Genomic DNA, 138,100 nt, shown 5'->3' on the forward strand with positions numbered 1-138,100 from the left:
ACATGATAAATGGCATTTATGAAAAACCCACATCTAATACCATACCCAAAAGTGAAAGACTGAAAGTTTTCTCTCTAAAATGAGGAACAAATCAGGTATGACTGCTTTTACTACTTCTCTTTAACATTGTACGGGAAGCTCTGGCCAGAGCAAGTAGGTAAGAAAATAAATAAAACACATCCAAATTAGAAATGAAAAAGTAAAATGGCTGGAGGCTAATTCCACCATGTTATAAATGTAAGAAGTTTCATCAAAAGGTTGATGGGCTTCTATATTCAGCAGGGCTGAGATACATGTTATTGCCTGCTGGAATAGCTGAAAGCATTTCCCCAAACCTAAAGATCTGCATATATCTTTATAAATATAAATATAAATATAAATATAAATATAAATATAAATATAAATATAAATATAAATATAAAAATAAAAAAATAAATATAAATATAAATATATATAGCCAGGTCTCCTCTGGCTCCCCCATGTATTCCCAAATTTATATTTCATGCCTAGTCTCTTTATTAATTTACGCACAGCCCTTCTCCAGATCCCGGAACCCTTCTAGATGCTGAGAAACACCCCGGCATAAAACTACCTCTATTCACATACAACAATCTTATTTACAGAAAAGCCTAATGAATACACACAAACTATTAGAGTTAATAAATTAATTTAGCAAATTTACAAGATACAATATCAATGGAATACAAAATCAGTTGTATTTCCATATACAAGCAGTAAACAATCCTATATAATAAAAGAGAAACATGCAAATTAACCATCCCTCTGCTACGCTCAAGCCACACCCACCAACCAATCAGGAGCAAGTATGCAAATTAACCCAACTAATATGGCAGCAGCCTCGGAGCTGGAGTGAGCAGGAGGCTTGGGTTGCCCCCAGTGATGGAGGAAGCCAAGCTTCCTGCCTGCCCTAGGCAGCCCTGGGCTCCGCTTGAGGATACAAAGTTTCAATTATAGAAGATAAATAAATCCCAGAAACCTGCTTCCAGCTGGCTGTGGCCTCTGCTTAAGGAGGTGCTGGGAGCCTGGGTTGCCTTGCTCTGCTCAAGGCTACAAAGTTTCAATTATAGAAGATAAATAAATCCCAGAAAAAAGAAAAAAGGAGAGACTGGGAGCTTGGGTAGCCGGGGGCATGAACAGCCTGGAAATGGCCCTCAGCCCCTCACCCAGACTGGCCAGGCACCCCAGTAGGGACCCCTACCCTGAAGGGGTGTGGCCAGCCTGCAAACTGCCATCAGCCCCTCACCCAGACTGGCCAGGCAACCCAGCGGGGACCTCCACCCTGAAGGGGGTGTGGCCAGCCTGAAAACAGCCCTCAGCCCATCACCCAGGCTGGCCAGGCACCCCAGCGGGACCCCCACCCTGATCCAGGACACCCTTCAGGGCAAACCAGCTGGCCCCCACCTGTGCACCAGGCCTCTATCCTATATATAAAAGGGTAATATGCAAATTAACCCTAACAGCAGAATGACTGGGAATGACTGGTCACTATGACACACACTAACCACCAGGGGGCAGATGCTCAATGCAGGAGCTGCTCCCTGGTGGTCAGTGTGCTCCCACAGGGGGAGCTCTGCTCAGCCACAAGCCAGGTTGACGGCTGCCAGCACAGTGGTGGTGGTAGAAGCCTCTCCTGCCTCCTCAGCAGTGCTAAGAATGTCCAACTGCAGCTTAGGCCTGCTCCCCACTGGCAAGTGGACATCCCCCTAGGGATCCCGGGATGCCAGAGGGATGTTTGACTGCCAGTTTAGGCCCAATCCCCCGGGGAGTGGGCCTAAGTCAGCAAGTGGACATCCCTCAAGGGGTCTGAGACTGCGAGAGGGCACAGGACGGGCTGAGGGACCCCCCCGAGTGCACAAATTTTTGTGCACCGGGCCTCTAGTCTGAATATAATAATACTATTCACTTAAAACAGCCGTGGCCAAACTACGGCCCGCAGGCCGGATCCGGCCCGTTTGAAATGAATAAAACTATTGAAAAAAAAGACCGTAACCTTTTATGTAATGATGTTTACTTTGAATTTATATTAGTTCACACAAACACTCCATCCATGTTTTTGTTCCGGCCCTCCGGTCCAGTTTAAGAACCCATTGTGGCCCTCGAGTCAAAAAGTTTGCCCACCCCTGACTTAAAATCATTTATATATTATGGAAAAGGGATAAAATGATTTTTAAATTACTATGGGGGTTGAAAAATTATGAAAATAAAAAAAAAGTTTGAGAGTCAGAAAAGGTTGGGAAATGCTGCTGAGACATTTTGTTTGTTTAGTTGCTTTTAGCAGAATGACACAAAAGCACTCCCCTCTTCCCCCCCATCCAATTTCCCCCATGGCCCAAGATGTGGGAGTTTCTATCGCTCCAGGGGTAGGGGCAGGGAGCAGTGCATTTCAAGAGGGTGTTGCATCACATACCTCTGAGCCTGTCTCTGCTGCCACCTGTTCTGAGCTCTGTTTCCCAGAAAACAGCACCCAAAGCCCCCAAACAAGGAGACCAAATAACAGTAGAAGACTGACATGTGGTGGCAGTGGAAGGGCCAGCCACCATGTCAGCGCCATTACTCAACTCCATGCCCCTCTCCGTCAAACAGTTTTCTTTCTCAAGCCTGTGACTCCATATGACATCACAATGGGCATTGCAAGGTAAACCTGACAGGTCACTGCACATGCTGCTTGAGTCTCGTCTCTGAGCCATGCCCATCTGCTGCTCCTTCCAGCAGCTGCCCACAGTCTTTGCTTTGACAGCCAATACTTTTACGACTCTTCTAGAATCGGGCTGGAAAACTTGTCATCAAGTAGAGAGTATGGAGGCAAGGTTTCAAAGGAGCAGGACTCCCAAGCGGCCTGTCCTGCCCTACAAGCATCTTCTCTGGAGCCAGTTATTCCCTAGAGATCCAGGTATGGTGTCATATGTTCCAAATCACAAGTTACAATGGGTCAAGTACATTTGAGAAAGCTAGGATATCTTAAGTAGGTACTCTCAGAAAATGTAAGCTATATGCTTTCCTAACTCTAAGCCTTGACACATTTCTTAGTTGCTGTTGCATTGAGACAGACAAGAAGTGTCATATAGGGAAATTAAATGACCTTAGAGCAGTGGTTCTCAACCTGTGGGTCGCGACCCCTTTGGCGGTCGAACGACCCTTTCACAGGGGTCGCCTAAGACCATCCTGCATATCAGATATTTACATGACGATTCATAACAGTAGCAACATTACAGTTATGAAGTAGCAATGAAAACAATTTTATGATTGGGCCACAACATGAGGAATTGTATTTAAAGGGCCAGAAGGTTGAGAACCACTGCCTTAGAGGCTCACCCTACTCCAGAATCCATGGTCTCATTTATCTTGTCATTACACCCAGTTGACTGGATTCTCTGTGGTTAATTCACTGTAAACAAAATTTGCAAGGAATCAATTCATGCTCTAACAAAGATAAATAAAATAGGCCAGGACATTTTTTTTTTTCCTTAGAGAAAAGTTAACCTGGAAAATCAATTCAATTAAATAACTTGAATAGCAGACAAGGTCTTAGAAAAAGACATTCATGATCTCTTACCTCATAGAATTTTCATACCTCTGAGTCTGAGTCTGTCTCTGCTGCCACCTGTTCTGTGCCCTGTTTCCCAGAAAACAGCCCCCAAAGCCCCCAAACAAGGAGACAAAATATTGGGGCAACCAAAGTAATATTCTTGTAAAGCCCATCAACAAGGAAGAGGTTAAATAATATGGTATATTCATATTATGAAATAATCTGCAGTCACTATATAGATTATAACAATAAAAATAAAGATAGCCCTAGCCAGCTTGCCTCAGTGGATAGAGCGTTGACCTGTAAACTGAAGGGTCGGGTTCGATTCCGGTCAAGGGGAAATGCCTGGATTTCGGACTCGATCCCCAGTAGGGGACGTGCAAGAGGCAGCCGACCAATGATTCTCTCATCATTGATGTTTCTCTCTCTCTCTCCCTCTCCCTTCCTCTCTGAAGTCAATAAAAACATATTTTTTTAAAAAGAATATCCTACTCCTAAGTAAAAAAACAAAACTTAATAAAATAAAATAAAGATAAAAAAATTATTATTATAAGGAATAAGATATCATACTGAGCACACATTATGTGGCAGGTACTAGTTATATGCCAGCCCAGAGTGCTAAGAAAAGATTATGGCTGAAGGTACAGTTTTGGTTCTTAAAATATATAGGTAGAGTTTGACAAGAACCTTTTTCTATATGTATATAAAAACGTATTCTTTGTGTCTTAAATATTTACTCACCATTATGGTTGAGAGTCATTCATGCTATTTTGCACAGCTGACATTCATTTGTTTTTATTATTGCATTGCATTATATAACCATGGCATAACTTAGTTATCCATTGTATTGATGAACATTTGGCTTGTTTTCCGTGTTTGACTATTATAAACAATGTTGTTAAAAACATTCTTGTTCATGTACTTTGGTGGATTTACATTCCTACTTCTCCATAGCAGTGTTTCTCAAGCTTTAACATGCATAAGAATCATCTAGACTCTAGAGGGCTTATTAAATACAGGTTGCTGGGCCCTAGAGTTGCCAATTGAGTAACTTTGGAGTGGGTGCAGGCATTTTGCATTCCTAGTAAGTTTCTAGGTGATGCTCATGCTGATGCTGTTGGTCCAGGGGCTACCCTTTGAGGATCCCTGCTCTAGGGTATCTACCTAGGAGTGGACTTGCTAGGTTATAGAGTATATGTACCTTAAAGTTAGTAGACAGTGGCAAACTATTTTCCCAAGTGGTTATATTGACATTTCCACCAGTGGTGAATGGCAGACAGTTCTTGCTCTCATGCTAACATGTGGTATTGTCAGGCTCTTTAATTTTAGCCAATCTGGTATATGTGGTAATAGTATTTCATTGTGGTTTTAACCTAAATGTTTCTGATTATTAATAATTACTAACTTGTGTACACATTTGCATAAGTTAACTGGGTATTTGTCTTAAACTATATTGCTGCATTCTACTTGCTAATAGTTTGTTTAGGATTTTTGTTACCTATTTTCATGAGTGAGATCAGCTTGTAAATTTCCTCCCTCATTCTTCTGTTCTTCAGATTTTTTGGTGTCAAGGTTATGCTAGACTTGTGAATTGAGGCATGGTTCCTCTTTTTGAATACCCTGAGTTTGCATAAAATTAGAACTATTTGATCCTTCAGGTTTTCTTCGGGTGTTCCCTCACGCCACCTCCACCACCTTTTTCCAAAATTTTCCTTGATTCTTGGCCAATCATGTAATCTCCCCAAACAGTTCTGGCAGCTCTCTGCACCTAGCCTACTGTCCCAATCCTCTTCAACTCTCATTCTCATATTGCAATTGCTTACATCATGTGCTTGTGAGTTCCTAGGGATAGAGGTCAGATCTTAGTCATCTTTGTCTCCTCCACAGTGGCAGAGTGTAGCCAGCCTCTAAAGTCCCCCAAGGTGAACAGTCCTCCATGTTGTTCAAAACACCTGAATATCGTATACAGTTGTATAAGAATTTAATTCACTTGATGTCTTTGTACCAAGAACTTGGCAATCAAAAAGAAAACCTTCTGGATTTCTAGAGTCCTCCTGTATCTAGCCTTGGGGAATCTGATTCTGTATCAGATCCATTCCACACGTGGGAGTGGGGCCGCTGCACATGTTGGCCTCATCAATAGGGTGAAGGGCTGCTTAGCCTTCCCTGGCCTAGAAAGCTGGGTCTCTTCTCTGACTTGACCCTGCTCATGATGCCAAGATGAGAGAGGACTTTACCCAGTGAAGGCACACGGGAGAGAGTTGGGGGGAAAAGAAACAGAGAGTCTTTGCAGGATCCTTTCCTAATTTTACCCATCTCGAGTTGTAGAGTTAGGAAGACGTGTTTGCAGAATATGAAAACCAAAGGGATGATAGGCTGAAGGCACTATGGGAGCGGTGGTGGTTGAGGAAAGGGCATTGGTTGAAGATCTAACGTAGCCCAGCCGACATGGCTCAGTGGTTGAGCATCAACCTATGAACCAAGAGGTCACCGTTCGATTCCTGGTCAGGGCACATGTCTGGGTTATAGGCTCAATCCCCAGTATGGGTTGTGCAGGAGGCAGCTGATCAATGATTCTCTCTCATCATTGATGTTTCTATCTATCTCTCCTCTCCCTCTCAGAAATCAATAAAAACATATATTTTTTAAAAAGATCTAATGTAAATGTAGATATAGAAAGGAAAAGAGAGTTCAGATGATAGAGACTGGAGGCCCACAGGTATGTGGAGAGCCTTTAAAAGGTTAACTACTCTATACTCATAAAACCAAAATCTGTTTGACTACTTAGCAGTCACCCTCCTCCCTAAAAAGGTTTACATGAGCTTCAGAGAGGTTTTGTCCCGAATTCCCAGGTGTCTATTAGTTGGGTATTTCTCAGGCACAAGGGGGAGCCAGCTCTCTACTATCAGAGTAATGTATCATAGGCACTGAAGAGCTGGCATGGGTCTGGGATGAGACAGGGTGACTTTGATTTATCAAAACTGGTGGCAACTGAGATCTAAAATGTACAGACTGGCGTTTGTAATATTTGTTGGGTCCCACCAGTAAAGGGTTGCAGCCCCGCTAGAGTTCCTCATGTTCACCTTACAAATACTGGGCAGGGGCTGCAACTCTCAATTCATGGTCTAATGTGTGGACGTAACATCCATTCTAGTGATAAAGATCCTGGAATGCCTAAGGGGGATTGTCTTTTTCTGGGTGTCCTGTGTTGGGAACACAACTTCATCCCTTAGAATTATCTGTTCCCTCCTCTCCTTATGTTATTTTGGAGTGGAGTGTGTGTGTGTGTGTGTGTGTGTGTGTGTGTGTACCTACATGTTGGAGACAGGGAATATAGAGATGCTGAAATAGGTTTGGGTCAGAGGCCAATGAAATGGGATTGGGGGTCAGGGGAGAAGTAAACAAACCTGATGTTGGGAACAACCCATGCCACCCATCTTGTCCCACGTCTGATATACTGACTCTGATCTACTAAATTGGAAAGTTAACTTTGCAAAACAAGACATTTCGGGTTTGTTTGTTTGTTTTTTTATATATGTTTTATTGATTTTAGAGAGGAAGAGAAAGGGAGAGAGAGATAGAAACATCAATGATGAGAATCATTGATTGGCTGCCTCCTGCACGCCCCCTACTGGGAATCGAGCCCGCAACCCAGGCATGTGCTCTTGGCCGGAATCGAACCTGGGACCCTTCAGTCCACAGACTGACGCTCTATCCATTGAGCCAAACCACCTAGGGCGACATTTAGTTTTTTACTTCTGAAATCAAAATATGCCAGTGAAAGCAGAGGCCACAGGGTCAAGGGCATGAACTCCCCTAAAGTAGAGAGACTCCTTCTCCCCACCCTGGGCTGCTGGTGCCCCTGGAGACTGGGCCTCTCCCCCCACCACATCTACTTCTGGCCCAACAACCCCCTACTGGCAGGGCTGGGCTGGGCTTCACCACAAAGAAACACCAGTTCCCCGCAGGGCAGGCTCTAGAGCAGTGGTTCTCAACCTTCCTAATGCCGCGACCCTTGAATACAGTTCCTCATGTTGTGGTGACCCCCAATTTCATTGTTAGAAATTGAACATAATTAAAGCATAGTGATTAATCACAAAAACAATATGTAATTATATATGTGTTTTCCAATGGCCTTAGGCGACCCCTGTGAAAGGGTCGTTCGACCCCCAAAGGGGTCGCGACCCACAGGTTGAGAACCACTGCTCTAGGGTCTCCAGGGGGTTGGTGCTGAACTTTCAGCCTGGCCCAGTGAGGGCGCTCCTGACAGTCTCACAGATAGAGGGAGCTGCAGCCCATTGTACCTGGGCCTCTGGGAGGGAGCACCAGATTAGGAAGCTCATCAGGACTACAGGTATCACCTGTGGGGAAAGACAGGGAGAACTGAAGCCTGAAATGTGAGGTCATCAATGAGGACGAACCCTGGAGGAGCTAGCAGTGGTTCTCAACCTTGGCTGCACATTAGAATCATCTGGGAATCTTTTTAAAATCCTGATTTCGGGGCTCCATCCTCCGGAAATTCTGTTTCTTTGTTATGGGGTGAGGCCACAACATTATTAACAAACAAACAGCCGAAGCCGGTTTGGCTCAGTGGATAGAGCGTCGGCCTGCGGACTGAAGGGTCCCGGGTTCGATTCTGGTCAAGGGCATGTGCCTGGGTTGCAGGCACATCCCCAGTGGGGGATGTGCAGGAGACAGCTGATCGATGTTTCTCTCTCATCGATGTTTCTAACTCTCTATCTCTCTCCCCTCCTCTCTATAAAAAATCAATAAAATATTTAAAACAACAACAACAACAACAAAAAACACAAACAAACAAACAGAATTTCTGGAGGTGAGGCCCAGAAATCAAGATTTTAAAAAGATTCCCAGGTGATTCTAATGTGCAGCCAAGGTTGAGAACCACTGAGCTAGAGCATTCAGTATGGAAGTCAGAAGCCTCCAGGTTGGATGCAAGAATAGAAAGGAGTTATCAAGACCAGAAATTGTAATGAGATGAGGCAAGAGCAGAGAGAAGCCTTCAGCCTGACCCCCAAAACTCCTATTCATCCTTCAAGACCTAATTCAAAGAACTCCTCCCTCTTTTTCCTGACTCCCCTCTTAGGCAGAACTGAAGACCTCTTTTCTGTACCCCTGTAGTACCCTTTTCATACCTTTGTATAACTTTTGTATAACATCTATTACCACACTTTGAGGGTAATAGGAGTCCATTAAAGGAACTGAGGGGATTATACATATATAATGAATATCCTTGTTCTTTCTACTGAAAGGGCTTAGAGGCAAGGACATACCAGTAGCAGTGCGCATACCTAGCACCTAGGTTTCTAAATAGCAATCTCTAGTAACACCTACTAGAACTCCTTGGAAAATAGCTTTTTCCAGGACTGGAACTAGGAAAAGTACATGGTGAACCTGGAACATCATTTTTGTGCTCCTACATAGGAGATGACTGGGTAAACTATTGTACTTATACACATACATGCATGTAAATAATAATGAAGAAGAGATTTATAAACTGAAGTGGAGTGATTTTCAGTTAAGCAAAACACAAGGCAGAAAAGAATATAGTATGCTACCCTTTGCATAAGAGAAAAGGGGATTTTCCCCCAAAAAGAAACACAGCAAAGAGTGTTAAATACTAATGTGGATATGATATGTCACAAGGATCCAGGGGCCAGCTTGAATGAGTAGTCTTTCTGAGCATTAAAATGGGTAATGACAGGAATGGATTAAAACACATTTAACAACAACAGCAACAAAAATTCATGAGTCTATCCAGCCGTGGGCAAACTATGGCCCGCGGGCCAGATCCGGCCCGTTTGAAATGAATAAAACTAAAAAAAAAAAAAATGACTGTACCCTTTTATGTAATGATGTTTACTTTGAATTTATATTAGTTCACACAAACACTCCATCCATGCTTTTGTTCCGGCCCTCCGGTCCAGTTTAAGAACCCATTGTGGCCCTCGAGTCAAAAAGTTTGCCACCCCTGGATACTGATACTCAACAAATGTAGATGGGGTAGGGAGAGAAGAGAAAGGCTTTCTTTACAGAAGAATGCCAACTAATAAATGTAGATGGAAGCATAAAAATAGAAAACTCACCATTTTAAAATGACCATGGTCATGATTGATTCAAACAAGAATCATCAGTGGATGCTAAAACCATTGTATGAAAGACTGCTGAGGACTAGAATATGAGGAAATCTAATCAACATCATTTTGACCAAATGACCAAACATACATGACCAATAAAGGGACAGGCTAGTAACCGGTTTGGTTCAGTGGATAGAGCGTCAGCCTGTGGACTGAAGGGTCCCAGGTTCGATTCCGGTCAAGGGCAGGTACCTTGGTTGTGGGCACATCCCCAGTGGGAAGTGTGCAGGAGGCAGCTGATCGATGTTTCTCTCTCATCGATGCTTCTAACTCTATCTCTCTCCCTTCCTCTCTGTAAAAAATCAATAAAAAAAAGGGGGGGACAGGCTGCTATCAGGCACTTCCTGGTGGGATACACTGATAAAGACACAGCCTCCTCTGTGCAGTACTGCTGCCACAAAATTTAACCTGAATATAATGAAGGAAGAATCAGGCAAGCCCAAAATGAGGCGCATTCTAGGTAACAGTTGGTCTAGAATTATAAAATATCAACATCATGAAAGACAAACAGCTGATGAACTCATCTAGATTAAAAGAAACTAAAGGGACCTATAACTAAATGCAATGTGTTATCCTTGATTGGATCTTGGATCTGGAAAATAAAAACATTACAGAGATAATTGTGGAAATTTGAATATGGTCTGTATATCAGATAATTGTACTGTCTTAATTGTAATTTTCCTTGTGTGATAATTATATTATAGTTATGTAGGCGAATGCCCTTGTTCATAGGGGACACAAGCAATTTGTGTCAAGTGTCATCATATCTCCAATTATCTCTCAAATGACTCATTGGGGAAGAGAGATGAAGCAGATGTGTGAAAATGCTGTTTGGTGAAGCTAGGGAAAGCATGTGAGTGTTTATTGTCTGATTCTTGCAATTTTTCTGTAAGTTGAAATTTTTCAAAATGAAAGTGTGGGGGAGTTTACATCAAAAATATTTCGACAACTAAAGATTTACAAGCCCTCATGGAAGCCTCCTTATTTCAAACAATTTCAATACATTTACTTAGAAAGATAAAAACTTGAATCAAGCAAAACACAAAAAACACATAAAAATTGATAGATTGGACTATATAAAAATGTAAGTAAAATGTCTCTACATAGAAAACATCTACAAAAATATAGAAACAAAGACTAATAAACGCCCTGGCTGGTATGCTCAGTGGTTGGAGCACCAGCCCGCCACCAAAGGATCTCAGGTTCGATTCCCAGTGTCTGAGAAAAGGAGATTAAAAGTAAACAGTTGCAGACAGGAGGAGAGATGAGCATCTGGGAGATGAAAGATGTGGAACTTGTGCGTAATATGGAATTCCTGCCTTCCTATCTCACAAAAGGAAGATGAAGGAGAATGTCACAGATGTGCCCATCACTGGTACAGAGGAGCAGGGATTGGGCTAAGGCCTTTGTAAAGGAAGGGCAGAGGATGCTAGGGATACACATCCAAATCTAGAGAAAAAAGTAACAGGGGCACTGGAGGCTTACTAGTAGGAGGCCCACCTCAATTTTTGGAAAGGATTAACAAGGCAGAAGAATGAAACTGCATTCCTTTTTTTTTTAAGTCTATAATATGAAATTGAAATATATAAATGAGACCTAAAGCAATCCACCATTAATACTTTAGTTAATACTTTCTACACACAGATGCACAAACTTATTTTTTTAAATACATATATGTATGTATGTATGTATGTATGTATATTATTTCAGAGAGGAAGGGACAGGGAGAGACAGACAGACAGAAAACATCAACGATGAGAGTGAATCATTGATTGGCTGCCTCCCACAGGCTCCACACTGGAGATCAAGCTCCTAACCCGGGCATGTGCCCAGACTGGGAATCAAACCGTGACCTCCAGGTTCATAGGTCGATGCTCAACCACTGAACCACGTTGGCTGAGCAGCACAAACTCCTTTAAACAGAAACTAGCCCTGGCTGGTGTGGCTCTGAAGCATCGTCCCATATACCCAAAGGTCATGGGTTCAATTCCTGGTCAGGGCACATACCTAGGCTGTGGGTTTGGTTCCCAGTTGGGGTGCATAAGAGAGGCAACCAATTGATGTTTCTCTCTCTCTCTCTCTCTCTCTCTCTCTCTCTCTCTTTCTTCATTTACTTCCCCTCTCCCCCTTTCTCACTCTAAATCAATAAATGTATCCTTGGGTGAGGATTAAAAAACAAAAAACAAACAAAACAAAAATGCAAAAAAATGAAACTAGGCCACCAACTTACACCATACATAAAAATAAACTCAAAATGGATAAAGGACTTAAATGTAAGACAGGAAACCATAAAAATCTTAGAAGAATCCACAGGCAGCAAAATCTCAGACACATGCTGAAGCAATATCTTCACCGATACAGCTCCTAGGGCAATGGAAACTAAAGAGAAAATAAACAAATGGGACTACATCAAAATAAAAAGCTTCTGCACAGCAAAAGAAACCATCAATAAAAAGGAAAGCCCACTGCATGGGAGAACATAGTTGCCAATGTTATCTCCAATAAGTGTTTATCTCCAACATTTACAGGGAACTCATACAACTTAACAAAAGGAAGATAAATAATCCAATCAAAAAATGGGCAATGGACCTAAATAGATATTTTTCGAAAGAGGACATACAGAAGGCCGAAAGACATATGAAAACATGCTCAATGTCACTAATCATCTGAGAGATGCAAATCAAAATGACAATGAGGTACCATCTCACCCCTGTCAGAATGGCTATCATCAACAAATCAACAAATGACAAGTGCTGGAGAGGATGTGGAGAAAAAGGAACCCTTGTGCACTGCTGGTGGGAATGCAGACTGGTGCAGCCACTGTGGAGAACAGTATGGAGTTTCCTCAAAAAACTAAAAATGGAGGTTTTGGGGGTGGGGAGAACCAAGATGGCGGCATAGGTTAATGCCGGAGTTTGCTGCTTTGAACAACTACTTCAAAAGTGAAACTAAAAGACAGAACGGACATCACCCAAAACCACTGGAACGATGGCTGAATGGAAGTCCTACAACTAGGAGGAAAGAGAAACGCATACGGACACTCAGAGGAGGCGCAGTGCTGAAGTCAAATTCTGAGGTGCGGAGTGCGCGGAGTGGGCTGGCGGCGGAGGGCGCGGTTGGCGTTTTCAATCGGGAGGGAGTCGCAGACTCTGAGCTCCAGATCCGGGCGAGTCTTTAGGGACCCAGACTCAAACGGGAGAAGCGGGTCTGTCTGGCTTCGGTCAGAGCGAGTGCAGCTTTCTCTCCGAGCTTTGCAGCGGGTGCTGGGACTCAGAGAGGCAGAGCCCCTGGGGACAGGACTGAGAGCCGCCATAACTGCTCTCTCAGGCCCACCCTGTTGATCCTGTGCGACCCACCCCGCCCAAGCCCTGCACAGAGGCATTTGCCGGATAGCCTCAGGCAAACGCCAGATTAGCACCTCCCTAGAGGACAGAAGTTCTCTCACTGCTGACACAGCTGATTCTCATAGCCACTTGGCCTGGAGGTCAAACCCTCCCTGGAATTAGCTACAACAATCAAGATTTAACTATAAAACCACAAACAAAGACCACTAGGGGGTGCACCAAGGAAGCATAACAAAATGCGGAGACAAAGAAACAGGACAAAATTGTCAATGGAAGATCTAGAGTTCAGAACCACACTTTTAAGGTCTCTCAAGAACTGTTTAGAAGCCGCCGATAAACTTAATGAGATCTACAAGAAAACTAATGAGACCCTCAATGTTATATTGGGGAACCAACTAGAAATTAAGCATACACTGACTGAAATAAAGAATATTATACAGACTCCCAACAGCAGACTAGATGATCGCAAGAATCAAGTCAATGATTTGAAATGCGAGGAAGCAAAAAACACCCAACCGGAAAAGCAAAATGAAAAAAGAATCCAAAAATGCAAGGATAGTGTAAGGAGCCTCTGGGACAGCTTCAGGCGTACCAACATCAGAATTATAGGGGTGCCAGAAGATGAGAGAGAGCAAGATATTGAAAACCTATTTGAAGAAATAATGACAGAAAACTTCCCTCACCTGGTGAAAGAAATGGACTTACAGGTCCAAGAAGCGCGGAGAACCCCAAACAAAAGGAATCCAAAGAGGACCACACCAAGACACATCATAATTAAAATGCCAAGAGCAAAAGATAAAGAGAGAATCTTAAAAACAGCAAGAGAAAGAAACTCAGTTACCTACAAGGGAATACCCATACGACTGTCAGCTGATTTCTCAACAGAAACTTTGCAGGCCAGAAGGGAGTGGCAAGAAATATTCAAAGTGATGAATACCAAGAACCTACAACCAAGATTACTTTATCCAGCAAAGCTATCATTCAGAATTGAAGGTCAGATAAAGAGCTTCACAGATAAGGAAAAGCTAAAGGAGTTCATCACCACCAAACCAGGATTATATGAAATGCTGAAAGGTATCCTTTAAGAAGAGGAAGAGGAAGAAAAAGGTAAAGATACAAATTATGAACAACAAATATGCATCTATCAACAAGTGAATCTAAGAATCAAGTGAATAAATAATCCGATGAACAGAATGAACTGGTGATTATAATAGAATCAGGGACATAGAAAGGGAATGGACTGACTATTCTTGGGGGGGAAGGGGTGTGGGAGATGCGGGAAGAGACTGGACAAAAATCGTGCACCTATGGATGAGGACAGTGGGTGGGGAGTGAGGGCGGATGGTGGGGCGGGAACTGGGAGGAGGGGAGTTATGGGGGGAAAAAAGAGGAACAAATGTAATAATCTGAACAATAAAGATTTAATTAAAAAAAAAAAACAAAAACCTAAAAATGGAACTCTCATTTGACCCAGTGATCTCACTTCTAGGAATATATCCCAAGAAACTAGAAACACCAATCAGAAATGATATATGCACCCCTATGTTCATAGCAGCACAATTTACCATAGCTAAGATCTGGAAACAGCCTAAGTGCCCATGAGCAGATGAGTGGATTAAAAGACTGTGGTACATCTACACAATGGAATACTACTCTGCTATAAAAAGGAAGGAACTCCTACTATTTGCAACAGCATGGATGGAACTGGAAAGCATTATTCTAAGCGAAATAAGTCAGTCAGAGAAAGATAAATATCACATGATCTCACTCATTTGTGGAATATAATGAACAACATAAACAGATCCAAGGACAGAGAAGCATCAATCAGACCATCAAACCTCAGAGGGAAGGTAGGGGAGGGTGGGATAAAGGGGAGAGATCAACCAAAGGTCTTGTATGCACGCATATAAGTATAACCAATGGACACAGACAGCAGGGGAGTGAAGGCATGAGCGGGGGTGGAGGGGAAGGGGGGAGAGGGGAGAGGCAAGGGGGGGATACGGACACATATGTAATACCTTAATCAATAAAGAAAAAAACCCCAGAAACTACTCTAGTCATTTAGGTATTTTATAATTACTGATTTAAGAAACCTATCTCTTAAATGGATGGAAATAACACATTTTAAAGGGAAAAGGGAAATGAGAAAATAGGATTTGATTTACAACATTTTAGTTGGCATACAATGGCAGGAATTTAGACAAGATGGAACAGAACCTGCAATCAGAGGCTCCCTCCGTGTTCCCCATTCCTGAGAGTCCTGTGCCCCCAAATCCCACCCCTCTTTTTCTCTCTCTAAATGGCTACTTTGATCTCAGAGAAGGTCAGCATATTGAACTCTATGCTTGGGTGAGGGTTAAAAAACAAAAAACAAACAAACAGAAAGCTGAGGGTGAGCTGCCTTTGGAGTGTTAAAAAAAAAAAAAAACACAAAAAAACAAACTGATTCTAGCCCTTTGTGTGGGAGTTCTGGGGTGGGTTTGGGGTAAAGCCCTGAAATGTCTATTGTTTGAAAGCATCAGTTGGAGATTCTGATGTACAGCCAGGCTTAACTCTGCTAAATAAACCATTGGAGAGGGCCACCTGAGAAAGCTGAGGGTTTCCTGTCCCTGGAGGCATTCCAGAGAAAGCCTGTCGATCACTTCAAGAGCAGCGTTGTGTATTTAGGGGTGGTCTTGGGGACAGGGATGCGCTGGGTTCCTTCCGAGGTACTTTTCTCAAGTCCCAGTTCCCAAGCTTGTAGTTCAATTCATACGAAAGTATAATTGAGTCTGAGGTACTCTTTACCATGATCCTTTAAATGGAGGCCTTTCCTTCACCAAAAATATATCTGCTGCAGCGGATGCTAATTTCAGGCACCGTGACTAAGTGAAATGAAGGATTCCAAACAATGTGGGCATGGAGATCTTCCAGTTGTTCCTTAAATCAGTGGCTTCCAAACTTGGCTGATCTTCAGAGTCATCTGGGAAGCACTTTAAAAAGACAGATTTTGAGGCACTACTCCAGAATTACTGAAGCTGATTCTTGGGGTAGGCATGGTACCCTGAAATGGGTGGTTTTTTAAAAACTGCGTTTATTTGGGCAAACTACTGTGGTTATCTTCAGTTTTTGTTTTGCCATCTGGAAAAAACAAGAACACACACAAAAAAACAGACAATAATACTAGCTCCACAAGTTTTTGTGAAGGCAATGGGTATAAAAGTAAATTGTCAGTGATAAATTATTATGCAGGTGATAATTATTTTTAAAAATATATTTTTTATTTCAGAGAGGAAGGGAGAGGGAAAAGGAGAGAGAGATAGAAACATCAATGATGAGAGAGAATCATTGATCGGCTGCCTCCTGCACACCTCCTACTAGGGATCGAACCCACAACCTGAGCATGTGCCCTAACCCAGAATGAAACTGTGACCTCCTGGTTCATAGGTCACTGCTTAATCACTGTGCAATGCCAGCTGGGTGGTGATTATTATTATTAAAATTGTTATTGAAGTTGGGTCAGTGTGGCTCAGTGGCTGAGCATCAACCCATGAACCAAGAGATCACTGGTTCAATTCCCGGTCAGGGCACCAGGCTTGATCCCCAGTAGGGGGCGTGCAGGAGGCAGCTGATCAATGATGTTTCTCTCTCATAGATGTTTCTCTCTCTCTATTCCTCTCCCTTCCTCTCTCTCTGAAAAAAAAAATCAATAAAAACATTTTTAAAAAATTACTATTGAATAAGATGACAACAAGGATTCAAGAGGGAAGCCTGGGAGAAAGGAGAACTGAGATCTGTAAAAGAGAGAAATGGGACTAAGACAAAGCAAAGTAGAGGGAAACAGAAGCTTAGGCAGAGAGCAGATAGAGTGTTAGTACCTTCAGCACTTCCTGAACTTTTCCAGCCATTTGCACCATGATGGTCAGAATTGATTCAATGTAGGGAACAAGCAGGAATCATAAGACAAGAAGAGGACAGTAGACTGCAGGTGAGGTGAGGTGAAGGGGCTCCTGGAGTTTCCAAAATTAGGGACCGTGGTCTGACAGGTCAGAGGGTGAGGTCGGATGCAATTGGCATCTTATAGTGTCCAGGCCATGGGTCTCGGTCACCTAGAATGTGGACATGGCTTGCCCCTCCTACTGGACGGTCTCAGCATCACATTGCCCCAGCAATCCAACAATTTGCTCAACATCTGCTTTGTCCAAGTCCCAGGTCAGTGGGTTGACTTCTCTGTGATTGGCAGGATTACATCATACCCAGACAACTAGAGGGAAGCGGGGACAAGGATATAGACAGGAAGCCAAAGCTTCATTCATGACTAATGAATTGGATGTAGGAGGGGGAGCAGGCACGGTGTTTGTACACACATACACACACACACACACCATGGACTTAGCCTGCACTTGGTACTCTGGGCCTATTAGCGAAAGAAGATCAGGAAGGAAGATGGGAAGGAGGAGGAGAAAAACAGAAACCCAAAGTGGAAGGAAGTCCAGATGAGAAATGATTTAGGAATCAGTGCAGAAGGCCAACATGAAGAAGGGTCTCACCTCCCATTTGTAGGGCTCTCGGGCCACAATCACAAGTTGAAACCATTTTGTGCCTGATGTGGTCCCATGTTGTGGACACACTGTCCTGCCTGCCTCTGCATCCACACAAGCCTTTCTGTCCCACGGCCTCTGCTTCCAGCGGTCAGGGCCTTATCTGAGCCACAGTGATGACTAACCCAAGTACCCTGGCTCTTTTATCTGCCCCCGCCCCCTTCCAAGCCCTCTACCTGTACCCTTTCCTGGTCTCAAAATCATTTGGTAACCCCAGGGGAGCTTCTGGAATCCCTGTTTACAAGCACCTAGCCTCCCCAGTCCCTGCTTTGCCCCTGAAGAGGAAGACCCAAAGTTCATTACTCTTGCCTTTTGGTATAATGACCTCTTTCTGGATGGCCTGGAGCCTGGAAGTACAGAATCACACCCAGTCCCAGTCAGTGAGAGTCCCTGGGCAAAAGTGCTCTAGGACCAGGAATGAATCAGGAGGCCAAAGGGTCAGCAGAGGTCAGAGGGCTGGCAGGAGGCCAAAGGGTCAGCAGAGGTCAGAGGGCTGGGGCCATGGCTTGATCACATGTTCAATGCACACAGTAGTCCAGTCATCTGTGCCCTACTTGCCCCAATTCCCTCTCCTCTCAGAAGGAAGAAAGCAGAAGCTTCAGAGCCCCAGGGGTGTGCACACTGAACCGGATATTACAGGGGAAAGCACCACATAAATAGAAATGCTGCAAAAAGAATTAGAAACCAAAGCACTGTCCTAAATACATCAGCCAACATTTATTTACATTGAGCAATGCGCTTTTCCCATACAGGATCGCATCTGGTACAGTAACACTAAGAGGACAATACTAACATCCTCCCTTTTCAGATGATGACATTGAAGCTCAGAAGTTGTCAGTTGAAGACCACACACATCCAGGTTCTGACTCCAAATCTTATGCTCTGCCAGAGCATGAAAATACGTGAGGATTCATCAGATGGTTATCGAATGAGTGAAGTAACTGACAAATTGGTGCAAATTAATAATCTCTCCTGCACACAGTGCTGTAAGATTTGTAAAGATCGTTCCCCAACGTTGTCTCATTTGATCCTCACTACAGCCCTGTGATGTTGTGGACTCTGATTTACAGGTGGGAAACCTGAGACCTGGATCAATCCATTTCCCCAAGGCCACACAGTTAAGTTGAAAAGGTAAGACAAGACAGGTAAGTCGTTGCTCTTTAAATTTCCCCCTAAAAACCCAGGACTCTTAATAATCGCTGTATCTCAGGCTCTTACCATTCCAGGTACATAGGAGACCCTCAATAAATATTTGCTTAAGAAATGAAAGAGAGACTGAAGGAATAAATACCACGTCGTGAATGGAGAAAGGACTTCAAAGCTGACGCAGTCTACAAGTAGGAGATTCTTGAAACAATTGTCTCCATCACTCTGTCCCCTCCCGCACTCTCGGCTAATTCCATCGGAGGAGGGAGGGTGCCAGAGACCCCCACGCAGCGCCTCTCCCGTCGCCCCCGCGGGCTCCTAGGACTGAGCCGTGGGATCTGAAGGAATGGGACCCGGGGGGCCGCCAAGGGCAGGGTCGTGGGAGGAGCTCCGAGAAAAGAAGGGAGGTGCGGGAGGGGCGGGGGCAATGACGGCAGCAGGAACCCCAGCGGAGCGGGGCGGGGGCCGGAACGTCTGGCCAGGCTGCGGCGGAGCGAGCGGGGCCAGCGCTGCAGAAGGCGGCGGCTCGCGCGCCGGAACGGTCACATCCCGCTGCAGGCGCCGGCGGAGACGGCCGCACAGCCTCCCGCACCCGCACCCGCACCCGCACCCAGGCCGGCGGGCAGGCGGTGCACCGCCCTTGCTCACGGACAGACTACGCCGCCGGTCCCAGCTCTGGGGGCCCTGCAACCAGCGCTCGCTACGCCTCCGCTCTCTGCCCGCAGCTCGGCCCCGTGCTACCCGCCTCGACGGGCCCGGGCCGGGATGGGGTAGGGGCCACACCACCAACTCGGGCGATGGGTCGCCCACTAGGCACCCCCCCGAGGCCTGACCGACCGCGAGGACCGGCGGAGGTGGGTGTGGGCAGGGCAGAGCCGCGCACTGGGGGCGCCTGGGTGATGCGGAGGCGAGGAAGGGTTGGGAAAGGGGGCGCTCTGGGCCGCGGGGCGTCCGGGAGAGTTGTTACCCACACGGGCATTCTGGACGGTCCTTGACCGCCACCCCCAACTCCTGCCATCTCCAGGAGCCCCGCCTGGATGTCTAGCGGATGCCTCGGTGCCTCCTAGCGGACTCGGTGGGGACCATGGCTTCGCTGATGCCCCTCTCCCCTTATCTAAGTCCCACGGTCCTCCTGCTGGTCAGCTGTGACCTGGGCTTTGTGCGAGCAGGTGAGTAAAGGAGATCGAGGTGGGAACTGGCCAGAGCTAGCCTGTGGGTGGAAACCTGTTAACCTGCTAACATGCCGGCACTCACAGACCGGCCTCCATCTCCTGTGAATGTGACAGTCACTCACCTCAGAGCCAACTCGGCCACTGTGTCCTGGGACGTCCCAGAAGGCAACATCGTCATTGGCTACTCCATTTCCCAGCAAGTATGAGTCACCCTTCTGCTCCCCGAACTTGTGTCCTTGGGTCTCTGAATATCCCCCCCACACACCACCATCCCCAGCTCCCTGCCAGCGGGGGGAGACTCTGGGAGCTATTGTGCCCTGCCTCCAGCTGCCCTTTCCACCGTATTCCCTTGGCTTGGGTATTCAAGAGTGCTGGTTTGAGCCTGTGGCCTGGGAGTGGGGTGAGGCCGCCCTTCTCTCTCTCATTGTCTTTCGGAAGCGACAGAATGGCCCAGGACAGCGGGTGATCCGCGAGGTGAACACCACCACTCGGGCCTGTGCCCTCTGGGGCCTGGCTGAAGACAGCGACTACACCGTGCAGGTCAGAAGCATCGGCCTTCGCGGGGAGAGCCCCCCGGGGCCCCGGGTGCACTTTCGAACTCTCAAGGGCTCTGACCGGCTGCCTTCAAACAGCTCGAGCCCAGGTGAGGATGTTATTCCCCACTCCCTAACGCTTTGCATGCTCTGGCTTTTTATCTAGACTTAAGCCTCTTGTTTATTTCTCCAAAGCAAGCAACAGTCTAGCTTAGATGAAGAGAAGGATGATTTAATTTGTTGTACTGCCAGGAAAGGAAGGGAAGCAGGCTGGCAGGCGACTGGGTGTACACAGGCTGGTAATGAATCCCTTGGAGGAAGGGCTCTTAAGCTTCCTTTTACCCAACCTCAGTTCCCTGCAGCTGCAGCTTGTGTGAGCAAGTGCCTGGCCCGTAGCCTTCCTGCTTTTCTGGCCTGTGACCACTTGGTTCATCAACAGCTTCCCAGAGAGGGGGGTAATGCTGTGATGGGCCTACCCTGACTCTACTCCCCGTTATCTCCGTCCTTCACTGTCTGCATAGACATACCTCTCTAGCTACTCTCCACACCCAGAGGCTGTGTCCTTCCTCCTCAGGTGACATCACAGTGGAGGGTCTGGATGGAGAGCGACCACTGCAGACAGGGGAAGTGGTCATCATTGTGGTGGTGTTGCTCATGTGGGCTGGTGAGTAAGCAGCTGGACAGGGGACCAATGATTGAGGGAACGGGGCTCAGTGAAGGTGGGGGGAGGTGGTGAAGGTTGCTGAGAGAAAAGGGGGTGAGAGAAATGGAGTGGGAAGATGCTTAGTTGAGAGGGATTAGCAGAAATTTGAAGAGAGGGAGAGGAGGTTATGGGGAGCCCAGAGAGGAAGACTAAGAGGGTGGTGCTTGTGCGTGGGCACCAGGAATTCAAGGATTTTCTTCTCAGATTCTCTATCAACTGTGGGCACCTCACTGCCCTCTGAGGATGTGAGTAGGGAGGTTGGGATCAAGGCTCAGACTGTGTTGTTGTGTTTCAGCTGTCATCGGGCTGTTCTGCCGTCAGTACGATATCATCAAGGACAACGACTCCAACAACAACCCCAAGGAGAAAGGGAAGGGGCCAGAGCAGAGTCCTCAGGGAAGGCCAGTGGGGACAAGACAGGTGAGGTGGGGCCTGTGAGGGAGGGAAGGGTGAGATTTTGCCTCTAGGAGCAGTCAGGGAAAAGGGAGAAAAGCAACGAGGGGCAGGAAAAGTCCCAATGGAAATTTGGGATGGAGGTGGTATTTCCTTCCAGAAATTTAGAGACTCAAGTAATTTTCATTCACAGAAAAAGTCACCATCCATCAACACCATAGACGTATGAATGAAGAAACAGAACCAGAAGAGAGATGCACTAACAACCTGGGGATGGGGATGGGGTCAGGGAGAGCGTACGATGGTGATCAGCCCAAGATGGAAGGATCCCACAGTATCCCAGAAGATAATGACACTCCCACAATCTCAGGCCTGGTACCCATCCTCTTTCCACTGTGAATAGGGCCAGAAGGTAGGTCTGTGCCCCTGGACTTGGGGAGAGGATATCAGATGGGGTATGTCTTTCCATCCCCCAGGTCCAGGGGAGAATCACTTGTTCAACCCTATCCCATTAGGTCCCAAATGGAGCCCCCATTTCCCCTGTATCAGGACTCTCAGCATTCCCTGCTGCCCCCACATCTTGCCTCTGGGTCTCAGAGAGGGGTTTCTGTGGGTACTCCCCCTCTCCCAGCAAATAAATAATGACAGGCACTGCACTGCACTACTCCAATGTCTTCCATGGAGCCTCAGGTGCGCCCCCTCTCACTTGGTAGCACCCCCAGCTGCTGGTGATCTCACTCCTTGGACATTTTTCCAATAAAGGTTCTTGGACAAAATGGAGCTGACTGTATAGTATGCTGAAGACGTTTCCCCATCTTCTCTGACTACAAGGGCCCCTCACACTACCACCCACTCGACGGGAGCAAACTCTCATTTTAAAGTGTTTGCTTTGATTCTCCAGCCTGGGATGGGTGGAGAGGGGCCAGAAACGGGTATAGGAAACCAGAGCCCTAGTTCCTTTTGCTTTGTTGGGCCAGAAAGGGGAGAAGGAAAGAAGAGGATATAAATTCTTCCTGTACCAGTGGAAACTAAAGTTACATCACATGAGAGGGTTGGGAGCCTTGTCATCAGCAGCTCAGCTCCTCACCAATTATTCCTGTGACTCCTCCATCAAACCTGAGCTAGTTTTCAGAAAAGGACTGAACAGTGTCTTGGGACAAATGAAAGAGCAGCTACACTAATGGATCCCTCGGTGCTACGTGCTCCTCCTGTGTGTTCCTGTGCCTATTCTTCCCTGTCCTTACTTCCCCTTTTGTCTCTCTCTCTGTTCACTCAGTCACGTTCAATAATAACTGTAAAGCATAAATGACATTACGTTCACTCTCTGCCACCATATCCAGAGGAGGAGGATTCTGGAAATAAAGTTGAAGGGTTCAAACTCCCCTGTTAAAAGAACTATAATTTGGGCTCTGGCGCCTATTTGTTTCCTGTAAAAACAGGGACTGTCCTCTACTCTTTCCTAAGTTCCAATTGGTTGGTGCCAGTGAAATACCAGTTGACATTTGCAACCACTGTGGGGGAAAGGCTTCCGAACCCAGAATCTGTCTGGAAAGCATATGCTACACTTTGAGAAGACAGGTTACAGGTCTTCTCAACTCTAGATCTTTCCAGAGAAGGATTAGGAATAACTCTCCTTTTCTGAATCTTGATCTCTCTGGGATGTTACAAGAAATTAAACCAACAATTCTGAAAGAGACCCTGGTGCAAATAAGGTTCAAGAAGTCAATATCTTTTCTACGTAACCAATCTCCAACCCCAGATTTCACAAGACAACCTTAATCTATCAGATGAGCCCATTTCTGGCTTGCTCTCCACCCTGAAACAGGAAAGCATCCTGATCTAGTCAGAAGTCTTTAATCCACCATTATCCAATTTGGAAGCAGGTTACCTTACCTCTCCCTGGCCACCGGTTCCAAAACAATCTCTCAGACTGGACACATCATTTCTTGGGGTGGGAGTGTCACAGGGTATAGTGGCATGGAGACAGGGAAGTAGGCGTTGACAAGGAAGAGAAAGGGTGTTCAAATGTGCCAGCTCTAGGTTGAATCCCAGTTCCATCCTTAACTGACCGTTATGTAAAATAGGACTAATAATGCTATCCCCTCAAAAGGTGGCTTTGAGGTTAAAGGAGATAATGCATGTGCAACACTTTGCACAGAAAGCCCGGCAGACACACACTGAGTATTCACTGTTAGCTATCATTATTAGCCTTGTGGTCCCGTGCAAGTCATATAATTCATTGGGATTCAATTCCATCAACTGTAAAAGCTCTAGAAGAGCAACTGCCCTGCTTTCCTTCAGGGGCTGCGAGGATTAAAAGAAAGCATTCAGCCAGGTTTACGTACATCAGAGGGCGAGAAAGGCTGCGATGACGTAGACGTCGGTTTGCAGCAGGCTTGGGAGCCCGGCTAGATCTGGAATGCAGGCAGCGACGGGATTGGTAACCAAGAGGATCATCAAGTCCTGCCCCGGTCCCGCCCTAAAGCTCACTGCGCCTGCGCGCGTCCTGTTGGCTTCGCCGCGAACCTACGTGGTGACTTTGCGACGCGTGGTGCGCTCCGGGCGCATTTGCGTCAGCGGCGTAGCTGCGGCTGCGGCTGCGTGACGGGTTGTCCTGGTAACCGCCGGAGTTGTCGCTGTCTGGTGGCATCTGAGACACAGGTGTTCGTCATGCAGTTGAAGCACCTGAGAACCCTGCTGAGCCCTCAGGTGAGGAGTTGCGTGCCCGTCCCTCCCCAGCCCGTCTTAACATTCCCAGAGAAGCGGGGGACTAAAGCGTAATCATGTCGAGTGCCTACTGTGTGCCGAGGACCGACGGCTGGACGCGACTCGGCTGCGTCGATGCTGTCCAGTCGGCGAGATGCAGCGCCAACCCCTGCAGCTTGCATTGCGTGTCATTTAGCATCCGTTTTGTACCAGGCCCCGTGCTGGGGCTCGGAGGGATCCAGAACTCGCTGCCATTGCTCCTGCCTTCAAAAGGCTCCTGCGCCTGTAAACAACGAACATAAACCTACACGGAATTAAATAAGCGCTTTAAGTGCATGCCCCCAAGAGGGAGTGCAGGAGTCCGCACCGTTCGTTCTGATGGTGCAGGTAGATCTCTTATTCACAAGAGGCTGGGTACTGGGGGAGGAGCCCTGAAACATGGCGAAGAAAGGCTGGGTGTAGGGGTTAGAAGACCAGAATTCAAGTCCTAGCGCCACCGCTACTTTAAATACATGTCCTGCTACCTCAGACTTTAGCTCTTATCACACTGTCTCTCTCCGCATTCCCTCTAAAAGCAACCTTAGGGGATCTGGGAAGAGTTAAAGGAGGTAATATACACAAAAGAACATGGTAAACCGAAAAGCAATGTAAAAAATGGATAGACAAGAGAGAAGGACATTCAAAATTCAAAATACAAAACTAATAAGAATAATATCTCTTGTAACTAAATATTTAATAGCATAAGTAAAGAAGTTAGGATTGTGCCTTATGAAGTCAGACATACATGGATTTAAATCATGGTTCTGTCACTTACCAATTGTCCATGACACTTGAGCAAATTACTTAACCTTCCCGTGTCTCAGTTTCCCCTGAAAAAGATGCATAATAGCGGCATCTGCCTCAGTGTTACGAGGTAAAACAAGATAATGAATATCAAGCATTTATCAAAATGCCCAGTCTATGGTAGGTGCTTGTTAAAGGTTAGCTATTATTGTTCTATTTCCTAGTGCATTTAATCCTCAGAACAGCCCTGTGAAGTATATATTGCAGAGAAAAGAGAATTAATTATGGAAATCAGGAAGGCTTAACAGAGGATTGGCATTAGGAGGATAGAAGGAAATTAGAACAAAAGAAAGATGTGCCCAGCCTGGGCCAGTGTGGCTCAGTTGGATGGAGTATCATCCTACACACCAAGAGATGGCGGGTTCAATTCCCCATCAGGACACATACCCAGGTTGTGGGTTCAGTCTCTAACTGGGGGCACATGCAGGAGGCAGCCGATCAATGTTTCTCTCTCACATTGATGTTTCTCTAAAATCAAATCAATAAAGTAAAATTAAAGAGAGAGACAGATGTGCCCTTTGCTCAGTAAACTACCCCCTGAATCTGTAATTTAAATTTTTTCTTTACCTTAATGGAATAATTGGAAGTGAAATCTTCCTTCAGTCTTACAAAGTAAGATGATGTCATGATGCAGGAAAGGGCTGAATGCCCAGGATTGGAAAAAATGATGAAGGAAGATGATAGACAACAACTGTTGTGGAGCCCTCAGGCCTTCTAACATAATTTAATCAAGAGTTGGAGGGGTGCCGGCCCTGCATGGCTTAGTGGTTGAGCGTGACCAGAAGGTCACGGTTTGATTCCCGGTCAGGGCACATGCCCAGTTTGTGGTTGCAGACTCGATCCCCAGTGGGGGCGTGCAGGAGCCAGCCAATCAATGATTCTCTCTCATCACTGATGTTTCTCCTTTCCTCTTTGAAATCAATAGCAATATTTTTTTTTTAAAAATAAAGTTTTTAAAAAAGAGTTGGAGGGTGACACTAGTGGTGGTGTGGCTATTTTCTGACTGGTTTGAGGATTTTGATGGGGAAAAAAGCCTTTTTTTAAACCTCTGACTGGAGGTAACTGGATTGGAAATGAAAAGTAACTGTTTTTTGTGTGTTTTTTTTAATATATTTTATTGATTTTTTTACAGAGAGGAAGGGAGAGAGATAGAGAGCTAGAAACATCAATGACAGAGAAACATTGATCAGCTGCCTCCTGCACATCTCCTACTGGGGATATGCCTGCAACCAAGGTACATGCCCTTGACCCGGAATCGAACCTGGGACCTTTCAGTCCGCAGGCCAACGCTCTATCCACCGAGCCAAACTGGTTTCGGCGAAAAGTAACTGTTTTAAGGCAGTGCTCTACAGCTCAAATAATTAATCAATTGAAGCAGAAACTAAATTTTTTATTTCAAGTAGGAAAATTCTTAGTGCAGCATCATAGAGGACCAGGGCTGGTGGCAGAAGGGACAGACCTGGCAAGAATAATCCACTGGGAGATGATCACTTCTAACTTGGGCTTTGGTGAAGTGGATAGTTAAGGGAAAACAAAAAACAAGGTGGCATTGCTCATCCTAAGTCTCAACTCTGATTATTTTACTCCCTGTTCCAGAAGTTTTACTGTCTCCCCCTTTCCTACCAACTAATCCAAAAATCCTGGTTTTGAAGATCCTTCTTGAACTGGCCTCAGTCTGTTTCTCCTCTATTTTGCTATTTACCAGACAGTGTTGGTTCAATTAAATTACCATTACTTGACCATACTTGCCTTTGCTCATGCCATTTCTTCTACCTAAGATAATTTCCTCACTCAGCTGCATTCATTCTTCAAAGCTTAATGTTGATCGTATAAACAAATTATCTCAGGCTTCTACAAACTATTACAGTGCTTTGTACATACCTCACTTATGGGACTTTTCCCTTTTTTTGCACCATCTTTGTAGATTCTGGGGCAGAGACCATGTTTTGGTCTTTGTCTCCCTCTCAGACCCTGGCCAGGTGCCTTTCTCAGTGAGGTATTCAGAAAATATTAATTGAATAAATGGCTAAAGACCAAAACTTAGATCAATTGAATTTATTTCAAAGGGAACAAGACCATTGCAGGGACATAGGTACAGTTGACTAAGCATGTCACCTCTTAGTACATTTGCATTATGGATTTCTAGAAGCACCTTGTTCTCACAATCTAGGGTTTTATGGCCTTGGAGACCAGATGGGTCATGTGCATCTCTTTGCTTTAAGGAAAATTGACAAGAGCCACAGTAGAAGTAATGGAATTAGAAATGCTTTTGGCATTCTAGCCCAGCACTTGGATTTATTTTTGCCCTCTTTGCCTCTGCAGGATGGAGCTGCAAAGGTGACCTGCATGGCTTGGTCCCAGAACAATGCCAAATTTGCTGTCTGCACAGTGGACCGAGTGGTGTTGCTGTATGATGAACATGGGGAGCGGAGAGATAAATTCTCCACCAAACCAGCTGACATGAAGGTGAAGAGTACTCATGTGTATCTTAACCTGTTGATGGGCCTTAGGAACCTGAAAACTTTCTAACCCACTTCCTGGCCTTAGGCAAAGAAACTGGCCTACCCCTCCATTTCTCAGTATAAATCCCTCAAGCTCTTCACAGTCACACATGCACCCTTTCCTCTCTTTTCCCTTTCACATATTCTCATTACTTTTTTCTTTTTCTTTTTAATTCTTAGTATGGCAGAAAGAGCTATATGGTGAAGGGCATGGCGTTTTCTCCTGATTCCACTAAAATTGCCGTAGGACAGACTGACAACATCATCTATGTGTACAAAATTGGAGAAGATTGGTAAGGACAGCAATTGGGAGAAGGGGATGACCCAGAGCAGAGGGGGAAGGCAGGAGGAACTGCCTCACTGGGGAGGGAGAATAGAGAGGATGAGGGGCCAAGCTGTGGCACAGAAGGAGGAATCTGTTTTTGCTTTCCTGACTTTGCCGGCCCCCTGTGTTCTGTGATCCCACCCCTGGAGGAATCGGTCTAAGTCAACAAGGAGGCCCTGTAAGATCCTGGGGAGCCCCGGGTGATTGTTCCAAAGCTACTCACGCTCCCCCTTATGCCTCTTTTCAAGGCACCTGTGGAGCGGTAGGAACATATCTGCTCACTCTTCCCTTCCCCCAGCATTCTTTGTGCCAATTTATCTACGGAAATGGTGTTTTTGTTTTGTTTTGTTTTGTTTTGTTTTGTTTTACGGAAATGGTTTTTAATGTGCTTTTTCTCCCTTTTATTTGGCAGGGGTGACAAGAAAGTCATCTGTAACAAGTTCATCCAGACGGTAAAGTTCAGACGAGCCCCTGGGAGATTAGGATGAACAGACATGTATCAGTATACCTGCTTATAAATGCAACCAGGAGTTGCTTTTCTTAACGTCGGTATCTGACTTCGCCTACTGCAAAGATGGTGCTACCTGGCTGTTCATCCTCATCTGCTTTCCTCCTCAGAGCCCAGTTGTGTCCCCTCCTCTCCTTCCCTGTAGGCGATTGTGGTGGTGGCATGAGCCAGGGTGCCCAGGCGGTTCGGATTCATGCTATTATAAATGTGCCAACCCACATAGACATGACTATCCTTTTCATCCTTTCTTTCTCACAGAGTGCTGTCACTTGTCTGCAGTGGCCCATGGAGAACAACATTGCCTTTGGGTTGGCCGAAGGGAAGGTAAAGGAGGGAAGAGAACCACAGGAAAGGTTGGGGGTGGGGATAATTGTTATGAAGAAAGAAATATGGCTAATCTCCTTTAGGGTGGAGTTGTGTTCTGGGGGAGGATGCATAGGGACCCGTTTTTTTCTTTTTCTTTTTCTTTTTCTTTTTCTTTTTCTTTTTCTTTTTCTTTTTCTTTTTCTTTTTCTTTTTCTTTTTCATTTTTTCTTTTTCTTTTTCTTCCCTTAGGACCTGGGCGAAATTGAAAGTACCCTAACCAGACTTGTGTCCATTCTCCCATTTTCAGGTTCGTTTAGCAAACACTAAAACTAATAAGTCATCTACCATCTACGGGACAGATTCTTACGTGGTGTCACTGACAACAAAGTGAGTACGGAGAGCGGTATCCCAGGAGTTTGGCAATGGCAGGAAAAGGCTGTGGGGAAGTCTGGACTGGGAGACCATCGTATGAAAGATGGGGAGGGCTGGGCGCGGGAACCACAGGCAGGGCAGTGTTTGACAAAGAAAGGGGAATTTCTTGGGAAGACAGAGTATTCTAATCTTTTCCTGGATTTCTCTCCTTTTTTTTCTTTTCCCCTTTTTCAGTTGCTCTGGGAAAGGAATTCTATCTGGTCATGCCGATGGCACCATTGTTAGGTACTTCTTGGCAGATGAAGGGTCTGGAGAGTCCCAGGTATGAATAAAGCATGCTCTGGGGAGGGTAAGGAAGTCCCAAGAGCCCTCCTGGAGGCGGCTGGACATTCAGGGATTTTGGTTGAGGCACCCAGGAAGGAGGCTAGAGGAGGGAGACCTCACGGGGAGAGACAGTGGGATGCGGCCACAGGAGGATTTGTGCTTAGGGGGCCAGAGCTTAATATTTATGGGAAAAGGTAAGTCAGGCGGAAGGGACTTGGAGACAAAGGGAAATAAAGACTCTGAGAGTAATGAAAAGTGAAAATTATTCTCATTATATAAAAAATATGTAATATATAGAAACTTATAGAAGAAAGACTTGTTTACTTTCAAGAGGGAAAAGGTAAAAAGACTGTTTATGTTTTACTCTAATTCTCTTTGGTTTGAGTCATTTACATGAAAAATTACTTATGTAATACTTAATTAAATGTTTCCATCCTAAAAATAAATAATAATAAAGGAGCCATAGCTCCCTGTGGTTGGTTAATATGTAGGACATCTCCCTTCGGGGACCTTATTAGGTACATAGTAAACATCTCCAGCACATAAGTATTTTGAGGGTTCCTCTTGAACACAAGGTCAGCAGGTGTGTACATCCGTGTCATATATATGTGTGTGTGCATATAAGACAGACAGGCAATATGTGAAGTCTCAGGATTAGGATGTGTTGGGAGAAAGATTTCTGCAGGGTAAGATGATCAGAGTGAGTGTGTCCAGTGCTGTGAATGAGACATTTCTGGTGGAGTTCCCAGAGTCAGAGTGTTGGAACTCTCTACTTCTGTCTTAGGGGAAGTTGATTAACCATCCGTGCCCACCCTATGCCTTGGCCTGGGCTACCAACAGCATCGTGGCTGCAGGCTGTGATCGGAGGATTGTGGCCTACGGAAAGGAAGGCCAAGTGCTGCAAACGTTTGACTATAGCCGGGACCCTCAGGAGCGAGAGTTCACCACAGCTGCAACAAGTCCTGGGGGCCAGTCTGTTGTGCTGGGGAGTTATGACAGGTGGGGCCCCCTTCCAGTTGCATCTTCTGCCTGCTTTCCCTGTGTACTCTGCCTTAGTCCAGTCTTCCTCAACCGGAATGGCAGACTGGATCACAATCAGTGTATGTTGAAAGAGATTCTCGGGTTTTAATGTATGCATTTCCTCTTCTGCTCCATCCATGGGCACACTGGCAAGTCCAAAATGCACATGCTCTGTTGAGTCTCTATGCTTCCCTCTGGGATTCCACAGTGGAATGTATTTCCACTTGTGTTCCCGTCACCTCTTTTCAGACCACTGGCTTAGTGTTTATCACATTGTATTATACTTTGGAGTTTGTATCTGTCTGGCTAAATTGAAGAGCCCTTATTCATTTTTTCTTTTTTTATCTCCAGTGACTAGGTTAGCATCTAGTACATAATATATGCTCAAATTTTTGGTGAATGAATGAATGAATGAATGATGGAACAGTAGATAAACAGCTAGGGTCTGGGTCCCATCACTTTCTTAGAGTGCTTTTAACCCAGCTTTGTCAGTCTTGTCTTTCTAGCCCCTTTAATCTTGTATGTGACTCTTCCCCTTTCTTTTTTTCTTCCCTAACTATTATCATTTCTCTCCACCCACCCCCATATTTCTCTTCTGCTAACAGCTTGTTTTCTCACCAGCTCCAATCTCCTTTTGTTTTCTCAGCTCCCATCACTCTTACTCCATTTTACTTTGATCTGATTTTCCCAACTTACTTCCTTTGAACCTTTTTGTCCTCTCCTACTAGCTTGTCTGTTCTCTTTCCTTTTCTTTCTTCTCTGATTTAGCAAGACCCATTTCCTTCAGATACCAGCCCCGTTTCACTTCTTGCCTCATCCTCCATCTCTTCTAAAAGCCACATACTTTATTACAGACTTCGGGTGCTCAACTGGAGCCCTCGAAGAAGCATCTGGGAAGAGGCGAAGCCCAAGGAGATTGCCAACTTATACACCGTCACTGCCTTGGCCTGGAAGCGGGATGGCTCGCGGCTCTGTGCAGTATGCTCCTCAGTTAGCCCTTCCTGTGTGGCTGATGTTCTCCAGACTGAAAAAGCCCGCCTCGTCCTAAAGCGCTCTCCTGACACTAGAGGACCTCCTCTTCCCTTTTGACCCCAGCCTAGAAATCTGACGTTACAGACAAGAAAGAGAACTGCATACTTTATTGGAGGCCAAGAGAGTTGTATAGGCAGAGCAGAGTTCTCCCTTACATCCCATTGCTATGCCCTTGAGTCCGAGTTTGCCAACTCTTTTCCTGCTGGGACATGCCAAAACTACCAACTCCCCTAGATTCTCGAACCTAAGTTGTGAAGGTGTCTGTGGATACCTTCCCGTGCCTGTGTCAATGGGTGTTTCCCTTTATGCGGTCGCTTTCCTTTCTAGGGCACACTGTGTGGGGGAGTGGAACAGTTTGACTGCTGCCTCCGGAGGAGCATCTATAAGAACAAGTTTGAGTTGACCTATGTGGGACCCAGCCAGGTACGCGGCGGAAAGCCTGCCTCTCCAAGATCTTGCCATGGCTCACTCTTCCTTGGAATACTTCCCTGCCTTCTGGCCACAGCCACAGTGTCAAATGTAACCTCCGGCAGAGCTTTTCTGGGGAACAGAACGTGTCGGGCCAGCTCTCTGGCAACTTTACTGAAGTAGTTCTTCCAGGTTATTACAAGAAAAGGTTTAAACATCAGGCTTAAGGGGTATGGAGATTGCCACTTACGTCTTCCTGGTTTAAAACTTCACTGCCTAGCTGCTGTCAACTGGTGAGGTTGATAAGTAGGAGTACAAGGGCGAATTCTGATGTTTTAGAGCCTCTGAGCTACTGTGTGTGGTGTTGCAAGTTACTTTCTTAGTTCCCTAGCCCGCTTTTTTCGTTTCTCTACCTTAATCTTCCTTTTTTCTTTTATGTATATTTATATTGATTCAGAGAGGAAGGGAGAGGGAGAGAGATAGAAACATCAACGATAAGAGAGAATCATTGATTGGCTGCCTCCTGCACTCCCCCTACTGGGGATTGATCCCTCAACCAGGCATATGCCCCTGACCAGAATCGAACCCGGGACCCTTCAGTCCTCAGGCCGATGCTTTATCCAATGAGCCAAACCAGCTAGGGCACTTCCTTTTTTCTTTCATTTATTATTCATTGATTCCTTCATTCTTTCATTTTTTCCAGAAACATTTATCCATTCTCTGTGTGTCAGCACTGTTAGTCATTGCGAATGCAAAGATAATTATCTGTAACACCCTGTACCGTAATCGAGAAAATCATTCCAGCAAAGGCACAGACATATAAAAAATAATACAGTAACAGTGGTAAAAGTTACCATAAAGGTTTCTACAGAGAGCTGTGGGAACATAGGAAGAGTGATTGGTTTTGTCCAGTGGAACTTTCAGAATCATATGTATTATAAGCATCGAAAGAGAGAACATATGAAAGCATTTCATAAATGGTAAAGCACTATGTAAATGTGCGGTGTTCTTATTACCCAGGTGTCTTAGGCCAGGTGAGGAAACGAGATATCAGCTTTGTTTAGTGCTGTGGAGGTGGGCACAGGGCACAGCATGTTCACCCTTTGTTTGGGTCGGGAGCCTAGGGAGCTCAGACTTGTCCCCTACCCAGGTGATTGTGAAGAACCTATCATCGGGGACCCGAGTGGTACTCAAGTCACACTATGGCTATGAGGTGGAGGAAGTGAAAATCCTGGGAAAGGAACGCTACCTGGTGGCCCACACGTCCGACACACTGCTGCTGGGGGACCTGAACACCAATCGCCTTAGTGAGGTAGGAACCAAGATGGGGGAGTGGGGGGCTGGGAAGGGACTTCTTTATTTTATTTATTTTTAATTTTTAAATAATTATTATTGAAAGTACTACCTATGTCCCCCTTCTTCCCCCATTGACCCCCTCCAGCCCACCCCCGCCCCTCACCCCAGGCCCTCAAGGCCCATTGTCTGTGTCCATGGGCCATATATATATATATATATATATATATATATATATGCATACAGGGTCCTTGGTTGATTACCCCCCACCCACCCACCCTCCCCTGCCTTGGGAAGGGACTTCTTGAGTTGCTACTTCAGAGGAGCCAGGGTTCCTAGGGGAAGATCTCCACAGGAAGCTCTAACATTCTGATACCGTGGATCTGGTTTCAGGGAATGAGGCACAGGAGCTTTGGAGTCCTGGAATACAGATCACCACTGTTAGACTGTGTTTATGACACCTCTCAGAAACATAGCGACCAGGGCAAAAGCTGACAAAGCACCACTTTTGTGCAACATCATAGCCTCCCCAGACTCGGTTTCTCTGCCTCCCACCCTTTCATTCTTTCAGCATTGTCTTGGACATTTACCCACACTGTCCCCTATGTCTTCTTTTTACAGATAGCTTGGCAGGGATCTGGTGGCAATGAGAAGTATTTCTTTGAAAATGAAAATGTGAGTAGAGCTTTTTCACCATCACCATCTTCATAAGCCTCCTTCCGGCTCCTTCGTGTCAGAAGGATGGCAAGTGGCAATAGGTTGAGAAGACAGCAGATGAAGAAAGGCAGAGGGTGAAATGGGCAGAGGAACAGAACAGAGAGAAAAGTGGGAGTCCTTTTGAACTGACAGTCATCTCCCTTTACTGTTTCTCTTTCTTCATGCAACCTTTCCACCATATAGCAATTCTGTTCATCCCCAGGTATGCATGATCTTCAATGCTGGGGAGCTAACCCTGGTGGAATATGGGAATAATGATACCCTGGGTTCTGTACGTACGGAATTCATGAACCCCCACCTCATCAGGTAACCCCAGAAGGTTCTCTAAAATTTGAAACTCAAAAGAATTACTTTTTGACTTCTAACTCCTATGTCCTTAGATTAACCTTAAAACTTCATCCCATATGGTACTTGAGCCCTTAAGAAACATCCCAACTTCCTTCTTTTGCCTTACCTCACCTTCATGTTTCAGTGTCCGTATTAATGAGAGGCGTCAGAAGGGAATGGAAGAGAATAAGAAATTGGCTTACCTTATTGATATTAAGACTATTGCTATAGGTAAGTAAGACTCTCTCATAACTATTAAAATAGATGTTTATAGTGCACTTACATATCACAGGATTGTGTACAGTGGCGGATCGAGGAATTAGATGTAAATGTGTGACCCCACTCTACAGTGGATATGTGAAATGGTCAACTCATATGTCCGTATGTTGGTACATATATAGGCCTGCCCCTAGAATTATTCAGGTTCTCTAGACATCTATGTTAGGTCTGAAAAATTATGAACTGTAGAGAAGAACCATTAGCAAATTTATAAATTTTCCTGTTTAGTCTTCATAGAATCATAGACTCTTAGAACTGGAAGGGACCTTATTTTCTGTATGTTTTGTCATTAGTAACTAGTGATGAGAAACTTTATTTGTATTTCACTGGTTTGTAATTGTTAATTTTTCATCATGAAATGCTTTAAGCATAAAAAAAGAACAAGTATAGAGAATAGCATAGTATTCTCTAAGAAGTCTAGAGAATAGCATCCCTTATAGTAGATGTAAAGAACAGGGCTCTGGAGTCAAGCATCCCCACCTCTACTAGTACCTGTGTGGTCGTAGGTAAGTTACTTCACCTTTCTGTATCTCAATTTCCTCATCCCCAAAATGGGGATAAAAATACCAGCTACCTCATATGAAAAGCGCTTAGACTAGTGGTTGGTACATAATAAGCATTTAATAAATGTTAGCTGTTAATAATACTAAGATTATTATTACTTGTGTATCCATACCCAGTTCTGTCAAATCCTAAACATTTCATTATAGGTACCGTTGGTCTTTTATCTCGTCTCTTACTGATGGACACTTAGGTTGTTGGTTTTTCACTGTTAGAGTGTTTCAGGTCACTAAGATTTATACCTCGAGTAGAATTGCTGAATCATAGAAGAGACACATCTTTAATTTCACAAAATATTTCCAAATTGCTCTCCAAAGAGATTGTACCAATTTACACTCCCACCAGCAGTTAGAGTTTCCGTTCTTCCACGTTCTTTCCAATACTTGACATTGCCTGACTTCATAATTTGCCTCAACTGACTCAACTTGATGAAATAGTATCTAATTGTATATTTTTGTTGTTGTTCATTTGTTTATTGGCTTTTGCTTTCTTCTTCTGTGAATTGCTAGACCATATCCCTGGCCTATTTTTAAAATCAGGTCTTCTTTATTTAAATTGACTTGAAGGAGTTCTGTCTGTATGTGTGCATTTATAGCCTTTGGTGGGTATTATCATTGCAGGTATTTTATATCAGCCTATGGCTTGCCTTTTCTCTCCTTTTCAGTGTCTTTTAGTGTTCAGACTTTTTAAAAATATTTTTTTATTGATTTCAGAGAGGAAGGGAGAGGGAGAATAGAAATATCAATGATGAGAGAGAATCACTGATTGGCTGCCTCCTGCACGCCCCAGTAGGAGCCCGCAACCCAGGTATGTGCCCTGACTGGAAATCGAACCAGTGACCTCTTGGTTCACAGGTTGACACCCAATCACTGAGCAACATTGGCCAGGCTCACCTCACTCTTTAGGTCTCATCTTCAGTGTATGTAAATGGAGTCCCCAAGCTCTAGCATTCTATGACTCTTCTTATAATTAGGGCATTAAAACATGGCTTTATTATTTTTGCTTCCTAATTAAAGGAAAATTCATTTTTAAGTTGGTCTTCCCAGTTGTAGACATTAACTGGCATTTGGTCTTTAGCTTCAGCATATATAACAAAGGCAGGTACATTGCTTGTTAATAATGTATATCAGTAAGAGTTGTGAATGGACTTTGTTCGAGAGACTCCCTGAAAGCATCCTAGGAATCCCTGAATGGTCTGATCTTTTTTTTTTATCCTCACCTGAGGATATTTTTTCATTGATTTTGAGAGATAGTGGAAGGGAGGGGAAAGAGATAGAGAAACATTGATGTGCAAGAGACACATCGATTGGTTGCTTCCCATATGCTCCCCGACCAGGGCCAGGGGTCAAGCTTGCAGCCGAGGTACTGGAATTGAACCCAGGACTCTTCAGTCCACAGGCTGGAGCTCTATCCACTGAGCCAAACTGGCTAGGGCGAGTGGTCTGTTCTAAGTGTGACCGTTTCTTATATTGTTTACAAGATTCAGACAAAACAAAATATTCATCCTCTGTCCTGGCCAGCCTAGCTTTACTCAGAGGTTCCCCCGATTTTGTGTGTGCCTTCACCACTGTTTGCCCCTCAGGGCTCTTACATCATAGGCACTCTCATGTGCAGGTAACTCCTTGGAGTCAATCTGATCATTAAGGTCATTTTGCTCATCAGCCTTCTCTCAGGGGTGTCCTGCAACTGGGGTGCATCCTTAAAGTGACCAGTGCTGTATTCCAGAGGGTTTTGTGAGTAATAGAAGCCAGTTGCTCCATAGTTCTGATCTGCTATGGGACAACTCCAAGAGTGCCAGAGAGGAAACACATTTTTTGAGTTAACTATAGAGTTAAACAAAACCTCAACAATTTTTGAAGAAACCCAGCATCTTAGCAAACTCTATTGTGTTGGCCATTTGAATTCCTCAGGACATACTCTAGATTGATGTAACATTCTTAAAACCCAACCTATAATTGTAAGGCCAGACTTTTGCAGAGTGCCCCCTGCCCTGTATATGATTATGTGGAATGTCTCTTCTTAATCCTGTCTCTTTTGCTCTCTAGTGGATCTGATTGGTGGCTACAACATTGGCACTATCAGCCATGAGAGCCGTGTGGATTGGCTGGAACTTAACGAGACTGGGCACAAGCTTCTCTTCAGGGACCGGAAACTTCGTGTGAGGAGGGTTACTAAGGCCTTAGCCATTGACTGGTCCATAGAGCATGTGGTATAGCTGCTTCCAGGGTGTGGGGAGAGGATAGGATATCATTTCTTGGTGCTATGCCATTACCATAGCACAAGGCCCAGAAGAGTCAACATTCTTTGTATCTGATATCACAGCCCATACTCTATTGCCCTTAAGGAGATTGTGTCACGATGGCACCAAAATCAATAGAGGAATTTGAGAGTTGGTTTCTCTCTTACCACTCACAAGTGTGTCCTTGTGAAACTCCCTTCGCCCTGCATTCCTCTTCCTTGGGCCTCACTGACCTTTACCCACACCTGCTGTTCTAGTGCTCGTCAGCTACACAAGTCCAACAGCATTGTAGCTGGCCTGACGACAGTCTCCTCCTGGCCCCTTATTAATTCTGATTTCAATATGGTATCACCAGAGTTCAACCTCAGGGGCAAAGAGACTATCTGATGATTTTTTATTTTATTCTCATTGTTATGCGAAAGCCCCATCACAAATTCCAGACCATTTAATTTGTCTGGTGGCCTGCCTTGTGTGTGTGTGTGTGTGTGTGTGTGTGTGTGTGTGTGTATTGATTTCAGAGAGGAAGAGAGAGAGAGAGAGAGACAGAGAGACACCCTGGGCATGTGCACTAACCGTGACCTCCTGGTTCATAGGTCGACGCTCCACCACTGAGCCATGCCGTCTCGGCTGGTGGCCTTAGTTTTGTAATCCAGGCTGGTAACTCTGGCCCAATTATTCTAAGAATAAAAGCTGGGCCTTCACCTAACTTAAATTTGTAGGGTGTAGATCTTTGCTCTATATAGGTCATCTCTTATTTGGCCAGTCAGAATATGCCAACTCAAACTTCAAGGGTTGCCAGTCAGTACGCTTTGAAATTCAGCATGTACCTGACTGGTGGGTCAGCTCAGCACATTTCACCATTAGGGAAATGGTCAAGATCCCAAATCACCACCTAGCCCCATGTAATTGTGCTCTCCGCCCCTTCCTTCTCAGTTGCATCTATACGATATTGAAAGCTGCTCGAAGACAATGATCCTCAACTTCTGCTCCTACGTGCAGTGGGTCCCAGGAAGTGATGTGCTGGTAGCTCAGAACCGAAACAGCTTGTGTGTGTGGTACAACATTGAGGCACCTGAGAGGGTCACCATGACCTCTGTGAAGGTATGTCGACACCAGGGCACCGCAGGCATAATGTCAGGCTGATTGATTAGAGCACCGAAGAGGCTCCGAAGGTTACTTGGTTTTCTCTGCCCACCACCCAGATCTCTCTGTTGGAGTTGATCATAAAAAAAGCTTAGACTCTTTCCTCACAGTGGACCAGGCCCTAGAACCATTCTTGTTCAGATTCTTTTTTTTTTTTTTAATATATTTTATTGATTTTTTACAGAGAGGAAGAGAGAGAGAGAGTTAGAAACATCGATGAGAGAGAAACATCGATCAGCCACCTCCTGCACATCTCCTACTGGGGATGTGCCCGCAACCCAGGCACATGCCCCTGACCGGAATCGAACCTAGGACCTTTCAGTCCGCAGGCCGACGCTCTATCCACTGAGCCAAACCGGTTTCGGCTTGTTCAGATTCTTGACATTATATTAGACCCTGGGAGTATGGTCTCCACTACAGTGGCCCTGGGAATCCACCCAGTCCTACCGAGCCGTTCCCTCAGGCTGGAAAATCCCCCTGGAAGGGCAGTTCTTATGTCACGTCCTTGTGGGCTGATTCTCTGTTATAAGCCATAGACTTCCAGTTCCTTTGTTCTCAGACAAAGATCAGACCTTCTCTTCTGTCCTGCCACAGATCCATGTTTCCTCCCAAGGTGCTTTGTGTTTGCTTCTGCAGGAATCAGGCATATCAGTGCCCTGGCCCACGTTGGCTCCCATTACTGAAGAGAGGATCCTGGGGCCTAATGAGGGATTCTCAGATTTGGCCTCCCTGTTGTCCTAGAGGACCCATCCTGATGCTGTGTTTGCCTTCAGAGCAAATGCACTCTTCACACTTGCTCACCTTTCATATTTTCCTGCTCAGGTTTTAGCTTGCTGACCTTTTCTCTTTTTTCTTTTCTTTTCTTTTCTTTTCTTTTCTTTTCTTTTCTTTTCTTTTCTATTTTATTCCCTCCCCTCCCCTCCCCTCCCCTCCCCTCCCCTCCCCTCTCCTCTCCGTCTCCGTCTCTGACTCAAGGGGAAAGGATGGAAGAGGGGGTAGGAAGCACTCCTAGTGATTTCTTCAGTTGAACTCAGCAATGCATTAAAAAGTATGCCAGGTTTGGGCCAGTGTAGATCAGTGGTTGGAGCATCAGCCTGTGTACCAGAGGGTCATGGGTTCCATTCCCTGTCAAGGGCAAGTACCTGGGTTGCAGGTCCAATCCCCACCCCAAGTTGGGGTGTGTGTGGGAGGCAACCAATTGATGTGTCTCTATCACATCTATGTTTCTCCCCACCCCCTCCCTTCTGCTCTCTAAAAATCAGTGGAAAAATATCCTCACTCCTCAGGTGAGGATTTAAAAAAAAAAATAATAAAAACTATGCCAGGGGCCGAAACCGGTTTGGCTCAGTGGATAGAGCGTCGGCCTGCGGACTGAAGGGTCCCGGGTTTGATTCCGGTCAAGGGCATGTGCCTGGGTTGCGGGCATATCCCCAGTGGGGGATGTGCAGGAGGCGGCTGATCGATGTTTCTCTCTCATCCATGTTTCTAACTCTCTATCTCCCTTCCTCTCTGTAAAAAATCAATAAAATATATTTTAAAAAAAATAAAAAACTATGCCAGGGTCAAGTTGTCTTTTAGGGGCAAATCCCTAAGAATACCTAGTCATGGTCCTGCTGGAAGCAGAAGTGGATGTCACATTTTGTCACCTTACCTGCCGGCATTAGTGCCATCATAGCTACGAGTGTACTTTAACCCGAGGATAATAGCACAGATGAGGAAATTTTATCTTCTTGAGAGAAACTAGCTGTTAGGAAAACAAGGGTCATTGTGACTCCCTCGCTGTGTGAGCGTGAGGGTGGGTCTGTTCTGCAGTTGACTCGGTGGAAACACTAACTTGGAACGGGGTGTGGCGGGGGATGGACTTTTTTACAGGGCGATGTTGTAGGGCTGGAGCGGGAAGGGGGGAAGACCGAGGTGATGGTGACCGAAGGGGTGACTACAGTTGCCTACACACTGGATGAGAACCTCATTGAGTTTGGGACAGCCATTGATGACGGCAACTACAACCGGTGAGGAGCTGGGCTGGTAACCAGAACCCGGGCCGGGTTGTAAAACTGGCCGAATCTCAGCAGGCTATGCCTGGCCCCCCCCGCCCCCCCTGCCCCGCCCCGCCCCGCCCCGCCCCATCGCCCGTGTGCCTCCGTGCCTTCCTGACCCTGGACTCATGCCTGTGCTTCGGCTCCTCCCCTCCCCAGGGCAGCGGCCTTCTTGGAGACGCTGAAGATGACCCCGGAAACAGAGGCCATGTGGAAAACCTTGAGCAAACTGGCGCTGGAGGCGAGGCAGCTGCACATTGCTGAGTGGTGAGGGGGACTGTGGGGCTGAGGTGACGGCAGCAGAGGGGCTGGCCACGTGGGTGTGGGACGGGAGGGCTGCTCCTCCCCCGGGCCCACTTCCCACGCCAGCAGATGCCATTGAGCCCTTCCGTGGCAGTCACCCAGACCTCCCCATGCTGGACTGCAGGCGTGTGTCTCTTCCTGTGTGTGCTTCCCGTCCTTGTAACTGGGTGCCGCTTCAAAGTTTTCAACGATTCCTGCATTGGTGTGTCTGTTCCGAGTATGGTGTAGGAGTGGAGTTCATAGGGCCAACTTGGGACTCCAGATTCTTAGAGTTCAAACCGTGGCTCCATTTATCAGTTTGTGTAAACCTTTCCAAGCCTTGGTATCTCAGTTCCCTCTATGTAAACAGGGGTAATAAATAATAAAATTAACCTTGAAGGATAGTAAAGAAGAAGGGTAGTGATAGTGAAGAAGAACAGGTGAGAGCATCTGTGCAAAGAGCACAGATTGTAGGTGCCCAGTCAGTGTCAACTGCGGCTCTTTGGGCTAGGAGTCATCCTTGATCCACTTTCCCCGTACTCCCCACAGCTAGACTGTCAGCACGTCCGAGGGACTCTGATCCAGGGTCTTCAAAACAGATCCGAGTCTCTTATTTGCCCGCCCTGCTGCCTCCACCCTAGAACTGGCCACCACTGTCTCCTACCTGCAGTGTTGCAGAAGCCTCTTAAGTAGCCTCCCTGAGACTGTCCTATACCCTTAGGTCCATTCAGCCCCATAGCAGCTGAAGTAATTTTTTTAAAACATAAATTAGATGATCATTTACTTGCTTAGCATATTACTATTGTACTTAGTAAAAAACCCAAACTCTTTGCTATGTCCTAGGGCCCTACAATAACTGGCTGCTGCTTCCTTCCCATACCAGGTACCTACTTGCCCATTTGCCTCCAGCCGCACTGACACCCTTTGGGCCCTTTGAGCTTGCCAAGCTCACTCCTGCCGCAGGGCCTTTACGCTAGCTGCTCCTTCTGCCTGGAATAATTTTTCCCCATCTTACGTGATTGCATCTTTCTTATATTCAGGTCTCAGTTCAAATGTCAGCACCTCAGACAGGCCTTCTCCGACTGCCACCTTAGATAGTTCCCTCAGTCACTGAGTCACTAGCACACATTTTATTTTATTTTTCATTCTCTCAAATTATCTTTTTTTTTTTAAACTAATTATTTGTTTCCACCAGAAAGTAAGTTCCCTAAGAGCAATGCCCTCATCTGCCTTATTCCCTTTGTGTCTTCAGTCCTGGCAAGACCGTGCCTGGCAGATAATAGATGCTTAGTATATACTTGCTGAGCCAGTGAATTAATGATGATCCTATAATAATGTTACTATTCCTGTTATTGCTTCCATACCGTAGGTGCTTTTCTGCCTTGGGCCATGTAGCAAAAGCTCGATTCCTGCATGAGACCAACAAGATTGCAGATCAAGTGTCTCAGGAATATGCAAGTATTGTCCTCCGATTCATTCAGTGTCTCCAGCTGAGATTTCCTAGTCCTCAGCTCCAGGAATCCTAGCTTTCCAGCTTTAACTAATTTCCTCTACCAGCCCACCCCACCTGCACCCTTAAGTTGGACCATTTGGGGATTTCTTGCCAAACCTTAAGCCTCTAAGCTCCTGAAGTTTTTCAGCTTTCCGAGTCTTGTAGCTTCCACGCCTCTCAGGCCTTTCTGTCTCAGCCTGCACAGACAGAATGGCTCCTGCAGCACTGACAGACTAACCGGAACCTCCCTTTTCCCCGCAGGGTGGAGAAGGAACAGACTTTTATCGGGTCCGAGCACGTCTAGCCATGCTGGAGAAGAACTACAAACTGGCTGAAATGATCTTCTTGGAACAGGCAATGGTGGAAGAGGGACCGGATGGATAAGGGGATCAGAGGGGGGAAAACCCAGGCAGACTCGGGGGAGGGAAGAGCACTGGTTAGCTGGGCTTCCAAAGGTTTGGGGAGAATTAGAGAAATGTTTATACCATTAGTTTCACTCCATTTCCCTCTCTGTGTTAGTCCTTACAGTTACTCTCTTTCATAAAACGCCTATCTTCGCCTGCTCTCCAGAGCCTGTCTTTATAAATCTCGTGCATGGAGGAAAATCTGGATTTTATGGGGCTGAAGCTTATACCATTTGAGGAGCCTTGTTTAAAAAAAACTGCCTTGGGGTCCTGGCAGGTGGTTCAGTTGATTGGAGTGTCATGCCATACACCAAAAGGTTGCGGGTTTGATCCCCTGTCAGGGCACGTACAGAAGGCAACCAATAGATGTTTCTCTCTCTCTCTCTCTCTCTCTCTCTCTCTCTCTCTCTCTCTCTCTCGTCAATAAACATATACTCAGGTGAGGATAAATAAAAAAAGGAAAAAAAACTGCCTTGGAAGGAGCCTGTCAAATAAGGTTCCCTGAAGCTTAATCTTCTTTTGTTTCGCAATAAATCCATCTCTGCTTGTGTATAAGTCAAGGCCACATGGGCTGGCATCTTAGCCGGGCTGAGGAGAACTTGCTGATTTCTGATGCTCATATTTTCCTGGTTCCCTCTTTCCTCTGCCCGGGTTCCCCTAGAACGCTGTTGAGGAGGCCATGAACATGTACCAGGAGCTGCACCGTTGGGACGAATGTATCGCTGTGGCTGAGGCCAAGGTAAACTCAAGGTTCTGTCTTCTCCACAGTGGTTCAGAACTCGGTTCCACCAATATCAGAAACCTCCTCTTGTCAAGGAGGCTGTCGGAACTGGAACAGGGCTGGGGCTGGGGCTGGGGCTGGGAGCTGACATGGTGAGGTGTTAGGACATTGGTGTCCAGGGGGATTTCCATTGTTACCATGGGATTGGAGAAGCATAGGAAGCAGGAAGGTGGGAAGGAGGGATGTGACTCCCAGTTCTCCTCCATTGTATGTCCAGGGACACCCTGCCCTAGAGAAGCTGCGCCGGGGTTACTACCAGTGGCTGATGGACACCCAGCAAGAGGAGCGAGCAGGCGAACTGAAGGAGAGCCAAGGGGATGGGCTAGCAGCCATCAGCCTCTACCTCAAAGCCGGGCTCCCCGCCAGAGCTGCTCGGCTGGCGCTGACCCGAGAGGAACTGCTAGCCAACACCGAGCTGGTAGAACACATCACCGCAGCCCTTATCAAGGGGGAACTGTATGAAAGGGTATGGCTGACTTCCTGTTCCCGCCCTCAATCTCCAGGGCTCATTGCCCCTTTCCTACCCAGAGGAGTCTTAGAGAGCATAGCCCCCCCTGACTGGTGGCCGATTCTCTTCTCTTGGGGGCTGACACTTGGTTCTTTGTGTAGCAGGGGTATCTTGTAGTAATACAGTATGTTAACAGGCAGGTGATCTTTTTGAGAAGATTCGAAACCCACAGCGGGCCCTGGAGTGCTACTGTAAAGGCAACGCCTTCATGAAAGGTACTAGCCATCCACAACCCATCCTTCACTGTCGCAGATTCTTGCCCAAACAGTCCCCGGTCCTATTTTGGTGCATCTGTTCAGGTTGACTGGCTTCGCTTCTCCTCTGTTCCTCCACTTCTCACTGATTTTCTGCACTTCATTTCCCTGTCTTCCTTTTCCCGAGTCCCATCCCTGGAAGTCTCAACTGTGTACCTCTCCATCTCTGGCAGCGGTGGAGCTGGCTCGATTAGCATTCCCAGTGCAAGTGATGAAACTAGAGGAAGCATGGGGGGACCACTTGGTGCAGCAGAAGCAGCTTGACGCCGCCATTAATCACTATATTGAAGCCAGGTATGATGGTCTGGGGGTGCAAAGGAGATGGGACGTGAGGTGAGAGGTGCTGGGGCAAGTAAGGACGCCAAGGCCTAGAAGAAAAGATCTCGAAATGTAGAGCAGAGTCCGCCCGAGGTGTCCTTTACCTGCACCCATCTTCCTCTTTCCTCTGACACATTTATGCCTTTCCCACTGTGCCAGGTGCTCCATTAAAGCAATTGAGGCTGCCCTGGGTGCCCGCCAGTGGAAGAAGGCAATTTATATATTAGATCTGCAGGACCGGAACACTGCATCCAAATACTATCCTCGCGTGGCCCAGCACTATGCGTCTCTGCAGGAGTATGAGGTGAGGAAGAGCCCTTTCTGCAGCCTGAGGCAGTGCAGTACCTGACGACAAGGAGAGAACCCAGAACGGGAGGTGGGGGCCACCTCACCAGGTCCTTCTTTCTGGAGCCCAGCATCGCCACCTGAATGGAAACAGTTTACTGACCCTATTTCATTCCAACATGACACAGACCCTCCTGTGCCAGCATGAGTGATTCTTTGTGAATCATTCCAACTTAGTTAAAATTTAACAGAAAGGCAAGGCCCTTTAAACTCCCATTGTTTTGGGCTGGTCTTCTCTTCCGAGCAGTAGAAAGTGTGAGACACTCATAGCCTTTTCTCCTCTGCTGTGGCATGATAACGGTACCCCAGGCTCTATTCCAGCCTGGCTGAGGTTTGTTCTTTCCTCCTACTGACAGTTTTAACCCGTCGCTCTGACCTTTTGCATCTGTCTCTCTCAACCACAGATTGCTGAGGAGCTCTACATTAAGGGGGACCGGACAAAAGATGCAATAGACATGTACACCCAGGCTGGCGCCTGGGAGCAGGCGCACAAGGTAGAGAAGTGGGTGGAGTTCATGACGAGAGAATTCTTCTTTTGTGGTGGTGGTGCCACCCTCCTTAGTGTCTGATCTCCCATTCCCATGGGCTCCCAGAGAGCTGAGAACGTACCAAAATGTGGTCCAAGTGACTTCGATCCCTAGCCACAGGGAAAGCAAGGATGAAGAGACCCGTGTTCCCAAACCTGTAATTCTGAAGATCAGATGGGCTTGGGAGCTGGGGGATCTGGAATACCACTCCTGACACCCTATGACATTGGCAGCTGTGTTCTCACTTCTGCCCCCAGAAGCCGGTGGGTACGGTAGGAGCATGGTAATGGGAACATAAGCCCCCAGCACAGGGCACCTCTGACCCTCATGCCTTAGCAAAATATAGTTCTTACTTGGCTTCTTACGGCCTTGGAATTCCCTGAGCTGACTAGGAGAGTGGCAGTAACCACACTCCTGTGGGTGATGAGAAAGTGCAGAGTCCTGAGAAAACAAGTTCCCTCGAGCCCCCCTTCACTGACTGCTCTGCCTAGCCCTCTGCTTCTCCTGGGAACTGGCACCTGAGGCTGCTCTGCCTTTGTGTGTACAGCTGGCGATGAAGTGCATGAGACCAGAAGACGTGTCGGTGCTGTACATCACCCAGGCACAGGAGATGGAGAAGCAGGGCAAGTACCGCGAGGCTGAAAGGTGAGCCGAGGCCCCACAGGTGTGGAAGGAGATGAGGTGTCAGGGCTGGAGGGAGGGCTGGGGTCTGAGGGTGTGTGCCGTCTGTTCAGAAGGCAGTGACAAGACCTCTTAGGAATGGCTCCAGCAACAGGAATGTGGGTCTAGGAGGCCCACGTGTATCTCCCATCCCCAGGCTGTATGTGACAGTGGAAGAGCCTGATCTTGCCATTACCATGTTCAAAAAGCACAAGTTGTATGACGATATGATCCGCCTGGTAGGGAAGCACCACCCGGATCTCCTCGGTGACACACACCTGCATCTGGGCAAGGTGAGCCCTTCTTCTGTCCCTGCTCACCCCTTCCTCAAACAAGCCCCATCTGCCCTTCTCCATCCTGACCCACCTTTCCCCAGGAGCTGGAGGCTGAAGGCCGACTACAGGAGGCCGAGTATCACTACCTCGAGGCCCAGGAATGGAAGGCAACAGTGAACATGTACCGGTCCAACGGGCTTTGGGAAGAGGCCTACCGGGTAAGGGATCCAGGCCACACCATCTCTCTTATAGCCACACCTACATACCCAACTTCTCGTGCCATGTTCAGGGTTTGTGGACTACCTGAAATCCATCCTTGGACCGTAAGCAGGTTAAGAGCCCCTGAAACGTAGCCTTCTTCCTGTTGTTCTAGCGCAGGTACCTGATCCTCGTCAGAGCTGAGGTCAGGTCAGAGATGAGGAGGGCGCAGCCACGTAGCCCTGCTCTGGAGGATGGCGAGGGGCTTTGCTTTACAGGTGGCCAAGACTCACGGAGGAGCCAACGCCCACAAACAGGTGGCTTATCTCTGGGCAAAGAGCCTGGGAGGAGAGGCTGCAGTGAGGCTGCTTAATAAGCTGGGGCTTCTGGAAGCTGCTGTTGACCATGCTGCCGACAACTGGTGAGCACCAAGCCTTCCCTCCACTGGCCCTTTCCGGACAGAGCCTCGGCAAAGCATAGAGAAAGAGAAGGATGTAGAACTCGAGCATTCCTAAAAGCTGAGGCAGAGTGAAGACATGGTGGAAGGACTTGACAGAGAGGAAGGATGAGTTAGTAACTCTTCGCCTATCGCCTGGGTCTCAGAACAGTGCTTAATCTTGGGCTGTTCTAAGGACAAAAGTGGAGCGAGAACAGCTAAAATGCGCTGAGCCAGTACTTACGACTGAGTAACAGAAGTGTGAGTCCGTTAAATGCAGAATGAGCTTTTCGTAAGTGATATCACGAGCACCTGTAGTAACCCTGCATCGAGCCAGAGTGCGGCGGGCAGGTAGTCTCGCTTGTCTGTGAGACTGTTCTTCTGCGATGGAGGTGTGGCCCAGGAGGAGGAGGCAGGAGCACCAGGAGCCCTTCCTACCCTGTCGGTGTAGTGCTGAGGCCCACACCTCCTTTCCCTCCCTCCTGCTCGTCCCACTCTTCACAGCCCAGGCTTTTCCAAATGTGTCCTAATCCCCGGGGACAGTGAGGTGCCGTCACAGGGCTGCCTGCCTTTCTCTACATCTCTCCATGCTTCTCTGTCACTTCATACCAGTTTCTTTCCCAACCTTTCCCTTCCCCTCAATTCTTGCCCCTTCTCTCCCTTTTCTCTTGCCCTCCCTTTCCCTTTTCCTCTTATAAAAGGAAGTACTGAGTAGGCAAGCCTTACCTGCACCTTCCCTTTCAGCTCCTTTGAATTTGCTTTTGAACTCTCTCGGCTGGCCCTCAAGCACAAGACCCCCGAGATTCATCTCAAATATGCTATGTACCTGGAGGACGAGGTATGGCTGTGACCCTTCTCCATTGCTTTTGACCCTGACCACAGAGCCCTCCTTCCCACCCCCCAGCCCACTGCTGCCAGATGTTCACCCCTCCGGTCTCAGAGCTGCCTGTGGTGCCAATCTCCTCATGTGTGGCTGCCTTTCTCTCCCTCTAGGGTAAATTTGAAGAGGCTGAAGCTGAATTCATTAGGGCTGGTAAACCCAAGGAAGCAGTCCTCATGTGAGTTACCCCAGAAATTCCTAAGTCCTGTCCTCCCAAGCCCAGCCCCAGGATCTTTGTCATCTTCACCTTCATCCAAACCTAGTACCAGTAAATCTTATACCCACTCAGTGGCATGGCTGTTTGCCTCCCACGGTTGAGGCCTCAATCCTATACTTAGCCTCTCCTATATTCTCATCTGGAGCAGGTTTGTCCATAACCAGGACTGGGAGGCTGCTCAGCGTGTGGCCGAAGCCCACGATCCTGACAGTGTCGCCGATGTGCTGGTGGGGCAGGCCCGGGGGGCCTTGGAGGAGAAGGACTTTCAGAAAGCAGAAGGACTGCTGCTTCGGGCCCAGAGGCCAGGCCTGGCCCTCAATTACTATAAGGTGGGACAACCGCCGAATTAAGGGCCATGAGGGGAGGGGAAGAGCATATGTGAGCCTACGGAGCTTCACACTGACCTCTAGTACTGAGTAAGATCAGGTTAGTACTGGGGAGGGGACGGCGAGAAAGAGGAAGGAGAAGACAGGTCCAAAGACAGGAGTCAGTGGTCCATTCCACATGTAGCAGTGGGAGGCTGTCACGCCTGCCTCTGCCCTCCTGATACCTGGAAATCTGAGCAGGAGGCTGGATTGTGGAGTGATGCCCTGCGGATCTGCAAGGACTACATGCCCGGCCAACTGGAGGCTCTGCAGGAGGAGTATGAGCGGGAAGCTACCAAGAAGGGGGCCAGGTATGAAGCCGGGGGGCCAGGAAATGCGGGCAGGGCTGGGGGTGGGGTGGGTATACAGTGGCACGGGAGAGGCTGCCCTCCTGTTCCTGGTCACGAGCACTGTCCTCTCCACAGGGGCATGGAGGGGCTAGTGGAACAAGCTCGACAGTGGGAGCAGGCTGGGGAGCACAGCCTCGCGGTCGACTGTTACCTCAAAGTGCGGGACACGGGAAGCAGCGGCCTGGTGGAGAAGTGCTGGATGAAGGTAAGGCTGCCTACCCCCCAGGCCTCCGTTCACGCCCAGCACTCCTCAGACCGTCTTTTCCCTCCTACCGCCACCTTTTTGTTTTCAATCAGGTAGCAGGTGTCTACTGAGTGCCTGCCAGATGTTAGATCCAGAACTTGCACAGGCTATCAAGGGAATAAAAGACAGAACCCTGACAGTCAGAAATCGAGGGAAGTTAGACTAACATGTGGCTCAATTAATCAGTATTGTATCTGGGTGAAGTGATCACCTTAGTGACCACTCAAGTGTGTGATCAAAGTGAAGTTCAGGGAGGCTTTGTGAGAAGGAGCGAGGCCTGGGGCCAGAGCTGGAAGGGCAAAGGCCAGACCCTGGAGCTGGAGCCCAACGGAGCTGTGAAGAAAGCAGGAGCTTCTCTGCCCGGCAGCTCCAAACAGTCTTCGCGGATTAAGCCAAGCCAACATGCTTCATCAGTTCTAAGACATAAATCATCACATTTTAGTATCTTTGAAATTGGGATACACGTACAGTTTACGTGATGTGCCTTAGGTTCGAGGATGTGTGGTACTAGGAGTTATGAAGGAGCGAGACTGATCAGCCCCCAAATAAAATGTTGGTGGATGATGCCCTTGTAGAGTTTCCCTCAGCTTCTGAGGCCTTGCAATTGAATAGCCCCTAGAAGTTGGAGGGGAAGGAAGGAGAAGGACTGATGACTGATTATGAGCATTTAGCGGATTTTAATCAGCAAGTATTTATTAAACATCTGCTGTGTTACTCCAGGGCACTGTTTACTAGGGTCTGTGCATGACTATACCTTCTTCAGATCGGTCACAAGATGGCTTCCTGGATGGGGGCACTTTAAACCTTGACGGGTTTGGCAGGTAAAGAAAGAGAGACAAGAATAGGTGGGGGAGCCCAGCCAGCATGGCTCAATGGTTGAGTGTCAACCTGTGAACCAGGTCACAGTTCGATTCCGTCAGGGCAGCACAGGCCTGGGTTTTGGGCTCAGTGTAGGATGTGTAGAAGGCAGCCGATGATTCTCTCTCATTATTGATGTTTCTCTCTCTCCCTTTCCCTTCCTCTCTGAAACCAATAAAAATATATTAAAGCCCTAGCTTGTTTGGCTCAGTGGATAGAGCATCAGCCTGCAGACTGAAGGGTCCTAGGTTCAATTCTGGTCAAGGGCACATGCCCAAGTTGTGGGCTTAATCCCTGGTAGGGGGTGTGCAGGAGGCAGCCAATCAATGAATCTCTCTCATCGATGTTTCTGTCTCTTTCTCCCTCTCCCTTCCAAATAATATAAATATAAATATAAAATAAATATATATATATATATATATATATATATATATATATATATATTTAAAAGCATAAGTGGGGGAAAGGCCAGGAGGATTAGCATAGTCTATAGCTAAATTACAGCGTGTGGAAATTAGAATCTGGTGAGGCTGTCAGCATCACAGTGGAAACAGAGTAAGCTCACAGAATACTTGGTTTGTAGACTTACTGAGTTTTAGGGTTGGAGATGTCTCTAATGTTGTTTAGACCAGCACTGTCCAACAGAAATAAAATAAAGTCACAAAGGTAAGTTACACATGTAATTTAAAATTTTCTTGTAGCCACATTCAAATAAATTTTTTAAAAAAACAACGGTGAAAATAATTATAACATTTTATCTAACCCAATATATCTAAACTATTATTTCAACATGTAATCAATATAAAAACTTATTAAGATGTTGTACATTCCTTTTTCCATACTAAGTCCTTGAAATCCAACGTGCATGTAAGCTTACAGCACATCTCAGTTGGGCCCGGCCACATGTGACGAGTGGCTGCTGTTTTGGACAGTACAAGTCTAGACAAACCATCACTTTTATGATGAGGAAACAGGCTCAAAAAAACCCAACACAAGTATTTACAAAATGTCCTGGGCGCCTATTTTAGGATTTCCTATACCATGTTACCGAGATGCTATTTGTGACAAAGAACTTGAGCAACCAGTTTGTCAAAGGCGGCAGGACCAAATGCAGTGACCTTAGACAGGAAGAGCCTGAAAAGAGGACAAGTAGAGAGGTGCTGAGGTCGCATAAAGGCTCTGATGGACCATGAAGGCAGGCTTTTCCCAGGAGGGTGGAAGGTGAGGGAAGGTTTAAGAGAAAGTTGGCAACTGGAGGTAAAAAAAAAAAAAAAAAAAAAAAAAAAAAATCAGGCTGAAGACCCCTAGCGGTCTTTGTCTCTCCTACTACCTATTTCCATCTTCTGTTCCACCACTCAGGCAGCCGAACTCTCCATCAAGTTTCTGCCTCCCCAGCGCAGTCTGGAAGTAGTTCGGGCCATAGGACCCCAGCTGATTGGAATTGGGAAGCACAGTGCAGTAAGTAGGGTGCTGGGACTGAAAAGACAGATGTCACAGAGATGGCTAGAATGGTGACATCTACACCCAGGAAGGTGCATGAGGTGGGTGGGCCTCTTGGCGCTGGTGGCAGGCAGTTCTGGGGAAACAGAGGGAAGAGTTCACAGGGGGGAAACGGAGGTGAGGAGGAGAAAGACGGTCTCCATCTCTGTTTCCCACCATGGAGGCTGCAGAGCTCTATCTGAACCTGGACCTAGTCAAGGAAGCCATCGATGCGTTCATGGAGGGTGAGGAGTGGAACAAGGCCAAGCGTGTGGCCAAGGAGTTAGATCCCCGGTGAGTTCACATCCCCCTTCTCTCTGAGAAATTTTCTTACTTCCTTTTAAAATGGGAGAAAGTTCTCATGGGAAGGGTATGACCCTGAGACCACCCCGGGACCATGAAGTTTTTCTCTCTGTACATCTTCACAGGTATGAAGACTATGTGGACCAGCATTATAAAGATTTCCTCAAGAACCAGGGCAAAGTGGACTCGGTGAGACTTGTGGAGTTAGCAGGAGACAGAACACACACAGAGACTCAAGAGATTCTCTCCCTCTTCTCCCCTTCATGTCATATCTCTCCCCTAACTCTTTTTCCATTGATCCACAGCTGGTGGGTGTAGATGTGGTGGCTGCTTTGGACCTGTATGTGGAGCAGGGCCAGTGGGACAAGTGCATTGAAACAGCTACCAAGCAGGTACTGCTCTCTATTCCCATTCCCAGCTCTTCTGTACAAGTTCCCTGGACTCCACACCTGTCCCAGAGCTCTCTCTCCTACTCCTCTAAACCCAAAAGATGACTAATCAGCATCCAAGAGCTTAGTCATACATTGGGGTCAGAGGCCAAGCTGGCCTTTTGCCTCCTAAGCAAATCCACAGCCTCGAGTCACCACCCCACCCTCACTGCCTGGTCTTACTGATCCCACCTCCCCCGTGCTTCTCCTCCACCCCTGGAACAGAACTACAAGATTCTGCACAAGTACGTGGCTCTGTATGCGACTCACCTGATCCGAGAGGGCGACTGTGCCCAGGCCCTGGCCCTGTACGTGCAACACGGAGCCCCTGCGAACCCACAGGTACCAGCTTGCTCCTTGGGATGTTTCCTCCGGAAAACTGTTTCCCTCTCCTCAAGAACCTCCCTGCCCTCAGGAACTGCCTTTGCTAAGGATTCTTTGATCAGTATCATGCCCAGGGACCCCACCCAGTCTCTTCCAAAATGTACAGCCCCTCCGGAGGGTTTACCCATTGAAGCACCAACCTCCCAAGCTTTTAGCCCACACACCGGAACAGGAAGGGCCTAGGAGCTTGGGAAGAAAGTAATGGTAACAAGCCTGCGGGGGGATCAGGGGGGTCAGGAGAGAAGAGGGAGGGAAAGGCACAGGCATGCTCCTGGGGGAGCACGCTCTGGGTCCTCGGTTGTAAGGGTTTTAGGGTGGAGATCTTAGGGGAAGTCTCAGGGGAAGATCTCAAAAGACAATGCAGCAGCTTTCCAGGTGTGTCTAGTTCTCCACTGATTGTCAGCGCCTGGGGATGGGGGTTCATTATCCAATGCAGCTGGACCTGAGGTCCCTACACACAACTCTAGGGCCGATTTCCCCCAGTGAATGAACAGGGCTCTCATATCTGAGCATCAGTTTCCTGGAGTATTAGCCCGTTCACAGACTGCATTCACATTCACATATTTGCCCAGTCACAGATCACCAGTTAGTAGGAAATAGTTCTTTTTTTAACTCCTGTCCTTTCTCCATCATTGTCTCCTAGCTCCTCCACACACACATTTACAGCCTTTTTTCCTCTCTTTGACCCAACTTCCAATGACTTTGTCCCCTTCTCACTCGGCTCTTTTTACCCCTCTACCTTCAGAACTTCAACATCTACAAAAGGATTTTCACTGACATGGTGAACTCACCTGGGACCAACAGTGCTGAGGCCTACCACAGTTGGGCTGACCTTCGGGATGTCCTCTTCAACCTGGTGAGGAAGTCGGGTCCACAACAGTGGACCGCCTGTTCCTGTCCTGCCTCGTCTTTCATGCACATGAATCTTTACCCTCTCATGTACTGCACCTCCCTGCGTCCAGATGGCCACCAGTTGACCACTCTCTGGCCCTGGTACTCCTCTGATCCCTGACCCAGACTATGCTCTGTCTGCTCTAGTGTGAAAACCTGGTGAAGTCCAGTGAGGCAAACTCTCCAGCACATGAGGAGTTTGAGACAATGCTGCTGATCGCTCATTACTATGCCACTCGCTCTGCGGCCCAGAGTATCAAACAGCTGGTGAGATGGATGGGGGAGAAGCACTCAGTCTTATGGATGTTTCTTCAAATGTATGAAGTTGAATGAATTCAAGTTCTGGATTTTCAACCCTCGCCCACTTCTCTCCTAGCTTTAACCCTTGCTGAGATGGTTTTCTCCCTGCCTCCTTTTAACTTCTCAGGGCTCCGTGCCCACACAATGCAACCTCATTATGCTTAAACATTCAAATCCCATGATTTCTGTACTCAACTCTTATACATATACCTTCGCCTTAATAACAGATTGTGTCATTATTTCATCTTCTTAGATGATACAATTCTAAAAATGGAAAGAACTTTATATATACTGTGGCCAGTCCTGTGAAGATGGAAATACTAAGACCCAGAATGGCTTGAGATGCATAGTAGTTTAACAATGATGTTGGTTTTCTGGCTTGATGGCTGCCTATCATAGGATCATCAGTCTGGTAGCTCAGTCACTGAAGTGCCAGGGTCACAATGCTTTGACTTTAATCCACAGGAAACTGTAGCTGCCAAGCTTTCTGTTTCGCTTTTACGTCACACCCAGCTACTACCTGCAGACAAAGCCTTTTATGAAGCAGGCATCGCTGCCAAGGTAAGCTGGGACGAGGAAAGGTGGGGTTAAAGAGACAAGATCAAAAGTTGGTAGGTAGACTACCCCGTGTGCTCAGGTAGAACAAAGCTGAGTGTGGGGCTGATGTTATGAAGAGAGCAGCTTCCTGTCTCCCTGGACTCTTCCCCTGCATCCTGCAGAAGCAGCATCCAAGCCCAGCTACTCACTTCCACTTGCAACTTTTCTCTGTTGCAGGCAGTTGGCTGGGAGAACATGGCATTCATCTTCCTCAACCGCTTTTTAGATCTGACCGATGTGAGTAGGGAGGTTGTGCCCAGAGGTGCAGAGGTCTTACCTGTCACAAGCTGGGACTATCTGATGGCTGCTCACTCTGCCACAGGCAATCGAGGAAGGGACTCTGGATGCCCTTGACCACTCTGACTTTCAGGACACAGACATTCCCTTTGAGGTGCCACTCCCAGCCAAGCAGCACATACCGGTAAGGACACAGGATTGGAGCATGGGAGGCTCGCCAGTGTGAGTGCACTGAGAAGGGAGGACACTTTAGGATGGTCCTCCCAACCCTTTGTACCAGCCATCAGTCCACCACATCTTTGGAATGACCTCAGTCCTCACTATTCCTTCAGTGAAAGTAGAAGCAGAGGAAAAAGCTAAGAGTGTGATTGACCCTCAATTCAAGGACCATTTATGGGTAAAAGGATGACGGCTTAGCAACTGCCCCACTAACCATCCTCCCATGTGCCCTGCCCTGTATGAAGCTGTGCTCCCTGTGTCCTTCCCAGGAGACTCAGAGAGAAGAGGTTCGAGACTGGGTGCTCACAGTCTCAATGGACCAGCGGCTAGAGCAGGTTCTACCTCGGGATGAGCGAGGTGCCTACGAGGCTTCCTTGGTGGCAGCGAGCACTGGAGTTCGGGCACTGCCCTGCCTCATTACAGGTACAGAACCCTATAAAACCCCATATTCTATAGTTGGTAGAAAGGAGGGGGAAACAGCAGGACCAAGAAACTATTTTACTGCCCCAGCTGGTTTGGCTCAATGGATAGAGCATCAGCCTAGAGACTGAAGGGTTCCAGGTTCGATTCCAATCAAGGACACATGTCCAGGTTGTGGGCTCAAACCCCAGTAGGAGGCGTACAGGAGGCAGCCAATCAATGATTCTCTCTCATCATTGATGTTTCTAGCTCTCCCTTCCTCTCTGAAATCAATAAACATTTAAAACAAAACACTATTTTACTGATTTAGTAAAGGATGCAGAAGACAAGAACATCCCTACCCCTAAATTACTGTTTTCTCCCTCAATCCCGCTCAAACCCCAGTTCATCTTTTTTTCCTTCCCCTATAGGATACCCCATTCTGAGGAACAAAATTGACTTTAAGCGGCCAGGGACGGCAGTTAACAAGGACAACTGGAATAAGTTCCTTATGGCTATCAAGGTTAGAGCGGGGAGACTTGAATGATGGGGCAGGGAGAATATTGCACTGAAGAAAACAGACTAGGAGGATGGTGGGATTGTCAAGAAGGCAGGTGCATGCTCTGAACCCTGCCTGCTGCCATACTGATGGAGCTCATTTTCTTTATAGCAGGAATGTTTTTCTCAGCACTGATGGAGTTCCTCTGATGTTCTTTCTATTTGCTTACAGACCTCGCACAGTCCAGTGTGCCAGGATGTGCTGAAATTCATCAGTGAGTGGTGTGGAGGGATACCCAGCACCAGCTTTTCCTTTCAATAACTGGTAGAGCTCAGGGAAGAATATTAAGTTCTTTCCTCATTAAACTCTTGTAACTAACAGAGACCACTGTATTCTTTAATTAAGGTCACCCAGTGCCCTTTCCCCCCCAAATCAGAGTCAAGTGGAAGAGTTCTTTTATTACAGTATTTATATCATCCTGGGGGTCAGTGGAAAGCCCTGTGGACTGAGCTTCTGGATCAGCACCTGCTTAATAGAAGGGAGAGCCTAGGTCAGAGGGCAAGCAGCATAGCAAGGGACTAGACCCAGTTCTAAAAGTAATCCCTGCCCCTACCCTTTTCCAGGCTACAATCCTCATGGCCCATTACCTGTCCTAAGCCCAACTTTTCTGTGATGCCTGCATTTCTTGATTTTGATCCAGTAGCTGCTCATTATCCTGCTCTCTACGTTTAGGATGATCAAGCTCTGTCAATTGCTCCAGCTGCAGAAGAGGGTAGAGTTAGTACTCTGGCCCTGAATTATAGTTCAGCATCTTTTCAACACAGCCAATCTGTGTTGAATGAACCCTTCCTGTTCATTTTCCTTACCTGCCCCTGTAGCCCTTCCTTCCTGCAAGGCCCAACCCCACGGAGGGTGAGTGCTGCCACACAGCAGTAACCAGACAGAGCAGCCTCCGCTGCAGACATGAGCAAAGAAGGAATCCAGAGAGCCAAGGCTGTATCCTAAAAGGTGAAGAGGAGGATGGGGGGACTCAGAGGGAGCAGGGCAAGAGTGGCAAGTTGGGGTGATTACAGGGGCAGGCCCAGGCTTTGGGGACTGCAAAAAAGCTGAGAATACACTCACATAGATTCTTGTGGGGTCAAAAGGGCAGTCAGCGTGTCCAGGCCCCTGGTCCAGCGGTAGCAAAGGGTCCAGCAGTCCTGGATGGCAGTCGGCAATAAGCCGGCGGCCACCATTGGCCACAGTGAGTGACACCGCGAGGAGGAGGCCCAGAGAGCAGGCGGTGGACAAGAGCAGGTTCACCAGAGCTACTGCCAGCAGGGCCCAGTGCTGGAGGGTCAGAAGATCCGGTGAGCAGCCTGGAGTGGCCCACGCTCCCACTGACCATAGACACCTGGGCTTCTCTAGTTGGGTCTCCTCCTCCCCACTTAAAGATGAAGCTGAGTCAGCCCCTATTTCCCTGACTCAAGGCCCCTTCATTACAACTCCATAAACTACCCTCACCAGTCGTGGTTGAAGGAGATTCCTGGACGCCACGAGGGCCACAAGGCCCAAGGAAACACTCTGGAAGACACAAAGCCCCAGTGAGGCCCGGAATGCGCTCCGTGCGCCGCCCACAAGCCGGCCCGCCCGCCGCACTCACCAGCAGCCCGGAGCCCACGGAGATGACATTGGCAGCGGTGTACTCGGGGGTGACCGCACCGCGGGGGTTGGCCACGTGCCGCAGGACGGTGCCGTGCAGCACGGCCCCCAGCAGCAGGTTCACGTGGCCCACGAGGATCAGCGCGAGGCCCACGCGCATAAGCCGCCGAGGGCCCCGGACTGCGTCTGCGGAGCACGGGGGGAGGGGCCAGCCTGAGTCCGGAGAGGAACCGGGAAGCCCCGCGCGACCACCCACGCTAACGGGGGGCCGTGGGACTGGTTGAGGGGGGCGGGGGCAGGAAAACGAGAGCCAAGGGGTGCGAGTTACCGAATCTGCAGAGGCGGCAGCCCCTCATCGCGTCCTTCCGCGCCCGCCGCCGGGCAGCTCTACCTGCCGCAGCCCCGCCCCCGCTCGCAGGCCAGTTCCGCCCCAGCACCACCCGAAGGCCCCACCTCCGCGCCGCCCCACCTCCCCACCTCCCGGGAAGGCGCAGACACACAGGACGCTTTTAGCAAAAAGTAGACTTTATTACAGCAGCAACTGAGGCGAACTGAATGGCCCCCGGGCCACCACGGCAGCACCACCCTCTCCCGCCCCCTCCGCCCCAGCGGGATCGTAGAAGTCAGCTCCCCGGGGCGCCCTGGGCCTCCACTCCGCACAGGCTGGGCAGGAGCCGGCAGTTCAGCTACGAGCCCCCAACGAGGCGGCTGCCGGGGAGGCCCAGGCCCACGTCTGTGCAAAACAAGTAAACAAAGTGCAGAGGGAGGAAGAGAAGGGGAAGGGGTCGGTGATGCTCAGAACCAGGGAGCCCCAAAGCCCTCCTAGAGAACAGAGAGGGGGCCTCACAGGGTAATACTGACTGGGGGGAGGGGCGGGAAGGCTGCCGGTCAGTGACAGCCACAGCTCAGGCAGGGCCTGGCCCCAGTAAGCTCTAGGAGGAGACTGTGACAGCGGCCGAGTTGAGGGTGTTGTTCCTGGCAAAATTGAACTTGTTCAGGGTCTCCTCTAGCAGAGAAGTCAGCCGGCTCTGGTCAGCCTGAGGGAGAAAGCTCAGTGAGACCGCTGAGAGAGGAACGGGGCAGCCCGCAGCTGAAGGCAGAAACCTCACCTCACTAATGAAGCCCAGCTGCACCAGCTCAGCTGCCAACTCAGGGATGTTCTCATCTGACAGAGAAACAGGAGAGCGTGAGTACACGGTGCAAGGGAGAGGCACGGAGCCCTTCCAAGAGCCCCAGTCGGCCTACTCTGGCTGGGAAAGAGTGATACAAGCAAAACTATCAGACTTAAATTTTAGGGGCCAATATGTTCACGTGACGGAAGTCAGTGTGTGACTGCCCTGCCACCTTCCCCACCCCTGAGTGTGCCCCTCACAGATAAGGCTCACAGACTCCCATCCTGGGAGGGAAAGGAGAGACTCACTTGGCATCAGGTCACAGCTCAGGTGCCGGTTCAGTTTGTCCTCCAGCTTCAGCAGAAGCGTTAGCTGGGGAAGAGGACAGTCAGAAAATGAGGCTCCTCTTCTCCACCCTCTGGCCACCCAACCCCACGCAGCCCTGGCCCGGAGCCTTACGTGGTGTTTGACACCCTCCTCCACCGACTCAATGTTGCACTGCATCAGCACCACCTGGGGAGAAGGGACCAGGGAGTGACATGGCTGCTAGGGAGCAGAAGCACATTTTCTTCGAGGGACAAAGCCTTATTCGAGATGCCTTCTCCCACCATAACCATACCAACATCCATACCCACAGAGCCCCACCTTGCGGGTCTCCACCTCAGCTGGTTCAGGTGTTGGAGTCTTGACAGAGGGGGGCACCACAGGTGATGTCACCTCCTCCTGCTGTGGCTGCTGGGGCCGAGGCAGCCCAAAGGCTGTCAGGGGGTAGATCCCATTCCTAAAGGGAGATCAGACAAGTCATGTGGGCTCTGTGCATGCCTTAGGACGCCCACCCCTGCTTCCTCAGAAAGCCGCCTCACTCCCTTCTCACCTGACATCTTCGAGGAATTTATCCAATTCCAGAGCTGGTGACTGAGAGTATCTGGAGGAGAAAAGACAGATGATGGAAGGAATCAAACAAGCAAAACAGTAGATTCAACCATTCCCAGAGAATGGACAGTTGACAGAATCCTCAGGATGGTAGTGACCAGTCTGCCCCTTTCAGACCCTCCCAGTTACTCACAAAGTCTGAACTGGCTCTCTTCCTGGTCCTGCAGGGATTTCGGCCAGTACAGCACTGGTATCCATGTTTTTGGTGATCTCCTCCAATGCATTCTCTGGAATCATGTCTGGAGGGCATGACAGAATGAGAAGTTATACAGGGATAGTCAGACTAATGTCATGTAAGGTACAGAGGTCCTGGGGGGTTAAGAATCCCTTAGCCTTGGCTGGGTACTCAGTGGTTAGAGTGTCGGCCCAGCACCAAAGGGTTGCAGAAGGCAACCAGTCAATGTGTCTCTCTTAAATCGATGTCTCTATCTCTGTCTCTGTATCTATCTATCTCTCTCTCTCTCTCTCCCCCCCCCCTTCTTTCCCCTCCCTCACTCCCTTCCACTTTCTCTGAAAAGCAATGGAAAAAATATCCTCTAGTGAGGATTAACAACAAAAAAAGAATCCCTTTCGAAGCAGAAAAGATAGCATGCCAGTGATAGTTATAAGGCTCCAGATAAGAAGAAAATTCCTAAGAGGGCCAACAGGACTCACGTTGGTGTCCCACAATGCAGTGGGCAGCAAGGAGTTTCAGTGAGGGTACTTCAAACAGTGCCGGGTGGAACAGAAGCTCTCTGGCTGTTGGTCGGCGAGCAGGCTCAGACTGCAGGCACTTTTGAATGAATTCCTGGAAAAGGGAACAAGGAAGTGGAGCAGGCAATTGGCAAGCACCCCACTGTATTCTTTATCTCTCATTATACTTAGCACAGGGCTTTGTATGTATATACTAGGTGCTCAACACTAGTTGAGGGAACCCATTGCTAAATGTTATTGGAAAGGGCTTTGAGAACTAAAGTTATAAGGTAATTATATAAAAGGTATTATTCACTGCCCTTCTGGTTTTAATAATTATTTTTCTGCTCTCCAACCATAAGCTTTCTCTTTTCTTTACAGTTCAAACTTATTTTCCTTATTTTCTACCTCTCCGCTTTATTGGCCCAACTCACTGCCTACTTATCTTCTCCAACCCTCGCCAAATTTATCTTTTCTCTTCCCAAACATATTCATTGTGGTCAATAACATTCACCATCCTTTAATTTCCTGAGCCTCGAACCACAATTTCCTTTGTCCACCACACTTATTAAATGCACTGGATTTCCCCATGCCTCTTCTAAGTCACCCCTCTCCATCTCCATCGGTCCCATGATAATCAACTTTTCCTCCTTTCAATCTTGAAGGCCCATAATGTCCTATTCCTAATCTTTCCCTTGAACACACCACCCCTAACACTGAACTGGAAACTTATTCCACACTAGCCTCAAGAATTTCCATTAGTCTTCTTTCATTTCTCTCCCTTTCACACTTAATGTAATGAGCTACAAACTATCCTTGTATGGACACTCCTGTCCTGATTCCCCTTACTGCAGTTTATCTACTGACTCATAACCCTTATAATTCTTTAAGTCTTAGCTCTTTATTTAAGGTCACTTTCCCTACCTAAAACTACAGTTGACCCTTAAACAACATGAGTTTGAACTGCATGGGTTCACTTACACTTAGATTTGTTTTAATAAATACCTGTACTGTTTTCAATCCATGGTTGGAGAGGGCAGACAGTATGCACTGATCTATGCCATTTATACAGGGGGCTTGGGCATCCCCAGAGTTTGGTATCCACAGGGGGTCCTGGAACCAATCCCCTGTGGATACCAAGGGATAACTTAAGTTTTAGGGAGTCAAAAGTTATATGCAGATGTTCGACTGCACAGGAGGTTGGTACTCCTTCCCCGCGTTATTCAAAGTCAGCTGTGTGTGTGTGTGTGTGTGTGTGTGTGTGTATCCCCAAATGACTGATCAAATTCAAACTGATTTATTTAAAAATATCAAGACAACCAAAGGACTTATATGCATGCATATAGGCCTAACCAATGGACACAGATAACTGGAGGGTGAGGGCATGAGCGGGGGGGATGGGGAGGTAATGTGGGGATAAGGACACATATGTAATAACTTAATCAATAAAGAAATTTAACGCCAGAACCGGTTTGGCTCAGTGGATAGAGCGTCGGCCTGCGGACTGAAAGGTCCCAGGTTCGATTCCGGTCAAGGGCATGTACCTTGGTTGCGGGCACATCCCCAGTAGGGGGCGTGCAGGAGGCAGCTGATCGATGTTTCTCTCTCATCGATGTTTCTGGCTCTCTATCCCTCTCTCCCTTCCTCTCTGTAAAAAATCAATAAAATGTATTTAAAAAAAAAAAAAAGAAAAGAAATTTAAAAATATATATATGTGTGTGTGTGTGTGTGTGTGTGTGTGTGTGTATATATATATATATATATATATATATATATATATATATATATCAAGACAGATGTCTTAGAGCCAATAGGGGTGAGTTAATTAAATGTTTGAGCAAATACAGCAGACTAAGTTTTAAATTGATACTTTTGTATGACCCATGAATGATGTTATAAATATCCAAATGGCTGTTGGCAGAAAAAAGGTTCTCTACCCGTGTCTTAGAGTATATACCAATTACCTGAGGTAACCATCAAATTAGTTTACCTCCATGCTGAATTAATGCATTACCTTTAACCCCAATATTACCCTTCATAAATCCTGAACTATGTGTATATACAAAACACATGGTAGTCACCACATAGGGAAATGTTTACTGTTTTTGCCTGTCCGTTCTGGTTATGTTCTCTTGCTCTCAGAAGAGAGCACATTCCCAGTAGGTAGCATGGAAGAAAAACTGAAGACATTTCCAAAGTCTGTTAAGGAGGAAGTGACCCTGAAGACTCTTACCCTCTGCAATGGGTCTTCTAGAAGCTGGATGGCACTGCTGATGGCTTCCTGTGGCACATAGGAGGACTCTCCGTTGCCCTGAATCTCCAGCACTGCCATCTGCGCGAGGGGAATAAAAAGGCAAGTGGAGAACTCAGAACCTGTGTCCCCAGTCACTCCCTCCAGACCAGTACTTCACTTGTCCTCCCTCCATCTCCCTTCCATCTTCTAACCTGACCCCTTCCATCACCACCCCGCCTTGATGTGGTTTCCTCACCTCCAGTGCACACATGCCAAAGGAGTAGATGTCTACTGCCGTTGTCACATTAGTGACTTCTAAGGAAAACAGAGAAGGCTTTGGTGAATACAGATGGGAGCAGGGCATGGCAGAAATGCCTTTTAAAAAAATGTGTATGCCAGCAGAGAAGGACTAGCAGTCTCAGTGAGGTTATTTCTGTGGAAAACGGGATGGGAGAGGGCGGAAAAACGGGAATGCCTCACCTCCGTATTCTGGTGCAAAGAAGTGTAGGTTCTTCTGCTCTTCCCGACAAGTCTTCACATGGTTGTTGATCGTGTCAGGAGCCACTGGGAGTAGGGGAGATACCCACAATCTAACCACCATGAACGAAGAAGTCGCACTCCAGAGAGGCCCCCAAAAGCCAAATTCTCTCTCAAGTCTCCAACCCTCAAAAGGCACAAACCCCTTCCCATCAACTACAGACTACACTGGAGGACCACCTACCTCCCCTTTCTCAGTCTACCACTTCTCATCGAAGGTCCCTAATTCAGTTGCAACAAAGGTTCCATACTAAACTAATAGGTTCATGGGGCTTTGGGCTCATCAAGGAGCAATACGGGCTAAGGAAAAATTCACTTGTGACCTGTTCACCTTCCCCATAGCCCAGGTACATCTAATCCCTGATCACAGGAAAATGTTTGATGTAGTTCTTTCACCCACCCTGCAAACTGCATAAAATACCGGCAGCCCTTCCTAATCTAGGACCATTTGAGACCTGAGACACTTAAAAGATAAGAAGGATACAACCAAGTAGATAGCCTCCTTCTTGCCCACCTCTGCTGTCTAAAACTCAGAACTAGCTCAAAATTGAACCAATATCCTTCAGTCACTTTCACTTTTAACCCACGACAAATTTTAGACCCCTGTTCTACCCCCTTATCCTTCAGCATTGCCTGCCACAGAGCTGAACGAGGAACCAGGGTCAGGCCCAATTTGGACTCACTCAAATCATAAACAATGACTACATGTCACAGAGTTTGGGAGCACAGTATGATTTAGGGAACCAGCCTGATGATGAAGGGAATAAGAATCTAGAATGTAAGTGGCCAGCCAGGCAAGTCCATAGGAAACAAGCAGGTTATGGAAGGGCAAGCAGTTGAACGACTGGTAGGGCAGAAGCCAAGCAGGCGTAATTAGGCAGGGGAGATAGAAGAATAGGGGTTGCTCCCACGACTGCATGCACTGGGCAGCCGCAAAGGGGAGCAGAAGGAGCACAAACAGAGCCCCATGTGGGGCAGAGGGAGCTCTCACCATTAGCAAAAATCCTATGAAACACTGTTGGGAACAGAGCAGCCCGTAAGCGGGAGGGAGGAAAACAGAGAAAAGTTGTGAGCGATGGAGCAGCCAAGCCCCAGACAAATGGACACGCAAATACCACACAAACACGGCACACAGAGATGTTAGACACTGCACACAGATACACAGCAAATGAAAGCACTCACAGCAGGCACAGCCTGGAACCTCCTTTGGTAGGTCCAGCCCCAGAGGCTCAAGTTAGACCTACACCCATCTCTTCTTGCCCTTTCCCAACCTCCTATCAAGATCTGTGATTCTCTGTATTTACCCATTTCCCTCCAAAAAGCTGTACAACTAGGATTAGACCCTACACCCTTTCCACTGACTGGCCTCTCCTATGAATTACCCCTAGAAAGGTCCTTTCCCGTATCACCAGCCCACACCTCAGAATTTTGCTCTGTTCTCCCCATTCCTTTCGTCTTACCCCCATGGTTCCCAAAATCCCGAGGCTCCCCTGCCCAGAACCTCTCCCTCCCCTCACCAGAGCCAATCTTGATGAGTCCGTTGTGCTGGATGAAGATGGTGTCACAGGTCAGGTTCCCATGGATGATGGGGGGGTCACAGGAGTGCAGGTAGCTGTGGGGGCACTGGGCTGTTAGAGGGGCCACTGGGAAATTAAGGGCAGGGGGAACCCAGGGGTTAAGAGGGGCAAGGGGCTGGTGATCTGCTGGTCACCACAAAGATAATCCCCACACTCTGAATCTCCATTTTGCCTGATGAGTTAAATAGCTGGATAGGCACTAGGAGAAAGAGTTGGGAGACAGTATTGTGTTTAGGGCATTAGGAAGGTTAAAAGACTCATGGGGGCCTAGTCTTGACAGGATATGACTAAAAGAAAGTGGGTGAGGCAGCAGAAACAGCAGAATAGTGCTCAGAAATCTGTTTGGAGGAACTAAATCAGGAGACACGGGAAAGGCACTAACCAGACCCTACATACCTTAGAGCAGAGAGGATTTGTGTGCACCAGCGCTTCCAAGCCTGGAACAGAGTGAGCAAGGGGCAGCAGTAATCCCTCTCTCAACCACCTTCCTGATCAGCTTTATAATTAACATAAAATTTTTGAAACCCCCAAACCAGCTTTGTTCTCCCTCCATACCTTTTCATTCATAGTCTTGTGGTTCTTTTTGGTCTTCTTCAAAAATTGCTTAAGACTACCAGATGACATGTATTCTGTGATAAAAATGACCTAGAGAGACAAAGCACACCAATAAAGCTTTATAGCAGAAATGATCCCCTGCCTTTATATACATAAACACCACATGTATATAAATTTGGAAGCTTGGTTTTGTTTTTTAAGTTTGTCTCTTTTTGTTTTAATACCACTCCCTTAAATTTTACTTTAATGTTTTTTGGGAATTCATCTCTTTTTTTGAAATGTTTTTTATTGAATTTTAGAGCAAGAGAGAAACATCAATTGGTTGACTCCCTCCCCGCCCCGCCCCCCATAGGAACCCCGAACCTCAATCTGGGCATGTGCTCTGACCGGGAATCAAACCAGCTATCCTTCAGTGCACAGACAACGCTCAGTCAACTGAGCCACGCCTGCAAGGGCCACTTCCTACACTTAGTAGTATAATGAAATCTACTGAGCTATGTATGGGAAGGAGAAAATAAAAGTTCACTCATTTCTGCCCCATCTATAACCGGACAAAAGGCACTGGTGGTAGTCAAAGCACTACTCTGATCACCATACCAGTTGATTCCAGCTCTGTTTCAAACCTATCTTGTTTTACTATCTGGATGTAAGTAAAAATAAATGTATCTAGTTTCTTGCAGTAAGCTCAGGAAAAAGTTCTTACCCTGGCCTTGTTCTCTTTAATGTCCGCCCAATACTTGTGAAACTTAACAATGTTGAGATGTTCCAACTGAATCAGATTATCAAACACAGCTCGGACCTTTTCCTGGGAGCAGGGGAGACAGTGGGATTATTGGGTTAGAAATCATTGTAATCCTGAAAAACCATTCCCTATCCCTCCCCAAAATGATCTTACCCCAACATACTCTCCTTAGTCAGCTTCCCAATACCAATTCCTCTTTAATACCAGCATTCTAACACCCCATAGACAGTCTGTATCATTTCACCATTACCTACCTCCTGCAGCTTGTAGTTCTTGCGCTCAGAGAATTGTACCTCATTCCACACAACCTCTACGCCCTCCTCTGTATCCATGGCCAGGTATGCACTGTCAATACCTGGTACATTCCGCTGATTCACCTAAGAATTCAAATGAAAGGTAATTATAGTTACCTCATGAGCCCGCAATTTTAATACTCCATATGATCATCTTCACCTAGGCTCTGACCTATTGAAGTTTGGTCTGTACCTTTCAGAATTTGCCCCTCTACTTCTTACCTCTTAGAATTCACTCTCCTAACAGTGACACTTCCATCACCTTACCTCTTCTCGCCTCTTCTGCCAACGCCCACAGGGTGACTCTTCCAAGATCTCAGACTCATCTTCACTTTCTTCTTCTTCCTCTGGGGAAGCAGCTGAGGTTGTGGAAGTCACGGGAGGTGACACTGACGTCAGGCCAGTTGCTGAGGATGAAGATTCTACCTTTGGGTCTGAGCCACTGCTGAGTACCGTCTGGGACTCCCCCTCCGACATGCTGGAACGAACACTCAGGCCTGCATTGGTTGGGGGAAGGATGGATGAAGAAGGCAGAGTCAGGATAGATCTATAAAGATTTAATCCTAAAAACCTCATCTGGGATTTTTTTTTTTAAATATATTTTATTGATTTTTTACAGAGAGGAAGGGAGAGAGATAGAGAGTTAGAAACATCGATGAGAGAGAAACATCGATCAGCTGCCTCCTGCACATCTCCTACTGGGGATGTGCCCGCAACCCAGGTACATGCCCTTGACCGGAATCAAACCTGGGACCTTTCAGTCCGCAGGCCGACGCTCTTATCCACTGAGCCAAACAGGTTTCGGCTCATCTGGGATTAAAAAGAAAAAACATACCTCCTTTGTTTCCTTAAAATCCAAATGCAGAAACAGTCCTGTCTGAACACTGAATCCTTAACTACTCTCCTAATCTAGAAAAGAGAAGCTAGTTTGGTTGAAGATGACACACCCAAGAGTGGCAAACACAAGATTTATGGCAATAATGCATCCTTAGTAAAGTCCAAATAAACAGCAAAACCAGGGGCCCATTGTTTTCTCAGCAAATATTTCCTCAATAGCCTTCCCTTTGAATCCTCATCTGCCCTATTTGTACTGTGCTCAAGAACTAAGCTACATGGACACCGTTCAGAACAGATTACTCCAAACCCCCAAATGTTCCACTTATCCAGCCCAAAGGCTGGACCTGTAGCACTCTCAGCCAGTTTATCCTCGTGAACCCCTCAGGGGTTCTTCCTTGTGACTTACTCCACTAGAACTAACCTTGGCATTCACTATCCATCCCTCCTACACACACAAGGAGCCTGCCAGTCCATGGTGAGGCCACCCTTGGGCCAGGTGACAGGCGATGGTTAGTGACTTCATCCCTGATGACCTCACCTTCCCTGTGATGTGAGTGTGGCAAATGGATATTGAGTAGCAACATTTTTTCTCATTCACTCATTCAACAAATATGTATTAAGCACTTATTATGGGCCAAGCACTGGGCTAGGTGCTTGAGATACAATGAATAAAAGAAAACGATGTTTATACTCATGGAGTCACAAATTTAAAGCAGATCTCAGACTTTAGGCTTCCAGCTTTCATTTCATTCACATGGCTCCAAGGCACCATCCCCTGGGGCACTGGATCCACCTTCCTATACTCAAGTACAAGTAGTTATCGGAACAAATACTAAAGTACAATACAGTATAACATTTTTTCAGGGGCATAGCTACTGGAAGAAAAGAAATTCTCAAAAGCTAAAAGTCACTAATTGTCTAGATAGTCATAGAACAACCATGGTCTGTTATTCCATTTCTCTAACAACAAAAGCTGTGAAGGAGTTGGAACCCGGGTGTGCTGGTCTCCAGGGAGTGCTCTCCAGTATGAAAATGTTATCCTGGAAAGTAGAGTTGTTCCTCTAAGTCAGTTCAGAATACAAATCTCTGATCAACACCAATCTTTTGAAAAACCCTCATTTCTTTTTAGAACTCGAGAATGCCCTCTTCTGCCCATCTCTTCCCCAACCTATACTATGTTTTTTTAAATATATTTTTATTGATTTCAGAGAGGGAGAGGAAGAGAGAGACAGAAACATCAATGATGAGAGAGAATCATTGATTGGCTGCCTCCCTGCACGCCCCCTAGGGGATCAAGCCAGCAACCTGGCCATGTGCCCTGACTGGAATCGAACCCAGGACCCTTCAGTGGCAGTCCAATGCTCACTGAGCCAAACTGGCTAGGGCTAACCTACACTACTTTTAACTCAAGTCAGGAGATTTTTATTAGATGACACCCTACTAAATACCAGAGAGCAACAAAGCATACAGAGAAAATGTGGCAAGATATTATTTCCCTGTTATTTTCTAGGTTCTTGACTATCAAACATTTTATTCAACCAGCCAGGAAAGCTATAATGTGAATGTGTTAGTAATCTACCAGAATATGAGTTAATTTTGGTTCCTTTCTAGCGCAGCTATAATATAGAATATATCCAGAATCTGAACAGCTAAGTTAAATTTCCAGCTAGATTACAATAGGAAATACTAGTGGAATTCTAATACTGGAGGCCTGTAGCCAATGGACTCTCAAGAAACCTCTGGACCCAGAACACAGACTACTAATCCACAGTAGGGGCACCACAAGAAAAGCCCAACTTTCATCAGTCACAGGATGCCCTTTGAACGTGCTTGTCCTCTCCCTCCCCAACCTTTCCCCAGCAGCAACATAAAGGCAATGCCAAGACCCCCCAGCACTCCCCCTCCTGCTGAAGAAATCTTTGCAACACTGGGAGTTTTGTCCAGGGTCGTTCAGAGGTTTGAATAAACCACTACGGAAAAGGCCATTTACGCCCCTAACGGAGCCCTCTCGCCGCCTCCAACCACCCCGAGATGCACAGTGTGTTCATTTCGGAGCAATGTAGGTAGATCACCCTGCAAAGCTTTTCTCTGAGACCCCAGAGGGCCTCGGAGATCCACAGGGTTCTCCGGCAGACACACCGCGGGCGCAGGGGAGAAATTCACACTCCAACAGGTCGCCCCGCCAGGTGTCGGCGAGGGGAGGCCGGCCGGGGAGCGAGCGGCGGCCACCTCAGCACCGGAGGCCCGCGGCGCCGCCACAGGCGCAGGCCACGCCCCCGCGCAGTCAGCGCGCCGACCCCGCGAGCAGGCGCGGCCCCGTGGCTGCGCTTCCGCCGGCCGCCCGGCCCGGCCCGCCGCCCCCGCCCCCGCCCCCGCGGCCAGCCCCGCCTCTCGCCAGCTCGAGTTGGACAGGAACGCCGGACCTCGCGCCCGGCGCCGGCAGGGTTCTGGACCGTCGTCCGCCGTCGCCGCCACTCGGGGGAGGTGACGGAGGGCCCGCCTAGGACTGTGGGGCCCAGGCCGGGCCCCTCGGCTCCCGCGGGCCGGGCCTGGGCCGCCGAGTCAGCAGGGCCGCCTCCAGACACCCGCCTGCCGGGGTCCCCCCGCCCCAGGCCGCGGAGACCGACACTTCCATCGTCTCGCAGGACCCCATCCCCCCACCCCTACTCCCCTACCCCCACCCCCCTCGGAGCTCACCTGCCCACTTGGCTTCCCGCAGCCTGCGCTTCAGCTCCAGCTCGGGTTCCGGGGCAGCAGATCCAAGAGCCTCCCTCACAGCTGCGCTCCGCAGCGCAACCGAACTGTGGGCCCCGCCCTCTCGGCGTCCCGACCAACAGAGGGGCGGTGCCGCAGTGCCGCTGGGTTTCCATTGGACAAGGGCGCCGGAGGGGGCGGGGCCTCGGGTAGATGGTCGCCGGCAGGGATCGCTTTCCGCCCCGTCTCCTCCCCTTGAGCTTGTCCGGCCGAGACCTCTCCGAGGCTTCAATCTTGTCGGTCTCAACTGGGGCTCATCTCTGTCCACTCCTCCGTCCACCCCAGGTGCCCCGGAAGGTTCCGCGGGGCGAAAGGAAGGCCTCCTCCCTCTTTTCGAAGGCGCCATGACAGTTTTTGTCCGACTAAAAGACAAAAGGAGCCAAAGAAGTAGCTTCAGTTCTAGAGGAGCGCCCACCCACTCCCATTATTTGGGGAGACTGCGCAGAGCACCAGTTACTCCGAAAGCTTAAAAAAATTACTGAACACATTAACACTGAAAATTAATAGTTGACTTTTCGTGGTTGCATAGCACTGATATTTGCCAAAACTTTGTCAGAGATTTTCACAGATGTTTATCTCATTTGCTCCTAAGAAATTGAAATTATCATTCAATGATAGTGGACAACTGCAAAATACTGAAGCAGAGACATTAAGCTATTTACCGAAAGTTGATAAGAGTCAAATCCAAAACAGTAAGACTCATCAAATAAGACTTCTTGAAAAATGTTTGGGGGGAAAAGAGTCTGGGAGACCCCGTTGATCTGCTAAAACCAATCACGAAGCCTGAAGGATAGCAGTTCACTCTGCCCTGAAACACGTGTTAGGGAGGGAGGAGGACAAACCCATCATCAGAACTTGGGAATGTCATAATCACCACATTTCATTGTCCTTAAAGGGAATTTCCCAGTCTTTAATAGAGAAAAAAAAGGAATCTGGCAAAAGCCTCTCGTTTTCTCTTCACCTCAAAATACTTACTTTAAAAAAACCAGTCTTTCATCCTTCCTTAATTCTTTTACCATTGAAAGAGAAGGCTCTAGCCAAAACCGGTTTGGCTCAGTGGATAGAGCCTCGGCCTGTGGACTGAAAGGTCCCAGGTTCGATTCCGGTCAAGGGCATGTACCTTGGTTGCGGGCACATCCCCAGTAGGAGATGTGCAGGAAGCAGCTGATCGGTTTCTCTCATCGATGTTTCTAACTCTCTATCCCTCTCCCTTCCTCTCTGTAAAAAATCAATAAAATATATTTTTTAAAAAAAGAAGAGAAGGCTCTAACACTGTTAGACATCTAGTGAAAGTTATGGACCTTGTTTTGGATTTACCCACCAAAGTTAGCATACAATTTCAGGTAGTTGAGAATATAAATCTTTGTTCTAATCTCAAAGACGTTTCTCCTCTCCTGTCTAACCTTTTCTTTCTGTGAGCTCCAAAGCAATTGGAACACCTGGCCCATGGGTCAACACTCATTATAATATCAGTTGATATTATTCTTATAGTTTCCCATTCCATTCCCTCTGGGCCGTAGCATTATCAACCTTTCCCAGCTGGAGGTTGGCCAGCTGGCACCACCCACAGATATGGCTGCAGTGTGTGTCATAGCGACTGGTCATTCCGATCTAGAATGATGTTCCGGTGGCTGGCTTTTTAAATAGAGAGATTTTATTGATTTCAGACAGGAAGGGAGAGGGAGAGAGAGAAACATCAATTATGAGAGAGAATCATTGATAGGCTGCCTTCCTGCATGCCCCTTACTGAGGATCTAGCATCCTGAGCATGTGCCCTTGACCGGAATTGAACCTGGGACCTTTCAGTCCGCAGGCTGACACTCTATCCACTGAGCCAAACCAGTTAAGGCTTAATTTTTCTATATTGTTGAAAGTATTACAGATATCCCCCGTTTCCCCCCATTGATCCCCTCCTCCTGCCAGAGGATATTTTCTCCATTGCTTTTTTTTTTAATCTTTAAATTCTTTATTAGTTAAGGAATTACAAATGTGTCAGCATCCCCCCCCCCATGAACCCCCATCCTCCCCACCCCCGCCACTCATGCTCTCATCCCCCTGTTGTCCATGTCCATTAGTTTGGCTTATATGCATGCATACAAGTCCTTTGGTTGATTCTCCATTGCTTTTCAGAGAGTGAAAGGGAGGGTGGGAGGGGGAGGAGAGAGAGAGAGATAGAAACATCCTGAGAGAGAGAGACATTGACTGGTTGCCTCCCCAAACAAACGCACCTCCGGGGAGGGTAGAGAAACTGAAACCCAGTTAGTGCCCTTGACCAGAAATCAAACCTGGGACCCTTCTGTGCACAGCCGACATTTAAACCACTTAGCCATACCAGCCAGGACACCAGCTTTTTCTTTTATGAGTTGCATCTTTGGTGTTATATCTAAAACCTTCTCTGCCCTAGCCAGTTTGGATCAGTGCACAGAGTGTTGGCTTAAGGACTAAAGGGTTCAATTCTGGTCAAGGGCATGTACCTTGGTTGCAGGCTCCTCTTCAGCCCAGGCCCTGGTTGGGGCGCGTGCAGGAGGCAACCAATATTTCTGTCTTTCCCTCTCTCTTCCACTCTCTTAAAATCAATGGAAAAATATCCTCACGCCTTAGCCGGTTTTGCTCAGTGGATAGAGCATCGGCCTATGGACTGAAGGGTCCTGGGGTCGATTCCAGTCAAGGGCATGTACCTTGGTTGTAGGCACATCCCCAGTAGGAGGTGTGCAGGAGGCAGCTGATCGATGTTTCTAACTCTCTATCCCTCTCCCTTCCTCTCTGTAAAAAAAATCAATAAAATATATTTTTTAAAAAAGAAAAATATCCTCAGGTAAGGAGTAAAAAAATACTAATAAAATAAAACAGCATCATGGTAACCAAGGTCAGGAAGGTTTTCTCCTATGTTAAGTTCTAGGTTTTACAGTATTGCACTTTTCATTTAGGTTTATGATCCATTTTGAGTTAATTTTGTGAGGGGTGTAAAGTTTGTGCTTAGATTTGATTTGTTTTCTTTTTTTATAAAATACTAGAGGCCTGGTGCACAAAAATTTGTGCACTTGAGGGGGAGAGGGGGGGTCCCTCAGCCCGGCCTGTGCCCTCTCGCAGTCTGAGACCCCTCAGGGGATGACCACCTGCTGGCTTAGGCCTGCTCCCCGGGGGATTGGGCCTAAGATGGCAATCAGACATCCCTCTGGCAGCCTGGCAGCCCTCGTGGGATGTCCACTTGCCAGCAGGGAGCAGGCCTAAACTGCAGTCGGACATCCTTAGCACTGCTGAGGAGGCAGGAGAGGCTCCCACCACCACCGCTGTACTGGTAGCCATCAGCCTGGCTTGTGGCTGAACAGAGCTCCTCCCATGTGAGAGCTCATTGACCACCAGAGGGCAGCTCCTGCATTGAGCATCTGCCCCCTGGTGGTCAGTGTGTGTCATAATTACCAGTCATTCCCAGTCTTTCTGCTGTTAGGGTCAGTTTGCATATTACCCTTTTACTATATAGGATAGAGGCCTGGTGCACGGGTGGGGGCCAGCTGGTTTGCGTTGAAGGGTGTCCCAGCTCAGGGTGGGGGTCCCCACTGGGGTGCCTGGCCAGTCTGGGTGCGGGGCTGAGGGCTGTTTTCAGGCTGGCGGGTGACTGAAGCTCCCAACCTCTCCTTTTTTTCTTTCTTTTTTTATTCTGGGATTTATTTACCTTCTATGGCTGTCACTGGAACTGAGAGCCAGCTTTAGCTCTGAGGCTCGGCTCCAGCTCTGAGACCTCGGCTGCTGAAAGCAGGTATCTGGGTTTGTTTGGCTTCTATAATTCAAACACTGCTGCAGCTCCAGCTCTTAGGCCTGGCTGGCTGAAAGCAGGTTTCTGGGGAATGTTTAGCTTCTATAATTGTAACATTGTTTCTTAGAGTGCAGCTCAGAGGCCAGCAGCAGCAGGTGGGGAACCTTGGCTTCCTCCATCACTGGAGCAAGCAAGCCTCCTGTTCGCTTCAGCTGTCTGGCTGCCAGCCGCCATCTTGGTTGCCAGTTAATTTGCATATCGCCCTGATTAGCCAATGGGAAGCATGTGTCGTAGGTATGGTTAATTACCATGTTTGTCTATTATTAGATAGGATGTTATTTTTTAGAGAGAGAGGAACTAAGAGGGATAGATAGAAACATCAATGAGAGAAACAGCATCAATCAATCAGCTGCCTCCTGCACGCCTCCCACTGGGAATTGAGCCCACAACCTGGGCATGTGCCCTGACCAGGAATCAGCCGATGACCTCTTGGTTCATGGGTCCACGCTCAACTACTGAGCCACACGGGCTAGGCTAGATTCATTTTTTACATGTGGGTGTCCAGTTGTTCCAGCACATTGTTTTCATATGTTTATTGCCCAGTTGCATTTAGTCTTCAGTTTGCCTTTCAAATTCTGGATTGATCATCTTTTTCTTATTGGCTTCTAAGAGTTCTTTGTATATTAGGAAATTCCCATTGTCTCCCCAATATCCTACAATGTGAATCCCATCCTATATCACTACTAAAGCTTTACTCATGTATTTAAACTCCTACTCCTACTCCTTTCACATTCCTCACTCTATAGGACCTCTTTATTAGAATTTGGGACTGAGCAACACGTTCTTAAAACTATTCTCTTACTTTTTATAATACTGATTTATTTCATTTCTTTCTCAACTTGTCTTCATTTCTCTTTTTATTTTTATTTTATTTTTTGTTAATCCTCACCAAGGATATTTTTTCCATTGATTTTTAGAGAGAGTGAAAAGGAGGGAGGGAGACAGAAACATTGATATCTCACATCAATCTGTTGGCTCCCACACCCACCCAGCAAGGGATCGAACCTGCAACCCAGGCATCTGCCCTTGACCAGGAGAACCTTTGGTGTGAGAGCTGACTCTAACCAGTGAGCAACACCAGCCAGGGCTCTTTTAATTTCTACCTTTAATTTCTATTCTTTCCTCCTAACTATTAATGTGCCCAGAGTTGTATTCTTTGTTCTCTTTACACCATCCTTTAGATAATATATCCATTGTTGAGCTTCCAATGTTACCTGAATTATTATATTTATCTCTAGCACTTCTTGCCCCAACGCCAAAATAATAGTGGATGCTCCATTGTCATTTCAAACTTAATTTACCTAAAGATTTCTATTGCAAGTCAGTAATCCACCACAAGAACCAATTTATTGGGAATAAAGGCTAGATGGCTGGGGACAGGGTGAAGGACTTCTTATATACCTATTTTTACCTTTTGAATAATTTATTAAATGATTGTAAAGAAAGGCAATGCCTTAAGACCACCCATTTTTGTCTAATTCTAAGCTTCCCAATTGACCTGCTGACCTCATCTTCCAATGGACTCTAGCTTTGCATTGTGACATCTATAAATGTATAAATTTACTAAAAATCACTATAAGAATTCACAGTGAGTGAATCTTAACAGTGTGAAAATTATTCCTCAATAAAACTGTCCAGAATCTTTCAAGATTTTGGTTTTCATAGATCAAGACAATTGGCAAATCTGTTGGGTTTCTGCTCTAAGCTTTTCTTCTTCAATATGAAATTCACTAATCGTGCCTCTAATGTGATCATCCCTCTAGGGATGTGATGTGGATCCTTTCTTCGAAAAGAGCCTCTTTCCAAAATGAAGGCATAATCAAAGGAAATGCTCCTTTGCCTCAAGCTTGGCATTTACATTTCTGCAGAGCCACAAACTAAGAGAATTCTTGATAATGGTGAATTATCTGAGGTGTTTAAAACATACACATTCCCAGGATCTTCCCTGGATTAACTAGGGGGTGGGGGTGGGGGAAAGGGGTCTTGAGTATCTGTATGTCTCAGAATCTTCCAAGGTGACTGATGCAAATAGCCTGGTTTATCCCTGTCTAGGAATGATTCCTTGTGATAGCGCCTCGTAAGTTAGGTCTCTGAGCTTCATTATTTATGAAATGGGAACATTATTTAGCTCTATACCTCTGTCATGTCATAAGAAATTGAGTCAACTTCTAAGATAAACATAATAGGGCCATAGGGGAATAAAATAATAAAATAACAAACAGCCCACCTAAATTAAGAATTCACCTGAAATTATTTGATTTCCATCATTGCATTCAATTATGTTACAATCAGATTTATTATGTATTTTGTTCTGTGTTTTACTGGCATAAAGGTAATATGGTCTTATATCACAGGGATGTTGTGCAATTAAAATAATTATCAGGTCATTCTACAGCTTTTCCTGGGCTAAAAACCTTAATATAAACCTTTTCTGTTTGATTTCATGTAGTTGGTTTACTTTTGTTGTAGTAATAAAGATAACTTTCCCAAATCTAAAGTTATTTCCTGTAAAAAACAGATGAGACTGTAAAGAAAGGCTTAGGGATCCTTTCTAGCACTAGTGGTCTAAGACTCCCTTATTTCATATCTCACAGCTGTGCTTCAAGGCTTGAATAAGAGAGCAAAATTCAATTTAATTAAACAAATACTTGTTTAATGACAAATATGTGCCAGGCACCAGGCTAGGCAGGCAGTAGGGCAACAAATGAATAAGACAAAGTTCCTGTCCTCAAAGAGTTTATCTTTATTTGGGAAGATATCTTTTAAACAAAAAAAGTTACAATACCCAACAAAACAAAACAAGACAAGAAAAGAAAAATAACGAAACAAAAAAAGCTTTTTAAAAAGTTACAAATACTTACAAGAGCAACAACAGAAGTACATATAAAGTTCCATAGACTGAATAGATAAGGACATGATTGACTTTTTAGATGAAAGCTCCCTGGGAAGATGCAGTAGGTTGAATGGCCCCCAAAGATACCCACATCCTGATCTCTGGAATTTGTCAATGCTACCTCATATTGAAAAAGGAACTTAGCATATGATTAAGGTTTTGAGACGGGGAGGTTTGCCTGGCTTATCAGGATAGGCCCTAAATGTAATCACAAGTGTTCATAAAAGAGAGAGGCAGAAGGAGATTTGACTACAGAAGAGAAATGTAACCACAAAAGCAAGAGGCTGGAGTGATGCCAAGTAATGCAGGCAGTCTCCTGAAGCTAAACAGGCAAGGAAATAAGGCATCTTCCTAGCCCCTAGAAGAAACCAGGACTGCTGACACTGTAACTTTAAACCAGTGATGCTGATTTCAGCCATCTGACCTCCAGAACTGTGAGAGAATAAATTTGTTATCTTTTAAGCCACCAAGTTTGTGGCAATTTGTTACAATAGCCTTAGGAAACTAATTCATAAGGTTTCTCAGACAAAACTGATGCCTGTCTGACCTTGGTTTTAGAGGACAGAAGTTGAATAGAAATTCAACTAGCAGTAAAGGGAGGAAAGAATAGTCCAGAGAAGATCCAACTGTCCTTTTTTCTGACTCACCAGTCTTGGAAGAAAGGAAATTGGACCATAAATCCTATGATTTTCCACTGCAAGTTATGTCACTTTTTAACAGTAAGAGTTGAACATTTCCAACATAGGTGTTATTTTTCTTTCCTTTAACCTCACCTCTGGCTTTTCAGTTTGAAACTTAATCTTTGTTTTTACAAAGTTTCTTACTTCTAGAAGAGGAAACTCTTTAGGGAGAACATTAAGAGAGTAAACGAGAAAACTAAAGAGAGAATCAGATAAGAACACTTTTTTATTTTTTGGAGCAAGCTTGGGAAGAGAGTGACAAAGCCCTCTCCAAAATAAGTAAAGGAACTCCTTGCCTGGTTTGTTTGGGACTAAGAGAAACAAAATAGTGAAAATAAAAAGTTAATAAGAACTCTAAATCGGGTATAATTGGAGAGGAGACACAAGAATATACAGTATATAGCTAGGAGAGGGGGATAATAGATTGAGAGCCCCAACATATGAAAGTTGTAAAAGAAAATAAAGAGTATGATGATAAAACAGTTTGAAAACAGATAAGATTTTTAAAGTATTGATGAATGACATTAGTCCTCAAATATTAAAAGTAAGCTTTTAGTACTAAAATAAGCACATGCTATAGCACATCATAGTGATATTTACATAACATCAAGGATAAAGAGAAAATTGTAAAAGATATCAGAGATGGGAGAAAAAAATAGATTACCTATGAAACAGCAGTCAGACTGATAAAAGACTTCACTGTAAACCTAGAATTCCATGTAGGCAAAATACATTTGATATAGCAGAAATATTAAGATTTAAAAAATATATATATATACTTTATTGATTTTTTACAGAGAGGAAGGGAGAGGGAGAGTCAGAAACATCGATGAGAAAGAAACATCGATCACCTGCCTCCTGCACACCCCCTACTGGGGATGTGCTCACAACCAAGGTACATGCCCTTGACCGGAATCGAACCCGGGACCCCTCAGTCAGCAGGCTGACGTTCTATCCACTGAGCCAAACCGGTTAGGGCAGAAATAATTAAGATATTTTTTAAAAGCACCCACACAATCTCACTGAAAGACAGACTTATAAATAAACAATTTATAAAACTGATTGGGAAAACTTACACTCTGGCCATGATGGTATAACAGGAATGAAATTTACCCTCCTGCCTTAATCATCCAGAAAACTGGACATAATATATGAAGCAATAGTTTTCAGACACTGGCTAACGGGTAGCACTGGATGATGATCCCTGAGAGAAGGGAAACAAATGAAGTGTATCCTCAGAGTACTGTCTAGAAAGAGTTTTCAGGCCGCTTTGTAGAGAGAGCAAACCCAAACAAAGCCTGACAACCTCACCGCATTGAGAAGAGTTTGGAGTTTAGGGAGGCCAAGGTGGCAAACATTTTCAGGGCAGAGAACCAGAAAGGATGGAGCTACACGGAAAGAGAACAATCGAGTTCTGCAGAAAGATCTTGAGGTTTTGGTTGAGCACTAAGCTAAAACTTACACGAGGAAACTATCATATCATAATTGAGGAAAGAACCATTTAAGAGGAGTAGGCGGAACAGTCTTTCAGTGGAGAGGAAGCTATTTTGGTGGGCGGGGTAGCAGGATTGAATGGGCAGGTTTCCTTTTATTGCTTTTTGTTCTTTAGTCCCTAGCAAATTGTAGAGCCAAGTAATTACAAATGTGAAGTCATTTTTGTTTCTTTGAACACGAGACTCAGTTAAGAACTTTTGCCCTCCTGATAACTATAGGAAACAGCAGGAACAAATATTTTCTAAGTAATATTATGGTTCCCTTGGGCCAATCTGGCAGACTGAACCTGTGTGTCCTCAGTTCTTAGCAACCAATATGGCAAAGGAGTTCTCCTACAAAGGACTTTGAGGAATCACTATGGAATGGTTAAGTGTGCCACAGAACCTCTATGGAAATTACTATTGCATTTGCCGGCCGTCCTTGCTCCTGACCACTGTTACTCTTTTTTTTAAAAATATATTTTATTGATTTTTTACAGAGAGGAAGGGAGAGAGATAGAGAGTTAGAAACATCGATGAGAGAGAAACATCGATCAGCTGCCTCCTGCACATCTCCTACTGGGGATATGCCTACAACCCAGGTACATGCCCTTGACCGGAATCGAACCTGGGACCTTTCAGTCCGCAGGCCGACGCTCTATCCACTGAGCCAAACCGGTTTCGGCACCACTGTTACTCTTGAACTTTGCCACCGCCTACTGCACATGGCCCCATCGCAATGAACATAGATCTCCTCACTTTATTCTCCAAGCTCAGCTTAGTCCAGGCTATTTAACAAGACACAGAGGCACAGACCTTAAAAACAGAGGGTAGATCACAGTTGCCACTAGACGTGGCCACACTTCAGATTCCGGGTAAGGCAGCCAGCTCAGCCTGCCCACTTTCCTCACCAGGAATCTCCAGGCTGCCACGTCTGAGAATCCTAATGCTGGCACCAGGTATGGACCAAAGAGCATCTTTCCTTTCCAGTTCAAGGCCTGCTTATTTCTACTCTAAAGTATCCGACTGAGGGGCTATCTTTTCCTTAGGGGGGAAAACTCACCTTCACTTTGGCCTGCTTGATGCAATCCCAGGAGTTACTGGTACTTTCCAGACTTAGGATAATTTGGCTTTTATGTAACACCACTTGGTGAGATACCAGTGATTCAGGCCAGACTGTGGACTTATGTGAGGAGCGAAGATAAGATTGGCACTCACTCTTAAGGGTGGCTCCAGTTTTGTGAACACCTGTGAGCAAACACTTGGATAAAAACATACATAGGTTTTCCTGAAAACAAGGATTTTAAGAAACATTCCAGTCTATATTCTCATTTTAAGGGAAAGAAATGATCTCTCTTTTCCTTCAAGGGCACATTCCTGCGAAAGACGTAATTTATATTACTAATACATAAATTAACTCCAGCAACTCAGTCTGAAACATCTGAATTTTGGTTAATGGTCATTTCACAATTATCTTTAGGATAAAAGTGACTATTTCTTTCATGTATGTCTAGACAGCCCATTCTGGTGATATCTTTCAGAAAAGGAAGACTGCTTCAAAATGAATTTATGTCTTGCCTTCTAGAAATACAAAACAGCAACTGATTTTGTTTAAAGTTTCATTTATTGATGAAAACAAAGTGTAGTATGGCTTAGTCCAGAAGTTCAGAGATAGACTCTTTCCCCTCTCTCTTCTGGTAACTTCAAAATATCTGTATTCCTTTTCTCTTAACCTTAAATCTTGCCCCCACAATTTGCCCCCACTCCCTGAACCCATCTTTCACCTTTAATCACACACAGGAAGGTATATAGTATCAAAACTGCTGTGCTTCTAAGGCAATATTTTATGACTAGTATCATGTCATCAGAAACTGGATGTGAAGGAAGTATATGAAGGGTCAAAAACAGAATTAGAAACCCCAGGTTAGTGGGGGGAATCTGGGAGAACCTCTTTCCAATTTCTCTTTACTCATTCTCTCCTCACTTAACATCTTCCATATGAAGGTTGAGTTTCTCAAATCTGTGGTCTGTTCCCCTCTGGGGATCTTGTATTTCCAAGGCACTATGAGGCTTCCATGAGAATTTTAAAACTTTGAGTTTTACGTTGTGTAATATAAGCGTATTAGCATATTTTGGATGATCTAGATGAGCACCTTATATTTTTGAGTGATCTTCTGTTTAAGTTTACAATTGAATGGGTGTCACATTATACTCTGAAGTTAGCATGCAACTTTTAAGGCAATGTTCCCTGGCCTGGATTCCCATGAATCCCTTGGGACCGGCAGAGGTGTCTCAGTGGGTCACAATTTCTCATGTTTGAAAAACACTGGCTTAAACCACCTTCTCCTCTTTTCCTTCTCACATGAAAGGTAACTGGAAAGAGGCTCATGAGCAGCTAATAGAAAAACACAAAAAAGGTTCTTAAAACGCCTAGTGTTTTTCAGTTTATCTTCAATGTTTGACCAATTGAGAGGCAAGAAAACATAAGCAATCTAGTGATTTAAATATGTAACATGTAAAGAATTGCCAAATGCTCAGAATTTATTATCTATCACAACAAACCAATCCCATGCCTTTATATCCCTTGCTGTGGAATAAACTGGGTGTATGTTTTACAGACCCTTTTTTCATTCAGGGCAGCCCCTAAAGGACATGTTCAGGAGCTGCTTCTGTTACTAAGTTCCATTAATCAGACTTTGAAACTCATATAGAGCCAGGAAAATCAATCTGTGAATATGATGGTGTTTGGGTTTTTTAAAGAAATTTGTTTTTGCTCCCTACCAAAGCATGAAAACTTTGTGTCCTTGGAAGTGTACTGTAATGTTTTTGGGGGAAATGGGGATGGACTGAGGATAATCTTCATATTCTTGTCTCTTTCCCCATCTCTTTCCACAAGCCCCTTTAGTATCTTCATTTCCTTTCTCTGAGACACCACTGCCTTCCAAGTACCTCACTTTTTCCTTCAGTCATGTTTTCTTTTCCACCTTTCCCCGTGTCTATTTTTCTTCCATTTTGTTTCAGGCAATCTCCTATTTTTGTGTGAACATCATTTAATAATTTAATGTTATTTCTCTCATTTACTACAGTATATGTTTATGAATACTTAATATATGGCTGCCTTTTGGTTGAATAATAATACAACAATGCAAACTTCACACTTTATATTCAGCTCCTCTTATCCTTAAAGCAATCTGGAAAAGTAGATATTGTGTTATATGGATGAGGAACTGAACCTGAGAATCACTAACTTGTGAAAGACCACATAGGTGATATATGTCAAAACTCATGCTTTTTTTTCATTCTTAGAAAAAAAAAAGCTTGTATTCTTTTTACACTGCCTTTGTCAGAGATCTCATGTAAGTCACCACAGGCCTAATAACATCTTCCTCTACCCGCATCGTCTAACGTCAACCCAGTATCTTCAATGTGTGTACAGCCAGTTGTCACCTTAAACCGAACCCACCTTCTTCTCCCCAAACTAGCACCCTTCCACCAACACACCATTTCCGGTTACTGGCTTCAGCAATTTTTGTCACATTCAGGGTCAAAACCTTGCTGTTCATTCATTCAACAAATATTTCAATAGTGTTGAGCACATAAAAGAAACGTGCTCGGGGTGCTGAGGTATACAGCGATAAGTTTGGTGGGGTTTCTGCCTTCACAAAGGCTGCGCAGCGGTTCTCAACCTGGGGGTCGAATGACCCTTTCACAGGGGTCGCCTAAGACCATCGGAAAACACATATATAATTACATATTGTCTTTGTGATGAATCACTATGCTTTAATTATGTTCAATTTGTAACCATGAAATTGGGGGCCACCACACCATGAGGAACTGCATTAAAGGGTCGGGCATTAGGAAGGTTGAGAACCACTGGCTGACAGGCTACCAGGAAAGACAAGTGGAGACCCAGACCAGTGCGGGGAGACGGGAGGCTTCCTGGAGGAAGCGATGCTGCAGGTGGAGGAGGAGGAGGTTTGCTCGGTGGGTGAAAGCACGGAAAGAGGAGGAGGAGGGACCCCGAGAGGCACCGCGGGAGCAGCGGGGGAGACGCTGGCACTGGTTCCAGCATGAAGGGCCTGGTGACCCGTGCGCAGGAACCTGCAGGTTTCGGAAGGGGCAGGAGGGAGCCCTTCGTTTCCTATCTCAAAAGAATCAAACTGCTCACAGGTTGGAGAATTCTTCCCCTTCCCTGAACCCAACCTATTGCTAAGTCCTGTCGCTTTCGGACCGTCTGATTCGTTCCGTCGTCTCTAGCCCCACGGCCACCACCCTGGGCGGAGAGGACAGCCCCTTCGCCAGCCGCTCCCCACTCTCTGCCCCCGGCTGCCCTGCGCACGGAGCCGAGGCCGGCAGCCTGAGAGACGCCGGGGACAGGGAAGTCCAAGTCCCGCGTCTGGGCTTCCATCGCTGGCCTATCCAGTATCCCTACTTCAAGCCACTTTCCAACGAGGCTGCCGGCTTCCTCAGGAATCGTCCCCAGGACAGTTCACAGTCTGTCCTCGGCCCCGCCACCTCCCGCATCAGCCCCTTCTCCCGGGCACAGCGCGCTCCCGGCGTCCGGCGGGCTCCGCCACGGCGCGCGTCCTCTCCTCTCCTCTCCTCGGGCTTCTTCTCGCCCAGCACAGCCTGTGCCAGCCATGCCTGCCCTGCACTAACTCCCTGGACGTCGCAGACGAGGTCTTTTATTTTCTCTGGTCAGAAAAGACTCACATTCTACTCACACAAACCTCCTAAAAGCCCGGCCAGGTGCTTCCTGTGCTCAGAACCATCAACTTTAACGGAACCGAGTGCGGCGGGGTTTGCGGGGTCTGAGGGCGCAGCGGGGAGAGGGGCTGACACCCCGGAGGGCGGACTGGAAGCACCGGGCCCCGCACAAACGAGCGTCGGAGACGCGAGAAAGGGCGGGCGGGAGAGCCGAGAAGCGGGACGGAGAGGACCAGGTACGCGCGACGCCCCGCCCTCCACCCACTCCCGGGGATCGCAGCCGTTGGTGGGCGTGGCCTCGCCAGTCTCGCGGGAGCGGCGGTTGGGCGGGCCGTTGTCTCCGCGGGCGGGGCGAGTTGCTAAGGAAATGACTGTCGGCAGCGCCGAGCCGCGCCGCGCCGCGCCGGCCGGGCGGGGTCTGGAGCGGCGCCGTTTCCGCTTCCGCTCCCTCCCTCCGGCAGTCCCGTTACCGCCTCCTGGCCGGCCTCGCGCCTTTCACCGGCACCTTGCGTCGCTGCGCCGCCGGCCGCTCCTGCCACGCGCGCCCCGGGGGCTCCCGGCTCCGGCGCGGCACTGGTCGCGCTCCGTTCGCCTGCCCCTGTGGCCGCCGGCCCGCCGCCGCCATGGGCGCCTACCTTTCCCAGCCCAACACGGTGAAGTGCTCCGGGGACGGGGCCGGCGCGCCGCGCCTGCCGCTGCCCTACGGCTTCTCCGCCATGCAAGGCTGGCGAGTCTCCATGGAGGTGAGGCCGGAGGGGCCCAGAGACTGGTCACCGGAGAGCGGGAACCCGATGGAGAAAAAGGGAGCGGGGGGATGGGGTCGTCCCCGGGGACGGGTCCGAATCGAGAGCCCGAGTCCCCAGCGGCAGTTCTGGGGGGCGGCATCGGGAGCGGGAGGGAACTGCCGAGGCTCGGGGGCCGTGCGCCGGTGGCCAGCCCGGCGGCGAGGACTTCGCCATGTGGAGAGGCACCTTCCGACGCCGACCGCCCTCTCCCCGCGCCTTCGCGCCTTCCCCCCGTGCCAGCGCCGCTCTCCCGGCTTACAGACGGCGGGAGGCGAAGGGTGGGAGTAAAGGGGAAACGAGGCACCACTCATTTACTCTTGCGAGGAAGAGGCAAATAGAGGGGGATGGCTGTCCTTAATGTTTTATATTTCTGTGTTAAATATGTGCGAGGCCTCTTTGGGCGGAGAGTTTGACAGGGAAAGGAAGCCCGGGCAGATACTCTCAGGTTCTTAACACCTAATGGCCTGGCCCTGGGCACCGCATGTTAATTTCAGAGGCTCGACCTGACCTCCAAGAATTGCCTGTATTCTCTTCAAGGCCTTTTACGGCCTTTGGAAAAAAACTCGAATGATGTCAATCAGTATTATTCCTTTTTAAAAATTATGCTTGATTTTTTTTTCCCTCCCCCATTTGGGCTTTTTCGAAACTTAATAACTGTCCTTTGCCTGTGCTTGTAGTTTATAGTCTCCTTGGTTTTCAATAATTTCACTAATTTTTATTTTTATTTTGTCTTGACCTACAGAGAACTGACTTTCTTTTCTAGAAAACTTCACTCTGGGTAAAAGGGGAAAAGTCTGGATACAAAAGAGTCCTATAGGGTAAAATGGATTTGAAGCTACAAAGGAGAGCAGAGAACACTAGGAAAGAAAGGGAGAAAGGCCTGTGTCAGAGCTGTCTCTGTGAGGAGTATTGTGAGGTCTGGGCAAGGCAGAAGCGTTAGGGAAATGCCCTAATTATGTCTGGGTTTGAGGGCTTATCCCCTTGCTGGGTGGGCTTAGGGGAACAGCCAGCTACCGTTCCCTGGGGAAGTTCTTCAAATCCCTCGCTCCTCCCTGTGGTTGGCTCTGGAATGACAGTGTAAACGCAAAGGCTTGTTCTCAGACTCAGATACACCTGCAGTTGACTTGGAACAGCTCTGTCATTAGGTGGGAATCCTATAGTTCATCTCATCTAGTTGGGCTCCCACCTTTTACAGCTCAGAAGTCCAGGCCCAGAAAGGTCCCAACACTTGTGCCTTGGTGGAAAGAATCTGTAGGATGAAATTGTTCGAGATACTGGATGTTTGTCTTCTGGAGTGTAGTGTTCATATTTCACTGTGCTGCACAGGGTTGAGCTTACAGAGTGCTTGGTAAATGTCATTGCCTGTCTGTTAGAAATACCTGGATATAGTTTCCAAAGGGAAACATTTATATAATGGGGTTTGGGTTAGTTGGTAGTTTGGAGGTTCCGTTTCTATGACATTTTCTGTTAATAGTTTAAGATTTGAGGTGACTATCTCATCTCACAGTAAGACTTTTCCTTCAGGTTTCTCATTCCACACTTTCCAGTTTACTCTGCTATGGTTTTTCCATTTCTTAGTACTATTCTCATTTTCTTTATGAATTGGGTATTCAGTTGTCCAAGTCATTTGCTCAGTGATTCTGTGCTGTTTGCTTCCTCTCTGCAGGACATTTCCCTTTAATTTTGGTTTCTCTGTTAACTAGAAAATGACTTTTTTTTTTTCACCTGGGACTGTTTGGTTTGTAGGAGATTTCATTAGACTATTACTTAGATCTTAATCTCCCTTTTGAGAGATAATTAGTTAGGGTTTTTTTTAAATCCTCCCAGTTACACAGTTTCTGAATTAACCTTTTTTGAATAGTTAAATATAGCTAATCAGCCTGGCCGGAGTGGCTCAGTGGTTGAGCGTACACCTATGAACCAGGAGGTCACAGTTTGATTCCTGATCAGGGCACATGCTGGGTTGCGGGCTTGATCCTGGGTATGGGGCATGCAGGAGGCAGCCAATCAATGATTCTCTCTCTCCCTTTCTCTGAAATCAATAAGAATATATTTTAAAAAATAATAAATATAGCTAACCAAATCATCTTCAGGTCCTGTTTGGGATCCTTTTCTGCTTCTATGATACTTTCCCTTTGGCTTAGTGTTTCCTGTCTCCCCAAAGTATAACATAGTTTCTTTGGTATGGCAAGAAAATAACTGCATCTAATGCTTCTTGAGTGAATCTTTTCATCAAGTGTACTCCTGTTCCTCTTAACCTTTGGGGCTTAATTCCACCAATTCCATCTATTGACCTTATTTGCTTGGTTCTAATGATTCCGTTGAGGTAAGTTTATCATGCCAGTATGCTTTACAAAGGTTGCTAAAATCCTAACTCATAGAGTTTAACCTTAAGAGAATACTATTTTACCCCCTCTCTTAAGGGAAGGATGGCAACTATCAATAGCTGGCATTTTACACTTTCTGCCTCTCTCCAGCTCCTCTTTTCTTTTCTTTCTTTCTTTTTTTTTAGAGAGAGGGGAAAGACAGAGAGAAACATTGATATGAGAGAAACACATCACTTGGTTGCCTCCTGACCAGGGCCCAGGCAGGGGGAAGCCAAGGCACATGCCCTTCACCAGAATCAAACCCGGGACGCTTTGGTCCACAGTCATCAGTCTCTGAATCTTTTTTTTTTTTAAATATATTTCTTTATTGGTTTCAGAGAGGAAGGGAGGAGAGAGAGATAGAAACATCAATGATGAGAGAGAATCATTGATCGGCTGCCTCGTACACGCCCCCCACTGGGGACCGAGCCCGAAACCCAGGCATGTGCCCTTGGCAGGAATCGAACCTGGGACCCTTCAGTCCGCAGGCTGACGCTCTATCCACTGAGCCAAGCTGGCCAGGGCTCCAGCTCCTCTTTCTATGGCACCAGGGTGCTTTGAGGAGGGGTAATCAAAATACCACAGTTGAAGTTCTCTTCCTTTCTTCCTTCTCCATGGTTTGGAGGGAGCCTTAAGCTGGTTGAGGTATGTATTTTGGGGGTTAAGAGGTAGGTAGTGAGCCCTAGCCGGTTTGGCTCAGCAGATAGAGCGTCAGCCTGCGGACTGAAGAGTCATGGTTCGATTTTGGGTCGGGGGCACATGCCTGGGTTGTGGGCACATGCCTGGGTTGTGGGCTTGATCCCTCGTGGGGGCTGTGCAGGAGGCAGCCGATCAGTGATTCTCTTTCATCGATGTTTCTCTCTTTCTCTCTATCTCCCTTTCTCTCTGAAATCAATAAGGATATATTTTAAAAAAAAAAAAAAGAGGTAGGTAGTGAAATGGTGCCTGAGAAGTATATGTGGAAAGTTCCGAGTTTTTGGTAGCTAATGAGAAGTCCAATCTGAAATGAAGTCTTCTTTAAAAAATATTTTTTATTGATTTCAGAGAGGAAGGGAGAGGGAGAGAGAGATAGAAACATCAATGATGAAAGAGAATCACTGATTGGCTGCCTCCTGCACCCCCCCCACTGGGGACCGACCTGCAACCCAGGCATATGCCCTTGACTGGAATCGAAACTGGGACCCCTCAGTCCTCAGGCCCACGCTCTATCCACTGAGCAAAACCCTATAGGGCTGAAATGAAGTCTTAAAAGGGACTTGTGGTTTTTGGTTGTGAGTTTTCTGGAAGTGATAAAATGCTTTCAATGGGGAGGTAAGATTAAAAAAAAGTTTCTCTAAATTATATTTGCCTTTTTTTAAGGGAGTATAATTTTGAATACACTAGTTGTTCACTGCTAGGTTATTAATGGTCATAGAGGGTTGTCTAGAATTGAATGTAGATAGTGTTGAGTAGAAAATTCTTAAGATATCTGAATGACAGTTTCAATTATTATATTAATGGACAAAAATATAAACTAAACTCCCTTAAGCATGCTGTGGGGTTCCACTTGAGAAGAGAGGGCATCTGAGGCTGAAGGGCTTTTATGTCTGATCCTCAGATTAGTGTCTCATCTCCAACTTAAAACCCTTTTTTACTTACTGAACCAGGTCAGAATTCCATTGTCTGTGATGCAGTTTAGCAATTCTTATAAAAGGGCATTGTTTTCATTTGATGAGCATGCAGTACCTCTTCTTCACAATTCAAAGATAGTATGAAATGATATCAAAGGTATGCCCATTAATATGGAGAAATTGTTTTCTATTATACTATTTCTTTATAAGTTCTCAAGTGCAATCAGACTGGCTCAGGTACAATCAAAACTTATTCCTCAAGATTTCAAGAATATTTTACATCAATTATTTCTATTGCCCAATCTCCTAGCAGTTGTTACTACTGCTTCTCGGTTCCTGATCCCCTGTTGGGTTATCATTTTGAAATTATCCTTGAGAGGTAAGGACTTGATTGTGAGTGTAGAAATTTAACAGATTTGATCAATAGCCCTTCTCATTTTAAGCTGTTATTAAAATTATGCTTTCTGGGAAGCACAAATCTTTAGAATTGAATTTAACTTAATTCAAAGATGGAGAATAACAACTTTCAAATAACAGTATTTGAAAATGTACCTACAGGTCACTTTTAAAGTAACTTTGAACCTGGCTGGTGTGGCTCAGTAGTTGAGCATAGATCCATAAACTAGGAGGTCACTCACTGTTTGATTACTGGTCAGGGCACATGCTGGGATTGCAGGCTCTTTCCTCAGTAGGGAGAGTGTAGGAGGCAGCCGATCAATGATTCTCATTGATGTTTCTCTCTCTCTCCCTCTCTCTTCCTCTCTCTGAAATAAATACAAACATATTTTAAAAAGTCTTTAACTTTGAGATATAACTTACATACCATATATATCATTTAAAGTGTACATTTCAGTGATTAATTTATTCAGAGTTCTATAGCAATCACTACTGTCAACTTTTCTTTTGTTGTTAATCCTCATCCGAGGATATTTTTCATTTTCTTTTTTTAAAATATATTTTATTGATTTTACAGAGAGGAAGGGAGAAGGATAGAGAGTTAGAAACATCAATGAGAGAGAAACATCCATCGGCTGCCTCCCACATGCCCCCCACTGGGGACAAGCCTGCAACTAAGGTACATGCCCTTGACCAGAGCCTGCAACTAAGGTACATGCACTTCAGTCTGTGGGCTGACACTCTGTCCACCGAGCCAAACCAGCTAGGCCACCACTATCAATTTTTGAATATTTTCATAACCTCCAAAAGAAACTTTATAACATACCAAGTCACTCCCTTTTCTCCCTCCTCTAATCGCTGGCAACCACTAATTTACATTATGTCTATGGATTTGCCTATTCTGAGCATTTCATATAAATGGAATTATAAGTATGTCACCTTTTATCTGGCTTCTTCTAAACATCTTATTAAAGGTTATCTATGTTGTATCATTAATCTGTCAGTATTTCATACCTTTTTATGGCTGAATACAGTATTCCATTTTATGATCATTTTCTTTATCCATCAGTTCATGGATGTTTAGGTTTCTACGTTTTGGCTTTTATGGATAATGATGCTATGAACATTAATGTACAAGTTTTTGTGTCTAAAGTAAGTTTTTATTTCTCTTGAGTGGAATTGCTGGGTCATGTAATAACTCCATGTGTAACATTTTGAGGAACTGCCTATTTTAAGATTGCAACATTTTATATTTCTACCAGCAGTGTATGAGGATGTCAGTTTTTCTACATCCTCCCTTCACTTATTATTATCTGTCTTTTTTATTATAGTGTATGTGAAATGGCATCTCGTTGTTGTTTTGATTGTATTTCCCTGATGGCTAAGGCTGTTTAATTATCTCTTCTTGTGCTCATTGGCCATTTTATATATCTTTGGAGAAATGTCTGTTCAGATCCTTTGTCCATTTTTAATTGGGTTGTCTTTTTTCTCTTTTTACTGAGATTAAGAGTTCTTTTTATATTCTGGATACAAGTCCCTCATCAAGTAGGATTTGCAAGTATTTTCTCCCTTTCTTTCTTGTTGGTGTCCTTTGAAGCACAAAAGTTAAGTCCAGTTTATCGAGAGTTTTATAGTTTTGGCTCTTACATTTACATCCGAGATTCATTTTGAGTTATTTTTGTGTATAGTGTAAGGAAGGGATCGCCTTCATACTTCTCGGCATGTAGCTATCAAGTTGTCTCAGCACCATTTATTAAAAAGCCTATTCTTTCTCCTCATTGGATTATCTTGGCATTATTGTTAGAGATCAGTTGATCATAAATATGAGGGTTTATTTATGGACTCTTAATGCCATTCAATTGATCTACATACCTATTGTTATGCCAGTACCACATTGTCTGGTTGCTATAGCTTTGTGGTAAGTTTTCAAGTCAGGAAGTGTATCTCCCAACTTTGTTCTTTTACTCTTTTCTTCTTTTCTGGGTCCCTTGCATTTCCATATGAACTTTAGGATTATCTTCTTAATTTCTGCACAACAGGCATCTGGGATTTTAGTAGTTCAACTGAGGAGCATTACTACTTTAACATTATTAAGTCTGTAGTTTTGTTGTGGTATCTGCAGGTTTTGGTATCAGGATAATACTGGTCTCATAGAATTAGTTGAGAAATGTTACCTTCTCTTCTATATTTTGTTTTTGTTTCTTTTTTAAATACATTTTTATTGATTTTAGAGAGGGAGAGGGAGAGAGAGAGAGAAAAACATCAATGATGAGAGAGAATCATTGATTGGCTGCCTCCTGCATGCCCTGCACTAGGGATAGAACCTGCCACCCAGGTATGTGCCCTGGCTGGAATCGAACTGAGACCTCCTGGTTCATAGGTTGATGCTCAACCAGTGACCTACACCGGCCAGCCTCTTCTGTATTTTGAAAGACTTTATCAAGAATTGGTACTCTTTTTTTTTTTTTTTTAAAGGTGTTTTTTTTAATTGATTTCATAGAGAAAGGGAGAAGGAGAGACAGAAACATTAGAGTGATGAGAGAGAATCATCGTCTGGATGCCTCCTACATGTCCTCCACTGTGGATCGAGCCCACAATCCAGGCATGTACGCTGACAGGAATCGAACTGTGACCTCCTGGTTCCTAGGTCAATGCTCAACCCCTGAACCACACCAGCTGAGATAATTCTATAGGTATTTGGTAGAATTTACCAGTGAAGTCATCTGAGATTGGGCTTTTCTTTGTGGGAAGTTTTTTCTCCTTTTGCCTTTGTTGTTGTTTGTTTTTTAAAAATATTTATATTTGTTATTTTTATTGTGGTAAAATACACATAACATAAAATTGACCATCTTACTCGTTTTTTTTAAAATATATTTTTATTGATTTTTTACAGAGAGGAAGGGAGAGAGATAGAGAGTTAGAAACATCAATGAGAGAGAAACATCAATCAGCTGCCTCCAGCACATCTCCTACTGGGGATGTGCCCGCAACTCAGGTACATGCCCTTGACCGGAATCGAACCTGGGACCTTTCAGTCCGCAGGCTGACGCTCTATCCACTGAGCCAAACCGGTTTTGGCGATCTTACTCATTTTTAAATCTACAATTCCGTAGTGTTAAGTACTTTTACATTGTTGTGCAACCAATCTCCCAAACTCTTTTCATTTTGCAAATTTGAAACTGTACCCATTAAACAACTCCTCCTCCTCCTCTCTCTCAAGTCCCTCGCAACCACCTTTCTACTTTCTTTCTATGAAATTTGACTATTCTAAGTGGATGGGAAGAGAATTACATGTTGGTTTTACTATCTGACTTTTTAAATTATATGCATATATTACCACTGTGCTATAGATTTTATGTTCTGCATCCCCTAAAATTCATGTGCTGAAATGTAATCTTCCTATAAAATCTCCTCATATAGCCATAGCTGGTTTTTCTCAGTGGTTAGAGCATCAGCCTTGGACTGAAGGGTCACGGGTTCAATTCAGGTCAAGGGCACATGCCCTGGTTGTGGGCTCGATCCCCACTAGGGGGCGTGCAGGAGGCAGCCAGTCAATGATTCCCTCTCATCATTTATATTTCTATCTCTCTCTCCCTGTCCTTTCCTCTCTGAAATCAATAAAAATATATTTTGAAAAAAAAATCCTCATATAAAGACAGATTTGCCTTTTTGTATCTGGCTTATTTCACTTAGCATAATGTCTTCAAGGTTCATTTATCTGTTGATGGACACTTGGGTTGTTTCTACCTTTTTTGGCTGTTGTGAATAAAGCTGCTGTAAATGTGGGTGTACAGATTATCTTTCCCAGACCCTAGTGGAAAGTCCAAGATTAAGGTATCTGATAAGGACCCATTTCCTGGTTCATAGACAGCTGTCTTCTAGCTGTGTCCTCCATAAGGCAAGGGAGCTTTCTGGCATTTTGTTTATAATCTCATTCGTGAGGACTCTTCCCTCATGACCACTCAAAGGGCCCACCTCCAGATACATCACATTTGGGATTGATTACATTTCAATATATGCATTTTAGGGGGACACAAAACATTAAGTCTATAGCACAGTGATAATACATGCATACTAGTATAATTTAAAAGTAATGTCAAGATGAATTTGAGAATTAGTTCTCTCATCTTCTCTAGCTAGGCCTTTTACATTTTATTGATTGATTTTTAAAAAATATATATTTTATTGGTTTTTTACAGAGAGGAAGGGAGAGGGATAGAGAATTAGAAACATCGATGAGAAGAAACATCGATGAGAGAGAAACATCGATCAGTTGATCAGCTGCCTCCTGCACACTCCCCACTGGGGATGTGCCCGCAACCAAGGTACATGCCCTTGACTGGAGTCAAACCTGGGACCCCTGAGTCCGCATGCTGACGCTCTGTCCACTGAGCCAAACCGGTTAGGGCTTGATTGATTTTTTTAGAGAGATAGAAAGGAGAGAGAGAGAGAGAGAGAGAGAGAGAGAGAGACAGACAGACACACTTTAATTTGTCCCACTTATTTATACATTCATTGGTTGCTTCTTGTATGTGCCCTGGCCGGGGATTGAACCCGTAGCCTTGGTGTATCAGAATAACACTCTAACCAACTGAGCTACCCAGCCAGGTCTAGCTAGGCCTTTTTGTTCAATACTTAGAAGAAAAGAAAATGTGTAATTCCTTTCCAAACCATCTTCACATTTTAAAAATTGATTTGTAAAGGTTAAGATAAATTTATGTATTGTGGATCCAAATGGTTGATCCAGTGAGTGTTTGTGGATGTATTTATAACCGTAGGAGATTGACATGGGGGGGAGGGGGGATAATCAAGGCTTTATTAGTACAGAGCCACTGATTGTCTACGTCAGAAGGGGTTGTGTGATACATGATTTAGTAAGACAAGGCCTAAGAGCCTTGACTCAGATGACCTGTGTATTCTGAGTCATCTCTTCCAGACCATCTCAATGGTTATTGTGTTATGATACATCTCTGGGTTTGAGGTAGGAAATGAAGGAGGAGGTATCCTTAATTTATTTGTCCTGACGCATCTAGGAGCCCACCATTAGGAGCAAACGTGGAAGTCCTGCTGTGTTGCAGAACATACTGTTAGGACCCTGAGCTATAAAGAAATTTAAGACAGCCTTTGCTTTCATGTTGGTTTATAGTCTAGTTAAGACCTAGGACTGCTTTTTCCCCCATGGAATATTGGATAACAATACAAGATAGCATATGCTGAGTGCCAAAATTATTGATAGAGGCAATAATATTGAGTTCAGAGGGGGAAGTGATCATAGAACATTAGTGTGATTGAGAAAGATCTCTGGGAGGTGAGACTAATTGGACCTTAAGGAAAGAGTGTAACAGACAAATGAGATGGAGGAAAGTGGAAGAAGAAAAAGTATTAGAAGGAGGGGTAGGCTCTGAGTATTAGAAAGGCTCTGAGACAAGCCTGCTTACTATGCTGGGCTGGGGTGGTCAGTGTCAAGAGTGTCTTTTGGGGATTAGTTATGAGAGGTAAGAGATTAGGTTATTGAGATGGGTAGGAATGGTGTTGAATGCTTTAAATTTCCAGTAAGTTGTAGGGAATCAATCTTATATTCAGTAGAATCTACTGAAGTTTGTAGCAATAAAATGTTATATTAGAAAGATTAATTTGGCAGCTGGATGTATGCAGGTTGGATTATAGGGGGCAGAGAGTAGAGATAGAGGAGTTAAACTATTAAGAGTAAAGTAATTTAGCTATCATCAACAAGTGTGGGGGAGGATGTGGAGAAAAAGGAACCCTTGTGTACAGCTGGTGGGAATGCAGACTGGTGCAGCCACTGTGGAAGACAGTATGGAGTTTCCTCAAAAAGTTAAAAATGGAACTCCCATTTGACCCAGTAATCCCACTTCTAGGACTATATCCCAAGAAACCAGAAACACCAATCAGAAAGGATATATGTACCCCCATGTTCATAGCAGCACAATTTACAATAGCTAAGATTTGGAAACAACCTAACTGCCCATCAGCAGATGAGTGGATTAAAAATCCGGTACATCTATACAATGGAATACTACACCACTATAAAAAAGAAGGAACTCTTACCATTTGCAACAGCATGGATGGAATTGGAGAGCATTATGCTAAGCGAAATAAGCCAGTTGGAGAAAGATAAATATCACATGATCTCACTCATATATGGGCTTTAATGATCAACATAATTTGATGAACAAGAATAGACCCAGAGACAAATGGCAGGGGAGGGGGGATTAGAGAGCAACCAAAGGACTTGCATGCATGCATATTGGCATAACCAAGGACACAGACACTGGGGCAGTGGGAGCTTGCCTGGGGTGGGAATGGATTTGGGGGTGGGGGGGCGGTGTCAGTGGGGAAAAAGGAGACATGTAAAACTTTAGACAATAAATTTAAAAAAAAACTAAAGTAATTTAGGAACAGAGTTACCAAGGAAAACTCAGCAGGACTCAGTGATGGAAAGTGGAAGACAACCAGGAAATCAAGGAGGACTTTGATTAGGTGTTGCCTGGGAGAGTTCAGATTTCATTACGTGTAGGGGAAGCTCTAGATTTTTTAGAGACTTAAGATATGTTGAGTTCCGGTTTACATATGTTAAGTTTGTGGTGGAGAAGGGACATCTAATATTAACAGGCATTAGGAAGTATAGAACTAAAGTTCTTCATAGAACCCAAGAGCACTTTCAAGAAAGCTGGTGTGGTTTGTACTCCTTATAAACAAAGGCTGGAGCGAATGAAAACTGCAAAACAGCTCTTTGGGTTGCTGTTAAGGTTATTGTCTGCTCTGAAGTAAACTGTTGGAGGAGACGAGTTTGAAGATTAGGAGTTTAAGATGAATGTTGATCTAGAAAGAGGAGAAATACTGTTTTTGAGGCAAAGCAAAGGGGAGAGATTCGATATAGCTGGAGAAGTTTTGAGGTAGAATAGGGAAGATGTGGTTAATATAATTAAGAGTCAATGGAGAATACAGAAAAAAAAGATAAATGGAAGTAGTGACCACAATCAACATAATTTCATGACATCTTATGACTACAATACTTAGTGCCTCTGATTCAAGGGTAAAGAAAGCAGTTGGTTAGGTTATACAAGGTTGGATGAGGTTTTCTAGCTTGCTAAGAGACAGTGTTGAAGTACTTAGCTTTGGCTCAAAAAGGGACAGAGAGAAATAAAGGCTAGGGTAAAGGTAGGGAGGCTGTGATCAAAGGTGTCAAGGTGGAAATTTAAGTGCTTAGAGAAGGTGGAACAGTTCCAAGTGATAATATAGATTCAAGCTTTTCGGGAAGTAGAGGAGAAGGTAATGTGGAGTAGTTCTAGGAACTGAGACCTCAAGGTATAAGATGAATCTTTATGGTGTGCATTCCTTTTTGAGAATAAGGATAGAGACGAAAGATGTGAGCCAGGTGCTAAATAATTCCAATTTATAGTTCTGTGATGATATGGGCAAGATAGATATTCTTATTTCATTTTATAAATGATGATATTAAGGTAAGAGATAGCTGGCCAGAGATCATGTGGTATATATGGTAGCATGACTACTTGAAGTTCACTGGTTCATGGAATGGATCTGGAAGTGACTTAAAAGATCCTTTATTCTGGTTCTTCCCATAGTTGCCACAAATCCAAAAAGGTCAGGTCTAGAGTTCCAACAGCCAAGCATTCTGCCATCTGGATGACTGATACCTCCTAGGCTTGTGGCTGCTAGACTTCAGAGGTAGTGACCTGATTCATCTCTCTTCTTCCTTTCTCCATCTCCTGTACTTCTTTTCTTAGTTTATCCTTCCATCTTCCTTTCTTATTTCTAGGCCCTGTAGGTCAGCTAGGGAAGAGTTAAAAAATTAGTAAGATTAAGGTGTGAACATGATCCTCATGACTTGAGGAAGAATATCCTTTGGCCTTGAGAAATGCTAATTATTCTCTTCTTTTTCCTAGGATGCTCACAATTGTATTCCTGAGCTGGACAGTGAGACAGCTATGTTTTCTGTCTATGATGGACATGGAGGTAACTTTAACAGATCATATTGATAACATCCTAATACTCTAATTCCAGACTTTATAGGGCAAGAACAGGTCCTTTGTTCTTTTACTTTCAAAGTTCTGGTCCTTCGATATCATTTCCTGCCTCATGCTGTTTTTCTCTATTCTGCCATTCTTCCGTCCTAATAGGATATTGTATTGGTTCATAATCTCTTCCAGGCCTTGTTTTAATCCAGAAAAGAATCTTCCTACATTAGCTTTTTTCCCCTTTCACTGAAAACTAAGTATGCAAGTGAAAAAACAAGGGATATATTAATATAGCCCCAAGAGATGTGATTGGGAAGTCCATTTTCTGAGTCAAAACTTCCCAAAGGTTGTCTTTCAAATAGGTTTGAGTTGTGCTAAGATATTTATCTCCTCAACGCTTGGAGTTTATTCCAGTATGACATACAGATATTATATTACTTTCTATGTGTGGGAAGCAGTGCCCTGGGTGACCTTACCTTTCTTCTAGGGGAGGAAGTTGCCTTGTATTGTGCCAAATATCTTCCTGATATCATCAAAGATCAGAAGGCTTACAAAGAAGGCAAGCTACAGAAGGTCTGTCTTCCCACAATGTTCATTCTTCCCTTCTGTAGGCTTTCCCCTGTTTTCTGATCCTTAGCTTTTCCTTTCTCATTGCCACCTAACTTCTTAAAAAATTTGTTGCCTAAAATGAGCTTATTCCGTGCTCGCTTTGGCAGTACATATACTAAAGTTGGAATGATACAGAGAAGACTAGGATGGCCCCTGCAAAGGATGACACATAAATTCGTGAAGCGTTCCATATTTAAAAATAAAATAAGCTTATTCCCACTTAAGTCTTTTTAGAGCTGCCTTATCATCCCCAGGTCTCTGAACTGTTTTTCATGTATATACGAGTGTCTCCTAGTGTGGGGGATCACATTCTAATTTGCACCCCATCCTTGTGACTAGGATTCTATCTAGGCAACTTATTTTATACCTGCTGTACTTTTCCCTATACTTGCCTCATACTGTTTTGCTTATATTCAGGCTTTGGAAGATGCCTTCTTGGCTATTGATGCCAAACTAACCACTGAGGAAGTCATTAAGGAGCTGGCACAGATTGCAGGGCGACCCACTGAGGATGAAGATGAAAAAGAAAAAGTAGCTGATGAAGATGATGGTAAGTGTGGCATCTCATGTTTGAGAGGAAATCAGCATTTTAAAATACTATTATTTAGTATATGTTATTTCTGTATAAATTCTAAGAGAGAATGACTTCCTATGCACTTAGAGAGTCCTCAAATTAAAGAACCCTATGTTCTCCTGCATTGCATGTGATTATGAAAAGGAGAAATAGAATTAACCTTTGTTGAGTGCCTAGTGTCTTAGTTGTAAGCATTTTTATGTGCATTATTTTTTGTCATTGTGATGGGGTCTTTCTGGTTCCTATTAATATTTATGTGACTGTTTTTCAAGACCGGAGCTGTCATTAGCCCCAGCAGCCAGTCATTAAGCCTTGGTCATAGGCCTAGACTGGCACTGTGGGCTTCCTGGGTCCTCAGTCAGAATAGGGTTTCCAACTTACCAATAAAAAATGAGATGATAAGGAAAATATACCTAGCGATCCTTTGACTAAGAAGGGGGTGAAAGACAAAGACCAAAGGAAGGCTATGGAGGCAGATGTTACTTGAGAAGAAAAGCAAAAGGGTGTTTTTCTGAGACTTGGTAAGTGAGAGGACCCTTAGGAGTAGGGAGTGGTGGGGAAGTTGGAATTCAGGCTGCAAGGGCAGTGGATGTAGTAAGAGTGACCAATCCCATGAGGAATCTGGCATGGGGGCGCTGATTTAGCCTCTTACCTGCAGTGGACAATGAGGAGGCTGCACTGCTGCATGAAGAGGCTACCATGACTATTGAAGAGCTGCTGACACGCTACGGGCAGAACTGTCACAAGGGTGCTCCCCACAGCAAATCTGGAGCTGGGACAGGCGAGGAACCAGGGTCCCAGGGCCTCAATGGGGAGGCAGGATCTGAGGACCCATCTAGGGAATCTTCTTCAGAGGAAAATGGTCCCACAGCCAAGGTCCACACAGGCCTTTCCTCCAACTCGGAACGTACAGAGGCAGGCCAAGGTGGTGAGCCTGGCATTCCCACTGGTGAGGCTGGGCCTTCCTGCTCTTCAGCCTCCGACAAGCTGCCTCGAGTTGCTAAGTCCAAGTTCTTTGAGGACAGTGAGGATGAGTCAGATGAGGCGGAGGAGGAAGAGGAAGACAGCGAGGTAAGGGCCTGTAGGGGCTGATAGATGCTGAAATTGCAGAGGGGCCTGTTTGGTTGCCATTCATAGCTGTTTGACTCTTCTATTTTGACATCATCCCCAAAGACCCACTATATGCTAAGCTTTTCTTGGGTTCATTATCTCCACCAACACATGTACCATTAGCCCTCTTACCTCTTTCTTTGTTGATACACTAACAAATAGATTTAGTTGTGGCCTTGAAAGAGTCTGTCTCCTAGAGAGAGAATAGGAAGATGGTGGTTATTACTTTGGATATTTGGGTATTTCCTTTTCTGGGCAACTTACTTTCTGGTCATGTTGCCCAGAAGGTGCTTTAGGCTGATTGCCTTGGCCTTCCCCTGGTGAGCCCAGTTCAGGATATCAGTTATTCCAATGCTAGCCCTCTCCCTTCCCCCATATTGCTCACCGTGATCATATAGTTGCATCTTTTAGTGTTCTGAGGACCTGTGTTCAGCAGGGCCTCTTTGTTTTGAATAAGAGTTGGGGGAGTGGGGCAGGAGGTTATTCCAGTCTCAGTTGCCTGGGATCATCCCTCTGGCAGGATTGCAGTGAGGAAGAGGATGGCTACAGCAGTGAAGAGGCAGAAAATGAAGAAGATGAGGATGACACCGAGGAGGCTGAAGAGGATGAGGAAGAAGAGGAGGAGATGATGGTCCCTGGGATGGAAGGCAAAGAGGAGGTCTGTGGGAATGGGGAGCAGTGGGTTTAGAAGAATCAAGAGGCAGTTGTGAATCCCCTGATTTGATTTTGGGAGAGGGGATCCCCTTGCTCTTTTAGTATTGAAGTCATGGTCATGGGGGGATTTTTTTCTGCAAAGGGAATGAGGTCTTTTGGGTAGAATTGTCTCAGAAAACAGAGGGAGCATGCCATAGTCCCTGGGAATATAAAATTTGTGATCCTCCTTTTTGTTAAAGCTATCTTGGTGGTCCTAGTGAGATGAGAAAGCATAGGTGAATGGTCAGGGGAACTCGTGTCCAGAAGCTTCCATGATGCTTTCTTTCTCCTTCTTAAGCCTGGCTCTGACAGTGGTACAACAGCTGTAGTGGCTCTGATACGAGGGAAGCAGTTGATTGTAGCCAATGCAGGAGACTCTCGCTGTGTGGTGTCTGAGGCTGGCAAAGCTTTAGACATGTCCTATGACCACAAGCCGGAGGATGAAGTGGAGCTAGCACGCATCAAGAATGCTGGTGGCAAGGTTACCATGGATGGTCGAGTCAACGGGGGCCTCAACCTCTCCAGGGCCATTGGTAAGAACTAGGGGACTATGTATGGAAAAGACTTTTGGGGTCTTTTTCTCTGTTTCCGACTGTGTAGTAGCAAGTTTTAATTTTCATAGCCCTTGTACCTTTCCAAATATTTTTGTATCTACCACCAGTAACCTTAAATGCCTCTATGAGATAGGTAATATGGGTATCATTTCTGGATGATGAAAAAAAACAGGTTAGTGAATTACTTATGATTCATCCTAAAGTCAGGGTTGAAACTAGAACTCAGTTCGCCTGCCCATTAGATTATGGAAAGGAAGGAAATGAATGGCAAGGCTTCAAACACAAGTCTGTGAGAAGTACCCAAACTATTTGTTAACCAACTATTCCTTTACTTCAGGAGATCACTTCTATAAGAGAAACAAGAACTTGCCACCTGAGGAACAGATGATATCAGCCCTTCCTGACATCAAGATGCTGACTCTCACAGATGACCATGAATTCATGGTCATTGCCTGTGATGGCATCTGGTGAGCACTGGCAGAATGCCTTAAAGTTCCTTTTTCTGCAGCATTACTTCTCATGTAGTGCCCTGAGCTCCTTTGGCTTCATTTTTATTATTTTTTAAAATATATATTTCTATTGATTTATTATATTTTTACTGATTTCAGAGAGAAAGGGAGAGTGAGTGAGAGATAGAAACATCAATGATGAGAGAGAATCATTGATTGGCTGCCTCCTGAATGCCCCCCCTACTGGGGATTGAGACCACAACCTGGGCATGTGCCCTTGACTGGATTCGAATCTGGGACCCTTCAGTTTGATGCTCTATCCACAGAGTAGACCTGCTAGAGCCTGCTTTGGTTTTATATCATCCATTGAATGGCTGCATTCAGTACCTTTTCTCAAGCTGCTCTAGGATTAGAGTTTAGGTAGACAGCTTGGTATCAAGACTAAGACTAAGGCAGAGCTGAGGACAGTCTCTGTGTTTACATTGACCCAAACTGTCACCTCTATCCATACTCCTCCATTCTGCTTTCCGTGGGACTAAAGAAGGTTCTGACTATTGTTTCTGATCCCAGGAATGTGATGAGCAGCCAGGAAGTTATAGACTTTATTCAGTCAAAGATTAGCCAGCGTGATGAAAATGGGGAGCTTCGGTTATTGTCATCCATCGTGGAAGAGGTGAGTCCCAGTTTGGAAGAGTGTCTGGGCTGCAGAGCCAAGGTTTTCTCCAAGACCAGAGCATAGGAGTATCATTCATTAGTGACAGATGCCAAACCCTGAGTAGAAAGTTCCACCTTCCCTCATTTCCCTGACTCACCTTATGCCTCATGGACTAGCAAATGGGCTGTTTCGTAATAACCTGTGACCCATTTCTCTCCTTCTGCCACCTTGTCTGGCACGACCACCCCTCTAATGTGACTTTAGGTTCCCGGAAAAGTATTCAAACCTTAAAACTGCTACCCCTTCCATTTTGTAGCTGCTGGATCAATGCCTGGCACCAGATACTTCTGGGGACGGTACAGGGTGTGACAACATGACCTGCATCATCATTTGCTTCAAGCCCCGAAACACAGCAGAGCTTCAGCCAGAGAGTGGCAAGCGGAAACTGGAGGAGGTGCTTTCTACTGAGGAGGCTGAAGAAAATGGCAACAGTGACAACAAGAAGGCCAAGCGGGACTAGCGGACTTGGTTGTCCAGACTCCTGCCCCCGAGACTGTTTTCTGAGCCCTCCGGACCTGAGACTGAGTTTTGTCTTTTTCCTTTAGCCTTAGCAGTGGTTGTGAGGTGTGCAGGGGGAACTGGGTGGCTTTACTCAGCCCATTCCAAAGAGGGCTCACCCTCCACACAGCAGCTCGGGAGCCGCTGCTGCTCTCCCCAGCCTCCTCTTTGCTCCTTGGGGCTCATCACTGGTTCTGTGCCTGTGCTCTGTTGTGTTGGAGGGAAGGACTGGAGGTTCTGGTTTTTACTCTGTGAACTTTATTTAAGGACATTCTTTTTTATTGGCGGCTCCATGGCCCCGGCCGCTTGCACCCGCTCTGTTGTACACTTTCAATCAAACACTTTTTCAGACTAAAGGCCAAAACCTAATCAAACCCAGTGTCCTTTTTTCTTTGCTGCCTTTCCATCCTGTCCTGGTCACTCAGGTTGCCTGGGCACTTCAGGCTTGACCCTATCAGTAGTAGCATCTACCTAGCCATTGGGGGGCGGGGGGTCCGTGTGGGTCCGTCCCACGCGAGCCTGCGTGTCCAGTAGAGGGGGCCCAGGTATTCGCTCCATGAGTTACCGGCAGGCTGGCCTTGTCGCTACTCATCCTCACCCCCTTGCGGAGTCAGGAATAATTTCCTCCGCCAGGGAGGGATCAGGACTGCCAGGCGGCCTTGCCAGCCGTCTTCTATCAGATCTCTGATTGGCTTTCTCCCTTCCTTTCGTCACAATCACTTCCTGGTCACGCTGCGAAAGCCCTGCTGCCTCTGCTTCCCACGGACGGGACTACGTGTCCCGTGCGGCTCTGCGGTAGCGGAAGCGGAAGCGAGCACGGAGGTACCAGCTGGTCTCCGTAGGGGGGGGGAGGTAGGGGGCTCCATGAATGGACGCGGCGGTGGCGGCGGGAGCGGCCTGAGCTGGGCGCCGGGGCCAGGGCCGGGGGCTGCCCCGGGCCCGCGCCGCTGCATGGGGGCGGCTCGCGGGCCCTGAGAGGAAGGGCGGGCCGTGCGCCGGGCTGGGAGGGGCGGGGCCGGGCGGCCGCAGGCCAGAGGCGCGTCGGGCTGGAGCCGGTCACGATGCCCCGAAGGAAGCAAAGCCACCCGCAGCCCGTGAAATGCGAGGGGGTCAAAGGTCAGGGGTCGCAGTTGCGGGGGAGGAGCGGCGAGGGGGTCAGTGGATGGGTTCAGGTCGGGGTGGCGGGGCCTCCTGAGGGATGGTGTGGGCGCTGTGGGCTCCTAGCTGCCCACCGAGGTACGAAGGGAACCCGGAGGGTCTCCAAGTCTGGGCAGTCCGGTTCCGGTCCAGAGGCCAGGCCCCCGGGGCGGATGGTGGGCACGGCCCTGAGAGAAAACGCGCAGCCTCTCCCCTCTCCAGTGGACACCGAAGACTCCCTCGATGAAGGACCGGGGGCCCTGGTGCTGGAGAGTGACCTGCTGCTAGGCCAGGATCTGGAGTTTGAGGAGGAAGAGGAAGAGGAGGAAGGTGACGGCAGCAGCGACCAGCTCCTGGGCTTCGAGAGAGACTCCGAAGGTGAGTTCTGGGGACTCCCTGGACCCAGCCCCTCGGGAGGCGGTGAGGTTAGACGTGAGCTAGATGCTCCCCTTGCCGACTTGTCCAGTCAGCCCCATCGCTGTGCGGAGGTGGAGCTCGGGGCCGCGCCAAGGCGGTGTGAATGGGACAGTGGAGGAGCCACTGGTTAAAAGTAAACGTCCTTTCTGTAACCTTGTCCCACTCCGGAGCCCGTGCCTTGGGCGAGTTTACTTCGAGAGGTTCGGGAAGGAACTTGGAGCTGGTACTTCATGCCCAGTCTCCTCACCTGCAGCTTAAGCGCCTTTTGTGTGAGGTTCTGGCCTCTGCCCGAGTCCTCCCACCGCACCCTGACTTGTGCGCTGCCCCCAGTCATGCCCGTGTGAGTCACTGCGGGAACCCACCTGAAGCGTCCCTCAGGCTTACAGGTGGCATTACATGCATTGCTTCGTTTCTGTTTTCCCCTAAATTTTATATAATCAGATCCATGTTAAAAGAGGCCTTACTAATACAGAGCTTAGGAAAGTTCCAGGCCTCTTCCTGGTGTATTTTTTCTTTTGTATCCTAAGAATCAGTTAATTATATTATCATTGATTCATTTCAGTCTGTGGTCCCTGATCTTTTCTCATTAAGTGGAACTAGGCACTAGCTAGTCCCGACACAGCAGTAGACAATTCGTATTTAGTTTTGGGGATCACTGGAGGGAAGAGAAAGGTGGGGCCAAGCACAAAGGAAGACGGGGAGTGAGAAAGGGTTTGGAGTCTAGTCCTACCTAATGTTGATGTCTCTTCTCGTCTGTCTCACCAGGAGACTCTCTGGGGGCCAGGCCTGGGCCTCCCTACGGGCTGAGTGACGACGAGTCTGGGGGTGGCCGGGCTCTCAGTGCTGAGAGTGAAGCTGAGGAGCCATCCAGGGGCCCAGGGGAGGCTGGGGGTGAGAGGCCAGGCCCAGCCTGCCAGCTGTGTGGGGGGCCGACAGGTGAGGGGCCGTGTTGTGGGGCAGGAGAGCCGGGTGGGGGGGCCCCGATGCCCCCACGGCTGCTATACTCATGTCGCCTCTGCGCCTTCGTGTCCCACTACTCGAGCCACCTGAAGCGGCACATGCAGACACACAGCGGGGAGAAGCCGTTCCGCTGCGGCCGCTGCCCCTACGCCTCAGCCCAGCTGGTCAACCTGACACGACACACTCGCACCCACACTGGCGAGAAGCCCTACCGCTGTCCCCACTGCCCCTTTGCCTGCAGCAGCCTGGGCAACTTGAGGAGGCATCAACGCACCCATGCAGAGCCCCCCCCTCCTCCGTGCCCGACCTGTGGCTTCCGCTGCTGTGCTCCTCGTCCAGTCCGGCCTCCCAGTCCCACAGAGCAGGAGGGGACAGTGCCCCGGCGACCCGAAGGTAAAATGCCAGGGACCAAAGGACTGGGACACAGGTGGGTGGCCCTAGGGGTACTTGGATTCACCAGGTCTCATTGTTCCCACAGATGCTCTGCTGCTTCCAGATTTGAGCCTCCACGTGCCGCCAGGTGGTGCCAGTTTCCTGCCAGACTGTGGACAACTGCGGGGTGAAGGGGAGGGCCTTTGTGGGACCGGATCAGAACCACTGCCAGAGCTGCTGTTCCCTTGGACCTGCCGAAACTGTGGACAAGAGCTGGAGGAGGGCGAGGGTAGTCGGCTGGGAGCCGCCATGTGTGGGCGCTGCATCCGAGGAGAGGCTGGAGGTGCCAGTGGGGGGCCTCAGGGCCCTAGTGACAAAGGCTTTGCCTGTAGCCTCTGCCCCTTTGCCACTCACTATCCCAATCACCTGGCCCGGCACATGAAGACACACAGTGGTGAGAAGCCCTTCCGCTGTGCCCGCTGTCCCTATGCCTCTGCTCATCTGGATAACCTGAAGCGACACCAGCGCGTCCACACAGGAGAGAAGCCGTACAAGTGCCCCCTCTGCCCCTATGCCTGTGGCAACCTGGCCAACCTTAAGCGTCACGGTCGCATCCACTCTGGGGACAAACCTTTCCGGTGTAGTCTTTGCAACTACAGCTGCAACCAGAGCATGAACCTCAAACGCCACATGCTGCGGCATACGGGCGAGAAACCCTTCCGCTGTGCCACCTGCGCCTACACCACGGGCCACTGGGACAACTACAAACGCCACCAGAAGGTGCATGGGCATGGTGGCACAGGAGGACCTGGCCTCTCTGCCTCTGAGGGCTGGGCCCCACCTCACAGCCCCACCTCCGTTTTGAGCTCTCGGGGTCCGACGGCCCTGAGCACCACTGGTAGCCGGGCTCTCCATACAGACTCACCCTGAACTAGGTCCTTCTCCAGGGCTGTAGGATTAGCCCTGACCCTCCTGTAATGGACCAGAAGCCACCTTCTCTTTCCTCCCCCGCTGGCCAGGGGCTCCACAGACTAACTTAGGCACACTATGGACCACGGGCCTTGCCTTGACTGGTGCACTTCATGAGCTCAGTGAGAAGGGCCCTGTATACACCTCCACTGCTCCCAGGGGCTGTGGAGAAACCGGCTGGGGGACTGCCCAGCCTCCCACCTGTTTATTTAACTTATTTCAGTACTTTATAATAAAGGAAACACTAACAAAGCCATGTCTGTGCTGAACTGGCAGTGGCAAGCACAGCTCAGCCTTCCTCGTAGCACAGCAGCCCATGCTCTGATGGGGGAAGCAGGGGCAGAGAGGGAACCAGAGGTAGGCAGCAATCAGGCTGAGTTTAATGAGGGGCAGGTGGGCCGGACCATACACAGACCTCTGCCCATCCCCTTGGCCCATGGCCCTGAGGAGCCAGAAGCTGCTGGGGGGAACTATGGTTCCTCCCCCAGGCAGGTAACCATGGTCCCATGGACTTTGTGCAAAATACTAAATGCTAATTTGGCATTGAGGGCCAGCTCTGAAAAGGGGATAATCCTTTGTGCAGCCAGCCCAAGGGGGAAGGGAAGGTTAGGAGGCCCCTGGCCAAGAGGAGAAAAGGGAAAGGTAAGAAGGAAAAGACCCCTGGGTTTGGGGGATACAGGCACAGGGCAAGTTTTTGAACATTCCTCTGGGGTAGAGGGCAGACATCCTAGCACTGGAGATCACAGATCCTCATCTCCAATGCCCTCGAAGGCGAAATTGCCATGGACGTCACTGGCACTGGCATCTGTGCTGGGACTGCCAATTCCCCGCAAGCTCACGGCACTCAGCTTGCTCTGTAACAAAGGCAGGGTGGGGTCAGAGGGCTCAAGCCTCCCTGAAATCCCCCTACAAACACCCACTTCACCAACCCTCATGGGGAACTCACTGAGAGTTTGACCATGGACTCCCGGCTGGCATCAGGTGACTCCTGGGGAAGAGGCAGAGATGTCAGAAAAAGGCTTCTCATATCCCCGGGTATGAGAAGCCTGCGGCCCAGGTACTGACACAACACTTACAAGCAGCGGTGGGGATTTCACTGCTTGCTGGCTGTCTGAGCGTCTCAGGGTGCCCCCCACCCGCCGGCGCAGCATCTGAGGATGGAGATACAAGGCACTGATAAGGGCAGGACCACTCCCTTGGGAATCCCCAGCACTTTCCCCTCCCTCACACCTGGTACAAAAGGCAAGGTCCACACTTGCTACTTACCTTCCTGATACTGCCGCCGGATTTCTTCACCATCAGTTCGTCTACCATGGACTGCAAACAGATGCTCATCATGATAGCCTGAGGGTGAAAGGAGAGCTCAGCCTAGAGTTGCCATCCTGAGCCCGGTACCCCTAAGACAAGGACTCCCACTCACATGCAGTCCTGGAAGCCCTAGACTTGGGTATCTAATAGAGGCGGTGCAATGGGGTCCAGAGGCCTGAGGGTGGGCTCACACCTGGGGGCTGGTGATGGTGACCCACTGGAGCCGGTCCTTGCTCATGAGGTATTCAAAAGCCAGTTCCAGGCGCACCTCACCCCGGCCCCGGCCCGGGCTGCTTGTGCCTCCGCTGGGCAATGGCACCTGGGAGAGAGGGAGGGATCAGGCCGAGTTCACTCTCATCAATCTGCCATGCTCTCTGACTCACTGCAGCCCAGCCCATTTCTGAAGCTGATGGCTTGTCAGACCTCCACCCCAAAGGCTTCTCCCTTCTACCCCAACTCACAGAGGAGGTGACCCGCCAGCACCGCATGCGGGTAACCCGGAAGGAGCCTTCGCGGAGTTGCTGGCCAGGCAGGCGGAGCTGGAGGCTGAGCTCACTGTTGCCTGCGCTCACCACTACTGGACAGTCCTTCTCTGGGAAGTCAGCCACACAGGCATCGAAGCGCAAGTAGCCATAGTGCCGCAGCGTCTGAGCCAGCCGCAGGAACTGAAACCCAGTCACCACGTGGGGTTGGTCAGGAGGGGAAGCAGGGCAGCTCAGAGGAAGCAGCCCCTTCAAGGGAGACAGGCAGAGCTCACCTCCTTCTTGGAGACCTTCTCTTGCAGTGATTTGAGTTGCCGGTGCTGCTCCTTGGTGACCAGGATCCACCCACGCTCAATGTCTGATACCGTCTACAATGAAGACAGGGGCTCTGAGTCAGAGGTACAAGGAGAAGTGTCTACCTCTATCCAGCCTGACCCCGGGCCCCACATTTGAAGAACCTCTTTGCAGTGAGTCCTTGACCCTGACCAGATGTTGTGCCAGTTACCCTGCTAATATTCTAGGAACTACCCCCATGGAGAAAAGACATGAAGGGAGTTTTCCTGGCAGCGTGGGAGACCAGAGTCATTTTCAGAGGAAGGGTTCTGAAGCACCTCCAAGCTCACCTGAGCATAAAGCAGGTTCAGGCCAACCCGGTTCTCCATGACATCATCATCATAGGCAGAGTCCCAATAACTGTGAAGCCAAGGGGTGGAAAGGGGACTGAGCTGGGGTAAGGCAAGAGGTAGACTGGAAAATAGGGGCAAAACAGGAACAATCTAGAACTATCAGGCTAATGGTGGCACGATGGGAGGAAGCTTGGTACAAACACCCAGTGCTACCCCCTTGTCCAAAGTATTCTGTCTCAATACATGGCCCCAAAATTCAATCTAGCACTTCCCCCTTCTCCAAGCCCAGCCCTGACCTCTTTCTTAGCACAATCTTATACTCTTGACTCCGAAGACTGGTAACTGACACATAAGGCAGCTCGAACTCTTGCAACTTCCGTACAACTACAGGTTAAAAATAAAACAGGAAAATGTCATGAGACTCAAGGGGAGGGAAATCAAGAGGGAAGCCCTGAGGAAATGCCAGGGGGGAGATGGAGGCAAATTCACTACTGGAAGCACAGGGTAGCAGTGAAGTACAGAGAAACTCACAAGAAAAGGCTCCATCCTCTTTTTCTCGAACTAGAAAGAGACTAAAATATCCGATCAAGTCATCGGGAAGATCCAGCTTTGCAGCCACAGCCTGTGGACAAAGAAGGAAGTACAGCTCATCACACTGGCTGGTTCCAATCAACCCCCAAACCTGGGACCCTGGGGTGCAGGGGTAGTGCAGAACTAGCACCTCACCTCCAGGACATCTTCAGTCTGATCTGAAGTTAGCACATTAACCAGAACTTTCTGCCCGTTGCTGAGCAGCACTTCCAAGGAGACCTCTTCGGTGGGGACCTGCTGTGTCTCCTGGGAATGGAAGCCACCACTTTGTTAACCCCTGCCCAACTCTGTGTCTAGGTCCCCCTGCTGTCTTTATTCCCAGCTACTTAATTACATGTTTCCCTCATTTCATTGGTACAGCAGAAGCCCCATTCCATAAAAAAATAGTGCCAGGATGACTCCTCTTAGCCATTCATTCAAGTGAGGTGGCCCTATAGGAAGGCCCTTCCCTTAAATCTTGGCCCCACCCCAAGCCTCACCTGTTGTGCTCGCCGCAGAAAACTATTGAAGGTCTCACTGCTCCCAAGCAATGGGTCTTGCCGAACTGCAGGGGCAAGAAAATGATGTTCCAGTAACTTAAGACTCTTCCTTAGCTCCTCCCAGTTACCTTGGTAAGTCCCCCGCCCCCCCCCCCCCCCCTTTTCATTTCCTGAGCTGATGGTGACCTGTCACATTCCAAGCTGGCCTCATCTCATTCACTGTTTGCATGAATTCTTGACCTGCTCCACCCTTCACTGCCATCTAGTTGATCAGTCTATGGAACTAGGGAAATAACAATGATGTCCATCGAAAGCACATCAGATACAAATTAAGTTCTCCCCACCGATCGAAACTGCTTTGAGACTATTCAGTGTCATATTAGTATTTTTCATAGATGTTAGTGCCCAGGTTGCTTTGCTAGTATCTACAGCATCCTTGCATGCTACTTACTCTTGCTAATGAAGTACAGATCACACAAGAAGCTTTCCATATCTAGAATTTAGGACCTTCTACAGAACCAGCTATCTGGTCTCTCCCCATAGTCCTCAACACAGCCAGCCTAAAGTTCCCTCCAACCACTCACCAGCTTGCATGTACTTCTCTAACTGCTCTCTCCTCTGTTCTACCTCAGCAGGTGTCAAAGAGAAGAGCTTCTTTGGGGGAAATGCAGGAAGCACATTGGCCCCATACTCCTTCCGAAGCTATTTAGAGAAAGATACAACCCTTCACATACATAGCAAACAAGAACAGGCAATCCACACTCAATGTTGTTTTGGGCTCCCTTTCCCTTCCCTCAGTCCCTGCTTTCCAATCTAACTTCGTCATCCATGAAGCAATTCCTTTGGCGGAAGTAGCATTCCAATAAAGCCGCCCCTCTGTCCTAGACACAAGTTCTTTCCTATCTGTGTACCAGTCAGTCCCTTCACAATGTGGGGAGGGTTTTTGTATGGGACCTAGGGAGCACCTTGGTTATCTAGAGCAAGACGGTGTTCATTGGATCCTCACAGGAAGCAAAGGAAAATTTCCTTGAAAAGGAAAACTTATGTGTACAGCATTGAGGGACTTATAGAGACTTCACAGATCAATAAGTCCATTTTTCAGTTGTAGGAACCGAGGCCCCCAAAAATTAGGTAACTTGCTCAGGGTTGCACAACTAGTTACCAGTAGAACCAGGACTCTGCTCAATACAGAGTTCACAACCTGGTGAGAACAGCAGAGAAATATTGCATCACAGATACGTAAAGATAACCGGGACGGTTACACTGCGATGAGCTACGGAACACGAAGGAAACTGGTTAATGGTTTGTACGAGCAGGGAAAAGAACCTCAAGTTGCAGCTCACATGCCAGAAAAGAAAGCGCTTTGGCAGCTGAAAGCGGGGTGGGCGGGAGGGACTTTTTCATGCACAGGCACAGCCTGAAGTTAGCCAGGGGTCAGGGAAGCAGGAAGGAGAAGTGAGCATCGGGAGAAACAGACAGGGGGCAGGCATCCAGCCTCTTCGGGAGTTCCCCGGAAGTGTCAAACGATAAGATAAAGTCCCAGGGCCACCCCTGCAGCAGTGACTGCAGCTACAAGAAAGCAGGAAAGCGATGAGGGGAGACATGGACGACCAGAGTCGGGCTCCAAGCTGCCTCAGGGCAAGGGTGCGAATCCCACCTGCTCGTGCAGCCCCAGGAGTTGGCTGTAGCGCACCCGACAGTGCAGGACTCCATTCACGTGAATGTTATAGGCCTGAGGACACAAAAGCAGGCAAGCATTTTAGGGTCGCGGTCCGGGCGACCCCCTTGAAGAACCCGGGTCGGAAGCTGCCTGGCACAGCTCCACCCGAGTAACGCGCCGAGACCTTCCGAGGGTCGGTCAGGCTGTTTCCCCAGGTCCAGGTCCAGGTCCCCGAGCAGAAGGACCAGCCTGGGGAAATCTGGGCGCTCGCGTCGCAGTCTCTCTCCCCAAGAGGCCAGGGACGCCCACCACAGCAGCCGCGGCCCAACGAAGGGCCTACAGGAGCTGGGGCGACCTCTGGACGCATCTGGGACGTGAAATAAACTCCCAGCAAGGCCGTCGGGAGCCGGCGGCCTGGGAACAGACCCGAAGGCTGCGGCCAGGCCTCGGAGGCCGCTGGGAGAGGGCTCCGGCCCGTTATCCCCGCCCCTGCCCGGCCGGCTCCAGCCGCTCCTCACCACGTAGGCGGAGCCGCCGCTGTCCCCGCTGCGGGACTCGGTTTCAGGAATGGAAAAGTGCATGTTCCCTGCGGCAGGGCCCGGCCAGGCACCCGACTGGGAGGCCGCGGCGGCTTTGCACGCTCGCCTCCGCTGCTCAGCGCGTCCCCGCAGCCTCACTCGCCATTTTGGGGGCGGGGGTCTGGGATCGGATGCGGGAAGGGCGGTGGGACGTCCGCTCTTGGACGCGGCGCGCGGGCATGCTGGGAACTGTAGTCCAAAGGGCGGGAAGAGTCAGCCGGGACTGGAAGGCCCAAGCCGAGAGGGCCCTCATCGCCACCCGTAGGCCGCGGCGCGCGGGCATGCTGGGAACTGTAGTGCAAAGGGCAGGAAGAGACTGCCGGGACCGGAAGGCCCGAGTCGAGAAGACCCTCATTGCCGCCCGTAGGCCGCGGCGCGCCAGTGCATGCCGGAGCTGGTAGTCGGCGGGGGCTGAGCGCCACGGGTGCCTGACGGGAGGCGCTGGAGTCCCTGCGCCCGCGGGGCGGAGCCTAGGACCCAGGGAGATGGCTGCCGCGGCTGTGGCTGTGCGCAAGGGTGAGTGAGGGCCGGGTGTGCGAGCCGACGGACTCCGGGCGCTCCCGCTGGGGCGCTCGGCGCTTGGGGCGCTGTCGCTCAGTGCCGGCGACGCCGGTCCGTTCTGCCTCGGGCGCCGTCCGGGGCCGCGGACCGCCGGTTCCCGGGAGAAGCGTGGGTGCCCCCTGTTCCTTCCCCCGCCTACCCTTTGATCCTGCCGCGCACGGCGTCCCCACGCGAGTTCTTGGCTGGCTGCCCGCGTGCCGGCGGCACCGCGGACATGCCGACCCACCGGCCCGCTGCGCCCTGTCCGCGTCCCCCCAAGCCCTCCCGGAGCCTCTCGGGGTCACTCTGTGCCCTGTTCTCCGATGCAGACGCGGGATCCGGGATGAAGGCGGAGCTTTCTCCTCGGCCGGGGGTAAGTGCGGGGCCTCCGCCTTCGCCCGTCGGGCGCTGTCCGGAGGCTGTCCCCGCGTCATTCCGCCCCAGCTCCCACCGTGTTTCCCTTGATTGCTCAGTAAAGCCGGGAGCTTTTAGGGCTTTATCGCCCCGACGGGATGTGACTGTCCCTGGATGGGACTGACCCGTGTGGGGTGAGAGTTGGGGAGGTTTGGAGACGCACTTTCTGGGCATCTGGGGAGCGTCCCGCCGTGTTTCCCTCCGGACACGATGGGGAGGAGCAGCGTTCTGTGCGTGTCTTAGGCGGCGGGGAGGGAGATGACCCAAGAAGAGAAGCTGCAGCTTCGGAAGGAAAAGAAACAGCAGAAGAAGAAACGGAAGGAGGAAAAGGGGGCAGAACAAGAGACTGGTCCTGCGGCGTCTGCACCCCAGTGCCCAGGTGTGGGGGCTTTTCCCAGAGGGCGGGTGGGGAGCTGGCAGAGGAGGGGCCGGCAGGCCGACCGGGTTGGAGCCGGTGAAGGGGGGAGAAGGTGAGCGAGTCGGGGAGGGAAGCCAGGTTGGTAATAAAGCACAGGTATTGCCAGCCTGGGGGTTGGGCATCTCTTCCTCTCTCGTTCGTAGGCCCCGCCAAGGAGCCGCCAGGACCTGGCAGCCAGCTGGGTCCTGCTGGAGAGAAGGTGCCAGCTGCTCGGAGCAAAGCCGAGCTTCGTGCGGAGCGGCGAGCCAAGCAGGAGGCCGAGCGGGCCCTGAAACAGGCCAGGAAAGGGGAGCAGGGAGGACCGCCGCCCCAGTCCTGCCCCAGCAGCGCGGGCGAAAGCCCCTCGGGTCTGTATCGTCCTTTCCTTGGAAGACCGCTGTTTGACGCTGATGCTTGTGTTGCCAGGCGTCCCCCAGGGCCTAGTAAAACAGCGCTAGTCTCCGATGCTTTTCTTAGGTTCTCAGAGTTCAGAATTCTCCCCCAAAACTCGTCCTACCTGATTTCTCTATTTTTTTTACCCCTCCTTCTGTCCAGTTTTTCTGGATGTCTCTTATGCCCTAAAGAAAGAAAGGAAGAAAGAAAAAAGAAAAATTCTCAATGTCACCTACGGAGTCTTGAAAACAGGCTCGTTATTTTTTAGGTGTGAAACGTCTCCCCGAGCACACGCAGGCTGATGACCCCACGCTTCTGAGGCGGCTTGTTAAAAAACCAGAGCGGCAGCAGGTAGGAAGTGTGTGCCAGGGAGAGCCCAGGGAGGGGACAGGGAGGAAAGGTGCTTGGGACAAAAACCAGACCCTGGAGGATGGGTATTTGGGACAAAGTAGTTTCACTGTTTACTTCCTTTCTAGCTTCATCACATAAGTTTTAAACTCTAGGCCATTGGTTTTATTCCCCTATTTTGTCCAGGTTCCTACACGAAAAGATTATGGATCCAAAGTCAGTCTCTTCTCCCATCTACCCCAGTACAGCAGACAAAACTCTCTGACCCAGTGTATGAGGTAGGCTCTTCCGCACAGCTTTTAAGTCTGAGGAGTTTTAGTATTATGTATCGAAAGTGACTGGAAGTTTGCGATTGGATCTGTGGGAAGGAGCATGCACACGAGGCAGAACTCTAGTGGAAATGGGGGTGTTTGTGCTAGTGAAGGAAGTTCCTTTTCACTAGGGGCAGGTGGGCAGTAAGTGCTCCAGCTCCTTGCACAGTGTGTGACACCGCCATCCCACCAGCATCCCATCCTCTGTGATCCACCCAGCCATGGTGCGGCTCGGCCTGCAGTACTCCCAGGGCCTGGTCAGTGGCTCCAATGCCCGGTGTATTGCCCTGCTTCGTGCCTTGCAGCAGGTATGCCCAGTCCTGTCCCAGCCCACCTTCCCCAACACTACCCCGGCTTCTCTCACCCTCAGAACACTTCCTTCAGTGAGGCTTACCCTATCCCCCTTCCAGAGACCTTCACTAGGGGGCATTTTGTTGATCGGCTTGTGTACACTACAGGTGATTCAGGATTACACAACACCACCAAATGAAGAACTCTCCAGGGATCTAGTCAATAAACTGAAGCCCTATTTCAGGTAAGGACAACCACTACAAGCGCACTCGCAGCTCACCTAGTCCTTTTCTTGTACCTTTTCTCTTGCTCTTCTACGTCTTTTTCATGTCTATGTTCTCTGTCTTCTTCTTAAGTAATTTATTTTTTAAATTGTGAAGAGTCGCACAAATACAAGGTGTTCTTGTTTTAGCTTCCTGAATCAGTGCCGCCCCCTGTCGGCAAGTATGTGCAACGCCATCAAGTTCCTTAACAAGGAGATCACGGGTGTGAGCGGCTCCAAGCGGGAAGAGGAGGTGATGAGTATGAGAAATGAGCAAGGCATGCACCTGGGGTAGAGCTGAGAAACGTATTCAGGACTCCTAGGAGGGACAGCGTGGCCATTCTGCCCGGGTCAGGGGTTGAGGAAGTGGTTGGGCTGTCTGAATTGTGCCATCTTTGGGTCCCCTTCAGGCAACCTTGTCCTCCTTGAGCCCATCATTATACACATATTCATGGCATGGTCATCTTGTTCCCTAAGCATCTTACTCCATTTAGGCCAAGTCAGAACTTCGAGTAGCTATTGATCGGTATGTGCAAGAGAAGATTGTGCTTGCAGCTCGGGCAATTTCACGCTTTGCTTACAAGAAGATCAGTGATGGAGATGTGATCCTGGTATATGGATGGTATGGTCCAGGCGCTGTGACTGAGAAAATTGGGGGGAGGGGGTGCTTTCTGCCCTTTAGAATGAGCTGGCCATCATCTAGTAACATTGTAACTAAATCATCCTGTCCATTCACTCCAGCTCATCTCTGGTATCACGAATTCTTCAGGAGGCTTGGGCTGAAGGCCGGCGATTTCGGGTAGTTGTGGTGGACAGCCGGCCACGGCTGGAGGGAAAGCACATGCTACGCTCTCTGGTCCGTGCTGGGGTCCCTGCCTCCTACCTGCTGATTCCTGCGGCCTCCTATGTGCTCCCAGAGGTGAGGGCAAAGTAAACCCTTTAGTCCAACTTTGGGGTCCCACCTTCCAAGGGTTATAATTACTTAGAAATATTAGCATTATATAGCCCTGCTTATATTTAATAAGAAAAACACGACAGCATGTTGTAATAGTCTAGTTACTGAAGGACATTATATTAAAGTAGCAACCACCAAGAGGGAATAGGACAAAAAGTAACTTCAGAGTTTCATTTTCTGTGGGAGGTGCAATGGGTCACTGGTCAGGTGTTTTCCAAGAGCCATTATTAAGATTTGTTAGTCATTGTCTTAATATTGCTGTCCTGGGCAGGAGTGGGGCACCTTATTTTGCAATTCTGCATTGATCACAGATGACATTATCCCCCCTCCCCCCCCCAAATAGGTTTCTAAGGTGCTATTGGGAGCTCATGCACTCCTGGCCAATGGATCCGTGATGTCACGGGTCGGGACAGCACAGCTGGCCCTGGTGGCACGAGCCCATAATGTGCCAGTACTGGTCTGCTGTGAAACATACAAGTTTTGTGAGCGTGTGCAGACTGATGCCTTCGTCTCTAATGAGCTAGGTAAGGAGGCTCAGAGGGTAGCAAAAAAAGTCCAGGGACTGAAATTTGGGAGAGGGGAGGTTGAACTACAACTTATTTTCTAAAAGGACATAAATGGGTACACCTCTCATTGCAGATGACCCTGACGATCTGCTGTGTGAGCGAGGAGAACGTGTGGCACTAGCTAACTGGCAGAGCCACCTGTCCCTACGGTTATTGAATCTGGTCTATGATGTGACTCCCCCAGAGCTCGTGGATCTGGTGATCACAGAGCTGGGGATGATCCCCTGCAGTTCTGTACCTGTTGTCCTACGAGTCAAGAGTAGTGACCAGTGAGTGGAGAACACAGGTCAATAAAGGATATATCCCTTCACTCAGCAACTCGGCTGCCTTTGTCGCTTTTTTAGCATCGCCACCACTTACGTTAGGAGTCCAGACTCCCCAACTCCTCTTGGCACTTGCTACCAATCTCAGACTTTTACAGAGACCCTTTCAAGTGACTAGCTCCATGCTAGTGTTTTGGGGCCAAGGTGAAGGTCAGTATAGAGACCAAACACTATTCCAAGTCTTCAATCTTTTATCAAGCATCTAAGTGCCAGACACTGAGCTAGATAGATATAAGGAGGAATAAAAGGTCAAATAAGAGTCCTAACTTTAGAATTATGAATTAATATATTTATATTAAATTAATAGTTTATGTATATTAAGTAATTACATATTAATAAGTACTTAATATCCTTAGTATTGAGTACTTGGTGTCAGAAATGGTTTAATTCCTTTCTTATCCATTTATGCAGCTTTATCTAACTCTGAAGAGATTTTAGAGATGAGAAAACAGGCACAGAGAGGTTATTTGCCAAGGCAACACAGCTAAGGCACAGAGAGGTTAAGTTACTTGCCCAAGATAACACAGAACTAAACCAGCATGTGATCTCAGGCGTTCTGAATCCAGAGACTGTGCCTTTAACTTTTATTAAGGAACATTCATCATGGTTATCTCAAAATGGCTTTGTACAGTTGATTCCTTTGAATCAGGGTCCAAACAAATCCATACAAATCCATACATTATATTTGGTTATTGTCTTAACTTTATTATAACTGGAAGTAGTCTTCCCCACCCCTCTTATTTTCTCTTTACATTGGCTTGTTCCAGAAACCAGGTTGACTGTTTTCATATTGCCTCACATCAGGAGGCAAATAAAAATGGTTGCTTGTTCCATTTTCAGTGATGAATGAGTTGAGGCATTTTGAAATTTCCTATCCATTGATGATTGTTGCTCAAATTATGTTATCAGGGAATGCAAAATTCCACCTTCCCCCCTAATTCTATCATTCTTTCCACATAACTAGCTGATAATCTATACTAATAAAAGGGTAATATTCTAATTAGACTGGGAGACCTTCCGGACATCCTTTCGGACAAAGCCATGGTGGCGGGGCTGAGGAAGAGGCCATTAGGGGCGATCAGGCCAAGAGGGGAGGGCAGTTGGGAGTGATCAGGCTGGTGGGGGGGGGCGGGGGGGGCAGTTGGGGGCAAGCAGGCAGGCGAGTGGTTAGGAGCCAGCGGTTCCAGATTGTGAGAGGGATGCCCGACTGCCAGTTTAGTCGGACATCCCCTGAGGGGTCCCAGACTGGAGAGGGTGCAGGCTGGGCTGAAGGACACACCCCGCCCCCCCGCCCTAATTTCATGCACTGGGTCACTAGTATTCTATAAAGAACTCTTTTTTAAAAAAATATACTTTCTATTCCAGAGAAGAAGGGAGAGGGATAGAGAGAAACATCAATGATGAGAAAGAATCATTGATTGGCTGCCCCCTGCATGCTCCACACTGGGGATTGAGACTGCAACCTGGGCATATGCCTCCTTTATATGTCGACACTTAACCACTGAGCCACACCGGCTGGGCAAGAACTCCCTTAATTTTGATGATTGAGTGCTATGCTCAATATAAAAACAATGAGTTCATAATGATCTTTTAAAAAGAGAGAAAAAGGAAAAAAATCAGGAAGTCATTATATACCACTGGAAGCATCTGGTTATCAATTCCTGAAAACTGGCAAATAAGAGGTTGAAGCATTTTTACTGCCTTTCCAGTATGAACTGTAATTCAGAATAATAGCTAATGAGAAAAACGCTGATTATATTAACAAGAAGCTGCCTGTGTGGATGTGGGAGGCTGGAGGCAGAGGTGGGAGTCTTCACTTTATATATTAAATTTTGAACCATGTGACTGTCTTATTACTAAAATAAGTACAAATATTAATATAAAAGGATGTTGTAATTGTTCAAGTCAAAGATAGCCTAATCTGAAGCAACAGGAATGAAGAGAAGACAGATCTGTTAATTTCAGAAGCATTTAAGATCTGATGTACTGAGGAGGCAAACCTCAAGTGCACCAACTTTTCACTCTCATAAAGGAGTTGGTCCTAAGCCATAGAGGGGGTGGGGTGGGTGGAGACTCTTTATTCCAGTTTATAAAAATCTTAGCTAGTTGACCTATGTATGAACCAGGAGGTCATGGTTTGATTCCCAGTCAGGGCACATGCCTGGGTTGCGGTCTTAATCCCCAAGTAGAGGTGTGCAGGAGGCAGCTGGATCAATGATACTCTCATCATTGATGCTTCTAGCTCTCCCTCTCTGAAGTCAATAAAAACGTATTTAAAAAAAAAATCTTAGCTAGTTCCTCCCATGCTTTCCTTAAATGTTTTATGTAAGCAAGGGGTTCAATAGGTGAGATTTGTTAATGTATAAAACATTCAAACCTATAAAGAATTCTTGTGAGTTTATTTGAACCAACTCTCGACAGTTGCCAGAAAGCAGAATCTCAACATATTGATAGTGATCCAGAGAACGGCCGTCTTTCATTGTGTTCTATACACTACAATCAAAAGAGGAGCTGTAAGTGGGTTACATGAAACCCACTGGTGATAGATTAGGGAGGCAGGAGAAAGCAAAAGAGGGGAAAACTCTGAGATTGGATAAAAAGTAAAATGACATATTTCCTTTACACAGGTGGGTGCAGGGTATTTAAGTCAACAATTAACATAATAACGAGGGAATTTGTGGTCTCTGCCCTGTCACCCTGGTGCATTGGCTTCGCCTTGAGGGTTCCGGATAAAGGGAAATTACAAGTTACCCTGATATTCCAGTTATGTTATCTTAGATGCAAAAATAGGCTGGCTCAGTAAAGATCAAAGTTGATCTTTGTCAAGGAAGATACTGGCCTAAGACACGACTACCCACTATCAACTACTTTGTAATTAAAGGTTTTAATTTCAGACCATCCTTTGTGGTTACTTTAAGTCTCCTGAGTTTGCAACGCCGCCAAGCAGGCCTTCCCTGAGTTAGGTTAGCATGTGGCTCCTTTTCGTCCTCAGATTGGGGAAGAAAAAAGGTTTTACCACACCCCTCCCACGTATTCATACATCTAAACTCTCCTATTGTTTGTGGAGACCCGTGAAACTGTATGGCTTTAAGTGCTTCGGGAAAGGGCAGAATGCATTCATTCTTTCTTCACCCGCATCCCAGCTCCTAGTGAGGGAGGCGCAAAGCCGAAACCAGGGCCCATGTCCAAGCCGGAGTCTCACTCGCGCAGGGTCCCCAAGTCAGGCTTTCCTCCCGCTCCTTCCCTCTCCTGTCCACCCTGGACTTCACTAGCGGCCGCTTCTGCGGGAGGGGGCGGGGCCCCGCGGCCTCCTGGCGCCCGCTTCGCGGATTCCTTTGTCTCCCGGTCTCTGTCTTTGGCTCCAACGTCGTGGTAAATGCTCACACCCGTCCTGGCCCTGCCGCCAGGGGCCCCGCCGCCTTGAAGGAAACCCAGCGCACTGCACAGCAGCGCACTCCACAGCAGCACACCCGAGTCCCCGAGAGGGCGCGTGGGAACCGAGTGGGCGCGGCGAGCGTCACCGCGCAGGCGCCAATCTCACCTTCAGACACTGCAATTCCCAGAAGGCCGTGCAGCAGCCTCGGCGCTGCTGAGCCAGGAGCTGCTCCCGCTCGGGAAGGGCTCGGGAGCGCTCGCCGCATTGCATTGTGGAATACATAGTGCAACAGAAAACTCTCTGGCACAAACTCCCAACCGAACTCACGTGTTTACCTTGTGCACTGCCCTCGGCGGCCGGGATGGGCCATCAATGAAGAGTAGCTACAGGGTGACGTCATAAATCCGCGACCAGACGGGCGGCGCCATCTTCGAACTTGGACTTCCGGAAGGACTTTGGTGAGGGTGAGTGTAAAGCCGTGGGGTGTGCGGGGGGCCCCACGATTACTCCTCCTCCTTGTTCGGTGGCGCTAAAATATTGGCTCCGCTATCCCCACTCTGCACAGACAGCATCGCGACCTCCAGCCCCTGGGCCGCTCTAGAAACCATCATGCTCCCCACTTCCTTACCCGCCGTGGCAAGAGTGCATCCCCCATCTCTGCAAACCGCGGTCTTGCCTTCTTCACTCACGCGGTGTCCGCAACACAGCATCCTGTGTCCTGGCCTGGGCGCTGCTTACATGACCCCCCTCGACGCTGCGAACCGACCGTAGTCCTCGACCTCAGAGAGCTCAGGGCTGGCCGCGGGCACGGGCTATACGGAAAGCTGCTCCCACGCCCCGGGCTGCGGGACGCAGGCGGGCGCCCGGGTCAGCCTCATCCCGCTGTGTCCCTGCCTCTTCCTCCGCGAGGCTCCTCTAACCCGGGGGTTGTGCCCCGCGCGCTGCAACCTCATTGGCGCAGTCGAGGGCCAGTGAGGTTTCCTGGTCGGGCCCGTTTCTCCCGGGGCGGGTTGGCTGGGGAGGCAGAGATGACGACGGCAACCCCACCCAGCACTCGGTTAGCGTGGTGAAGGGGATGGCCAAGCCTCTTCGCCCAGCGGCACATTGTTGCGCAAGCTTAAGTCCTTCCTGTGCCATTAGCTCTTTTGCCATCATTCTTACCAACTGTAGTATTATGTTCTTAAGAGTTTAAATTGATTCATTTTTAAAGTTTAAGTGCTTTAGTCTCTAAGCAATATAGATGAACCCATGAAGTTTCATGGGCTTGTTCTAGTTTCTCATACAAGTTAAAATAAAAACACAGTCGAGTAAATTGTTCATTTTTATACCATTAAAATAAGTTTGCATACCACCAGTTGTACCAAAACTTTGGGAAATAGTATGTTAGACCAAACAGTGAGTTTCAAGTAATCCCATATGTGAGGAACAGTGTTATCTCGTTAGTTTCCTTCGCTGAGGAGGTCAGGCAGGCAGCCTGGAGTATCTTGGAAACCAGACAAGTTGGGGTGCAAATGTAAAATTTTATAAACTGTAAATTAATTTAGTCCACATTTACTAAACACCCTTCACTTGTGTCCAAAATTTGTTTTGTGAAATCATAAATGGAAATTAACCACCGTATCCTGCTGCTGCCTTTTAAAGCAGTGTATCTGTAAAAGGGACTTTTGTGCCCTGGCCGGTTTGGCCCAGTGGATAGAGCATCGGCCTGCGGACTGAAGAGTCCCGGGTTCGATTCCAGTAAAGCATCGGTGGGTGATTCTCTCTCATCATTGATGATTCTCTCTCTCCCTCTCCCTTCCTCTCTGAAATAAATAAAAATATATTTTAAAAAAAGTAAAAGGGACTTTTGTACCTTGAGAAGTTAGTCATGCAATCAACGAAGGTTAATTATTACACTTACCATATAGCAGGTTCTAGATAGGCAAGATTCCTATCTTATGAAACTTTCATGGATGATAGATATGAAATAAGTAAATACCCCATATTTCTTAAAATAAGAGAATTCAGGACAACCTAAAAAGTTATATGTGATATTCAAATTAAGAAAAAAGTACTAGAAGAAAGTAAAATAGGATATGTTTATGTCAGTGGGGTAGAAAATGCCTTTTTAAAAAATATATTTTTATTGATTTCAGAAAAGAAGGGAGAGGGAGAAACATCAATGATGAGAGAGAATCATTGATTGGCTGCCTCCTGCACGCACCCTGCTGGGGATTGAGCCTGCAACCCAGGCATGTGCCCTTGACTGAAATTGAACCCAGGACCCTTCAGTCTGTAGATGGATGCTCTAGCCACTGAGCCAAACCAGCTAGGGCAGAAAATGCCTTTTTAAGACACAAAACAAACAGAAGCCATAAAGGAGAAGGTTGAGAGATTTAACTCATAAAAGTAAAAAAATTTTTTTTGGTAAATACCGGTGGATATTTTCCCATTGCTTTTCAGAGAGAATGTAAAGGAGGGAGGGAGGGAGGGAGAGACGGAGAGGGAGAGAGAAAGAGAGAGAGAGAGAAACATTAATGTGAGAGAGACACAATGATTGGTTGCCCTGACCGGGGTAGGGGGACCTCACAACCCAATAGGTGCCTTTGACTGGGAATCAAACCCAAGACCCTTCTGTGCGCAGTCGGATGCTCTAAACACTGACCCACACCAGCCAGGGCTAACTCATAAAATTTTATTTCAGTTTAGGAAGAACATTATAAACAAAGTTAAAAGAAAAGTAAGTACTTGTAACATAAACAACATAACTCCACAGATCAATAAGGAAAACATCAATTTGCCATATAGAAATATGGACATATTATATGTACCGGCAGTTCATGAAAGACACATAGATATCCAACATATAGAAAGGAATTAACTTTGCCCTAGCCGGTTTGGCTCACTGGATAGAGCGTCGGCCTGGGGACTGAAGAATCCCGGGTTCGATTCCAGTCAAGGGCATGTACCTTGGTTGCAGGCACATCCCCAGTGGGGAATGTGCAGGAGGCAATTGATCGATGCTTCTCTCTCATCGATGTTTCTAGCTCTCTATCCCTCTCCCTTCCTCTCTGTAAAAAATCAGTATATTTTTTTAAAAAAGGAATTAACTTCAATTATTATCAGGTCAATAAAAATAATAAAATACGGAGGAATTCTTTCACCGACCAGATTGGCAAGGGTTTGGTAAAATGGCTATGTATAGTTAGTGAGACTATAAATTGGTTTTTGTTTTGATGAACTATTTTGTAAAAAATTGATTTCAGAGAAGGGAGAAGGAGAGAGAGAAAGAAGCATCAATGATGAGAGAATCATTGATCAGCTGCCTCGTGCATGCCCCACATGGGGATTGAGCCCACAACCCAGCCATGTGCCCTGACTGGGAATTGAACCACCACTAAGCCACACTGGCTGGGCTATTAATTTTAAAATATGCATACCCTTCAGCCTGATTATAATGTTCTTCCTAAACTGAAGGTAAAGTTTATGAGTTAGCCCTGGTCAGTGTGGAATATAGAATTTCACTTCAGATGCTCAGTCTAGAAAAATAATTTTCATTAATGAAGAGATCTGTACTAGAATATATATTGCAGTTATTGTTTGTGATAGTATTATAAACCAGTTGTCCTTAAATGGGAAATATCTAAATAAACTATAATTCTATAGAATACCATATAGTAACGAAGAAGAATGAGATAAATATACACGTATTGATTCAGAAAATCTTTAAGACATGTAGTATAGAAATTCTCGTGGCCGATGTCCATTTAACTTTCCTATGTTAACTGACATTCTCCATTTCCTTTGTAAAGCATACAGATTGATGCCCATGGCACACTGAATGTTGGAAGCTACATAGGCTTTTCTCAAATAGGCCTGATAGCTCTGCCTCCACTAGTTGAGTTGAATGCTTGTCAAGAGTCATTGTATGGGTTCCGAACCTGTTTATGTTAGTTGGTATGTAATTATATTTATACTAGATGCCCAGTGCATGAAATTTGTGCATGGGAGAGAGGTCCCCTCAGCCCAGCCTGCACCCTCTCCAATCCGGGACCCCTCGAGGGATGTCTGACTGCTGATTTAGGCCCCATCCCTAAACTGGCAGTTGGACATACCTCTCACAATCTGGGACCGCTGGCTCCTAACTGTTCACCTGCCTGCCTGCCTGATCACCCTTAATTGCCCCCCCGCCAGCCTGGTTGCCCCCAACTGCCCCCCTTCTGCAGGCCTGGTCACCCCCAAATGCCCCCCCACCAGCCTGGTCGCCCCAACTGCACCCCCTGCCGGCCTGGTTGCCCCATGCAGCCTGCTGTTCAGTCGTCCCTTACTGACCCCCCTGCTGGCCTTGTTGCTCCACGCAGCCTGCTGTTCGGTCATTACTGTTACTGTGACGGCATCCCAGACAATTTGCATACTCTATTATTAGTATAGATTATTGTGTTATATATTTAAATTTTAAACACATTTGAGTATGAAAGAATTATCTGTAAGTTGAAAAATGGCAAATACACAGGTATTTTATTGTTATCCTTTGTATTCTACATATACTTATACGTATTCTGTATCAACTAAAAGTTTTATAAAAATAATTGTAAAAAAGAAAAGGATGCAAACTAAGTTGAATGCTTTGGAAACACGAAAGAGGCTAGTGTGCAAAAAAGCTGCCAAATAGTTGTGAGTGGGACAATTGTAAAAGATTGAGGATCATCTGGAAGGTTACTGCACTTGAATTTCTTCTCAAGAAAAGACAATGTTTCAAGAAAGTAATGGTAAGTAGCTTCAGTGCTGCTGAGAGGTCAAGTTCAGTAAGACTGAGACGTGAATTGAATTAATTGGCAGCAATTACTGAGGACTTTTAGCTTCAGGGATGAGGCGGGGGCAATATCCTAGTTAGGAGGAAGCAGGATAATTAAAATGTAAGGGCAGACAACTCTTTCAAAAGTTTGTGAGATGGAGGAGGAACATATTAGTTGGAGGAGTAATGTGGGTTGAAGGATAATTTGTGTGTGTTAAGATGCGAATTGTAAACATTTAAATGCTCGTTGGCTCTGGCTGGTGTTGCCCAGTAGATAGAGCATTGGCCTGCTCACTGAAGGGTCTCGGGTTTGATTCCCGGTCAAGGGCACGTACCTGGGTTGCAGGTTTGATCCCTGGCACCAGTCAGGGCATGTAGGGGAGGCAACCAATCGGTGTGTCTCTCTCACATTGATGTCTCTGTCTGTCTCTCTCTCTCTCTCTCTCTCTCTCTCTCTCTCTCTCTCTCTTTCCCTCCATCTGTCCCTTCTACTCTCTCTAAAAAATCAATGGGAAAAAATATCCTCAGGTGAGGATTAACAAAAAACAAAAAGAGATCAATGCTTTTTGGAAGATGCCCATAGAGAGGAAAAGAATAAATGACTAGTTTCCTTAAGAGGGCAGAAAATGGGGCTTGAACGCTGTGGAAGGTGTGGCCTTAGAAAGTGGATGAGGGAGGAGTCTGGATGCAGGGAGGATTAGGCTACTTTGCAAGAAATCGAGGTATTTCCCATCTAATGGCTTTAAGTTGTGTTTCAGAAACCAGAGGCAAAGTCATCTGCTGAGAACCAGGGGCCCAGACATTGGGAGAGAGAGGGTGTCGAGTGACTAAGAGAGGAAGTGTGATTGAGTAGCTTAGATGCACACAATGAAGAAGGTGGATGATTGGTTCATCTAAGGCTTGAGTTTTGCCACACCTGTGAAACAAAAGACAGAAAGGAAGTTCATAATGCCAATAGAGTCTGATTAAAGAAATCTAAGCTAGATTGGATGTGGCTGCTGCCACAGGGAGAAATTGGAGAGATCAATGAATAGTGGCTAGATATGATTGAAGAATAGATACCGTGATAGCAGTTGAGCTGTAATGACGGGAGGCTGTGATCAGATAGTGGATGTCTTAGTGATTTTGGAGGTTAAAAGGTGTTACGTGGTGACAGGGTCCAGGATGTGACAGTGGAGCGATTAGCAGTGCTTTAGCTGAATGTCACAAGCTTCAAAGGAACAGGATTTTTGCAGAAGAGGAAGGACTGTTTGTCAAGCAGTGGCATTGGAGAGTAACTGAGAACTCACTGATCCCACTTTCTAACCTGGGGTAAGTGGGGTGTGAGAAAAGGAGCAACTTACACTTGAGAGCCTGGAAAGCTAGAGGTTTCATTCCCTGGAAATCTACCATCCAAGATTCTGAATGTGATCTAGGTCTTGCCGATCACATGTGCTCTTAAGGAACTCAAACTTGGACCTGAGCTTAGAGAGGGGAGAGGCAGGCCAGCGTGCGTGCATTTTCCTGGTGCAGATGGTGGCAGTGGAGAGGTTCTGGATTTGGGAGCCAGAGTGGTGTCTTCCCCATTCACTTGGTCACATTCTGATTGTAGAGGCAACTTGTTTATGGAGCCATAGCTGTGCAGGGGCTTCTTTTTCTTTCTTTTCTTTTTTAAGTGTATGATCCCCGGTCAAGGGCACGTACCTGGGTTGCCCTTGATTGGGTTTTATTGATTTTTCAGAGAGGAGGGGAGAGAGAGTGTGAGAGAAACATCAGTGATGAGAGAGAATCATTGATCGGCTGCCTCCTGCATGTTCCTTACTGGGGATCGAGCCCACAACCCAGGCATGTGCCCTTGACTGGAATTGAACTCAGGACCCTTCAGTCCACAGTCCAATGCTCTGTCCACTGAGCCAAACCGGCTAGGGCAGGGGCTTCTTGATTCAGTAAGTGGATCCGCTCATGGCATAGGAGAGGCCATGTGGTTCATCAGTCAGTAGTTATAACACAACTTCCCAATTTGGCAAACACTTCTTCCCACACTGTTTCCCACCCCCCCAACCCTCCCAATGCAGGGGATTCTCAAACTTGAGTGTGCATGAGAGTCTCCTGAAAGACTTGTCATAACAAGTGCTGGCCCCATCCCAGAGTGTTAATTCATTAGGTCTGGGATAGGACTGGAAATGTGCATTTTAACAAAATTTCAAGTGATGCTGAGGCTGCCAGTTCTGGGACCACACTTTGAGAACCACTGTTGTGAACCATTTCATACCCTTTAATAAATCCCTTTTAGCTCGAACTGACTAGAAAGGGTTCTGTTCTATGCAACTAGACCTTGGCCAATAGAGAAGGCAACAATCATTCACATTTTGTCCTTGCCTACTTGAACTGCCAATGATTAAAGAAATAGTTCTTGCATTTCCTGAAGATTTTGCTTTATGTGTTTGATACTATGTTACTTGATGTCTAAAGTTTTATGATATTTATATATTTTATATGATTTGAAGTTTTATTCATTATAAAGTACTTTCTTTCTGTCCCATTTAATACCTTTCCCCCTGAATTCAACTTTGCTATTGCTATCGAAACTCCTTTTTGCTTACATTTTCCCTGTATATTTTAATTCATCTTTTTTTACTTTTAGCTTTATTAATTTCAGAGAGAGTAAGGGAGAGGAAGAGAGGATAGAAACATCCATGACGGCCCTGGCTGGTGTGGCTCAGTGGACAGAGTGTCGGCCTGTGGACTGCAGGGTCCCGGGTTTGATTCTGGTCAAGGGCATATGCCCAGGTTGTGGGCTCAATCCCCAGTGGGGGGCATGCAGGAGGCAGCCGATCAGTGATTCTCTCTCATCATTGGTGTTTCTCTCCCTCTCCCTCTCCTTTCCTCTCTGAAATCAATAAAAACATATTTTTTAAAAAGGAAAGAAACATCAATGATGAGAGAGAATCATTGATCGGCTGCCTCCTGCATGCCCCCCACTGGGGATTGAGCCTGCAACCTGGGCATGTGCCCTGACAGGGAATCAAACCGTGTCTTCCTGGTTCATGGGTCAATGCTCAACCACTGAGCCACACTAGCCAGGCTGTTACTAATTTTGAATGGAGTAGTTCTGTCAGGGCTTGCTATTTACCAAAGAACAATGCAGGTAAGTTCTCACTGACCTCCATTTACTTTGGCATTGTTATATTCTGTCTTTAGCACATGATGTTATAGTGTGTTCTTAACACCTGAGTTAGAGAGTTGGCTGTTATAATTTATAATCCACTTAGGTTGTTGTGAACTTTTAATTTGTACGATATTTCTTACGGTGTTTTCATTAGCAAACTTCTCTACTGAGGCTGATGATTTCTTTATTCTGAAGACACATACAGACCTATGGGGAGTTCCCTCCTCATATTTGAACTATTTCTCCCCCTTTGACCCAGGCAAGTAGGTTTTTCTGGCTGAAAACTGTGCCCTGGGCAGAGTTCTCTGTTGCTCAGGTTTTTGATTGGTGTCAATGTTTTGTTTCTCTCCATCAGTTGACTTTGGTCCATGGTTATACAGCTGATTTTCTAGGTTTGAAGAAAATGAAGATTCATGACCGTTTTAAAATCCATTCTTCAATGTGGGGAAAGCCTCTTTTTTTCTCAAATATGTTAATATATTGATTTGAGAGAGACATCGATGTGTTGTTCCACTTACTTACGCATTAAATTGCTTGATTCTTGTGTGTGTCCTGACCGGCGGGTAATGAACCCCAACCCGCAGACTGGGTATATCGGGATGACACTGTAACCAACTGAGCTACCGACCAGGGTAGGGAAAAGTCTCTTAATGTAGTGGGGTGTTCCTTAATGGTCTCAAAGCCTACCACCTCCCCCACCCAAGTAAAAGACTGATGACAGGGCACAAGAGAACTGTTTTACTTGTTTTTAAATAAATCTGTTCCTGCCCTAACTGGTTTGGCTCAATGGATAGAGTGTTGGCCTGCGGACTGAAAGGTCCCAGGTTCAATTCTGGTCAAGGGCATGTACCTTGGTTGCGGGCACATCCCCAGTAAGAGGTGTGCAGGAGGCAGCTGATCCATGTTTCTCTCTCATTGATGTTTCTAACTATCTCTCTCCCTTCCTCTCTGTAAAAAAAAAATCAATAAAATATATTTAAAAATAAATAAATCTGTTCCTTGACTAATATTTGTAAAGATGGCTTTTAGCTCTAGACATTCACTGCAGTTTCATTACAAGAAATGTTATGAGCTTTAAATAATGTAAATAAAGCACTTACTACAGTGCTTGCACATAGCAAGTGTTTAAAAAAAATGGTAGCCGTATTATTTGTTTGTTATTATCAGCTTCACTAGCCTGTAAGTTCCATGAGGGCAGGGATCTTGTCTGTCTTGCTTATTGTCATAACACCAGTTCCTAGAACAGTGCCTGACATAGAAGATGTGTAGTAATTATTATTGAAGGAAGCTTAGGTTTCTGGTTGTGGGAGGGGCAGTGAGGGGAGGAAAGTAGAAAAATCCGAGTCAGTACAAAAAGCTTTCACCTTCCCTTCATTTGTATGTCTGTGTGCAGGGGCAGCCATTCTAGGGGGTGCTGATGGACACCTGCGGGGTCGGCTATGTCGCCCTGGGGGAGGCCGGCCCCGTGGGGAGCGTGACTGTAGTGGACTCTCCTGGACCAGAGGTGCTAAATCAGCTTGATGTCAGGACCACTGCAGAAACAACCAGGACAGAGGCTTCCACAGAGATGTCCTTGCCTACCTCTTTGTCTGGATTTGAGGGCTCTCCTGATGAGGAAAAGCTCCTTCCAGAACAGGAAAGCCTGTCCAGACTGGAACAGCAAGGTATGCACCGTGTCTTTTCATCTTTTTCTCTCCCTGTGTTTAGTTTAAGATGAAAGACAACAGGTTGAGTTCATAGGTCTAACAAACCTGGGTATGTTGTAGTCCGTTCTAAAGGGGTTTGAGCTCTGGTCCCATCTCATAGACACGTATTCTTCTCTACAGATCTTTCTTCGGAGATGTCAAAGGTCTCAAAGCCTCGGGCCTCCAAGCCTGGCCGGAAGAGAGGGGGTAGGACACGGAAAGGCCCCAAAAGGCCCCAACAACCTAATCCTCCACCAGCCCCTCTGGCTCCAGGTCTCTTAGATCAGTCCAACCCTCTGCCCACCCCCATGCCCAAGAAACGAGGTCGGAAGACCAAGGCGGAGCTCCTACTGCTGAAGCTGTCCAAAGGCCTAGACCAGCCGGAGTCTCCAGCTCCAAAGAGGCCCCCTGAGGACTTTGAGACCCCACCTGGGCAACGACCCCGCCGAAGGGCTGCCCAAGTGTAAGGATTGGAGCTCATCTTGGTGGGGGGTTGGGGGGGGTCAGATGTTGGAGAGATGAAAAGACTATGATGAGGTGAGCGGGCGTGGTGTCTGGGTCCTGGGGACTTGAGCAATCTTCTGGCTTTTACCTCGGCAACTTTAATCTGTTGCTAACTTGTCTGTCTAGGATTTTCTTTCTGGACTTTGTATCCTATCGATTTTTCACAATTCCCCCCCTCAGGTCTTCATTACAATTTTATCACTCAATATATATCAGTATATACACACCTTTCTATTATTTTCTGTTGCCATCCGTGATTTTTGGACTGTGGTAGAGTGAAAAGTGCTTGAGACTTGAAGTCAGAAGACCTGGTTAGATCCCACATATGTTATCTGAATCATCTTGGCCAAGTCACTTAACTTTCCTGGATTTCTGTTTCTTTATCTATCAGAAGCGAAGGGGAAAGTAATAGCTGCTTCACAGGGTCACTGTGAGGATCCAGTGCAATGAGAATCAACCAAGTGTCTGGAAAAGTGGGCTCTTAATAAAAAAATAATAAATAAATAAAAATAAATAAATAAAAAGTGGGCTCTTGTTCCGTGTCTGTATGTCTCTGACTCTGCCCTACCCCACAGGGCACTCCTGTATCTTCAGGAACTGGCTGAAGAGCTCTCAACAGCCCTGCCTGCTCCAGTGTCCTGCCCCGAGAGCCCCAAGGTGAGCAGCCCCACCAAACCAAAGAAGATCCGGCAACAGCCAGTCTGTCAAGGTGGAGAAGAGGAGGACGACACCGCACGAGATGAAGACTTTGTTCTCAAGGTTGAGGCTGAAGATGGAGAAGAAAGTGAGGTCCCAAGTGAGAGCTCATCTGACCCGGAGCCTGCTGTGCCCCGAAGCACCCCACGAGGATCCACTTCAGGGGTAACTGAATGGGCAAGAAAGTGAATGAAGGAACTTATAGGATTATTAGGGGGTCAAGAGGGTACCCAGAAGGAAGGCTTTGGCCTAATAACTATGATGACAAAAGAGGTAAAAGAAGAAAGAAACAACTTCAAATACAGTTGAGATTGCAGGGGCTAAGGGTGTAAGTAAACAAGATTATTCATTCAGTGCTTGCTTCGGCAGCACATATACTAAAATTGGAACGATACAGAGAAGATTAGCATGGCCCGTGCACAAGGATGACACGCAAATTTGTGAAGCGTTCCATATTTGTTTTTTTATTTTTGTTTTTTTTCGTTCTTTATTTATTTTATTGCTTAAAGTATTACAAAGGGTATTACATACGTGTCCTTTTTTTCCCCCCGCCCTTGACAATCCCCTGGCCTCCCCTACCCCCCAGTGTCTTATGTCCATTGGTTATGCTTATATGCATGCATACAAGTCCTTTGGTTGATCTCTTACCCCCCTCCCTCCTGCCCCCGAACCCTCCCCGGCCTTCCCGCTGCAGTTTGACAGTCTGTTTGAGGCAGCTCTGCCTCTGTATCTATTATTGTTCAAAAGTTTATAATGGTCTCTATTATCCATGAATGAGTGAGATCATGTGGTATTTTTCCTTCATCGACTGGCTTATTTCACTTAGCATAATGCTCTCCAGTTGCATCCATGCTGTTGCAAATGGTAAGAGTTCCTTCTTTTTTACAGCAGCATAGTATTCCATCGTGTAGATATACCACATTTTTCTAATCCATTCATCTACTGATGGGCACATAGGCTGTTTCCAGATCTTAGCCATGGTGAATTGTGCTGCTATGAACATATGGGTACATATATCCTTTCTGATTGGTGTTTCTGGTTTCTTGGGATATATTCCTAGAAGTGGGATCACAGGGTCAAATGGGAGTTCCATTTTTAGTTTTTTGAGGAAACTCCATAATGTCTTCCATAGTGGCTGTACCAGTCTGCATTCCCACCAGCAGTGCACGAGTGTTCCTTTTTCTCCACATCCTCTCCAGCACTTGTCGTTTGTTGATTTGTTGATGATAGCCAGTCTGACAGGTGTGAGATGGTACCTCATTGTTGTTTTGATTTGCATCTCACGGATGATTAGTGACTTTGAGCATGTTTTCATATGTCTCTTGGCTTTCTGAATGTCCTCTTTTGACAGGTGTCTATTTAGGTCCTTTGCCCATTTTTTGATTGGATTGTTTATCTTCCTTTTGTTGAGTTGTATGAGTTCCCTATAAATTTTGGAGATTAGGCCCTTATCAGATATGACATTGGCAAATAAGTTTTCCCACGTAGTAGGTTTTCTTGTTGTTTTGTTGATGGTTTCTTTTGCTGTGCAGAAGCTTTTTATTTTGATGTAGTCCCATTTGTTCATTTTCTCTTTAGTTTCAAGTGCCCTAGGATCTGTATCAGTGAAGAAATTGCTTTGGCATATGTCTGAGATTTTGTTGCCTTTGGATTCTTCTAGAATTTTTATGGTTTCTTGTCGTACATTTAAGTCCTTTATCCATTTTGAATTTATTTTTGTGTATGGTGTAAGTTGGTGATCTAGTTTCATTTTCTTGCATATATCTGTCCAATTTTCCCAACACCATTTATTGAAGAGACTATCTTGGCTCCATTGTATGTTCTTGCCTCCTTTGTCAAATATTAATTGAGCATATTGGTTTGGGCTGGCGTTCCATATTTGTAAAAAAAAAAACAAAAACAAAAAACATTATTCATTCATCTATTGAACATCTGTTCTAGCCGGTTTGGCTCACTGGTTAGAGCGTTGACCCACGGACTGAAGGGTCTCAGGCTCAATTCCAGTCAAGGGCATTGTATCTTAGTTGCAGGCTTGATCTCCACCTGGTTGGGGCATGTGCAAGGAGGCAACCAATCGATGTGTCTCTATCACTTTGATGTTTCTCTCTCTATGTCTCCCCGCCTCCCACTCTCTAAAAATCAGTGGAAAAAGAATCCTCTCTGGTGAATATTAAAAAAAAACCCTAAAACATATATTGAGCATCTGCTGGGAGCTAGGAAACACACATGTGAATAAGGCAGAGTCCTGCCTCACAAAGTTCAGTGTGATAAGTGCTAGACCAGGAGTGATCAAAATGCGTTAGCCATATGGGGGCCGAGGGAAGTCAACTGCTCAGACTTCACAAAGGAACGATAGTTTAGCTAGGTCTTAAAAAGTCGATGGAAGTTTGCCAGAGAGATTGGTTTTCCCAGAAATTGATTATGGCTACAGCATAAGGCTTTGGGTGAAGTGGGGTTTAAACTAGAGAGGATAAAAGGAGTGACAGTAGGAGCCATCAAAGGTGTGTGCTTAATTGTGGTAAAATCTACATAACTGAAAACTTACCATTTAAAAATGTATAGTTCACTGGCATTTAGTGCATTCGCAATGTTGGGCAACTACTAAAACTATCCATTTCCAAGATGTTCTCATCATCCCAGATAGAAAGAGTGGGGTACGTAGGAGAGGCAAAGATGGGCAGGTGATGAGCTCACTTACATGTTGAGCTGGAAGTGCCTGTGGACCGTGGACGATCCTGGGGACATCTGGTCACCAGTCATAATTGTATATGGGGCCAGTGCCTTGGCTTAAGTGCACCATTTAAGGGAGCACCAAATTCTTAGAAATCAGGATAACTATTTTGATACATTTTAAAAATCAAAATTAATTTAAATTTATAATGACCAAAATACCAAATTTTAAATAAAGACAGGGACTGTATTACTGATTTTCCTTTTGCCTCAGGCTCTAATATTGCTTGGCACCACGGTATGGATCTAGAGTTTGTAGAAAAGTTGAAAACTAGTGAAGTTTGAGTTTACAAGTTTAAAATGTAAACTTGATAAATAGGTAATGATGGTAGTCAAACTTGATAACCAGGTATAATGCTGGGACATGGGGTGAAATGGCCAGGAGTGCATGTATAGAGGGTGGAAAAGAAGTCAGAACGTCTCTGAGACCAAATCTATCAGAGGAGGGAGAACCAGCAAAGGAATATTAGAAAGATGGGAGGAATAAGGAAAGACTACTCCACAGGGCAAGAGTTTTAAGAAGTAAATGGAAATCTTCTAAATCCAATGTGTGGAGACGTCAAGGAAAATGGTCAAAAAACATATAACAGTTTTACAGTTTTAAAATATATATATTTTTACTTATTTCAGAGAGAAAGGGAGAGAGAGAGAGAAACATCAATAATGAGAGAGAATCATCAATCAGCTACTTCCTGCACACCCCACTTCAGGGATGGAGCCTGCAACCCAGGCATGTACCCTGACCATGAATCGAACCGCGACTTCTTGGTTCATAGGTCGACGCTCAACCACTGAGCCACACCAGCCAGGCAGATTTTGCAGTTTTGATGGAGGAGTAGGAGCAGAAGGTGGAGATGTCATTGTAATGATTATAACATAAACCTTTTAAGATTCTGATACGGCAAAGGTTAGAGGGGAAGTTGTGCCAAGAAAAGTAAAAGCTGAGAAAGCTGTGTCCTGGGAACTTTCTCTGGCTATAAAATTCTCTCCTTGACACTTTCTTCATTTGACCCCAGAAGCAGAAGCTGCACTGCCGGGGCATGGCTCCCAATGGCTTATCCAATCACATCATGGCTCCTGTCTGGAAGTGCCTCCATCTCACCAAGAACCTGTGAGACTTGGGGAATGGGGCCTGGGGATGAAGGGTGGAGTGCACAGAATGATCTAGAAGTGGGGCTGTGAGAAAGAGGGCGGGCACTCACAGGGTAGAACACTGAAGACATTCATAAATAAACGACACTGCTCCAAAGGCAAAAGCTTCAGAGCTGTGCTGTCTGTTGTGGTAGGCAGTAGCTGCATGTAGCCATTTAAAATTCAAAGTCCAGTTTCTCCTTTGCAATAGCCCGATTTCAAGTGCCCAGCTACCAGCGCATATATTGGACAGATAATAGGTCACTCACATCATCACAAAGTTTTTCTTTTTTTTAAAATATATTTTATTGATTTTTTACAGAGAGGAAGGGAGAGGGATAGAGAGTTAGAAACATCCATGAGAGAGAAACATCGATCAGCTGCCTCTTGCACACCCCCTACTGGGGATGTGCTCACAACCAAGGTACATGCCCTTGACCGGAATTGAACCTGGGACCCTTCAGTCCGCAGGCCGACACTCTATCCACTGAGCCAAACCGGTTAGGGCACAACGTTTTTCTTTTAATTGATTAATTTAATTTTATCTTTTAGAGAGAAAGGAAGGGAGAGAGAAAAAAACTGATATGAGAGCAAAACATCAATCGGCTGCCTCCTGCACACCCTCTACCATGGATCAAACCTGCAACCGGGGCATGTGCCCTGAGCAGGAATCGAAACTGGTAACCTTTTTTAAAAATATCTTTTTATTTATTTCAGAGAGGAAGGGGGAGAGAGAGACATCAGTGATGAGAGAGATTCATTGATGGGCTGTCTCTTGCACACCCCACACTAGGGGTCATGTGCCCTGACAAGGAATTGAACTGTGACCTCCTGGTTCATAGGTTGACACTCAACCACTGAGCCACGCTGGCCAGGGCTATTATCACTGAAAGTTTTATGGGGCAGAACTGCTTAGAATTGATCTCTTCCTTCGTTAAGGCTTCTCTGTCCCTCTAGCCGAGAACAGAAGCATTCATACTGGGAGTTTGCAGAATGGATTCCTTTAGCCTGGAAGTGGCACTTGTTATCTGAACTGTAAGTTGAAGAGACGTCGTTGAAGCCTTGGAGGGGTGGTGATGCCACTGGAGACCGAAGGGTGACAGAGGATCTGGATTTATGATGGGAATCCTGGAAAAGGAGAAACTTCCCAATTCAGGCTGTTGTTCCCTTTGCCTTCCCTAGTGAGGCAGCTCCCTACCTGCCCCAGGAGGAGAAGTCTCCACTGTTTTCTGTACAACGTGAAGGACTTCCTGAAGATGGCACACTCTACCGCATAAACAGGTAAAGATTGCATCTCTTTTTCTAATTCTAGGAGACATTATTCAAAATAAATGTTGAAAGGGAAGGCAGATTGGCCCTGTTCTTCCCCTGATGCTGGTCCCGTTGATCCCAAGGGTCGGATCCTGGGTAGATCTGGTCAGTCCCCTCTAGTTTGCAGTGCTCGTTGCTACTGGCCAGACGGAAGGATGCTATGGAGGTTGAGGGTCAAACCGGTTTATAAGATCATCTATACTCAGACAGTCCCTGACAGACAAGCGCTGGAGAGAACACTGTAGTTACCAGGATGCACAGCCTGACGTCTTTGAAGGTGAACTAGAACAGAATGACTGGGAGGGAAAGGAGGAAGATACAAATGCGAGCTAGGACTGTTCTCACCTGTAGACTGTTCTTGATATTCTGGCCCTTGCTGAAGCCAGTTCATACTCCCAGTGGAGCTCCCATTCTGTCCTCATTACCTTTTTCTTAACTAGATTTTTTAGAGCAATTTAACTTCACAGGAAGAGGAAGAGTGAGAGGAAGAGTTAGAGATTTCTGATATACCTCCTGCCCCCACGCATGCATAACCTCTCCCACTATCAACATTCCCCACCAGAATCGATGACCTCCATTGGTATAGCATAATCACTCAGGGTCCATAGTTTACATTGGGGTTCACTCTTGGTGTGTACATTCTATGGGTTGGGACAAATACTTCATTTGTCTGGATGTATCACTGCTTATTTATCCATTCACCTATGAATTTCTCATTACCTTTTATTAACTCCTTTTTTCATTCTATCTTTGACTTTTCTCTAGATTTAGCTCGATCACAGCACACCCAGAGCGCTGGGATGTGTCCTTCTTCACAGGGGGACCTCTCTGGGCTCTGGACTGGTGCCCAGTGCCAGAGGGGGCAGCAGCCTCGCAGTACGTGGCCCTTTTCTCCAGCCCTGACATGAATGAGACACATTCACTGAGCCAACTTCATTCAGGTCCTGGGCTACTCCAGCTCTGGGGCCTTGGGACCTTGCAGCAGGAAAGCTGGTGAGGTGGGGCTGGAACACTGCCATGGAGGGCGCCTGAGGAGGAGAAGGGTGGGGCTGGGACACTGCCGTGGAGGGGGCCTGAGGAGAGAAGAGTGGGGCTGGGCCGGACCGGGTTTGGGTTGTGGGGGAGACTTGGATTGGTTTAAATTAGGGGAGCACACAGGCTCTAGCAGCCCGAGGCCCCCCTTCTTCCTACCCATTCTCCCCATATGGTTTCTCTCCTCAGTCCTGGCAACAGGGCTCACTTTGTCTATGGGATTGCTTGCGACCACGGCTGCATCTGGGACCTCAAGTTCTGCCCCAGTGGAGCATGGGAACTTCCAGGCACCCCTCGGAAGGTACCTCCCAGTTGATTACATGATGGCGCTTGGACTCATCGCCAGGACAGAGGCTCTGGGTGTTCCCAGAGTAGGAGGAACGGAGTTTGGAGAGGGGTGGATGGCATTTTTTTCTAGCAACCTCATATCATATTTTCAGAGACGAGAACCTCAGAAGTTTTCTGAGAGGCTCCTGAAGGCAGCAAGCCTCAGCACAGATCTGGTCTCACCCTCTAGGCTCCTCTCCTGCCTCGGCTGGGTCTCTTGGCTCTTGCTTGCTCAGATGGGAAGGTGCTGCTGTTCAGTCTGCCCCATCCTGAGGCCCTGCTGGCACATCAGCCCCCAGGTGAGTAGCCCAGCAAGGAGAATGAGGCAGCTGTAGCCATGGCCAGAACATTGTAGGGCCTGTCCATCTCCCCTGAAACTCTTCTGGCCCAGTCTCTATAGTACAAAGCCTTGCGCAGTCACACCTTCCTTTCTGACTTCACACGCTCTGTACTTGACCTCTCTCCAGCAGCCCACAAGTAGTACTCTTTTGCAGACTTATAACTGCCCTTTTCCATCACATTACCTTTATCTCCCTCTCTTCCCTGTTCTCCCTGCTCTCAGGCCTCTTCCTCTGCGGCCACAGTTAATTGGCTGTGTAAGGACGGCTAAAGGCTGAGGCTGACAGATGGGGCCAGTCTCTCCTGCCATACTCTGTTCTCCTAATGTCCTCAGCCTCTCCTGTCCTCACCTCCACACATACATGGAAACACACTCCCTTTGTTGTAAACGGGGAGAGAATATAGAGCTGAATATGAGCAAGAAGAGGAGGGTCAGGTAGAGGCAGCTCCTATTGGTTGAATTTACTGTTTTTTTAACTGTACTGAGTAAAGAAGAGGGCACCAAGGTTTGAACCCTGAGAAGGCCCACATTTGGCGAGCAGGTGGAGGAGTGGCTTGAGGAGGGACTGGGAGGTGAAGAAGACAAAATGGATAGACAATTCTTTCAGGAAGTTTGGCTGTGAAGGGGAACACGTAACAGGGTAGTGTTTGGTTGGTTTAGATAGGAGACAATAGTGTGAATGTGAGAATGACCCAGTAGGAGGAGAGAAAATGAATGATGCAGGTGATAGGATGGGTAACCAGAGAGCAAAGTTCTTTGGGAAATGGTGAGAAGAGAGCAGAGTGGAGGGATTAGCCATTCTGATGGAAAGGATACTATCAGGTATAATAGGGGGAAAGAAGAATTTGGGGCAGAGAAAAGTGGGCTCGTACATTTGATGGTGGAAAGATAAGAGTGTAAGGGAACGTCACCATTGAAAGGGTGGGTGCTGATCTAAGAGCAAGGCTTATTAGGACCTCGGTCTTCTGGATCCAGAGTATCAGTTCTGCTCTTTTTTCCTCACAGATGCAATGAAACCCGCCATCTATAAGGTGAGTGAGGAACCTGATGCCTTACCCAAGGCTCCATCTTCTAGAGCCTCCCTTACTGATTCCATAGTGAGTCGCTTTCTAACTCTGAGGGATCGAACACTAATTTCAATCCTGTTGGATTGAACACTAATTTGCGTCTTCATTCCAAACAATAGGTATTCCTAACCCTAGTCCCATCTCTT

General features: G+C 46.9%; 10 protein-coding genes across 22 annotated transcripts in view; 6 read left to right on the plus strand and 4 right to left on the minus strand.

Moving 5' to 3' along the window:
* Positions 1-7,785: 7,785 nt before the first annotated feature.
* Positions 7,786-19,751, minus strand: GCKR (glucokinase regulator; the record flags this gene model as incomplete). The annotated part of the gene is given in 5 exon segments (XM_081100796.1): positions 7,786-7,908; positions 17,153-17,161; positions 17,165-17,250; positions 17,253-17,289; positions 19,740-19,751. Coding segments are annotated over 5 exon segments (267 nt in total).
* FNDC4 (fibronectin type III domain containing 4) lies at positions 19,223-22,349 on the plus strand. 4 transcript variants are annotated; one of them, XM_081101457.1, is made up of 7 exons: positions 19,223-19,626; positions 19,797-19,941; positions 20,029-20,144; positions 20,341-20,587; positions 21,052-21,141; positions 21,476-21,600; positions 21,767-22,349. In XM_081101457.1, the coding sequence occupies exons 2-7, from the start codon at positions 19,821-19,823 to the stop codon at positions 21,800-21,802; spliced, it is 735 nt and encodes a 244-aa protein (XP_080957583.1). In that variant the 5' UTR covers positions 19,223-19,626; positions 19,797-19,820; the 3' UTR covers positions 21,803-22,349. The 4 variants fall into 4 exon arrangements, with proteins under 4 accessions (XP_080957583.1, XP_080957584.1, XP_080957585.1 ...); XM_081101458.1 differs by having other exon boundaries at positions 20,383-20,587; XM_081101459.1 differs by having other exon boundaries at positions 20,389-20,587.
* Positions 22,350-24,174: 1,825 nt separating this feature from the next.
* IFT172 (intraflagellar transport 172) lies at positions 24,175-56,026 on the plus strand. Its single transcript, XM_081100921.1, has 48 exons — positions 24,175-24,282; positions 27,445-27,588; positions 27,804-27,916; positions 28,361-28,400; positions 28,715-28,780; positions 29,070-29,149; positions 29,369-29,456; positions 30,243-30,457; positions 31,333-31,456; positions 31,838-31,933; positions 33,069-33,230; positions 33,833-33,886; positions 34,131-34,234; positions 34,401-34,486; positions 37,141-37,253; positions 38,268-38,435; positions 40,350-40,486; positions 40,673-40,780; positions 42,165-42,249; positions 42,549-42,641; positions 43,353-43,430; positions 43,690-43,938; positions 44,117-44,195; positions 44,408-44,528; positions 44,712-44,856; positions 45,302-45,391; positions 45,972-46,069; positions 46,242-46,377; positions 46,461-46,577; positions 46,836-46,978; positions 47,738-47,831; positions 47,987-48,051; positions 48,239-48,419; positions 48,657-48,766; positions 48,881-49,010; positions 51,267-51,365; positions 51,571-51,680; positions 51,815-51,878; positions 51,995-52,081; positions 52,343-52,459; positions 53,247-53,357; positions 53,540-53,659; positions 54,158-54,253; positions 54,467-54,526; positions 54,612-54,710; positions 55,015-55,168; positions 55,576-55,667; positions 55,875-56,026. The coding sequence occupies exons 1-48, from the start codon at positions 24,244-24,246 to the stop codon at positions 55,962-55,964; spliced, it is 5,250 nt and encodes a 1,749-aa protein (XP_080957047.1). The 5' UTR covers positions 24,175-24,243; the 3' UTR covers positions 55,965-56,026.
* On the minus strand, positions 56,026-57,694 carry KRTCAP3 (keratinocyte associated protein 3). Its single transcript, XM_081100922.1, has 7 exons — positions 57,613-57,694; positions 57,286-57,470; positions 57,147-57,206; positions 56,766-56,972; positions 56,510-56,644; positions 56,291-56,403; positions 56,026-56,168 (listed from the first exon to the last, which is right to left on the minus strand). Exons 1-6 carry the CDS (start codon positions 57,638-57,640, stop codon positions 56,296-56,298), a joined length of 723 nt encoding a protein of 240 aa, XP_080957048.1. The 5' UTR covers positions 57,641-57,694; the 3' UTR covers positions 56,026-56,168; positions 56,291-56,295.
* Positions 57,695-57,791: 97 nt separating this feature from the next.
* Positions 57,792-69,604, minus strand: NRBP1 (nuclear receptor binding protein 1). 2 transcript variants are annotated; one of them, XM_081101124.1, is made up of 19 exons: positions 69,473-69,604; positions 66,206-66,435; positions 65,900-66,022; positions 65,607-65,708; positions 64,904-64,993; positions 64,745-64,785; positions 64,289-64,383; positions 63,763-63,786; positions 62,715-62,798; positions 62,491-62,549; positions 62,235-62,333; positions 59,984-60,116; positions 59,463-59,568; positions 59,271-59,321; positions 59,042-59,177; positions 58,856-58,909; positions 58,705-58,768; positions 58,394-58,449; positions 57,792-58,321 (listed from the first exon to the last, which is right to left on the minus strand). In XM_081101124.1, exons 2-19 carry the CDS (start codon positions 66,413-66,415, stop codon positions 58,217-58,219), a joined length of 1,632 nt encoding a protein of 543 aa, XP_080957250.1. In that variant the 5' UTR covers positions 66,416-66,435; positions 69,473-69,604; the 3' UTR covers positions 57,792-58,216. The 2 variants fall into 2 exon arrangements, with proteins under 2 accessions (XP_080957250.1, XP_080957251.1); XM_081101125.1 differs by lacking the exon at positions 63,763-63,786.
* A 13,897-nt stretch (positions 69,605-83,501) lies between these two features.
* On the plus strand, positions 83,502-101,828 carry PPM1G (protein phosphatase, Mg2+/Mn2+ dependent 1G). Of its 3 annotated transcripts, XM_081101235.1 has the most exons (10): positions 83,502-83,838; positions 96,181-96,250; positions 96,740-96,825; positions 97,279-97,411; positions 98,094-98,506; positions 99,066-99,203; positions 99,537-99,771; positions 100,130-100,259; positions 100,812-100,914; positions 101,213-101,828. In XM_081101235.1, the coding sequence occupies exons 1-10, from the start codon at positions 83,719-83,721 to the stop codon at positions 101,414-101,416; spliced, it is 1,632 nt and encodes a 543-aa protein (XP_080957361.1). In that variant the 5' UTR covers positions 83,502-83,718; the 3' UTR covers positions 101,417-101,828. The 3 variants fall into 3 exon arrangements, with proteins under 3 accessions (XP_080957361.1, XP_080957363.1, XP_080957362.1); XM_081101237.1 differs by lacking the exon at positions 96,740-96,825 and having other exon boundaries at positions 83,567-83,838; XM_081101236.1 differs by lacking the exons at positions 83,502-83,838; positions 96,740-96,825 and having other exon boundaries at positions 96,226-96,250.
* A 474-nt stretch (positions 101,829-102,302) lies between these two features.
* ZNF513 (zinc finger protein 513) lies at positions 102,303-105,564 on the plus strand. The gene is made up of 4 exons (XM_081101166.1): positions 102,303-102,570; positions 102,814-102,969; positions 103,774-104,361; positions 104,447-105,564. The coding sequence occupies exons 1-4, from the start codon at positions 102,516-102,518 to the stop codon at positions 105,268-105,270; spliced, it is 1,623 nt and encodes a 540-aa protein (XP_080957292.1). The 5' UTR covers positions 102,303-102,515; the 3' UTR covers positions 105,271-105,564.
* Positions 105,565-105,667: 103 nt separating this feature from the next.
* SNX17 (sorting nexin 17) lies at positions 105,668-120,113 on the minus strand. 4 transcript variants are annotated; one of them, XM_081101170.1, is made up of 16 exons: positions 119,545-120,095; positions 112,902-112,962; positions 110,453-110,527; positions 109,380-109,497; positions 108,796-108,860; positions 108,452-108,562; positions 108,257-108,347; positions 108,022-108,109; positions 107,723-107,792; positions 107,375-107,467; positions 107,079-107,282; positions 106,811-106,936; positions 106,576-106,653; positions 106,386-106,460; positions 106,256-106,297; positions 105,668-106,163 (listed from the first exon to the last, which is right to left on the minus strand). In XM_081101170.1, the coding sequence occupies exons 4-16, from the start codon at positions 109,387-109,389 to the stop codon at positions 106,050-106,052; spliced, it is 1,167 nt and encodes a 388-aa protein (XP_080957296.1). In that variant the 5' UTR covers positions 109,390-109,497; positions 110,453-110,527; positions 112,902-112,962; positions 119,545-120,095; the 3' UTR covers positions 105,668-106,049. The 4 variants fall into 4 exon arrangements, with proteins under 4 accessions (XP_080957296.1, XP_080957294.1, XP_080957293.1 ...); XM_081101168.1 differs by lacking the exon at positions 112,902-112,962 and having other exon boundaries at positions 119,838-120,113; XM_081101167.1 differs by lacking the exons at positions 112,902-112,962; positions 119,545-120,095 and adding an exon at positions 110,974-111,142.
* Positions 111,329-115,826, plus strand: EIF2B4 (eukaryotic translation initiation factor 2B subunit delta; the record flags this gene model as incomplete). Of its 4 annotated transcripts, none has more annotated exons than XM_081101163.1 (13): positions 111,329-111,549; positions 111,903-111,946; positions 112,231-112,366; positions 112,549-112,752; positions 113,046-113,128; positions 113,312-113,403; positions 113,630-113,744; positions 113,895-113,971; positions 114,140-114,242; positions 114,484-114,611; positions 114,731-114,908; positions 115,288-115,468; positions 115,584-115,826. In XM_081101163.1, the coding sequence occupies 13 exons, from the start codon at positions 111,519-111,521 to the stop codon at positions 115,781-115,783; spliced, it is 1,572 nt and encodes a 523-aa protein (XP_080957289.1). In that variant the 3' UTR covers positions 115,784-115,826. The 4 variants fall into 4 exon arrangements, with proteins under 4 accessions (XP_080957289.1, XP_080957291.1, XP_080957288.1 ...); XM_081101165.1 differs by having other exon boundaries at positions 111,492-111,549; positions 113,656-113,744; XM_081101162.1 differs by lacking the exon at positions 111,329-111,549 and having other exon boundaries at positions 111,809-111,946.
* GTF3C2 (general transcription factor IIIC subunit 2) overlaps positions 119,621-138,100 on the plus strand; it is a 24,074-nt gene continuing 5,594 nt past the window's right edge. The window contains exons 1-11 of the mRNA XM_081101161.1: positions 119,621-119,673; positions 128,525-128,795; positions 128,958-129,279; positions 129,896-130,181; positions 133,763-133,857; positions 134,835-134,912; positions 135,060-135,158; positions 135,954-136,181; positions 136,410-136,521; positions 136,738-136,846; positions 137,893-137,918. Of these exons, the coding sequence (XP_080957287.1) occupies positions 128,549-128,795; positions 128,958-129,279; positions 129,896-130,181; positions 133,763-133,857; positions 134,835-134,912; positions 135,060-135,158; positions 135,954-136,181; positions 136,410-136,521; positions 136,738-136,846; positions 137,893-137,918 (1,602 nt within the window). The 5' untranslated portion in view covers positions 119,621-119,673; positions 128,525-128,548. The remainder of the gene's footprint in view (positions 119,674-128,524; positions 128,796-128,957; positions 129,280-129,895; positions 130,182-133,762; positions 133,858-134,834; positions 134,913-135,059; positions 135,159-135,953; positions 136,182-136,409; positions 136,522-136,737; positions 136,847-137,892; positions 137,919-138,100) is intronic.

This window comes from Myotis nattereri (genome assembly GCF_964212035.1).
Source record: "Myotis nattereri genome assembly, chromosome: 10".
In the NCBI taxonomy this organism is placed as follows: domain Eukaryota; kingdom Metazoa; phylum Chordata; class Mammalia; order Chiroptera; family Vespertilionidae; genus Myotis; species Myotis nattereri.

Coding starts and splice junctions, on each gene's coding strand:
- ZNF513 (XM_081101166.1), top strand. CDS start 102,516: ATGCCCCGAAGGAAGCAAAGCCACCCGCAGCCCGTGAAATGCGAGGGG. Junction 102,970..103,773: donor CTTCGAGAGAGACTCCGAAG/GTGAGTTCTGGG, acceptor CTGTCTCACCAG/GAGACTCTCTGGGGGCCAGG. Junction 104,362..104,446: donor AGTGCCCCGGCGACCCGAAG/GTAAAATGCCAG, acceptor TTGTTCCCACAG/ATGCTCTGCTGCTTCCAGAT.
- KRTCAP3 (XM_081100922.1), bottom strand. CDS start 57,640: ATGAGGGGCTGCCGCCTCTGCAGATTCG. Junction 56,973..57,146: donor ATCTCCTTCAACCACGACTG/GTGAGGGTAGTT, acceptor CTGACCCTCCAG/CACTGGGCCCTGCTGGCAGT. Junction 56,645..56,765: donor TTGACCCCACAAGAATCTAT/GTGAGTGTATTC, acceptor TTCACCTTTTAG/GATACAGCCTTGGCTCTCTG.
- IFT172 (XM_081100921.1), top strand. CDS start 24,244: ATGCAGTTGAAGCACCTGAGAACCCTGCTGAGCCCTCAG. Junction 45,392..45,971: donor CCTGGGAGCAGGCGCACAAG/GTAGAGAAGTGG, acceptor TTGTGTGTACAG/CTGGCGATGAAGTGCATGAG. Junction 53,660..54,157: donor CCCAGAGTATCAAACAGCTG/GTGAGATGGATG, acceptor TTTAATCCACAG/GAAACTGTAGCTGCCAAGCT.
- SNX17 (XM_081101167.1), bottom strand. CDS start 111,036: ATGCACTTTTCCATTCCTGAAACCGAGTCCCGCAGCGGGGACAGCGGC. Junction 107,793..108,021: donor AAGATTGTGCTAAGAAAGAG/GTCAGGGCTGGG, acceptor TTGGCTTCACAG/TTATTGGGACTCTGCCTATG. Junction 106,461..106,575: donor CCGGCGGCAGTATCAGGAAG/GTAAGTAGCAAG, acceptor CTCCATCCTCAG/ATGCTGCGCCGGCGGGTGGG.
- NRBP1 (XM_081101124.1), bottom strand. CDS start 66,415: ATGTCGGAGGGGGAGTCCCAGACGGTACTCAGCAGTGGCTCAGACCCA. Junction 64,786..64,903: donor ACAAGACTATGAATGAAAAG/GTATGGAGGGAG, acceptor ACTCTGTTCCAG/GCTTGGAAGCGCTGGTGCAC. Junction 58,450..58,704: donor GAGCTGTGACCTGATGCCAA/GTGAGTCTCTCC, acceptor TTTCTCTGTCAG/ATGAGAACATCCCTGAGTTG.
- FNDC4 (XM_081101457.1), top strand. CDS start 19,821: ATGCCTCGGTGCCTCCTAGCGGACTCGGTGGGGACCATGGCTTCGCTG. Junction 20,145..20,340: donor GCTACTCCATTTCCCAGCAA/GTATGAGTCACC, acceptor GTGGCCTGGGAG/TGGGGTGAGGCCGCCCTTCT. Junction 20,588..21,051: donor TTCAAACAGCTCGAGCCCAG/GTGAGGATGTTA, acceptor CTTCCTCCTCAG/GTGACATCACAGTGGAGGGT.
- PPM1G (XM_081101235.1), top strand. CDS start 83,719: ATGGGCGCCTACCTTTCCCAGCCCAACACGGTGAAGTGCTCCGGGGAC. Junction 83,839..96,180: donor GCTGGCGAGTCTCCATGGAG/GTGAGGCCGGAG, acceptor TCTTTTTCCTAG/GATGCTCACAATTGTATTCC. Junction 99,772..100,129: donor CAACCTCTCCAGGGCCATTG/GTAAGAACTAGG, acceptor CCTTTACTTCAG/GAGATCACTTCTATAAGAGA.